Source organism: Prinia subflava, chromosome 1 (assembly GCF_021018805.1).
Source record: "Prinia subflava isolate CZ2003 ecotype Zambia chromosome 1, Cam_Psub_1.2, whole genome shotgun sequence".
Lineage (NCBI taxonomy): Eukaryota > Metazoa > Chordata > Aves > Passeriformes > Cisticolidae > Prinia > Prinia subflava.
In genome coordinates this window covers 139,492,197-139,607,381 of record NC_086247.1, presented here as the reverse complement: position 1 = coordinate 139,607,381, position 115,185 = coordinate 139,492,197, and the positions used below count along the sequence as shown (strand labels likewise).

Here is a 115,185-nt window from a genome sequence, read left to right as displayed (position 1 = left end):
GCCATCTGGGCTTTTGTAGGCTTCTTCTCCTTTCCAGGGACCCATTTTCCTTTACTAGTATCTGTAATAGCTGATTCTACTTTTTCTTAGTGCTATTGAACTGACATTTTTATGGTGCAGTGTAGTTATGTAAGGCTGCAATCAACTTCTGGATAATTTCCACAGAAAAAGATTTAGTTAAATCTATAGAGCTTTGATATATTTATATATACATATATATATCTAAAGCATAATGGAGGTCGTGATTTAAGTCTGCCAGTACAGTTACGTAAAAACAAAGATCTCAGGAGGGTGAAATTGCATCTGTAAAGCTGTTCAGCCGTGAGCTGATCTATACTGTAAGATATTCCGTAGGGTATCCTGTTAACAGAAGATGGTTCAGTCACATGGAGCTCCCTTTTCAATAGATCCCTGTCCGCTAGGGGATGATCAACTCAGACCTCCTTACTTGCAGACAACCACTAAGGAGGGGATGCTCAGAAAGGAAAGGAAATCTTTCACTCTCAAGTTTCTTATGAGCAATGGAATAGTCCAAAATGACTTTTGTAAGTGAGCAAAAAATATTGCTGTATTTCTGCCAGGGAAAAGCTGTGGTTACCTGCACTGTGAAACTGGTAAGGAATTCATTGGCTGTTCTAGGTACCTTCCCCCTTGAATATACCAGGAGTTGTAATACCCATTTAGGAAGTGTCAAAATGAATCACTACTTAACATGTGCTATGTGCAAAACTGCACTTTAGGCATTAGGGGCGTAATAAAACCTCGCTAAATGACAAAGAAAACATCTCTGGAAGATGGTTACTGAGGGTGACGAGTAGTCAGAATTTTTGCCTGGGGAGTTTTGAGCTCATGAGTCTTGCTGGACTCTGCACAGGTCTGTTCATTGTTTTACCTTTAACCGGCCCTTGCTGGGGGCAATGCAGGCAGAGCCATTTGAGCCGCTGGCTGCCTTCAGTGTTTCACTGCAAAGCTGAAGGGGCAGAGGGTATCAGCCAGCCGGCTGCGCTGTCCAGTGAGGTGGGCAGAAGAGTTAACGTGAAGAACGAAAATGCAGTACAAAAGAAAAGAGCCTACTTAACCTATTTGCACTTGGAAAGGAAAGTAAGAGGCTAATGATTGTAAAGGGAAAAGTGAGGCGTTGCAATCATGGTGTGGCATATCTGCACCCTGGGATGTCTTGCAGGCTGGGCTCTGCACGGTGTGGGCACAGCGGTGTTGTGGAACGGAGCTAAATCCATCAGCTCCACCTCCAGCACCGAGGGAAGTGTTGGTATGTACCTGCAGCAGGGAGAGCGGCGGAACCCACATTCCACGCGTTCCTGAATCCGCAAAACTGGGCGTGGAGATGACTCGGAGGAGCCCCCGGGTGTGTGTCAAAGAGCTGTTTCTGCAGCTCGTGTTGTGAGGAGCAAATGCTTGGAAACCCCGGTCCTGTAAGTCAGCTAGGTTGTCTCCTGCAGTTCGAGACAAATACATTTCACAGCTTATAACAGCGTACTGAAGATACCTGTGAAGCCACTTGCTGTTTCAGTGGATTGTTCATTTTGCTTTTGTATAGAGCAGCATTAAAAAGTAAAGGTAAATTCTCTCAGCAAAGTGTAAATGTCAGCGTTATCCTGCCTGCTTATCGCCTTCATCAACAGGCCCGGTTCCGATCAGCCAAGAAGGGTGTGTTGTGCTGCTGGCACAGATGTTTTAAGTGATCACTCATCATCCTATAAACAAGCGGGTATTTGGATGGTATTTTGTGATGATCTTCCCTGAGAGGGTGTAAATGATTCTTTAAATGCTTTTACTGCAGGAAAATACCCTTCAGCAGAAAGCAGGGCAGAGCTCAGTCTGCTGCCCAGGAAGTCTCTCGCTTCAGCCACAGCTCACTGCGGGCCCTGTCTGTGCCTGCAGCAGCCTGCGGCCGTGGTGCCCGGGGCTGGTTTGCAGGGGCCGGCAGCGGCATGTCCCTGTTTCCTGCTGCTGAGGAAGAGGGAAGCTCCCGCAGCACGGGGTATCCTCCTCGCACGGTGGTTGTCTCGCAGAGGCAGCGCACTCCTGCCGCTCACACGCGGAGTCCTGGTCCTGTCAGCACCAGGCTCAGCCCCTGCCGCCCTTCCCCTCCAGGCTGCAGAGCTCCCCTTTGCCCGCCTCGGGTGTGAGGGGCTTGTCCCTGTGCGGGGGGAAGGGACGAGCTGCCCGCTGATCCTGAAAGATGCTGCTATTGCTGCTCCTGCGGGTCTGCTTTCCTCTCGAACACCAGGCCGTGTGCTCAGGGTTACACAACAGGAGAGGAGCTGAGCCACACGTCATGGAGAGGAAGGAATGCAGGCCAGGCTGTGGTGGAATAATAAAGGTTTTGAGTTTGGTTTGTGGCGCTTTCTAGGTCTGAGGTTCAGCTTGACTTCAGGCCGAATGATGAGATCCTCCACTGAGGTCATCCTCCCTGCCCGGCAAGGGACTGTTTACTTGATGAGCCTGCGAGGTCGTGATGAAGTGTAAGCCACTCTCGTTATCTCACTGCTCGGCACTAAAACCAGAATTGTCCACCCAGGGCTGAACTTCCAGCAGTGCTGAGCTAGTGAGGGACAGCCAGCCCTGACCCGGCCCCTGCAGGAATCTGCCCGAGCCCTCCCGGCCATGAGAGAGCACGGCGGCACTGGGGCCTCATGTGCCGGGCACCCCGGGTCGGTGATCCAAGGATCCCTCCCTCGGCCCGGGCCTCTGTTCTGCCTCCGGCCCGGAACCGCGGCTGCCGGCCGGGCCCGGCTCCCTCGGGACGTGACCCCGCGGCGCCCGCCCGGCGCCAGGGGGCGCCCGGGGCTGCCCCGAACCTTCCTGGGGATCGCCGGCGCTTCCCGGCCTTGGGCACCGCTCGGCCCGGCCCCGCTCCGGGCCCGGGGCTCCCCCGAGCCTTCCCGGGGATCGCCGGCTCTTCCCGGCTCCCGGCACCGCTCGGACCCGCCGGTGCTGCCGGGTCCCTCCTGTCCTGCTGGCAGCCGCGGCCATGCTGCTCCTTCCCCCTGAGCTGCACAGGATTGAGTCCTGGCGGTAAAACACTGAGAAAAGACACACGTTAGGTTTCTGAATAAGTACCAGAATATTCCGCTGGGCATTTCCCACTCTTTGTTTAAATCACTTTTTTTTTTTTTTTTCCCCCCAGGAAGATACTTGGAAATGTCGCAAAATTCGGTTTTTATTTGAACTGCAAAATTAATGGTATGAATTAATGGCAGAAAGTCAGACCTGTGCAGTGCGTGAATCATTATCAAATCCACTCATAGGTGAAGCTTGAGACATTTTTGTATTTTTCTCTCATTTCCAGCTGACTTGTCTCCATTGATCTACAGACACTTGAGCAGCACGAGAGAGGCGGGAAGAGTCACTCCTGATGTGGAATGGATTTCTTTATCCCCCATGCTCATTATTGTAGAGGACTCTCAGTTTCCCTTGTCAGCCTGTACAATGGGCTTGCTCTCTAATAAATGCAGATAGCATTAAATTAATATTTCATTCCCACAGTGACAAACAGTGGCATCCAGTTCCAGCACAGGATAATTTAATGACAGTATGGCAGCAGACATGTACCTCGCCTGTTATGGACTAATCAGAGATGCAGTGTTCAAACTGGACTCAAATTACCCTCATAACTTGGAGTGAGTTTATTAACCTTTATTAGCTGCTGAAAATGGGTTGGGAACTGGGAAATGAGAGAATATGAATATTAATTTTAAAAAGAGAGCCAAAATGCATAAAAATAAGCATAAAAGCATGAGTCAAATCTACTAAAAATTTCTTTCTACTGTTCATCTAACTAACTGGAACCTGTGCAGGAGCTGTCAGGGGAGAACTGTATCCACAACTGACTGCAGGAGTGTAAGCACATGTGGACAAGAAAAGGATCCTTGGTTCATATGCTTGGCTGATAAAGCTGGTAGCAATTGTGCTGCCAGCCTGGGAAGGGATGGAGTTTGACTTTGTTGTGTTCTTGGTCAGAGTTTGGAAACCTAGGACAAAGCAAGACTGTGGAGAAGGAGACCCAGAGGTATCTGGAAACTGTTGCACCAAAGAGCTCCAGAAGAGAAGAGCTCCCACTGCAGGGAGACTCCAAGGGCCAGTGAAGGGCGAGCAGAGCCCCCAGCACCCTGCCGTGGTGCTGGAAGGGAGGAGCTGCTGGCCCTGGGCAAGACCTGGCTCTGAGGCTCCTCTCTGCGCCTCCTCTGCTGCCTTTGTTCCTTCCTGCTGATGCTTTGCCGGTGGCCCTTCGTGGTCTTTGTTGGCATCCTTCTTTTGTCTTACAGCACATGTGGGAAAACACTCCAGAGGGAAGCAGATACTGAGCTTTTTGAGACAACTTGCAAAGAAGAAGAGATGTTGCAAGGACAGGAAATTCAGCCTTCACTTTTACAATATGCCCCGGGGTTTTGTTCTGCACATCAGCAGTTCTGCAGGAGCGAAAGGACCAGTGGCAGCCTCGGAAAACACAGGGTTCCCCTTTCACTTGTGCTCAGCTTTCTGGGCTGTGTGTTTCTGAAAGGGTATTTTGGTGCACGTGTTCTCAGTGAGAGCAATGCTTCAGTCAGTGCTTGGCATAAAATCTTATGGGTGCTAGTAGCTTTTTATTTTTCATCAGATGAGATATTTAAAAGCATCTCATTTGTGTCCCCTAGAATTAGTCTGAAGGTTCTCATCACACTTGGTTTTTATTAATGAAAGCTCTTGGAGACACATCTGGTATATTTTATTGATCATAATCTCATGGCTGGAAGCTCATCTTGGTAGCTATAGCAACAGAACTTTTTTTTCCCATATGTCAACATAGCTCCACAAAAACTGGAGTAAGGGGGAGCAGATAATTTAAATTACTAGACAGCTAATAACTCCTTCTTCTGTAATAACTCCTTCTTCTGTAACCAGTTCTGAGATTTTTGATTTGATACAGTAAATAATAGATAGGAACTAAATCTTTCAATGACTACCTCTGCTGTGGGAGCTTCTGAAAGTGGAATAACATGAACGGATGTGGTGTCTCGAGTCTTTTTTTGCTGGTTGTCCACTGTTCCCATCCTCTCCTGGGGTTCAGGGATCATAAGCAGGCTGTGGGCACAGACCAAGGAGGAGCAACAGTACAGAGCATGTATTGGCAGCCCTCCCTCCCAAACACTGCCCACAGCAGCAGGGCTTGCTCTTGGGGGCAAGAGACACTCCAAAAATGTGCCTGGGATTTAAGATGAAACGATGCAGACTGAAATGATAACCTTCTGTAAGTGTGCTCTGATACCTAAAGACCCCTGTGAGGTTGGCACCTCCAAGTTTTTCCTTATCAGAGATTTTCTCAGGTGTGTCTACTCAGGCACAAGTGGGACCTGCAGGTATCCTGGCCTGCACTGTGGGATGGCTCTTTCCTCTGCTTCCAGCTCCAGTGTTTGGCTCTGAGAGCATTCCTAGCAGTGTTTCTTCATCCTGCCTTACAGCAGCATCCTGCTAGCACTTGAAAATGGTGATGCTGGGACAGCCAAATAAAGCAGAGGGTGGATGCTGTTGCCTCCCTTGCTCTCCCTTAGGGCTTTCCAGCAAGACAAGTGGAGAATCACCCTCTGCCTCCAGCCAGAGCAAAAGTCAGATCCAGCTGTGGCTGCCTGACTTCTTCAAGTCTGCAAGAAGCTGCATATGGATATAACCAGTATTTCCAAAAGATTTCTGGGCATTCAAACCTTCACATCATCTTCTCAGCAAGTGAAAAAAAATACGCCTTTGGAAGTGCTGGAGAGCACAGCCCTGAGAAAATGGCAGAGGGCGAAGGGCAGACTCCAGGTAGGGGCTGGAAAATGTTCCCTCCAGCTCCATGGCTGGGGAGCAGGGCAAAACACTTTGGTGTCCTTAACTTGTTCCCCCAATGGGCGATTGCATTACCCAAGTCCCGCTCGGTGGGGGAAATTTCCCTGGGCCACACAGCCTCAGGCAGGGCTGAGGTTCTTGGCAGCTTCCTACAAAGGGCCTAGATGATGATGATGGTGATGATGGTGGTGGTGGTGGTGAGGGAAGCCAAACTCACATCTGGCAGCAAGTCATTCAGGGACTCTGCTGCTCTAAATGTCACCTATTTGACCCTCTCCTCCGTGCAGTCCTGTCCTCACCAGCAGGGCAGCCTGAGGCTGTCCCTGCAGCAGGTGTCCTTTGCACCCAAGGCACGGCACAGATCTCCCTCTGAAGAGCCCGGCGGGCCGAGCCCGGGTTTTGCCAATCCCCCTGCAGCCCGAGCTGTGGCCGGTGCCGGTGGCGGGTGAGGCGGTGCCAGGGCAGCCCCGCATTCCCGTGCAGGCCATGCAGCCGCTCATGCGAGCTAATCCCGGCCCAGGTCACTGAGCGGGAACAAGGCGAGGATTGTTCCCGGAGCCGGGCAGCAGCAGGAACGCCAGGCACCGGGAGCGCAGGGAAAGCCACGGGCACGGCAGAGGCTGAACTGCCTTTCCGTCTGCCAGGGGAATGCCGGGGGCTGGCGGCTGCAGGGGATGCTGGAATCGATGCTGGGACCTCGCTGCTGCTGAATAAAAGGGTGACTTAGTGCAGGCTGGTGCTGACTCGGTGAAACGCGTTTCCCCTGAGCTGCACCCATGGAGCAGCCTGGGAGAGGAGATAACCATCAGGAAAGTATGCAGCAGTGCTGCCAGGGGTTTGACACAGCAAAACACCCGTGCTGTTATGGGCTTGTGCTGGTTGGAGTGCACCTCCCTGCCGGGACAGGTCCCTCACTGCTTTAACACTTAGAAATTCAGAGAGGTGAGCCAGGGGGAAGCACCAAGCTGCCGCATGGTTTAGGGTGGGCCCGGTGTGGCTTTGCTTCCTGTTCAGTCAGTCAAGTGTATCACTGTGGAGAGCCTGTGCTTTTATAGGGTAAGAGCACACATGGAAGAATAAGGGAGGTCCAAAAGAGCAGACAAAATCAGTGTACCTGAAGAGAATTTCAAAGACAAAATAGCTCATGTGGTTGGGGAAAGTCGAGGGGACTTCTTCAGAAAATGAGTGTGATGTACTTGAAATGAATAAAGGTGTACAGAGTATTCTTTGCTCAATTTAATTTCTTCTCCTGCCTTTATGTTTCCTGAATGCTATCCTAGGAAAAGTCACCTTAAGCAAAGGTTTTCCTGCATTAGTATAGCTGAGGGCCTTTCATAGATCAGTGCTGGAAGAGTTAGGCTGGTGCTGCTACAAGCAGTGGGCAGCATCACTGACAGGATCATCAACAGAGAATTGAGCCCCCACTGGGAAGTTCTGAACTCATACAGACCTCAGATATTTTGAAAAAGGTTAATGAGACCACCTTTTGTTTTAATTCCTGTTGTGTGTTTATAGTGTGCAGATTGCATACTACCCACATCTCAGAGGAGCCTCAGACAAAATCATAACCCAAGATTTAGGTGCATCACAGCAACCTACCCTGACCCAGTAAGGATCTAATTCTATTATCTCCTCCTTTTCCACACTTGCAGACATCAAAGTCCTATATGTCTGTCACCTCCCAGGACACCAGAGCTGGGGAGAGGGGAGGTGCTGGCCCCTCGAACCAGATTAGGGCTCCGGTCTGGGAATGTGCTGCAGGTGACATTACAGGTTACTTTATTTGGTACTCAGCATCGTCAGGAGTGAGGATGGGAAAGGGCTTTTCAACACCTGCTGATGAGTGGTGGCCTCTAGGCCAGAGACTCACACTGACTTACCCAAGAAATATTTGTGGACTCCATGCAAAAGTGGAGAACTTCCACCAGTGGAGGTGAGAAGTCAACAAGAGCTCTGCTCTTGGGCAGAGGAAGGGTCAGACCAGGAGTTCCCATGTCTTGGCTGTTTTAACCACAAAAAACTCCTAAACCAGAGGGTGAGTGTAGCAGCAATGAAAACCAAACCCAGAAGCTAAGTGAACTGAAACAGAAAGTCATGACTCATCTACAGTGTATGGGTCTGCACAGAATTTCCTACTCGCACTTCCCATATACCTTCAAAGAGCTGCAAAAACCCTCCCACCCCTTTTTTCTTAAGCTGTTTAGAAAGAATATTTGCAAAAAACCTATTGTTGAAGGTCTCATGAAGAGCAGGGCTGGGTTCTACCCTCCTCAGAGCTATTTCAGCTCCTGCCAGAGGCATACTGCACTCCCTGCGCTGGCTTTTCATCTTGTGGGTATGTACCTATGTCTCTGCATCCCTATGTAGTTGTGATATTATGAATGCTAGTCAAAAATTAAATATCACAGGGTGCTATTGCAGTCTAAATCATCCCTGTGACTCTGGTCTGTGCTCGTAGCTAGTTGTGTGTGATTATTGTAGCAGGATAGTTTTCTAGGCTTGGAGCTTGTAAACACCAGCTAGAGAAGGAGAGCAGGGAAATGAATTTAGCTGAGGAGGTTTATCTTCTGTACATGTTACTGATATGATCATTTGTATTTGACTCAGTCAGCAGTCATTTAGTACACAGACATTAACAAACACTCATTAAAGTCAGCTAGAAGCTGACTGCTGCTTAATACACCAAATACCTCAAGCTTCTCATAGCACTACAAAATGATTTATACACATATATATCACATATATGTATATATATATATATATAAGACTTGTACATACACAAAGATGTGTGTAGATGCATGATGTACATGTATGTTTGGAGACTGTTATGTTCTGCTGTTCCTCCAATACAGAGTCATCCCTGTGGATGCTCTCCAGTTGAAATGACCTCACTCAGTTTACACCACGAGTGTGGAGTGAGGCAGGGCTGTTCTCACTGCTGGTGCAGCCCCAGCCCACGCAGCCTGAGATCAGCAGCAGCCCCACCAGTGCCCGGGTGACCACGGCTGCAGCTCCAACCACTCCAGGGAGCAGAGCAGCTGTGGATGAACATCCCTCTGGAAGGTGGGAAAGGAGCAGCTACCCTGCCCCAGCAGGGCATTAACTGCATAAACCAACTTGGTGCAGACTGGGCCCAGTACCAAGTGTCAGAAAAGCTCACATTTTATTTGGTGTGTCTGTTTCCAAGGCAGAGCCTGAGCTGGCTGCAGTCCTGCATTGAGAGCTCTTTGCTGCCCGCTCCATGAAGCACAGGGAGTGTTCACCAGGGAGCAAAACCACCCTGAAAATGCAGCGTGTCTCCTAAAACTGTGGTCACACCGCCAGAGCTGGCAGCAGCAACCCACCAGCTGCCAGGGCAGACCAAGGGAGCACCTCGTTGTCAGGGATCAGCGGTGGCTGCTGCACTTCTGCACCAGGGCATGGGGGTGGGCAGCTGCTCTGTGCACCTCTCCTCTGCACAAGCACCCCCAGAGCATCAGTAAAGTGGAAGATCTTGTCCTGCACTCTGATTTACTTGGAAAAAGATATGTCACTAAATATTGACTCATTCTGCAATGAGACTAATACTTTCCAAACAGCTGCAGGTCTCTCCTACCCTCTGAAATATTCTTGTGGGGGAGTGACGTGGAACATGTTCCCCTCTGAAATATTATTTTCATTTGATGTGTGTTCTAATGGGTGTGCAATATTGTCAGTGAGATTACCCCAAACTGTCACGTGTTGAGGACTCTGCACAATTTGTTTCTATAATGGCACTTCTTACTGCTGAATACTTAAAACATTTTTTTTATAAGCAGACAAATAAGAATTGGGAAAGTCTTGCTTGAAATAGGGAAAACAGCTCCCAGGGGAAAACATGTTTTTTGTTCTTGGTTTATGAAACACTTCACAGAGGTCAGACTTCTTTTCTGTGTAAAGGTTGCACATGGGGGTTCAGAATGATTTTTTGAGTCTCACAGTATGTCAGTAGCAGAGGTATAATGTCATTATTGAACATTAAATAATTAATGTTAATAAGTAAGATGCTAAAGGAAGAGATGAGGTAGAAGGGCTGTGTTCAGACTGAAGCTCTTTGCTCCTGCTCTGCCTCTCAAACTGCTCCAAAGCAGGTGCACACATCTTGCCTCTGCCTGTGCACTTCAGCTGCCCCGAGTGAGCTCTGCCCTGACCTTCCCTTGCAAAGAAGAGCAGGCTTTTGCTCATAGGGAAAGGCATATGAAATGAAAACAAAACAAAACCAAAACAAAACCAACCCCCGAACCCGAGGACAGGGCGTTGTGCTCTGAGGGGAAGCAGCCTGCTCACCCCTGCCCGGTGACTCACATCCTCGGGGCTGTGGGCAGCAGCCAGGGCACGGCCCGGAGCCGGGATGCTGAACCTGCCACGGGCAGCTGCGACACGGGAGGCGGGGACACACATGGCCCTTCCTGTCACACACAGGCACAGCCCGGCTCAGCACGGGCACTGTCACACACAGACACAGCTCAGCACGGGCACAGTGTCACACACAGGCACAGCCCAGCTCAGCACGGGCACAGTGTCACACACAGGCACAGCCCAGCTCAGCACGGGCAGTGTCACACACAGGCACAGCCCAGCCCAGCACGGGCAGTGTCACACACAGACACAGCCCAGCACGGGCAGTGTCACACACAGGCACAGCCCAGCTCAGCACGGGCACAGTGTCACACACAGGCACAGCCCAGCTCAGCACAGTGTCACACACAGGCACAGCCCAGCTCAGCACGGGCAGTGTCACACACAGGCACAGCCCAGCTCAGCACGGGCACAGTGTCACACACAGGCACAGCCCAGCCCAGCACAGGCAGTGTCACACACAGGCACAGCCCAGCCCAGCACGGGCACAGTGTCACACACAGGCACAGCTCAGCACGGGCAGTGTCACACACAGGCACAGCCCGGCTCAGCACGGGCAGTGTCACACACAGGCACAGCTCAGCACGGGCAGTGTCACACACAGGCACAGCCCGGCTCAGCACGGGCAGTGTCACACACAGACATGGCCCAGCTCAGCACAGGCAGTGTCACACACAGGCACAGCCCAGTTCAGCACGGGCAGTGTCACACACAGGCACAGCCCAGCACGGGCACAGTGTCACACACAGGCACAGCCCGGCTCAGCACGGGCAGTGTCACACACAGGCACAGCCCAGCTCAGCACGGGCAGTGTCACACACAGACATGGCCCAGCTCAGCACAGGCAGTGTCACACACAGGCACAGCCCAGTTCAGCACGGGCAGTGTCACACACAGGCACAGCCCAGCACAGGCACAGTGTCACACACAGGCACAGCCCGGCTCAGCACGGGCACAGTGTCACACACAGGCACAGCCCAGCTCAGCACGGGCACAGTGTCACACACAGACACAGCTCAGCACGGGCAGTGTCACACACAGACACAGCCCAGCACGGGCAGTGTCACACACAGACACAGCCCAGCACGGGCAGTGTCACACACAGACATGGCCCGGCTCAGCACGGGCACTGTCACACACAGACACAGCTCAGCACGGGCAGTGTCACACACAGACACAGCTCAGCACGGGCAGTGTCACACACAGGCACAGCCCAGCCCAGCCCAGGCACAGTGTCACACACAGGCACAGCCCAGCTCAGCACAGTGTCACACACAGGCACAGCCCAGCACAGGCAGTGTCACACACAGACACAGCCCAGCTCAGCACGGGCAGTGTCACACACAGACACAGCCCAGCTCAGCACGGGCACTGTCACACACAGACACAGCCCAGCTCAGCACAGCCCTTCCTGTCACACACAGGCACAGCCCAGCACAGGCAGTGTCACACACAGACACAGCCCAGCCCAGCACGGGCAGTGTCACACACAGGCACAGCCCAGCTCAGCACAGTGTCACACACAGGCACAGCCCGGCTCAGCACGGGCAGTGTCACACACAGGCACAGCCCGGCCCAGCACGGGCACTGTCACACACAGACACAGCCCAGCTCAGCACGGGCACAGTGTCACACACAGACACAGCCCAGCCCAGCACAGGCAGTGTCACACACAGGCACAGCCCAGCCCAGCACAGTGTCACACACAGGCACAGCCCGGCTCAGCACAGCCCTTCGTGCCACACACAGGCACAGCCCAGCTCATTCTGCTTTGCAGGCATGTTTTGAGTGCCTCTGTTTGTCTGCAGCAGTGTCCAGAGTGTCCCCTGTGCTCAGTGGCCGGATGCTCGGAGGTCCGGAGGTGCAGGAGGGGCTTGGCAGGCAGGTCTGGGTGTCCCAAGGCACAGTGACCCAGTGGTGGGTCCGGCTGCTGCCCCCTGCCCTGGAGCTGTCCCGGTCCTTCCTGGAAGGAGCCTCTGCTGCTGCTGCTCCTTAAAAATTAGGAAATTAGCTTGTGTGAAGAGGTATTATTTATACTCATATGTCACTAGATACACCTCCAAGCTGGCTGTGATCCCAGGAGAGATGTGAGGTTAACAAAGCAGGGAGTCCAAATCTGCTTTTCCCACTTGATGAAGGAGTATATGATTTTCACCCTCACACTGTGACTCGGGGATGTACCTCCAGCTGGCCCTCAGCCTTTTGCTGCCACTACTTGCCTAAGATTCACTGCAATTTTATACTTCTTGAATGACTGCCTTGGGTAGAGCAAATCTCCCATGTATTCCTACCAACCCTGTGTATGTGAACAAGATGAAGTATAGACTCTCTCACCAGGACAACGGTAATTAGTTGCAATTTGTGATTCAGTATGCTTAATTAATGCTATGTCACATACTGAGTATCAGTCATGCAATGAGAGGGTTGTGATGGCAATTAGAAATTCCTGAGTTTTAAGGCCATTGCTGTGTCAAAAATCCTGCTTCACTTGTACAAATCATCCGAGCAGTATCAAGCCTTTGTGCAGCATCAGGCTGAGGGGCTGCTTGCACCTCACAGGAGCCCAGTTGCTGCTCCATCTCTAAAGAGATGGCAATTTCTCTGTCCTGGAGCTCCTCTCTGGGTGTCAGAGTAATCCTGAGCCAGGCGAGAGCCAGCTCTCCCCCTGCAAAAGGCGAATATTGAAGTCCTCCTACTCACTTTTCTTTCCTTGAAGTCACCTCCTACACAAACACCAAGGGCTCCCTCGCTCTCACATGAGCTTCTCCATTCCATGGAGCGTGGGGAATGGTCATGCCACAGCCCCTGCTTCAATCTGATGTGTGAACAAAACTGATCTGTGCCTGCCTCAGTGCCCGTGGACTGCAGTGCCAGGCTCTGAAACCAGTGGGTGAGGCAGCTTGTCCATGAGTGTCCTACTTCCAGTGTTACACATCCAAAATTCCTGTCCAAGAGCTGAGACACCTTTGCAATGACTCAGCTCACGTGCTGCCTGTCAGTAACATTTGCTGTTTCAAAAGACATCCTGGGCTGATGCCACCCTGTTTGTCCTCTGCTCCTGTCAAATGCTTCCAGCATCACAGAGGCACATGTCAGACGTGTTTGGTTTGGGAACCCAGCCTAGTATTTCCCAGTCTCTGAGTTTTCTCAGTCAGATGAATGTTGGGGCATTTTCATGGTCACATCTGAGTACAGGGCAAGGAAGGACTACCCGCCAGCAGAGGGGACAAAGGAGTGGTGTCCCCACTGAGGCTGAAATTTAAAATCAGGCTGTGTGTAACCTGCTAAGGCTCTCATTGAAAGAGGGAGGTGGGTGCTGGTGCAGGCAGTGCAGTGTCCAGTGCCTGCCAGAGGGAGGAGTGGAGTGGTGATCTCCCCAGCCATCACTCCCACTTCTGAGGATTTTTAGGAAGCAAACTTGGTTTTGCATCAAACACCTCCTGCCTCTGTACCCCACACTCTTCATGGCCTGTTACTGTATTTCCTAAAGCATTTTGAACTAAATGCTGCTTTCAAACCTCTACCCAAGCCTTCCTGGTACTGCTGGATCATCTTTTTTAGCCTTCCACGCCTTAATTGCCTTCTTACAATATTAATGGGTCACGCTTCTAGTAATATGAGATTAATCTAACTCTGCATTTTTTTTTACACAGTAGTTGTTATTAAATCTCTGAATCCTGATGAAATATTGTCAAGTGGCTTCTACCAGCTGCTACAGTAGTAAGGCTGGATGCACAGACCACTGATTTCTTTCTTCTGTGGAAGCTGTACAGGACTGAAGAAGAGCCACGTATTATTTTTACTGCAGACTTTCCACAGGTCACTAAACTGACACTTACAGTAAGCAGACCACCATTATTATTCTGAACAGGGAGCCAGCCCCATCTCAGCATTATGAACAGGTTTGAGAAAATTACTGATTTTTTTCAGTTCAGCTGCTGACCCAAAATGTTAATAAAAGAAACAAAGAAGCAATTACCAGAGTGAGCAGTATGTAAAATTTGCAGGTGTTTCTTTTAGCTAAAAAAAGCCTTGTCCACAAAAATCGTTCCATCTGACCCACATTAAAACATTTTATTTCCTTGCATTTATTAAAAAAAAAAAAAAAAAGAGAGAGAGAAAGAGAGAGAGAGAAGAAATAATAATAATAATAAAAAAGGAGAGGCTCCATACACAGATTTGTTCCTACACATTCAAGATGCCAGATGCCAGCCAGCATCACGCTGAGAAATCCTCCCTCAGAAGGCAGCTGTGCCCCCACTGCACTGGGTGAGTGACAGGGATCCTACACTGACCCAAAATGCTGCTGCTGTGTCCAATTGACCAATAAATAATGTCTTGTTCGGGGATGATCTCCTGAATATCCAGGCAATTGCTGTTCCTTGGCTAAATGCTCCCTGATGGGTGGGGATTCATTTGGAGCAGATGTGTCTCTGGTGCTTTATGGTGAGAGTTTTTCAGTGCAAACTGAGAGTCTCCAAGGGTGTGGGGCCAGGAGCATCCTGCAGTATCCTCTCTCTGTAGCAGGGAGAATTGTCATCAACAATTAATCCCGTTTTTGTTTGCTTGTTTGTTATTTTTCCTCACCAACTTGGGTCAAATTGATGAACAGTTTGGGGATAACTGAATTACTTTTTAGGGAGAAGTTGTAGTTTCCTTCTAAGAAACTGCTGAGATTATAATAATCAGCAGATTATTACTATTAGCAGCTCTGAGGATCCTTTGGGTAGCTGGAGACCATGTAGAAGAGACAGAAGTGAGACTAAACATTTTCCAAGCAAAGATATAATTAGGGATTAGAGAGACTGATCCTACTGCATAGTGTAATTAGGAGATTATGGCATTGGCTGGGATTAGATTTGACAGAAAAATCTGTGCCCTGCTATATAAAACCTTCCAGGTTTTGAAATGGAAACCTATTAACAAAAAAAAAAAAAAAATCTTCACTGTCTTAAACCCGTGTTCTTCAGCAGCCTGGCTGCACGTTGAGGAGTGAATGGAAACTTGTGTGGTCTCCTGGCCAGAAGTAAAGAAAGCCCTGACAGGAGGTGACCACAGCTCTGCCTGCTGCTTCCCCTTCCCTGCACAGAAGCTGGTCCCAGCTGAGCCTCCTGTGGTGTCCCCAGCACCCCCTCAGCCCTTCTCTGAGCACCTCCTGGGTGGCAGCACCCCGGGGCAGTGACTTGAGGAGCCCCTGCTTCTCCCCTGGGCCCTGGCAGGTTCCTGCTGGGATCTCCCCAGGTTTGGGGCTTGCAGTGCACCTGCCACCCCCCCAGTCCTGGGCATGGCGTGGGAGAACAGAACCACTCTTTGCTCAGTAAGTGAGGCCAGTGAAGGCACCCTGTGGGCTGGTGGGGAGGGAGAGAGGGAGAAACTCACCTGAGCACAGCCCTGGTGTCACTGCATCACCCAAGCCAGCCCCTAAATCCAGTGAGTACAAGGAAAATATGAGAACCAGCTACATTGATCACATTCCTTTATCTCCCACCCTAAAGCAGTTCTAAAATCGATAACTCAAAAAAATCCCTAAATTATACCTCTAAATGAACCACCACCAGGACAGGCTTGATGTGCTCTCAGTAAATTAATTCTTGTTAAAGTCAATAAAACACTCCAGTGAAGCATGCCCCAAAACAAGCAGTAAGACTAATTCTCCCATTCTCCTGCAGTATATTTTGTGTTGCCAGAGATGGAGATTCCCTAGGGAGAAGAGGGAAATTTGGAACTGTAGTGCTCCCCTTCAACTCCAAGAACTTTGCCATGGGTTTCTTTGTCACACACTACAGTTGTAGCACCAAGGCTGTCCAGTTCCCACAGCATTTTCTTCTCTCTTTTATGCAGTATTAATTCTTCAGCACAGGGGCCATCTTTTTGTGGTGTTATGTCTAATACAAGCTATTCCTGGCAGAATAGATTGTAAATGTGAACAACTATGAATACTCCACTTTCCTCATTATACTCCTCAGCACAGAAGTTGGATAATAAATTAACAACTTCATCATATGATCAATTAAGAGGAATAAATCTGGGAATGAAATGCATGTGACAAACCCCCTGTGTGAGAAGGCACAGCAGCCTCTGCAGATCCATTAGTTTATCAAAAATCAATGTATTGTAAAGTTTCAACAGCCTTCACAAGATCTTGATGAAATCAAAGGCTTCTTTTACTCTGGGGAGCATTGATTTTAGCAAGGTCAGTTGCCTTTCTCTTGCTGTGCAATCACAGAATGAAAAATAGCAGAATTTACAGAAAATGGAGAGTCATCAGCACATCATCTTGTCAGAGTATGATTTGTCTGGAGACAAGTGACTGTCAGATTTCCTCAGTCTATGAAGTTAATCTGAACACTATCTGTCATCTAGTAATTGTGCTAAACTTCCCAGCACTCACATCAAACCAAATATTCAGGATACCAAAATGAATATTAAACTTGTGATTTTAAGTAAAAATTATTCCAGAGCAAGTGCTTGGATTTTCAAATATTTTAAATTACTGTTTTGAATTGTTTTGCAATTTTATCTCTCATATGAACTAAATCTTTCAATACACTGTAGGCTTGTCCAGTAAATGTAGTTTTTTCTCCTCTACATTGTATTTTGCTTGGTCAGGATTATTACCCCCTGGAGTACCTTACTTAGCCTTTTTACTATCTGACAAGCTAATTAAAAAGTTACTTGAAGTTGCAAATAAAGAAAGGAAAGATTTAGAACTATAAAAAGTAATCTGTGTGCTTCTATAAAGGCATCTCTCTGAGGGATATAAAATGACTGCAATGTACAGTCAGGAATAAATGGTAACACAGCAAATCAGAGCTGCAATTTCATCTCCCATTAAGAGATTAAATAATTTTCTTTTGACAGTGATTGCAGTTGAGCTTCCACATAGCTGAAATTGAGCTTCACACCTGAAGGAAGGGATGTTATCCAGAGGGACCTGGACAGGCTCAAGAAGTGGGGCCATGGGAACATTGTGAGGTTTAGTAAGACCAAGGTCCAGGTGCTGCCCTGGGTTGGGGCAGCCCCAGGTATCAGCACGGGCTGGGGGCTGGAGAGATGGAGGGCAGCCCTGCTGAGGAGAGCTTGGGGTGAATGAGGGGCTGGACATGCCCCAGCCGTGTGAACTCACAGCCCAGAGAGCCAAAGGTGTCCTGGGCTGCATCCAAAGCAGGGTGGACAGCAGGGGAGGGGTTCTGCCCCTCTGCTCTGCTCTGGTGACACCCACCTGGAGCACTGCACCAGCTCTGGGTTTCCAGTACAGGAAGGACATTCTTGGAGCAAGTCCAGAGGAGGCCACCAAGATGAGTAGAGGGATGGAGCACCTCTCCTGTGAGGAAAGGCTGGGAGAAGTTGATTTGTTCAGTCTGGAAAAGTGAAGGCTTCGGAGTGATCTAATTTCAGCTTTTCAGTATCTGAAGGGAACCCACAAGAAATGTGGAGAGGGACTTTTTACAGGAGCATGTAGTGACAGAACAAGGGAGAATTGATTCAAACTGGAAGAGAGTAGGTTTAGATTATATATTAGGAAGAAATCCTTTACTGTGAGAGTGGCCAGGCACTGGCACATGTTGCCCACAGAAGCTGTGGATGCCCCATCCCTGGAAGTGTTCCAGGCAAGGCTGGAGGGAGCTCTGAGCAACCTGGTTTAGTAGAAAGTATCTCTGCCCATTGCAGGGGGTTGGAACTGGATAATCTTTAAGGTCCCTCATGAGGACATATAATATGAAAGCATGAGAACGTGTTTTAAAAGCGTGTGTTGACAGTCATTTGTACAAACTACGGTAGATTTTTTGCTCCCACATTTGGCCCAGCAGGACCATTAGGTCATCTGTCAGAAGGTGCAGAAATGGTCAGGAGCTCCTGAAATGGGAATTTTTTTTCCTTTTTTCCAGAGTAGGCTTGTCTTTTGTAAGATCTTGAGGATCTAACTGTTCCTAAAATACCTGCTTGCTTAGGGGAATTTTAAATGTGAGTCTTCTCACTTGTGTTTATTTATTGAACCCTTGGGAGAAAGAAGTCTTCTTGTATATCTAACAAAGTGCCCTGAAAAGATCTATATTTAAAGCAAGCCTACTCACCTGCCTGACAGCCCAGTTCTGTGGAATTCAGTGGATTATTCAGTGGAATAATCTTGCTGCTTGGGGTTCATCCAGAGCCCTGGGGGCAACTTGTTCCCTCAACACCCCCAGAGATGTCCCTGTTACTGCAGTGAGCCCCAGGTGATCCAGCCTGAGTGCCTGGAGCCGGGATGGGTTTCCCTGGCAGTGGCCGCTGCTTTTCCAGCAGATGGCAATAACCCATCCTGGGTGAGCAGCAGGAGCAGGCTCTGCAGAGCTGGGGCAGGAGCCCCCAGCAGCCCTGCAAATCCCTGCGCTGTGGAGAGGGGGAAAGGCAGGGAAGAGAGAGCAAGGCAATGAATAATAGATCACTAAAATCTAGCCAGCGAGAAACTGCACACAGGAGAGGAATAGAGTGCATAATTCATCTATAATTGCTTGGAGGGGATTTTAAAAAAAGAAGAGAGCTGGGTTTTGTTTCCCTTTGTTTCCCTTTTGAGTTTTCCAGCAGTGTAAATGTGTTTTTATTCACCTGTCTTGGCCTTAGGGCTCAAAGGTGACCCAGCTACCATCCTGCCATCTGTCAGGATGTCATACATGAGATGCCAAGGCATGACTGAAGCATGACCTAAAAATGACTGTAGCCTGTAATACTGGAGGCTCAAAGTGGTGAGCGTTGAGGATACACCTTTCAAAAGACTGGGACAAAATGCTGATACCATCTTGTCAATGGCTATTTCACAGTTCCTGAAAACACCCTGAAGGAATTTCTATCTTGTGATTCACGGTTAATCATCCTGCTCACTTTGCAAACCATAAAATTTAGTGAGGTTGACTTTTGTCACAGCAAATGAAAACCTGTTTCACTTTCTCGTGTTTCTGCAGAAAGAACAAGGGAGCACAGGTTGGCTAGCTTGGAGTCTGTAAAGGATTCCTTGGGAATTGAGTATGTTGGTGTCTGAAAGTGATGATTCTATGTGATAACTTACACCCTGCATTTGTCAAGATTAAACATCACAAAATTCTTATTTGCATTACATAAAGTCACATAAATATAGGCCCATGGTCTCAACTCAGAGTTCTGTTTGTGCCAATATCCTGTCTCTGAAAGTCAAAAAAATTAAGCTCTTCTGAGGAACAGCAACTGAGACAACATGCCCTGGTTTCCTAATCACCGGGGGGAAGGCATAAAAGGCTGGTCCCTGCTGTAAAACCTGAGCATTTGTGACTGCCACTGTTCCAGGGCTACCTGCGTAAAGTGCCTTTTGTTTTCTCATCTTGCTACACTCTTGGCCTCGGTGAAAGACTTTGGCAGTGTGTTCCATGTTCTAGTTTGTGTGAAAAGCCTTCTCAGTTTCTGCTTTGTAGCATTTCAGTATCACTGGATGTTCCCTTCTTTTTTCTTTTCTTTTTATGAAAAAATGCACTTAGAAACTTTTGATCTGAGTTGTCCTTACCATGATGATATATTTTATTTCAGAGTTTCCTGGTACTTTTCCAAAGATGAATGTTTTCAATGTCCTAAAAAAACAAAGACACAGTAAAGTGGGAAGAATGGGTAATGCTCACTCAGAAAACACATAAAACTACATAGCTCTGTATAAAACTAGAGAGCTACTCACAGAAGAGAAGGCAACACTTCAGTTTTATGTCTCCCCTGTCCTCTTTCGAGAAGCAAATGCAAAGGGCTGGGGAAGGTTATTGTTTTGGGTGGGTACCTGATTGCAAGAGCAATAGCTGAAGACCTATAACTGTTAGAAATTAGTAATGTTTATTATTACTCCATTGCAGTACCAGCAGACGTGTTTTAACTTCTGCTGTCACGGCAGCTTCTCAGCCTCCACAACAATAACCTGTCCCGTGTTTATTGCTGAGTTATGGTGTGCCCAGCACCTAACAAAACACTCAATTTGTGGCATGTTCAGGGTACCTGGCCCAGACTATCAGCTCTGTGTTTCTGTTGCTGTCCTGTTAAGATGGAGCTGATGCAGTGAATGCCAGAGATCATTTGGTGCCAGATGGACGGGCACAGAAAGCTGCACTTCGAGAGACTTGCTCAGAACTGTCCTGCCCTTTATTTTCTGACCAAGAGAAAAGATGACTGTAGATACTGTGGTTCTTTTGAGGATAAATTGTGGTTATTAATGCACAAAACAATTTCCATTAAAAAGGAGTGGAAATGGGTGATATATTTCCCAGTGAATAGTAAATTAACAACTCATTTGGCTTCAGTCATTCAAAAAATTCCGATTTGATCTGAATTCATTTGAATGATGCTGCCTAGGGAGAGCAAAGGAAAAGCAATGTCATTGTATTCCTCTCACAGAGCTGGGGGAGGGGCACGCCTCTTTTGAACATTCACACTTGGCATGAAAAATGCAGGTTCAGTATCTGCTTGAGGGGATTTCAGCCCGCTCTACCACGTCTTTCTCGGTCCATCACTAACAGGCACACCATTTAGTATTCTGGGGTGCCTGCAATCCTGTTGCTGCTGTTCCACTTATCATTAATAATTAAATCTTCCCTGCAGAGGGACTGAGCTTCAGATATCTCCCATCCTCGAGGAGTGCTGCAGGCTGAGAAGCATTCACACCCTTTGTTTAAATGACTGCTCGTCCATTTTCCATACACCAAAACTGTGGCAGAGGAACCAAACGTGGCTTTAGAGTGACTCTTGTGGTTAGGAGGCTAATCTAGAAGAGATTACAAACATTATTTTAAACCAAATTTCTGCTTCATTTAAACTAAACTACAAGGTCTTTGTTTTGCTATAAAAATCTCTCACATTTAAATTTGTTGTGACCCTGGTCAGGACCTGATTTTAATTTTGTTAATTTAGTTCCCGTCCCCCCACCCTCCTTTTTTTTTTTTTTTTTTTTTTTTTTTTTTTTTTTTTTTTTGTTTTTTTTTGGTTTTTTGGTTTTTTGTTTTTTTGTTTTTTTTTCCTGTCTCTGCAGGAAGCCTGAGAACTCTCCCTCCCTTTTCATTAATTGTAAACATAACGCTAACAAAACTCTGAGCCGGTGAACACCTCTCACTTGGCTTTGGAGTTTATTCATCCCTAAGGTAGAGCTATTATTTCATAATTGGAAGCACCTTCCAGGGACTCTTTTATCAGTGTAATAGATACTTACAGCTCTGCCACTGCTTCCTTGTGAATCTGCCTGGTGTTAAGAGCTTTTCCCTGGCTCAGCTGTTTGCCACTGCTCGGGGCTCCTCCCTCGCAGGACATAGTTTCATCCTGACAGAAACCAGCATCCTACACGGCGTCACTCTGGGGCTGACAGGTGCTCACCATGTTCCTGCCCACGCTGCAGGAAGAGATCAGGACCTCAGTTATGTAAAACAGAGGATGGAGAGAACATATAATGTACTGGTAAAGTCATGGTCTAATATGCACAAGGCCTCTAGACTTTCTAATTAGGAACTGAGCTAATTAGAACTGGCTAAAATGGCCATGTAGTGCACATGTTTTTATTTCATGGGCTTCAAAAGAGATATAAGCCTTTAAAAGGTTTAGCATTTATTAAATTGAAACCTGACTTTTCAAATGAAGTCTGTGATTCCATGAATCAACATTTTTTATGAGAGTTTGGGGCTTGCTTTAATGACTTTGATAAGGGTAAGACTTTTTGCCTAACATTTTAGGGAGTGCCAGCTCAGTGAAGGCTGAGGTTGGGGAAAAAAGGCATTAGACCACAGCTGTGGTAAAGAGGTGCAATGCAGTGTCACAGCCAGCACAGCCTTTTTATTTCTCTCTTTCTTTATTGCAGAGCAATTGTAATGATCAAACCATGATCTACATGAAACATTCCAGGAGATCATTTGCATCAGCTTGGGATGTAAAACTACTCTGGCTGAGCCAAAACACAAAAAATTTCCATTCTTTCTAATGAAACTTCTACTTTACTATTTAAAAACCACATGAAAATACCAAAGACCCACCCAATCCTCTTTTATCACTTTCTCCTGTGGTTTCCTCTCTAGTGAAAAGCTGGAATGACTCATTTCTGGCTAGAAGCAGGTGAGACAGCAGAACCAACAGCAGCATTGACTGTGTCACCTATGGTGTTGTTGCTAGGCCAGCCTTCCAGCAGTGAAATTCTTTATAAGGGTTTCTCTTCACTTTTTGATGGAAAGAGGAAGGAAAACCAGCAGAGACACTTGCAAGAAAGCAAACAGAAGACAAAATGTGGACTTGGATTCCTTAAGATATCTCTGCTTGAAGGAGTGATGGGACTGGAAATGGTTTGGGCCCTGAACTCCAGTGATTCCTTGGGAATGACTACAATACACCGAAATTACTAAGAACTCTGAGCCAGCACATAGTTTCCTTCATACCAGCCCACTCAGGGACTTGAAATAACTTTTTTTTTTTTTTTGTCAGAAGCAAAACACAGAAATGAAAGATAAAAACACAGCTTGTCATGGAAATGTCATGACCTTTTACCTGACTCTTCCTGCATGGAGCACAGGAGGATTGTTTTTTTTCTTTTATGAAGCAGAATGAAATTCAGAAGAGTTGGTGCAGAGGCTATGATGGAACAGAAGAACTGGAGAAGGAAGAATAAAAGGTAGCATCTGTACTAGTCAATTAAACACAGTCACAGGTGCTGGAACCTGATCATCCATACTGTGAAATTGTGAAAGCAGTCCTCCCCATGGCTTTGGTGAGAGGCTAGCTTGCCATCTCCCACACATGTTCTGCAATGGGACCATTCCCAGCCAAGCTTTAGACTGTGATTTGCAAGAAAGTTTGTATATCACTGTTAAATATCACAGTTACCAGATTAAGTATTTTCCTGAGTCACTAGGGTTCATAGAGTGAAACCTCTTCCACCAGGACTGCTCTCTGGTTCAGTTTTCTTCAAGAATAACCCCATGGTGACCAGGCAATACCTTTAAGAAAAAAATATCATGCTTACATAACAAAAGAATTCGGAGAGCATCTGAAATAAAACATGTGTGTCTACTTTTCATATGACTGATTTCAGGCAGCTGAAAATTAAAATCTAAGTCACTCATTTTTTTCATGAATTTGTCTAATTCTTTATAAACATGAGAACTTTTGTCGTTCACCATTTCCATTGGCAGTGATTTCCACTAAGTACATGACTAGACTCTAGAGTGCAACAGATCTGAGCACATATGGGTGCCTACTTTGAGATGCATCACTCCTTTGATTGCAATAAACAGAACTCCACTGAGCCTGAAGGGAGCTTTGTCATTCTTCTTTGATGTAGATATACACTAATAGATACCCCAAAAATCTTGGGCAGGATAAGCCTCTCCCCTGACTTCTAGTTATGCTTGTTAAGCTGAGGGGAAACCTATCCAGGCTATCAGTTTCTGCTGTTCCTCAGAAAAAAACACCCAGTATTAATCAGACAACCTCACTTCTCTTTGAGCATCCACTGGGAGCTTTGCTGGACCTTGAGGAGCCTCTGTGGTTGCAGGGGACTGGCAATGTGCAGTATGAGCTCGAGCTTCCAGTTTCAGAGCACCCACCAGTGACTGGGTTGTTTACATCACACCAGACCCTTGCACTGAAGTAAATTCTGAACTTCTGTGATTTGAGGAACCAGAAACTCCCCTGTGAATCTTCTCTAAGCCTGAATTTGGTGCAGTATAATAAAATTTACTTCAACATGAGTAAAACATGTAACACACTAGATTTTATTTCTTTTTGCAAAGCTATGTATTATTTTGATTCTGCTTATCAGTGGTTGATAAACAACCCTTCCCTTTCATTAGAAAACATACAAAGTACTTAGAAATTAAAGACAGTTACGAGGGGCTATCCTTAATTCTCCATGGTATAAATGGACATTTACACTGTGCCTTTGAATATGAGCATTTTTCATTATAGGTTTATAAAAATAGATACTGCTATTTAAAGGATTAATTGCCTGTTAGCTCAAACCATGGTGAGATCAAGACACAACTATCTGTGCCGAGATGACTAAGATTTAGCTTAGGCAAAGGTCTTAGGTCAAAGTAGCACAAAGAAGTGTCCGCCTTCATCTACTGTAGGCTTTATCTATTCAGTCAAAAAATTATGCATTACTTTTCTCCACTTTTAATTCTGTACTGTGACTCAGAGGTATATTTTAGTGCTCCAAACAGAAGTGATACAGTTTGGAATACTGTGCTGGAGAAGAGAAAAGCAATAAACAGTTTAACTACACAGGTAAGTAAGGGAGCCAGGTCTTGGCAAGAGCAGAATCAAAAGATCATTTTGACCAAAACAATTCTCACTTTGTTCTTTAGTAAGGCTGACAATCAGATAGTTGCAAAAAAATGTCCTTCACTTGCAAATTGAGACTGCAAATACAAACAATAAGTATGTTTGAATTTTTGTTACAGCTTCCACTGGATGGTCTGAGAGAGATGTGAATACTGAAGATCACAATGGTGATGTGGCTAACAAACAGAACAGAGTAAAAAATCGTGTGTTGGCCACTGTCCACTCTGCCTAAGATGATTTGCAAAAATAATCTGCTGGCAAAATGGAAAAATTTTACAAATTTCTTGCTGATTTTACACAGTAAAACAAATAATCTTCTCTGAACTCTGGATAAAAGTTCCTCCTTAAGGCAGATATTCCTTTGTAGTGTCATAGTGAAAGAAGTTCTTTACTGAACTCGTGAGAAATCTGGGTTCCTTTTTCTATATTCTTTACTTTACTTTTTCCCTCGTCAATTGATTTTCCTCATAATGCACAGTTATATAAATAAAAATGGCTAATCTATTAGTTGAGTCAGGAGATGGGGAGTAAATTGACAAGTTCATGCAAAAAGCCCACAGCACCTGCACTTTGTGAAAAAGTGTTTTTGTAGTACAGAGAAAGAACAGAGAGAAGGAATTGATTGTATGTCTATGAGTAGGTGGTAAGAATATTTTTAGATAGAGGTGAGAGGCTGGAAGCTGTCAAAAAACTGAGAGTAGGAGCAGAGTACACAGGAGATGCCCCAGGTAATGTGTTTTATATCAGGCAAGTTGAACCATTTTATAAAATACATTTGTAAGTAGTATTGAAAGTAAAATAAAAATAGATTCTATTTATAAAAAAAAATGTTGAAATGAGCACATTTGTCTAAATTCAGAATGGTTTCTCTAGAGCACATCACTGTTGAGGCTATAAGACCAAAAAGAGAAAAGGTCTCTAAAAAAGAGTGAAAATTTGAAGAAACAGCAAAATGAGCAAGGCAGATATTTGCAGTATTTGCCTGTTAGATGTGACAAAGCTTTTTGTGTTTGCCTTCTTGGTCATTTCCGAAAGAAAGAATCAACACTGTTCATAATGAGATTATGTTTGGTAAGGAGGGGTGGCAAACAATGAATAAACAACCCAGATTTAATACCAATCACGTTTTCAGCAGCACATTTCTGCTGGTTACCTAACACCAGTTCTGGCACTATGAGTAACAGGATGGCAGCAGCCACTCTCGGATACGCATTTCTAATTAATTAAAACATGACACACATCTAGAATTACTGTGACTAAGGCATAAAATAATGGACAGCTGAACTTGCAGAGATTTGATATAGACTCAGAAGAAAAAAATAGAAAAGAAATAAAATGGCAATTTGCCCTTCAAAACTAATAAGCTCAGCTTTTTATACATATAACGCTAGTACTTGAGAACTTTGAATCTGAGGAGCAAAAGCAACATTTCTGTGTCTAATCCAAACACCAGTAATGGATTTTTGCAAGACTAGATTTTTAGAAGTGTGAAGTTTGTTTTCTATGGCTTTATGTTTTATCATAAGTAAAACTATCATCCTTTTCTTCACAACTGCAGCATTTATAATGCCACTTTCTTATGTGGATTCTTCTCCACCTCTGCATGGCTGACTGCTTCCACAGACCTTGTGGGAGGTTAACTACCTTTAAGGGAACTCCCTTTTGGCAAACACAGGTAAATTTGGACAAAGGTTTTGAAGGCTTGGTGTAATAGAACAGACACTTCAAACACTGACGTTTCATAAAGAATCAGTTTACAAAGAGAGAGATTGATGTTGTTGTGTGCAGGGTATGATACAGAACAGTCAGAACACAATAGATACATGAATTGAGTCCTGTATTCTCTGTCATAGCTCTCATGTACTACATAAAGCAATTATTGTTGGCAGTTCTTTCAATTGGGGATTCCTGAGGTCAATACATGTACTGGATGTTTGCAACTAATATATACACATGTAGTCCCAAGTGAGGTATGACTGTGGCAGCATTCCTCCACCTCCAGGAAAAACAAGTCACAGTGAATAAAGGTTGTGAACTTTAGCTCTTTCTACTCCAGTGAAATGGCAGAGAAATCCTTCACAGGCAGAATACGCAACAGATACTAAAATTGGAACTTGGGCTGGACAGTTTATTTGTAATGTGGAATCTTTCATGACTGCACTTGGGCAGGGACTCAAAATTACATATCTTCTGGCACCTTCAGCTCTATTATGCCTGTTGATCTTATGTGGGACCATTGGTTCAACCCTGACTCAGAGGGAAGAGTGCCTCAGACTGAATCACTAATGCCATATCCTGCAGCACTCCAGTGAAGCCTTGGCAGTAAGGAAGGATAATTACAATGTGGTTACTATGACTGATTTTTGAGATGCTTTTATATACACCTCAGGCATGTCAGCAGGTAAAAGGCAGTCAGCTTGTTCAGAAGTACCCAAATGTCCCAAGCATATTATTTTTACCACAAAACTGACCATAGATAGAATCTTACTAGACAGAAACATCCAAGAATTGCTCTATATCTTTTTCATGTATGTGTAATTTACAAAAGAGTGAGTATGAATAAAAGATTTCTTTGCTTTTACACATTTCTTTTGACTTTTAATGATAAATAATGGACATCTAAATACAAGATATTTCTCTTAGAGAGTCTGGTGTCTGTTTTTTTCCAGACTCTGTGAATAACTGCTGAACAGGTGGGTGTGACAGTGTTATCAACCTTACAACACCAACAAAATTTTAATAATTATGTTTTGTGAACAGACAGCCCAACGTCAAATGATCCTTGGTGTCAAGGGGACATTCTCACAAGTATTCAGGATGGAGAAGAAAAAGCTTTAAGGTATATGCAGTGTTTTCTACTTGTCTTGCATGTTTGTTGGATAACACATATGAGAATTCAGGGAAATATCAATCCTGGAAGTTCAAGATGGATTGCAATTCCAAATGAAAATATGTCCACATGTTCAGTTAAACCTACTGATGCTGCTTTCATCTTTTCCTCAATTAAAGTCTGTTTCTCTCGCTGCCACTTCTCAGGTCTTTTCCATTGCTTGCCCTTCCCTCAGCAAACCTGTTCTTTCCACCGTTTGATGGTTTTACTGTCTCCTTCCTCCTTCCGTGTGTTAAAATAAAGAAGTTAGACCAGTATTCCCCTTCATTAGCTGAATAGAGCGCAGACAGTTCACACATCTCCGTGCCATTGTTTCAGGCTGTTTGCAGATTCATTCCGATACCGCTGTATCAGTTACAGTCAGTTCATGCTTTCAAGGTTATCTTTGCAACCAAGAGAAATAGATACTGCTTTTTCAAAGAGAAAGATAAGATTACTTACAATTTGAAAATGCTATGAAGGCCAACTAAATATTTTCAAACAATGCTTGAAGACTTTTTTTGGTATAGTAACAGATACCAAGCAAGTTAACTCGAAATAAATGTCAAGGACTATTTCTTTTTATTTCTCTTTGGGCAACTATTTAAAAAATGTGGTTTCTACGGGTATCGTCTATGAAACAGTCAGACCGAGCCCTCTTTGCAGTGAGGAAGGCGCGTGGTTTTTGTTTTCCCCGTGTTCGTTTCACCAGGACAGAAGGGCCGGGGTATTTCTCACGGCCGGGTCAGTCAGGAGCTGCTGGCATCGCCCCAGCAGCCGCACGGGAGCACTGCAGCGGCCGCGGCGGGGCTGGCGGCGGGACACGGGGCCGGGCCGGTGCGATCACCGATCCCTCACCGGGGGCCGGGCGGGCCCGGGCGCCGCCCCCGCCCCACCCCCGCCGGGCCCGCCCCGCCACGTGACCCGGGTGACGCCGCCGTGCCCCGGAGCCGACACTCGCCGGGGCCGCGGCGGGAGCGTCCAGCCGGAGCGGGGCCCGGGCGGCAGGTGGGTGGCTGCGCCGCGCCCCTCGGCCCGCCGGGCAGGGGAGGACGGGCAGGGGGGCGACCGCGGCGCTGCCGCCGCCGGGACGGTCGGGCAGGGCTGGGCGGCCCCCGGGGGCGCGTCCGCGCCCGGCCGGCTCACGGGGCCGCAGCCCCCCGGCGCCGCCCGCCCTCCCTGCCTCCCGCTCCCGAGCGCTTCGCGGAGCGCCCCCCGCGCCCGCCGGGGCTCCGGGCGGTGCCGCCCCGCGCTGCCCCCGGCGGCGGCGGCCGCTCCGTTCCGCGGGCGGCGCCGGGAGCGCCGAGCTGGCGGCGCCGGGAGGCAGCTCCGCACCTGGGCGCCGCCGCGGGCCGCGCTGCCGGGGCGGCGGGGCCGGGCCGCCCGCGCTGCCGTGTGCGAGCGGCGCCCGCTCACCTGCGGGAGACAAAGGAGGCAGCGCCGGCCCCGCCGCCCTTCCCGGGCGCCCCCGCCGGGCCGGGGGGATCTGCCGCCCTTGCGTGAACTTGAGCGCGGCAACTCGGGGTGGCTGGGCCGGGGCGGCTCTGCCGCGCTATTTATAGCCGGTCCTCGCAGACAACAACTTAACAAAAGCCCGCACCGAGGAGCGAGCGGGGCTGGGAGCGAGCGAGCGGGGATGCGGGGGGGAGGGGGCTGCAGCGGCGCTGAAAAGTTGTCCTGACACTTGTTTAAAATGCATCGCTTATTCAGTGCTCTGAGTCACGGGCAATTATTAAATGGTTGCTTATTATGCCTCTAGCGTTTAAAGACGTGTGAGCTCCGGGTAGGTAGTTTACTCGCAAGTAGTTCTCGATTTCTAACTGTGTTTGAGGAAAGAGCGAAGGGCTAAGCTTGTTTTCATACAGCTTGTAAGTTGCCCGTGTTTTGGTTATGTATGTTGTTTCCATTTGCCTCTGTTTGTGTGCAACTTCTGCATGCTCTGCAGAGGGTGGCTCTGGCAGGCCCTGGTGAGGACTGGTGTGCACGAACACAGTGCTGAGGAGTCAGGTGTGCCGGACAAGCAGTGGCAAGAGAGGTACGAACAGGGGTGAAGTCTGACTGGGGACCAGTCCCAGGCAGTGGCCATGTGGCTGTAAACTGAACCCCTAAGAGAACTGCCCAGGGAGAAGCAGAATCATGGAATCTATTGAGGTGTAGCCAGGTTATCTCATCTGGCCTGAACTGTTAAGAATTTATCTTAATTTAGCCTTCATAATTGAGTTTATTTCTGTATCAGCACTGCGGGAGGGTTCATTTCAGTAGCGGGTGAAGTTTGATGCTGAAAATGGAAAAAGATTACACAAGTCAACTGCTGCTGCTTTGTAGGACACTGCGAACAAGGTCACACAAAGAAATTTAAGGCAATCTGTTAATACTCAGTGGCATTTTTAACGACTTATCATCTGCTTGTATGAGAAAGTAAGTAACAATTCCCTGTCCCCAGTAAGGGTTTTTTTTTCCCCTAGAGGAAAATAAAAGAAATAGCAAAAAGTATTTTAGGTCATTTCCCAAGACTCAGTTACCTGGTTCTGGAAGATAAGAAGTAAATGGTCTGTGCTTGATAATTTCAAAAGAGGGGGTGTGGGGGAGTCTTGAATTCTAGGATAATGCTGAAGGTAGGGGTGATCATATCTCATACGATACATGAGCATATGTGTCTCATATATGATCATATTTATGATTCTGTGTCTTAGGACCGTGCCTCTTTCAAGCGTTTGCACGGACTTCAGGATCAATCGAGAGAGCATCATTCTGTGTTTGAGTCTGGATGCTGTGAGGAGTTTAGGTTGCAGGGTTTAGGTTGCTCCAGGAAAGGCTCAGCTCCGAGCGGACCTACAGCTCTCCAAACCCTGCTGTGTGAGGGTGATTGGAGCTGTCACATTGGCTCTAGATAAAAACGGTCTCGTTTTGTAGGGACACACATAAAAATCTAGCTAGAGGCAAGTGTCGGCATGCTGGACTCCTGGTGCAGCGTCTGCACCTGCTTGTGGGGACAGCTCCTGAGTCGGAGCTGGGGCAGGGCCGGCCCGGTGCCGGGAGGTTCTGCTGGGGCAGGGGCGGCCCGGTGCCGGGAGGTTCTGCTGGGGCAGGGGCGGCCCGGTGCCGGGAGGTTCTGCTGGGGCAGGGGCGGCCCGGTGCCGGGAGGTTCTGCTGGGGCAGGGCCGGCCCGGTGCCGGGAGCGGCGGTGCCGATGGGGCAGGGCCGGCCCGGTGCCGGGAGCGGCGGTGCCGATGGGGCAGGGCCGGCCCGGTGCCGGGAGCGGCGGTGCCGCTGGGGCAGGGGCGCGCCCGCGGGCGGAGGGTGGGGAAGGGAGGAGCTGACCTCTGCGAACACCCGGGGTTGCCAGCCTTACTCAGCCTTAGCTGAGTAAGAGATGGGAACGGTTCCACGGGCAGCCGGAGTCCGAAGGGATCTCTCTGCCCCGGTGTCGAGGGGAAGCCCTGCTCGCCCCACTCGCACCGGCTGCCGCAGCCGGGGCCGTGCCCGTCCTCGCCAGGCTCCGCTCCCGTGGGACAGCGGGAATGCTCCGTGGGATGGTGGCTTGTTTCCACGTGGGGGTGTGACCCACCGCAGAGCACTTGCCACTGGCGATTGGGGTTTTCTTCACCAGGAGAAAAGCGAGGTCTGAGTCTGTGTTTTGGTGTTCATGAATAGATTTTCTTAGCGAGGCCATTTGTTATTAATTTCTCAATCAGATATTGAGACGTTATTTAAGGTAATATTTATTCAAGGTGAAAGCTTACAGATTTCTCTGTGGAAGCAAATGATTTTTCACACTTATCATCCTCGAATTAGAGTAATTCAACCTCCTTTACCAACGTGGGTGCCATCCAGCATGAGCGGTCAATGGTAAGGAATGAACAATATTGAGGTTACAAGGACTCAAGGCTGTCCCTTCAGTTCTTGGCTAGCAGCACAATGAAGCCAGTAGTCCAAGTGTCAACGTTGTGCATTCACACCTGCGTTGTTGTGAACCCCTTACTGCACAGCTTTGACCAAGGCTCCCATGGCTCTTTAAACTGTGTTCTAAGAGACAGCTTCATGAAATGGCATTACACTTAGCAGTCCCCTGGGCTCCACAAAAGTCTGCCTTTTGTCATACAAGAGCTGCATTAAAAAAATAAAAGCAAAACAAAAATTAATGCATTTGAATCTGTGAAATTAAGGCTGTGGTAGTTGTTTACTGATCTACAGGGTTCATTTCCCACCTATACCATACATAATTCTTGCTTTTTTGGGTTGAGGAGGAGAATTAGAGCCTTGCTCGATCCTGATGATGTGATTTGTTTGTAAAACTGTTTTAGTGTTCTGGCTGAACACAGCCTGTCTCTCTTTAATCGTATGTTCAACATTACCAAATGTTTGCTATTGACTTGATAATTTTGCAGCTTGGATGAAAGACCAAAAATTGTGCTGCTTATTTTTGTTGTTTCTTTTTTGTTGTTATTTTTTGGAAAGGGATTAGGCTGCTAAATGGCTTCAAAAGTGGGTAGAGCTGTTTTTGTAGCAGTTCTGTTTTATTTAACTTGTATTATTCAAAATTCTGGGTTTTTTTTAAAACATACAACCCGTTGAACCTTTCTGTGTTGAAAATAGTCATATGGAACCTGCAAAAGAGGAATGAAAAATCCAAGCTTTTAAACACTTGTTAGCCCTGTAGGAAACCAGAGGCTTATGTTCTCTCTTTGGTTTCTGTGTGGGAGAAAGAGCCTCTGAATGGATCCTTGTCCTGTGGTTCAGCTTTTTGAGGTAACAGAGCTTTGAGGTAGACTGCAGCTTGGTAAGACTTGCATTTTTCTGGTGTCTGACCTGGAAGCCATGAAAGGAGTTGGTAGCAGCTTTGAAGAAGTGTTGGAAGGAGTCAGGTTTGCTAAGAAAAAAATAGCATTTGCATGGCAGAGCTTCCAAAACTAGGAAGAGAGTGGGAATGGCTGCAATTTGTTCATGTTTATCTTCTGCTGCTGTTGCTAAACAACTGCAGAGGTGCACTTAAAAGCACCTGTTTATGTAGAATAGCAGGTAAGCAAGTTGTTTTGTACCGAGGCTGTAAATAGACTTTGAATGTCAAGGTACCATTTCATGGCAGACAGTAAACACCAGAATCCTGGCATTCTTTTCTACTGCTTTGTGTTCCTGTTGTCAGCTTTGTTGAATGCAGTACCATCATTCCTTCTGTCAAGCCTTTGATAAAATTGTAAATCTGACTTTGTGATTCTATTTGGAGCCTTGAAAACGGTGGTGGCTTCCTAGTTACCTGTAGGAAATGCTTCTTGGAAGTAAAATAAGATGGGCTGTGGGAGAAAGACACAGATTAAGGATGGGCACTTCTGTCTTGATGTAATACTTTAGCTTTTTACTTTCTACTTTGTCTCTGAGTTATGTGGCAAATGTATTTTTTTCAAGGCTCAGATCAAATAGCAGAAATGGCAAAAGAAAACTGAACAATCCTTAGTGGTTTCTGTTTTAGATCTCCCCAGAAGTTATTTTCTGTTGTTATTTCTGTCCTTAGTCCCATTTAGCAGCTGAGTTCACTCTGCGTGTGTGTGCCTGCATGGAATTGCATTAGTTCCACTCTGTGGCAGGGTAAAGGCTACAAATCTCATCACAAAGTCTTAACTTGCAGAGCTGCAAGTTTCTACATAACTTTTCTCATTCATGAAACATGCACTTAAAAATAAAAAGCTATGTTTGTTAATCTTTATAAGATTTAATATGGCAGCATTTTACTTGACTTCTCCTACATTCTGTGTGAATGATGGAGATCTTACATGCTTTGATTTTCAAGATTAAAAATCCTACCTTTTGTGTTAATTTACTATATTGTGTTCAGTGCAAGTTTGCAAGACTAATGCTTACCCACCCATGAATTTGGGCATTGATGCTACATGATTAAATACAGAGAATTTGTTTGTGGGTGTGGATGAAGTGGCAGTTGTCTGGATTATAAAGATGCTGAAAAATACTTTTCAAAATTTTCAGTATTATTATTTCATTACCCATTTTGGTTCATTGTCCTGTTTTGTTCGTACTGTTGAGGTATTTGTTTGCCTTTTAAGATCTAGCCCTTAAACATTTGGTTAGGCCAGGTTTTCTGTGAGGTAAATAAGTCTTCTTTGGAATATTTTGATTAAAACTAGTGTAGTAACAGAGTTTCACAAAGAAATAAAGCCTATATGTAAGCAAGACACAGACTCAGATCAGCCACTCCACCAAATCCCCAATGATCAATCAGTGTTATTCAGTAATAGAAACAATAATTAATTAATGAAGCTAATGAGCCACTTGATAGCAGGAGGCTTGTGTGAATAGGACAGTTAAATTGGTGACCGAAATTGTTCTACTGATTTTCTATTTGAACACTGAGAAAGATATCTGAAAATACTGCATTTTCCCATCAGTTAGTCTAAGGTTGACATGAATTGAATAGGCAAGAATTTTAAAAATTATTTTTCTCCAAAGTGCTCCTAAACAGCCACTTGATTACATATACCTTTTTTTTTTTCTTACAGCTCTGAACATCAACAGGAAAATAACACTGAAACAGAATGTTGCTTACCTTTTGTCTGAAAAGGTGAAATCTTTTCAGATAGAAATGGCTGATAAGGGTGGGAAGATGCTTCCAGGACAATTTTACATTGAAGTGGAGTATGACTATGAGTATGAGGCCAAGGATAAGAAAATTGTAATCAAGCACGGGGAGAAATACATCTTAGTGAAAAAGACTAATGATGATTGGTGGCAAGTCAAAAGAGACGAAAATTCCAAACCCTTTTATGTGCCAGCACAATATGTGAAGGAAATCCCACGGAAAGCACTGATGCCACCTGTGAAGCAGGCAAGCATGCTGCCAAATAACACCTTGAAGCTGACCCATGGATTACAGAGATCAACAGAAAATGTGAATAAGTCACCAGAGCTTTCTAGTTTTGGAAAATCTTCTCCAGTTCAAGTGTCTTGCTTAGTTCGAGATGCCAATCAAAATCTGGGACCCAACAATAGCCCCTGTCAAACTTTTGGTTTGAGTCTGGACCTTACCCAGAACAATGGAAAACTTAACAATGAGTTGCAGTCTCCCAAGGTTTCCAATCAGTTTAGAACCATTTCCATGGGTCATTTCCCATGCCCGGAGTTCTTGGAAATAGAGAAGACCAGCTTTTTGCATGAACAATCTTGTGATTCAGCAGGAGAAGGCTCAGAAAAAATTCACCAAGATTCAGAGTCCGGAGATGAACTCAGTAGTAGTTCCACAGAACAAGTGCAGGTAGGCTAAAAAATGGCCCTCATGTCTGGTTTGTTTTCTTTTGTTACTGCCGTAATTGTCTGCTGCTGTTTTGAGACTCATTCCCCCCAAATTCCGATTGTTTAAATAGAAATGTCTTCTCTCAGCATGAAGTTGTTACGAAAGTTGAAACAGTTGATGTGTTTAGTCCTTGCAGAATTACTGTGCTATGGGAATTGATTCCATTTACATTATTCTCTGATTTAAAGTTAAAGAAGGAACAATAGTGTTTCCATATTAAGATTGGTTTAATATGACACTGAATAATTTGGGTTGTATTTTCTTCCAGAGGATGGGAGCCTACTGCTGTAACTCTTCACAACTTGACTTGTGTGAAATAATAGTTCTAGTTAGTGTCAGTTTTCTCTATGTGTGTATAGATTATATGAGAACTGTAAATTAATGTCTTAGTGAGTTTAATTACATTTAAGATTTGCGTGGAGTTTATTTTCTGGCTTGATAATTTTATTTGTAGATTGTTTTAATGAGTCAGCCCTGACAATTCTGCTTCTCACAACTTTACTCTGGATTAAAACTCAAAACATGTGAGTTTGTTAATTAGTATGGAAGAATCTCAGGAATGATGTACTCCTACTTCAGGCTAAAACTGAGCATTGATGGCCTTTGTCCTTGGTAAAGCAGTTTTTTTCACTTCTTATTTTTTTAGCGGGCATCCCCCACCCCCATCAAAAGATTAGAACTCTGACTTAATCAGGTCACTTCTGGTACGGGTAACCAAGTTAATTAGTCTATTGTAATCCAGGTTTGCTCTTAAACCAGTGATGTATGTGTGCAGACACATAGTTATATATTTATATATGTGTGTGTATGTAGATAATTCCCCCCTCACACTTGCCTCCCCCATCTTCCTGTAGGGACACGTTAAATTATTTTAAATTCTGTTAGAAGCTCCCTACTCTTGAACTTAATCTGTAGTGTGAAACTGTTTTTGCTTGGATAAAAACTGATTGTTACAGTAAATCCCACTTGCCAGCATGTGTTCAGAGTACCAGAGGATCTCAAATCAAACTTGATGCTAACTTTAGACATGAAAAGTTTTACTATTGAGAGCTGTGAATCAGTACTTTGCTAATAAGAAACAATGAAGACAAAGCTGTCTAGGAAAGAGTCAGTATGGGAAGATCTTAAAGAGACAAGATTTGATTTGGTGAATTACAGTCTTAAACTGTGTGTATATATATTTATTGAAATATTTAGAATTAGTAGCTTTTCAATATCCTACTATAATCTTGGGCTCATTCTTGATATTCAGTTTCTATAGTTATGGGACACCATGTCTCTAATGTTTGTATATTTTATGTTAGTTTTAACTTCATCACCCCTCCCCCAAATAACATGGAATGAATAGGATTACTGAATTTGATTTCTTTCTTCAGTGATGTCTTTTTATGCAGTGAGAATCCGTGAGCTTTCTTGCACTTTCTTTACAGCACAGTCCTAGCTCAGTGTAGTTGGTATTAACCACTTAGAACTTGGCACGATAAAGTGATTAGTAGATATTTATTTTAGAAGTGTGTGTTGGCATGTTACTGCCATATTAATCAATTGCCAAACAAATTATGAAAATACCGAGGAATGTTTAGAAAGTATATCCTGCTTTAAATAGTTTACCACATTAAAATTTATGTTATGTGGTAGGACAGTTCCTTCTTCTGTGCTGACTATAATTTGATGCATTTCCTTCTCTAAAGCAGATGGAATTAATATTACATGGGTGTCTTTTGTCAATAATAAATATATGGCCTGCAGCTCAGTTTCCAGTGGACTTTGTGCCTCTTGATGCAGTGACACTTAATCTTTTCACCATTCTCCCCTCTCCCCCCTCCCCACTGTAGATTTATTCAACACTGCAACAGATTTATATATTTGTATTTGAACGGGGCAGCAATGCATGCATTGTAGACACTGTGTTATGGGAAGTCTGAAGGGGGGCAGTTTTCACAGTGTTTAGTGTTTCACAAATGCTAAAAACGCCACATTTTGGCTATGGAAAAGGCTTGGCAGTTTGATGTTATGAAGAACTTGCCATTATCAGAATCTCGGGCAGCAAGAGTGCGGGTGCTGGCTGTGGCTTGCAGTTTGCCTTATTTTGCAGCTTAATCTCATCGTGTGTAATCACAAGCTCTTTAAATATAATGAAAATGTTTGACATTTAGTAGCCGTGGGGATTAAAGCAGTGGTAGAACTGATGTCACCGTTAGCTCAGTCTAGATGTTCAGAGCGCCAGCCTTCTCACTGGAACAGCTTGGCAGTTTTTTTAGAATTCTTTCAATAATGAGCATTGTTTAGTAGAAATCAGCTGTGCAGAAATTAATGGCTCAGAAAGCTGTTTTTATTGCTCTTAGTCTGTAGTGAGAACATCAAGTTCCTGGCTTTCATGCACAAACAGGATTTCACTTCACAAGACTGACTGCTTCTCCCTCCCCTGCCTACTGTGGAGTTCAGTTTTATGCAGCCTGCATTATAATAAACTCTAAGCTACAGGTGTTTTCTCTTAAATTTGTAAGGTTAGAAGCTAGAACTGCCTTAATACCTTCATGTAAGAAATTTTTTGATGGTGTTGGTGGTAGTATTCAGCTTTAGCCTGACCTTCAGTGTGTTTTCACTGTCCTTGAGTACAAATATATTAGATACAGAGGAATGCTTCTCTTGTGAGGTCTTTCTAAGAAGTGGTTACATTATTCCCTGGAGATGATCCTCCTCCTCCTTTCCAGTAATGAAGTGCAGGTTCTGCAACTGTACAGTATTGAAGTCATAGGCTTGCTGGCTGTGGAAATACTGGAAGATCCAGAGTCTCCAAAGTAGTGCATAAAGAAAGGATTTTTTAGCAGATGAAATATGTGAAGGACAGAGAGGTGGCAGCGTCAGCAGAAGTATTTGTTAATGAAGATGTTTATAAAGGGTCTGGTCAAGACAAACATCAGGACCGGATAATGAACATTCTTGACATTTTATGCAAAGAAATTACAATTGTTGGTTGCCACTCTGGTGGATAAGGCATTTTAAGAACCATATGTTAGTTTATGGACTTGAACTGTAGGAAGGCTGGAGGTAATTAGAGGAAGTAGGGCTTGAGAGGAAACAAGCTTCAATTTAACCAGATTTAAATCTCTCGTCTTGACAGTAACTGCAGGTGGAATTGGAACTGAATGAAATGGTTTGAGTGAATGCACAGCTGGGTGTAAGAATCACTGAGACAATGGTGGCTCTCAAAGCTGTGAGAATCAATGAATTCAATAAAATTTTAGGAAAGTAGTGTCAGGTGTGATGTCCTGATCCCAAGGAGAGGGCAGAAATACTCCTCTGGGAGGCCAAGGATGTAAGGAAGAAGGAAAGTTCTGAAAGAGTGATTCTTTAGCAGATATGGACAGTACCTGAAAGAAGCAGATGGAATGTCTGAGCAATATGCAGTAGAAGCAGAGACCTGAGTAATTGTTCTGAAGTAAAAAAAAAAAAAGAAAAAGGAAAAAAAAAGGACTTACGTGTTCAGGCATGCCTAAACAGGCAGGAAAAGCTGAAGCAAAAGAAGACATTAAAAGTGATCTTTAAAAAGCACCCTGGGCAATGCTTGCTTTCCTAACAAGTTTTGAGAGACAAGGTATGCAGACAGGGAGAGAATTGGGCAAGTTCAGAGATCATGTCAAGAATGTTTAGGTGTTATCTTTGAGGATGATACTGTGGAATAAAGTCATTACAGACAGAAATTAAAACCTGCTTTTGGCAATGCTAATGCATGGCCTATGGGAAGTAACTTTGTTTCTGATGCATGTTACCTCCTCTTTTGTCATAGGAGGCATAGAATGTATGTACATTCTAGAGTAAATACATGGCACAGTCTTAATGTTACTTTTTATGCTTATTAAAAGTTACTTTTAGCAGCAGGTTTGTTTTAATCATTATAAATATAGACAGTGACCTATTTGCAAAGATTGTTCTGTCTTTCATCCTCTTTAGTAATTGACTATTGCATAAACTGTGAAGCACTAAAGGGGATTACCACTAGGATGGCTGTTTTGCTTTGATTAATTCAGAGTAGTAAAGATCTTAAAGAGCTCTTTCTGTCTTGCCTTTGCAATTTCTGTGGGATTTCAGTAACTTTTTAGTCAGGAAAACAAAATATTTTGTGTTTCTGTGGATGTCAGAGCATATCTTCTGGAGATCTTGTCGCTTAGTTGAAAGACTGGTGGCAAATTGTTAGTGTTAGACTTCCTTGCTGGTCAAACATTAAACCTCTGAAATAAATGGCTATCACTGTTTTGTGGGGCACAGAATCAGTTTGCTTCTACAGTAAGAAATTTCATGCTGCCTTTTATTTCATTAATTTGTGCAAGAGATGAGTAATTCAAGAGTGTGAAGGAAGCATGCAAGAATTTTTTTCTTAATAACACTGAACAAGTTTGCAGATTCATGGTGATATGTGTAATGTAATAGTTTGAATTATGCTTTAAGTACCATCTTTTAATCTCTTAACTTCTTAAAAACAGCATTTGTTACTCTAATGATATTAAATGCTGAAATATGCACATTATAATGAGGTGAAGAATAAGTTTCAATGACAAGGAACTAAAAGCTTTATAATTTAAGGACGTTTATAAAACATTACTATTTTTTTCTGTTATTTCAGTAGCTGCTGCTAGAACTTTGTAAACAGCTGGAAATGTTTGCTAAATTACATTAATAACTCAAAGGTTCTGGTCAGATAATATTAGGGAATATTTTTCCTGGCTGGTTTTGTGTATGTGATTTTCTTTTTTCCTGCGCTGTGTCAGCAGGTCTGGGCAGTTTCACTTTACGGTGGTGCTGGTTTTGGATCAGCTCGGTCTCTGCAGTTTTAATGTGTAAGTCAGGCTGCAGATAGTTCTCCCTCTTGGTCCAGGTGAGTAATTCTGGATTTAGGTGCCCTACAATGAGCAGCCCTTGTGTGCCACTAATGCTGCCTACAGCCCATATCCCATATGCTGCTCTGAACATCCCTGCTGCAAATCAGATTGACTTTCCTTGAAAAAATAAACAGCAAGCACAAGCATTATCTGTGTGAGGCACTTGTCAGAAAATCACGACCTGTGAGACAGGTTGGTTTTAGTTGACTGGCTTGTTCTAATGCTGGTATTGGAGTGCTCAGTTGAGTGAGCTGCAGGTCTGCTTGATACATGCAGTTTTGTGTTGTGCTTTCAGAAGTGAAGCAAACATCCAGTGCACTGTTAAAATTCTGCAAGTGCCAACACAGTCTTTTGACTCTTGCACCCCTATTTACCCTAATTTCATGCAGAAAAATGATAAAATGGAACTTAGGAGCCGCTGATTTAGATGAATAAACCGGTACCTTTTATCCTGGTGGAATTGAGCTCAAATGAAACTCAATCTGCACTGCTTAAGGAATAATAATCATAATATGGAATTGATTTTTCTGTTTTTATCTAGAAAACTGTAATTTCCAGTGTGCAGTGTGTGAGTTTTGGTGCATGCTGTCCCACCTGGCTTTTCTTTTGAATTTGTGCCAAGTGCCAGCCTCAGCAGGGTGATGACAGAATCTTTAGGGATGGTGGAGTCAATGCTTAAACAGGAAAGCAGCCCTAGGAGAAGGAATAGGTGTTTTGTCTCACTGCTGCCTAACTTGAAAGCAGCTGGAGATACTGGGGACTTGCTTTTTCTCATTGACAGTGCTTCTGTCATTTGAAATAGGGAACCACCAGACACAGAAAAGACTGTAATAGGTAAAACTCTGCTTGAGCCTGTTTTGAGAATATTTGATCTTATCTTGTTGTCTCCTATAACTCTGGGTACAGACATTGCTTTTGCTATGTCTTTACCTGGTTATGATCTAGGCAGTGGTTTAGTATTGCAGTGCTTGCCTATAGAACAAAGGTTGCTGTTATTCTGTAGAATCCTAAAGAAAGTATCATTTGTTTCACAGCACTGTGACAAAACATCAGGGAACGTATGACTCTGTAGAATAAAACGCAAAACCCTTTTTTCCTTTTTTTAAGGCAGCTTTCTGGAATAGTAGACATTTGTGCTTAAAAAAAAAAGAAAGCAAAATCTGTGCATATCTAGTACCCAAACAGCTGATATGTCTCTGACGTGCCTTGCCAGGTATGTTTGATTTAAAAACGATAGAGGCAAACAGGTTTTGCCTTTATGTGAAGTTTGTTCTAAAACTAAGGACAATACTTTTGGACAGAACAGGCTTCCAGGATAGTAAGAACTGAGGATTTTCAAATGACTTCTGTGATCGTAAGTAACCGGACCAACATACTGTTAGAATACTTGTATCAATTTTGAATTTATCCTATCTTAAAGGACTTCTGACCTAGTTCTTGGGAAAGACAGTAGATTTCTAGTAGATTATAGTTCTCTTCTGGTAGATATGGAAGTTCTAGGTGAACGCAGTGAGGCATTCAAACAAGCATAGACAATGTCAGTAGCAGGAAGTGGTGCAAAACAAAAAATGCAGAATGCAGATTTCATGGTGTTTCTGTATTCTAAATAACATGCAGTTGCCAGGCTCTCTCATCTTAAAAAGGAGGTAGTAGTGCTGAAAACAGTGTAGAAGACGTGAAAAACACAAGCAGAAACATAGAACAGTTCCGTGAAGGCTTTGCAAAAATCTTATATGAGAGCGGGTGCACATTTAGTGTTGCATGCAAAGGACTCCTGACTTCTAGGCTGTTTGTTGCTGAAATGTCTGAGGGATTGTAGAGAAGTAAAAAGAAACCTTAATTTTGGTATATTTCCCCCCCAACTTTTGATAGATTGTCCTGTCTTTGTAAACTCTTTTGACAGAGATTTGGAGCTTGTGTATAATGATGCTGTGAAGACTGGTATAGGTGTTTGGAGTCTGTATTTTAATTCATTCTAATTTTCCCTCTGATAAGTTTTGTAAATGAAAGCTAGAAGTTGAGTAGCTGTCTGAATGAATTTAGGTTATTGCTTATGTTGAGTTTTGATGCTAAATTATCTGGCTTCACCTTCTGCTTATAATCAAAATCATGATTAGAAACTGGGACTCCCATTTTAAATCTGAAATTATATATTACATTTTGAATTTAAATAACATCATTTTAATTATTCCCTTTTAAAATGGTTTACCTAAGGCTTCTGGATGATCTTCAGATCGTCTAGTTAAATTAAGTTACTTCCCTGTATTTTGTTTAAATGCAGTGCTGAAGAGCAGAGTTTTATGTCTGCTTTCTTCTGGTGTGTAGTGTACACAGTTGCCATTTTTGCTTTTGTGGATTGTTGTTCAGCTGAATCACTTTGCTGCTCTATCACTGCCTGGCTCTACAAATATTTATTTCCAGTGGTGCAGGGAGGTGGTGGTGCTGGCCCAGGCAGTGTTGTGATGAGTGTGTCAATAGCCTGTAAGTAACTCCTTTATGGCAGCCTGGATAGTCACAGTCTAGTGCAAAGTCAGCAGATCTGAAGGGCTGAGGACACACTTGCCTTTTTACTGTCACTGATGTGATGGGACTCAGGCAGCAAGTGTGCTTATGCAATATTGTAATAAAATGTCTGATAAAAACAAAAATAGTCAACAAACTTTCTGGACTCTCAACTGGTTGTTCAACATGTTGAACATTGCATGTGCATTTATTTTCTAGAGAGCGTGAAAGATCACCAGGATATTGTTTGGAAATGATTCATGGTACAACCAAAGCATTAGTGTTGCACATAACTATTGTTTGACTTTTAAGTATTTAGAAGAAGCTTTATCCTGCAGTAAAGTGTTGTAACAGTAAATGAGGTTCTCGATTACTTTGATTTGACTGCTTTTCCTCTTGAAATTGAGTAAAAGGTGCTTCCCTCCTCCCCCCAGCCCCACCACTGAAGATTTATCAACATGCTTGGCATTATCCATATCAATTCTTGGTTATCTGCATCCAACTGGAAAAGCTAATAGATGTCTGCCATGCATAACTGCACTGTGCTTTAGGCACACTATGTATGTGTGTGGGTATATATGCATATCTATGTTTATGTATATATGAGGTATAAAATAACAGGGCCTGCTGTTCTGTTTCTTGACAGCACTTTTATCTTGATTTGCACCTTATATAGTGGGATCAACAACTTTAAGCTTCCTCTCAACTTCATGAGATGTACTCATCAGTACTGTCTTTTTTCTGTCATCCAGATAAGTCCATTTGTCCTGGCTGTGACTTTGTTGTGTTCCTCCCTCCCAGGTGCTGCACTAACTTGTAAATGGCATTTTCATGCTTCCCTGAGGCTCTGTGCTTTTCCTGCTGTAGTATGTGTTACCCCATGGTGCTGGTGCCCACGAGCTATGCCAGAGGACTGCAATGCTTCCCCCAGGAGAGCTTCTCACAGCCAGGCTCCGTGGCTGCCCTGCCTTAGAGCTTGAGAAGGGGCAGTGTGACCCTGCCAGGGGCTGGGTGGTCACACAGCGCTGTCCCTCTGCCCCCTGCTCACCTCTCTGCACTCACTGAGCTCATCTGCTCGCCTGTGCCCTGGCAGCTCCTCATCACCCACTGCAGCCTCCTCAGGAAAAGCTGCAGCCTTCACTTCACTGGCTCTCATTCCTCTTGCCTTTGCCAGCCTCAAGGGTCATGCGTATGTGACTGCCTGAGGAGACACACAGGGTGAGGGAAGTTAAACTTGAGATAGCTTTTCTTGTTTTTCTTCCATGCTTCAGTCTCAAGGAGAGACCTGTCTTGTGTTTCACAAGGTTGTGGGTTGTGATCCACCAAGGTATAAATTTTACTTATAAGTTTTGTTTACTTTTCAGTTAAATATATATGTAAAAACTCTATTGCATCCATTTTGCTTTTTGTTAGTTCATAAATTTCTACTGTAACTATCAGTTGAGCAAAACGTAGATATGTACTTGGGCTTGTGGTTTGTTTATTTCTTTTATGGAAAAACAGAAAAATCCAAATCCCAAGTGCTGAGCTCTAAACTCCCTTATTCTTCTTTTCTGGTTTTGTAAATCTTTAAAGCCTCAGCAGATTGTGTCCAGACTTAAGGTGCGACGATTCCCTGTACAGCATTTGTGAGGGCTGTAAAACAACTCTTTCCAGCTGCTGCAGGTCTTTGATGTGCTGTTTATTAAAACAATTGAAATGAGCATTGTGCTGAGATGCTACTACACTGACAAATTATTTCTTTGCAAACAATTTTCTGAGGGAAGTAGCTTGAAGGGCTGTATTTAAATTCTATGCCCATAGATAGTCTCAGGAATTCTGTGTGCTTATCCTGCTCTCTCATCGTTACTGTCTGTCCATAAACTGCTGCTTTGCTTCTCAAAGTATTATGTAAAATGGTGATTTGAGCCCTGAGCCAGCCTTCTTTGTTGTCCTTGGTAAGGTTTGAGTGCAGCCTCAGAATTATAAAGTAAATAAAATTCCACAAACACTGAGTCTTTTTATGTCTTCTTAACTGCCATCCGAAACAAAAATTGCTGATTTAATATTCATTGAAGTAAAGTGGTGGTTGCAGATTTACTTTAACATTTTCATGTTGAAACACAAATTTCAGTGACAAAGGTACACTTCTTTTTCTAGATACTGATTTGCAGAAATAGCTGTTATTGACAATGAAAGATTCTTGCTAGTGTAAGGAAAATAAAGGGGAAGAAAAACTGCAGAAATGCATGGCTGAGTGTTTCATGCTTTTTGTCCTTACACTGGGTGCCAACAAACTGTCTGCAAACAGAGAGACTAAGAAATACCACCAAAGAACAAATACTTCTATTTTTAGTAGTTGTAGAGAGGAAAAAAAAGATGCAACCTGGTTGAGATTCCCATGAGAATTTTATTGCTTTGCTTAATTCTGCTGTAAGCAGTACATATAGTCCATTGCTGAGTATTTCTGGGATCTTGAGAGAAGTGTACAATTGTGTACTTGGCTTTAGCATTTTAAAAAGCCCTCAGAAGTGATCTTAAAAAAATCTCTAACTTCAAGTTAGGCACAGTAGATTGGATATATTTCTAAAAATGTTCCTCCTGCTATTCAGTATACTTTTGCAAAACAGAATCCCAGTGTTAAAACTGAAGTGACCATAGCCTGTTCTAGCTCAGTTAAAAGTTGAAAATTTAAGATATCTTAGCAGCACCATGGCATAATTATGTACAGGCTTCTTTTTGTGTGATCTTAAAGAGATGCTGAGGGAAATATTCCTGCTCTGCTCAAAATTTGAAACACCTCATATAAATATATAAATATGCTAGCTGATAACACTTACTTTGTTCATCCTATTATGTCTTTTAAGGAAAAAATTTAAACTGAAGTCTTGACCTAATGTTCTCTGTATGTCTTCTCTGGCATGAGACTTGGCTTTCTACTTTATCCTTCATTACCAGAAAGAAATGTTATACATGATGTAATAGGAGGTGTTCTTTGTCCTGAGTCATTAAAATACATGAGATTGAGGGGGGTTCAAGCAGCCCTAATAAAACTTGAGAGTTTTGCTTGTGTGCTGTAGCACATACATTGTCTTGAGAATAGAGGCAGTGTCTTGGGAATTTAGAAGGCCTTATGACATTTTTCTTAATTCTTTATAACTCTTTCCCCTCCAGTAGAAGTGGCAGATGCCAGTACATGTGGGATTTTTATGGTTTATTTAGAAACTTCAACATGCAAACTAAACAGCTGAGTACTTACGTATACTGGAGGTGACAGTATATAAAGAGCCTGTTAAGAGCCCAATGTATAATGAGAATTTAATTTTAAAATACTTCTCTAGTGAACTGTAAACTTCATTTCCATAAGTGCCAAAATCAGAGATATTTCTCCTTGTCAGAGAAGTTTTAAACACAAAACACATGCAAAGTATTGGAAAAACCAGAAGTACATTCATTTTAATGGTTTTTTCCCATCTATAGCTTTTTGCCTTAAGGTTTGTTTGCTTTGGGCAGGCTGGTGAATGTCCCATTTCCAATATACTGGGAGACAGGGAGGATTCCAAAGAAATTCAGTGTCCTAAAATATCAGACTCCTTTGAAAATGGAATTGTAATCTCTTCTCTAAGTCCTTATACAGTGACTTTGTCTTGCACCTTGTAAAAAAAGTCTTGCTGTCTGTCATAGAAACCACTAATTATATTCAGTGTTACACAGTAAACATGTGAGAGGGTACTGGATCTGAATACAGATTTACTAAAGGACAATCTAACACAGGGACTAGTGGGTTTTAAAGACAGGAAAATCTAATGTGTTGACCATTGTTTGAAATCTGCCAAGAGAAAATGAATTTTGATTTTTAAAATAATGAAATTTTAGATTGTGTATTTTAATAATAAATGAGTAAGTGGGGGCATGATGTCTTAATCTTTTAAATGGTTAAATTAAAATTACTTGTTAGCTGAAATTGTTTAAATATCTTAAAAATCTGAATAGTGTGGGGAAGTTGCTTTTGTATAATCTCTAAGCTTCAGTCTTTATTGAGGGAAGGTTTACATGGAGAAAGAAGCCTATGAAAAGCCATCAAAACCATATCAAGGAGCTTCTTGGTCTGAATCTTCTTCAAGTTGAAGGATCTTCTCATATTTTATATGCATTGTGCTAAGGTTATCAATAAAGGCATGATTTACGCCAAGTGACTTCTAAAAAACTTCCTACTTTTAACTTCTTGCAGCTACTAGATGCATTTTGTCACGGTATGCCAGCCAGTATGGCCCAAAGCTCTGTACTGCCATGGCAAAAGGGGCATAAAACTTCAGTTTCTAATCCAAATAGATGAATCTGTATGCTAAAATGCAAACTACGTGTTCTTAGCAGAGTTTAGCAGTTTAACATCTCCTTGCATTCCTCTGAGGGGATTTGTGGCTGCAAGGCTCATCTTCAAGCTTGAGGCTCCACTGGAGGCTTTGTTATGATTGCTGTACTGCTGCTGTGCCAGATTGCTGGCCTGGCCTCTAATCCCCCATTTCGGTGGCAATCTAAAATGCACAGCTCTGACGCTTCCACTAAGTGTTATTTAGGAGATACAGCTAATCACCCTCCCTACTCAATTACTGCTCTTGTGAAGACAAAAGCATTTGGAGTAATGTTAGCCTAAAGCCCATTCAGGCACTTAGATTTTCCCAATAAGCTTTATATCATTTCTATAGCTGTTGTACTAGATGTGGCTGAACAGCAGAATCTTGACAGTCGTCAAGCAGGATAAGCTGTGGCACTGCCAGCAGCGTTGCAGAAGGCTCTCTGGGTAGTGATCAGCTTTCAGCACTGTTACTGTGCAGACCCTCATGGGGCCTGGAACCCAGAGCTCCTACAGTTGCATAATTCACTTTTAATATGAGTTCAATGGAAATCTCGCTGGAAAACAACATAGAAATCAATGGGAAAGTATTAGTGTATCCAGTAATTCTAAATACATTAATTATTAATTAATTTTTCTCTTGGAGACTCCCTGGAAGTTCAGCTTCCATTCCATCTGTGGTTTCTGGAGATAAACACTGGCTTTCTGTCAGCTTGCAAGAACAGCTTCGTGTGCTGAGCATTACTATATACTCAACCATACATACATGTCCTTTAAAGCATTTTTTTCTCTGACAGCTTGGCAGATAGTGCTGCCATACTTTATTATACTTGTAGTTTCAAAGAGAATGTTCTCTAAAGGCTGGTGGCTCCAGCTGATCCGCTGAGTGCTGAGCATGGAATTCTAATTCAGCAGCACGGGGGAGGGCTGTGCTCGCCGTGGCGGGCACAGGGCACCGCTCACTGCCTGTTGCTTAATCAGCATGAAACTATTAGCAAATTCTTGCCATCTCAGCTATAATGGACTGCTAATAGGTTTGCTTTATTGCACAGGACAGTCAAAAAAGCCTGGAATGTTTTAGTAATTTTGAGTAGGCATAACGTTCCTCTTAATGAAGTTTGACAGCGTTTTCAGAACTCCCTCACACTGTATAACAAGAGTACCATTACATATTCCTGTGTACTACATGCTGGTAATTTATTTGTGTCTTTTCTAATGCAGCTCTTCTTACATGAAAGCTTTTACATTAGAATTTAAAATTATGTTACTTTACAAAATAGATTCCTGGCAACAAAAGCATCTGTATATTATTAGTCCATTTAAACATACTCTCTAAATTTAGTCACGGTTTTGTAGTTGTCAGAAGACTTTGTAAATCCTACTTCAGTGAAAAAAAAATCACAGAAATTATTTGGGGTTTTTAAAATTAATTTAGATTATGTCTCACCCCCCTCAGTATTTTGGAACATGCTTTGCAATCTGGAGCACACAGTGCGTGGAGGAATGTGTGTGCTAGTGTAGCCGCTTTCCCTTGGATCCTCAGGAGGAAGTTTCAGAGAGGGTTAGTGCCAGATATCTGAATCTGTTTCTTTTTTCCTCCCCGTCTTTTGTTTAGGGGCAGGTGTGGTGTTTCTTTGGTTTTTTTTTTTTGTTTTTTTTTTTTTTTTTTTTTTTTTTTGTTTTTTTTTTTTTTTTTTTTTTTTTTTTTTTAGGTTTAATAAATTCTTCATTTTATTGATAAATTGGAATGAATCTCTGATACCTAGGACATGGGATGATTTTCAGTTTTTCTTGTCAGCCATGAAAAATGGTGTTGCACAGCAGAAGGAATTCAGTTATGTCAGTTTATTTTATTTTAGTAAGTTATGAATTTGTCTTACAATCATGGGAGAAGTGAGATGGGTCACTGTGTTTTCCCACTCCCCAGTGTAGTCCCAGGCAGTCTGTGTGATGGGCAGAGATGTGACAAAGAGCTCTGCTTCCTAGTTTTATTGCAGGGTCTGGTTCACTTACAGCTGCTCTCAGTCATTTCTCTTACTTCTGAGAGTTTTATCTCATTCCTGGAGCCCAGAATTCAAAAAGGGTTTTTATGGTCTTAATCCAGCAGTGCTGCTCGTGGTCAGAATGGCTCTACTTTGAATGCAGTGCCATCCCTGGGTTGAGCAGATGCAATCTTTGTGATCAGTGCATCTTTAGCAGACCCTCTCTGGATTGGTATAACTGTGACAGCAGGCTTTGGGAGATGGAGTCTACTTCAAATATCAAAATAGTTGACCCCCTTTCCATACACAGCTCCTCCTCCTTTCTGGCAGGCTGTACCTCTTTGTTTCAGCTCTTCATAAGAGGTCTTTCATCCTCAAACTTTGTTTGAGAAGGACCTGCAAACAAACAGGGGGATTAAACATTTAATTGCAGTAGATGTTCATACTTGTCTGAGTGAATGGAGTCCACACAGAAAACTAGAGTAAGACTTTTGTGTGTGTGTCCTGTTATTTACACAGTTGGCATCTACAGCAAACACAGCATTTTATGTTGAATAGATAGTACCAAGCCTTTTAATTGCTCAGCAGTCCCTGTAGAACATAAGGGACCATTGGAACAAGTTCTGACACCTGTTTTGCAACACATACCAATGGATATCATGCAATAATTTTTTGTGTGAAATGTGTAACTAGGTTATGTTTAAGGACTATTGTTGGAAGAGGAGAGATACTCAGATTTAGTTTTGGCATTGGAGGGTGGATAGCTGTGCTGAGCTTACGGGGAAATTGTTGATGTGCCCATTCATTATTATTCTTTGAATATTGTGGCATACACTCTTTCCCGCCCCTTCTTTAAAGTAAGTTTCTAGACCATGTGACATACTGCCTTAGTCCCTTCACCAATTGTTCTATGTAAGATAAAATAGACATGCTGTAGGCACTATGCATTGATGCTATTTTGTGGTTCTTTCTTGGTTTCTGTAGCATACAATCAACTGATTTTTTTTTTATCCTCATGGCCTTGTAGAAATTATATTTGCACTGTGAGAATTGCAATTAACTGCTTCTGAATAGATGAGTACTGGATTTTAGATTGCAATGCATTTACTCAGAAGCATAAAGAAGTTAAGCAAAAGCCCCAGTGAATTTAGTTTGCAGGACCTTTGTTTTGTATTACAAAATGCAGCTTGTTTCATCATTTACTTATTTGCAACTTCACAGGGAAGAAAAGTGGCTTTAGGTTTCCTGTCCATGCTGCAGCTGTCAAAGCGGACCAGAGGGAAAAGGCCACAGCTCCCAGTGAAACTACTCTTAATTAAACATGAGTGGTTTGCCAGCTCAGAACATTTTGGGGTTATTTCTGCAAATTGTACCCAGGAATTGACTTCATGGCTGCAGTTCTGAGGATGGTGAAGTTGATAATTCAGTCAGAGGAGAAGTACAGTTGAAGCACTAGTATTCCCACTTTTTGGCACATTCCAGGATATTGCCTTGGGTGACTTAAATTCTGTGCTGGAAGCTTTTTAGTGTAGAGATGATTTTACTGCCTTTTTGATCATCTCTGGACAGAGAAGTAGGTTTGTCCATTGTTGAACTTGCTTGTTCTGAAAAAAAATGTATTAATCCCACAAAGTACAGTACTGTGTATATTTTGTTTGTCTGGTTTGTTTTGCATTTTATTAATTTTTGGGGGTTAACCACCTCAGTGAACTGAAAAGGGAGATATGTCCCTATGTTTTTTCTGAAGTCTGAAAAGCTTGATTGTCCATAACTCATCCCTCAGATTTGTGGGTATGTCTGAAATTGAAAGGATTAGTAGACCCAGTGGCAGCCTCTTGTTTTATCCCTGCCAGTTTTGCTACAGGTTGAAGACAATTGTCCTTAAATTTTTCTTTTTGGGGAAGTTGTGCAGGATAAGGGGAGAGAAAAATTGCTTTTTCTTTACTGGTAGGATTTTATAACACTTCTGGGTTTTAGCTTGAGTATTGAGTTACCCTGGTGGTTTGCAGAGGAGAGGAGAATATAGCATCTTTCCTTGGTTAAATTGATTTAAGATATTCCCAACATTCCTGACCTAGGTTTTTCTAAAAATTAATATTAGTAAAATTTTTTAATTTTTCAAGATGTTGTGAGAAAAATGTTTTATTTTATACTCCATATGTAATGTATTACATGTGCTAGATTTAATATAAAACAGTTTTTCTCAAAATGCTGACAAAAAACATGTTCTTCAGAATTCATTTTTTTCATTCCAAGTGCAGGACTTAAGCTAGGAAACAAAATATCTTTCTCATTTCACTTCTGTCTTTCATCCTACTGCTGTGTTCTCTACTCTGAGGTGAGAGGAAGAGCTGTCCTTAGTCATCGTAAAAATATTTGTTATTCTTTGCCTGAGGTACTTGGGGTACTTATTTCCATCTTTGATGGCAAGAGGTCTCTTCTGCTTCAGTTTTTTTATGCTGTGATCACCGTGGGTACTTTATTGCTCTTTCTTATAGGCTGCTGTTTTTTCTTAAGAAAAAATAAGGATTTAAACCCAACATTTCGGTTGCACATACTTGTACAATAAATCAGCTTCTTACTATATACTTTTAATGGCTTCTTCATTTGTTTCAAACTTCAGATGTGAATGTGCTGCTTTTCAGTATGAGTGTTGCAGATTTGTAATGCAGCCTTGTTTACAAAGCCTCGTGAGAGGAAGGAAAATAGAGAACAATCCCATCACGGTTCTTTCGCACTGCATAGGGACAAAAGCAAGAATACCAGAAGTGCTATTGAAGGTTGTGGACTAAACTGCACTTAAGCTTTCACATAAAGTTCCCTATTTTCCTGATCAGGCTGTTACAAAATTTAATTCTTTGTTTGCTCCATACGTAAGTAACTATTTTCTCCCCTTCTATCTAGCCATTTTTTTAACGTGTCCCTGTGAGAAATAGACAGTTCTTTACTTAATGTTGTTTCTATACCTGATTCTGTTTTAGATACTTGAAGATAATTCCTTCTCTCGACCACTTTTGGAATTTAATTAGGTGACTAAACCACCTTAAGAACTAACAGAGAGGTTCTGAAAGAGAAGGTGCTGCTCTCCTGTCACCTTAGTTGGATACTTCAGATGTGTCTCTGGCTGACCTTGCAGTGATCTGCAAACACCTAAGCAGTCTAAATATAGGAGGGCTTTTTGTTTGTTTGTGGGGCTTTTCTTTGTTTATGTTCTGGAAGTCTCAACGTGGTTAATTTATTGCCATTCTGGTTTTTTTCCATCCCTTTGCTGCAGGGTCACATCAGCATCAGGGGTGCACATGGCAAGGGAGATGGGGTTGCTCCTTTTGGTAGCTGGTGGCCAGTAAAACCAGCATAGCTAGGTCTTAAAAATGTACCATTAATCTTTGATTTTCTGAAACAAATAAATTCGTGTTTTTTCTTGTTTTCTAAACTTCGAGTTGTTGCCTGAGTCCACTGAACTATGTGCTTTATTGATTTGGTCACATAAACTGAATCAGTAAAAGCATTTGCTGAATTTCTGTATAAAGTGACACTTCATAGAAGTGTCAGCGTGGCTTCTGCCTTTCTGCACGAAGGAAATTCTTTTCTTGTGTGCATGGGTAGTTAGGATAACTAACTCATTTAAAGTTACTTTGTCAGATTACTTTTTCTCTTGGCTTCCCTTTCACCTAAGATTAGCAAAGCAGTTTTTTCAAAAGGAAAAAGTGCAAAAAAGTTGTTTTGGTTTCTTCTTGTAGTAGACATTCTGATTTGTTAGAAAGGATAGCTCTTAAAAGTTTGCCTGAAGGTAGAAACATGGACTTTGTGTGTACAGATTTAAGAACATTCTGCAATTTTTTCCCTAGTCCAAGTTTGCTTTATATTAGAATATGAATACATTACTTACTTGATGAACAGATTTTATCATAATTTTTCTAGACTTTGAGTGTAAAATTTGGTTTGTAAAGGTATATAGTTAGCATGAAAGTATCTAAAATGTGGTTCTTCAAATCATATACTTTGAAATTATTTAGCCAGTCATGATCTTTAGAACATGCTTTTTCAGGTGTTCCAGTTTATACATTGAGCACTTTTGAAATTTGCTTCTGAAGGTTTTAATACACTGTTTATGGAACTCCATGTGAATACCTACAGCTACATTGGGCAAGTGGGCAGTTTAATCAAGGAAATTGCCCTCTGGAGTTTTGGAGCACATGAGAGGTGTAGTAGCTTGTGAATGGTAATTGCTGGTAATAAACTCAGGGAATTCTTGGAGAGGCAGATGTGGAGGGTAACAGGGCTGACAGTGACTGGATCCCACCAGTTACACAACAGAAGGTACTACTGATTAATTAATGTATTACTGTTAATATATTAGTAAGGCAAACCAACAGATGCCATTCTAATATCTGATTTGATACTTTGCTTCCTATGCCAGTTAACTCTGTTCTTCACTGGGGTTTGCCACCTTAATTAATCCCATAAGATATTTCCAGTAAGTGTGCTCAGAGATCAGCTTTGCTTGTACTGTTTGAATACTGGTGATGTTCTGCAGCTGCACATGTTATTAAAAACTTCTGAGTGTTGTAGTTCGTAAGATCAAGAAGATATTTGGAAATTATTCTAACACCTAACAAAGAAATACTGCCATAACAAAGGCTTGCTGGATTTGCTGCCACGAGCAACATTTGGTGAAGCAGAGTTTCACACAAGTGAAATCTGCTTTTGCAGCAGAGTAAAAGGACAGCAGCTGTAAACTGAGTGGGAGTTCCGCATTTTCTTGTCAAGTGTTTGGAATGAAATACCCTTTCTAACAGAACACATATTTGATGACTGAACTGTTTTAGAACTATCTCTTGCAATTTTTTTCCTCTATTTCTTTTAAGAATCCCCAAGTTCACTTGTGAAAGTGAACCATTATAATACACATATAGAGTTTAAAAATTCTTAATTGTTCTGGGTTTTTCCTTGCCTTTCTTATAGGAGAATATTAGAGTTTTTGCTCTACTGAATGATAGGGTTTTGGTGACTTGTATGGTAGTCTTTAGACTTCATTCTGTTTATTCAAGTGGTTCTCAAGCTCTCTTTAGGTTTTTGAGCTTGCTCAGTACTACAACTTCAGTAACTTGGGAATTTTATCAGAGGTGGTGTTTACTTTCCCATCTGCACTTTTCATGGGTTCCTGGCTTTACACTGCTTTGTGTAAGCACTGGACCCTCAAAAGTACTCTTGAAGGCTATGGGATCTGTACTTTTGAAAATGTAAAGTGTAGAAAAAGTTGATATTCAGTTTGAAGTGACTGGAAACCTTTCTGTGACCTTTAGGCCATTATGAGTTCAAATAATGCCATTCTACACTATTCCCACAATAGTGTTTCATAGGAGCTAACTTCTTAGACCTGCTGTGTTTCTGTAATGGACACAGCATAGAAGTTCCACGAAGATCATACTAATCTGCCTTTAAGAATACTTACACCTCTCTGAGGTAAATGAGATGTACAGCTATACATTAAACCAGTTAAAACAGTAAATACTTTGATAAGTGAGGAGTCTCCACTACTTCTGAAACTTCAAGAGATAATTGTGCTGTAACAGTTCTAAAACAACTGAACGGCTTGCTGTGCTCTTGTGATACTTGCCATCTGAAAAGCAGTACCTGTTGGCCTATTACAGAATAGTTTTCCACTGGAGAAAGCAAGCTAGGCTTTTCTTGTGTTTTCTTAGTGTACTGTTCTAGTTTTTGTAGAATACGTCCTTGAGAGACATCACAAATTATTCCCAACAGCTTTATTATTCACAAAACTGCATTCAGACATGTACTGGGGGCTTCACAGAGCTCAAGAATTGACACAATTGAGCTAAAATGCAGAAATAACTTGAAATTAGCTTCCCTAGAAGTGGAGGGAAAATAGTGTAAATTTCCTTCTGTATGGCATATCGAGGTTGTTCAAGATGTGGACTAAATTTCTGAATCAGGTTACACATAACTTTATTATGTGTGTTGAAAGTATCAGCATTTGATCTGGTGAAAAAGGGGAAAAAGGAGTGAAAGAAATTTAGTGTCTGACTTTTGAACATTGTCAAATTTGGCCCCTCGTTCCTAACTGGGGTAAGCTTGCTGTGTAAGCATGTATGATGTAAAGTGTTTCATATGGTGTTGAAATTTTCTGCTATAGGAAAAGCAGCTTTGTCTATATCCTTGGACAAAAGCTTTTTTATGGAAGGGAGAAGCTAGATTGTGCAAGTGGCAAAGTACAAGTGTGGTAAACACTGTCATCTTTGTGCATATTTGACAAAGGATCCCATTGTAAGATCTTATTTCCGTTTTTTAAAATATTTGACATCACTGCTGCAGTCCTTCAGTATACTTTCTTTTATTGCTATAAACTTCCTACGATCATATGTAATAGTTTGCTCATGCAGTGAGTAACTGCAGGAATGTGAATGGGAAATTTGCAGAGTATAAAGGAGAAGGAATGGTTTTCCATCTATTTTCTTTAATCAGTCACTTATGATGGATGATCTGGGAGTGGTCTCTGGCACGCCAAGACCCAGCCAAGTGCTCCCTCCTGTCCCAGGCTGTCCTGCTGCTGCAGCCAGTTTCCATTCCTGTTCCTGAGTGCTTCTGAATGTGGCAGAAGCAGCCACCTTCAGCTTTCTGTGCTGCAGGATTTTGCAATACAATTAAATAAATCATTATCTTGATGAGTATGAAAAGAATTTAAGTCATTTTTTTGGGCTACAAAGGGAAGGGAATTTAGAGGGACTTTTTGCTATGCACCTAGATATTGGTAGAGTACAGTAGCACTAGATGAAGATTTATATTTTCATCAACCGTAGGAATTTTTTTTTTTTTTTTGTATTATGAGAGAGCTAAAACAGAAGGGAACTTACATGACCCAAATAACACAAGCACATCCTGACAGCCCTGATGTCCTATGCACTAAGACTCTGTCTCATTAAACAAAGTAGAAGTATATATAATAAAATTAATTGTATTCAACTATCTCCAGTAATAGAAAGAAGTAATATCTCAGTCTGTAGTTCAGTGTAGGTAAAATACAACATTTCCTGAAAGATAAAGTTAGCAAAGGTAAATCATGCTTAATTTAACTGTTTCCAGTCTAATTGAAAGTTACTGACTAGCCATTAAAAATTTACTTTGAATCTCTCTGCTTAATTTTTAAATGGGACCCTTTTAACTGTTGAATGGCCTTTATTAGGCAGATATATTTCAATGATTTGTGTGGGATGATTATCTTTCTGTATTGCTTTGCAATGTCATTTTTTTTCTTACCACTTTATAATGAAAGATCAACTGAACACAAGAACTTCAGCACACTTAAATATTTGCATTACAATAGCTTGTCTGAAATTTATAATCAGCTGTTAACAGGCTTATAATATCTACTCTTGTTGTTTTATATGTTCCTTAGACTTACAGTATGAATTATTTAGCCTATGTTGGAGAAGGTTAGAGCACAAAAAATTATTTCAGTTCCCATTTAAATTTGACTTGTTAATTTAGCTTGTTCTATTCACCTCTGAGGTAGTGGAGGACTCACTAAAAAATCTCCTCTGTTACAATTTTTGGGTATAAATTGTAAATATGCCTGTATCTGTTAGAAAGAAAACAGAGTCCAGAATGTGTCTCTAAAAATATAAACCAAAAGCAGAAAGAGGAAGGAAAAGATGAGCTAATTATTCCAGTTGAAGCTGTCACTTTATGAAAATGAAACTGTAGAGTTTTTGAGATTTCTTTTGTATTATTCCTGTTGAATAAAGCTGGTATTGAAGTCCCAGGCCTTCCTAAAAGGACAGTGGGAATTCCTTGGCAAGGAGCTCAGTTGTTGAGGGAACTGGGATGCTTCATTCCCATCTCAGGATGCTGTGGGATTTGCCTGTTCTCCTTTCTTCAGCTTGCTGCTGCAGAGACAGTATTCCCTTGCTTTCCTTCAATATAATGCTCTTCTCTTTTGCATGAGTATGGACAATCTGTTGTTTGTAACTTCATAAGGAGTATTGAGATTTGCCTTTCTTTTTTTTTTTTTAAGGTTTTTCATTTTTAGCAGCTGCTTACAGTAATATGAATGCTGCTACTGAAATGAAAGCTTTTACATTCAGGTTCATAACATTAATAGAAGCTGCAGAGGCACCACAGTGAAAGCAATTTGATATGTGGTAGGTCATGTTTTGCACGCTAGCATTGCAGTCATTATTTAAGCAGTTATGTTCTAGAAGTTTTTGTCTTGAATTTAAGTTCTGTAAGAGAAAAAAGGTAATTACCAGTTGCAAGCAAACTTTGTTTTCTGGCTTTTTGTTGCTGGCATTCTATGCTACTTCACAAGGCACTTTTTGTTACCAAAATGTGTAAGTTTGCTTTCCATTGCGCTGAGTTCAGGTTTCCAGAGGCCTGATAGCATATCTGTGGCCTTTGTTAAAAATGTTGACTGTTCATTCATGAATGATTAACAGGTTGTTTTTTTAAAAGGCCCGTATCTGCTTCCTACTGTGCCAGTATAAAAGCTGTGTTCTGAAAGTGCTGTGTGTGCAGTCTGTGTTTGAAGAATGTTATGTGTTGATCCTGGAAGCTTGGTCCAGCCTGCATGAAACTCTCTTCCTTATCAATTAGCAAGGATCTGGTGCAAGCAGACTTTCCTGAGAGACCGAGGTTAAATGTGGCAGATTTCTACAGTATTAGAGCATTAGTGAGCTTTGGGAGAGGTCCTTTTGTTTTTCAAGTTGCCAGAGTGCCTAATGGGCTGTACAATTTTCATTCATGTTGTCATGTCATAGAAGTATTTCTGCTTTCTAATTTTTCTACATCACTTTTCCGACAAGAGTCCTTCACTCTTAACAGGAGAGTTCCTAGCCAGGAGAAAGCAACATGAAAAAGTCTGAAATCCATATCAAATAGCAAATGAATGTTGAAATGTTTGGAGTATAAGGCGTTTAGTGTGTGCATGCATGGGCATGTTGAAGGATGTGTTCTTGCAACTCTGATAGTGAGAAGGCAGGGAGACTCTTTGGGAAGGTTTTATTCCATGTTTATGAGCATTCAGAGTTTGATAGTGCAAAAAAAAAAGGCCTCAGGGAGGGAAATTCTCTCTGGAAGTCCTGTGTAGTGTTAAGCATATATTTAAATCTCCCTTAACTGTGTATGTCTGGTTTTGGGCATACACCCATGGAAGTGATCAGAATCTGTTTTGGTCTAGGTAATGCTTTGTCTATTCGTATTAATGTATTATCAGTGAGTAATGATTTTGATAAATGAAAGTTAAATTAATCTGCTTTTTGGCTTGAAATGATTCAAGTTTTTTGCAGAACTCAGTTGTGAACTCACAAAATGGTCATCTGAAAGGAGAGGGGGAGGTGATGCAGTGCCCGGGAGCTTTACAGGGACATCCACTGTGACCTGCCTGTGTGGGACTCCCCAGCCTGAGGGGTGGGGGCGAGGGGGGATTGACCTTCCTGCCAGCACTGGCATAGAACATACACTAATGTTAATTTCAGGAAACTTGGAACTTTGTAAAAGCTGGGGGATTTGATCAATAAATAAGATATTCTTGACAAAATTAGCCTTGGTAAGGTTGAGTGCTGTTGGACTGAGCGAAATCCTAGACACAACAACATACCTCATTGCATGGCACGGGATGTGAGGAAGTTTCCTTGTGTGCTACAAGGTTATTAAAAATAGTTCCTGATAACGAAGTCATATCCCTCAAAGACCTACTTATGAGCTAAGCTGTGTGTTGTAGTCAGATTGGTGGCTTTGCATTTTCTTAATGCTTCATTGAAAGCAGTAATTTCTGGACGTCTTTCAAAAATCTTGCGGTTCTCCCTGAAAAATCTGTCCGAAGAGACAACAGCAGGGAATGAAAGTAGCTGGAGGGCTGGCTTGGCAGGACAGCTAGTTGTCTTGTTTGTTGCTCAGGAGAAAAGTTCTGTCTTCTTGAAAACCAGAAGTTGGTATATTGAGTTTGGAAGCACTAAGCATTTGGAAGAAAATCCCTCATTTACACTTTCACATCATGTTACTGTTTTAAACATTACTTGTATGCTGCCTGAGTTACTTTGGCTGTGAGCTCCCAGTACTGGCTGAGCACATCCATGCCCTGCAGCTTCATCTGGAGTTGTGCTGGCTATAATGCTGAAATGGTTGAAAACCTCAGTGTGAAGTCTCTGAGGCATATTCCTCTGTGTTACTTGAGAAAATATTCCAAAGCAAAAAATACACCAAGCATTCTGTGTTGCAGGCTATTTGGAAAACACTTCTATTAATACAGAGTATTGTTCTTTTAATGATGACACGTAACTATCTTAATTAAAACAAAAAAATAGCTGTTAAATGCGGGCCAGACAGCAAAGCTGCCTTACTGCTTTGTGTAGAAGAGGAGTTTCAGGAGGAGGTGAGGGTTGTGCAAGCCACCAGGCCCCCGTGGCAGCAGCCAGGGCAATTGGTGTTGCCACTTGTGCCACTTCCTCAAAAGAGAGGAGGAAACTGGATGTTTGTGCATTCTATGGTGTCATTTCAGTGACAAACCTCGTGTTTAATGGCAGGGTGGTTTATGTGGGAGGTGCAGCTCTGCAGGCTCTTAGGACACCGCACAAACTGTGCTATTGAAAGAAGAGGAATCAAGATTACTGCCCCAACATCCCAGGGAATTGGTTCATCCCTGAAGACAGCAGGGTGGTCTTCATTCACAGTAGCGTTGCTTATGCTCTTAGGGCTCTCAAGATCAACTCTACCAAAGGCAGCTGTTCTACCCTCCTCACAAAAAAAACCCAAAACAAACAAACAAGGCAACATGTGTGACTTGGATAGTAGGAAAATATCTTTTTATTGTTCATCAAGTTTTGTAACAGATTTTTCCTTTGAATCAGGAAGATACCGATTGGTTTTGGCTTTTAGATGTTGCCAGTGCTGCATTTTTTGTTGTTGTTTTCAGCACTTGGGGTTTGCCTGAGATGTACTGTACTTGCTGTATCTGGTAAGCTATGTTGTCTCTTTTAAAGGCACGCAAAACAAGTCCGTGCCCGTTATAATCTCATTAAGTTCCTCTCTAGCTGTTCCCCCTTTGGTTGTGGATATTGCCCATATTTGGTTCTACCTATGGTGCAATCAGTTTATGTCTGATTGTGTGGTATGATATGCTGTCTTGCCTGAGCAAACCCTGATAATTTATGATTAGATGTGGCCTAGATTAGCATCTTACAATTTTAATGTTTAAAAGTGCATTATAAAAGATCTTTTATGCAATGCAGTAGCAACAGGAGGCACAAGGACTTGCCTACAGCAAAGCTGCTCAGTGAAAACCAAGAGGATGTATAAGTTGTATAGTTTTTCCTTTAGAGAACCTAAATATTATTCCCCAAAATACAGAAATGGCAGTGCAGTACCTGGAAACTCTTTAATTTGGTTTAGTAACTAGCTGCTTTCACAGTCTCATAATCACAGCTCTTACACTCTGCATGGCATGTTTGTATTAGACTTTAATAATTGAACATCTGAAGTTGTATTTCTCTTCAAAACACTGTAGGGGCTCATTTGGAAGTACTTGTGGTTTCAGTAAGTTCTGTGGTCTTCTAACCATAATTTCTACTGTCATGGTAGCAGACTATTAATAAGCAATTGTCATTAGTGTTTTGTTTTCTTGTAGGTATTTGTTGTTCTACTTTTGTGCATCTATGTGAACAAAATCAGGTGGATAAGAATATCCACCTTATTTCTACAAGGGAGGGGTAATTGAAACATTTGGTGATGTCGCCTAAAACATTTTCAGTTAAGAATGTTTGAAAAGGTATAGAGGTGAACTGTCCAGGTGTTTTTCAGAATTTCTTAGTCACAACATTTTGCTTATCTTTCCAGCTGAGCTGCCTGTTCAGACCTTGCTGAGAATGCAAAAGTGCTGCTTTACATTCACTACCACTGTATCAACAGTGAGGTGGAAAGGTTGGGGAACAGTCTTTGCCTAACAAGTGGCATCTCAGAAAGGCTCCGTATTGTCTTGATCAAGATCACATTACTTACAGTTTCTGAGCAATACTTGAACTGTAAAGCTGAAGTTTTTCAGCAAGGCATGACAAACATATAATTTTTTGATGACGATTCCAGTATATTTCAAATCCACTGTAAGACATAATTATCAGCTGTCATCTGGAGAAATGCTAAAAAATTGGTTCAGTATTAAATAAATATAGCTTGTGATATCTGCCTTAGAATTAAGAATCTAATGTTCTTACACCCCAGCATTTTGTGGCTGTCCTTTGTGCTTTTGTACTTAACAAAAAAAAAAAAAGGAGTTTGTTGGTTTATTTTACTACTGTGTTCTGACTTGTAAGGGAGCATCAGAAAATTCATTTACTCGTTAACAGTGCATTTCTTCTCTCAATAGCCAACTACTCCACCAAGCCAAGGGAGGCCTGATTCACCAGTTTATGCTAATTTACAAGAACTGAAAATATCTCAGTCTGCACTTCCACCACTACCTACAAGTGCTCCAGTCCAAATAAATGGGGAATGGGAAACCCATAAAGATACGACAGGACGCTGTTATTACTACAACAGAGGATCACAGGAACGAACCTGGAAACCTCCGCGGTGGGCCCGAGATGCAAGCATTAATAAAGGGGATTCCCAGAGCCATGCAGATCATGAGGTAGTTCCTTCTGAGATCAAAAGCATTGAGATTGTAATGCATATGAATGGTCTTTTGCTGTTTAATTTTCTATCTCTTAGTTTCAAGGTGTCTTTTTGGTTGTGTGACTTGGTATGAAGTAGTCAACAGTTTCATTCTTGAGTTGCTTCTGTGTGCAGGAAGTGTGCATGAACTGTGTGGAGTAGTAGCAACTTGTGGAAATGCCTGTAAAAACCTCCCCATAGCAGATATTGCTGCTTTTGACTAGATTACATTCAGGCCATAAACATATTCTTTAGGTATATCAATGGATTTTTTCATTATGTAAAAGTTTTGCTTTTGCAAAGGCTTTTGGTGAAGCTTTGCTGCAGACCTTGCTTGAGACAGTTAAAACTTAATGTGAAGTTGTTTATGTTAAAAGATGATTTGGACTAGTATTTGAGGTGCCAATTTATTCTGTGCGGCCAGTTGCTAGGGAAAGTCTGATCATGGGTTGTGTTTATCTGAACTTCAGTGGTTCAGATAAAGTAAAGGAATAGTTGGGAGATGGATATTACTGTTTAGATATGCTTAAAATAGTGTTCTTGTGTCCAAACAGTACTGAGGTTAATCAGTTTCCTGATGGAAAGAAAAAGCAAATATTTGTCAAGAAATCTTCTACATATTTCACTTTTATATACCCTTTTCAAATATATCTATGTTTTTATATATATATATATATATAATTTTGGTGGATTTTCTCCTGTGCCAACTATATATAGTGTCTCTACATATCCTGTATATATATCTAAGCTATAAAACCAGAGTTTAGTTTTAAAACTGAATTGTGGACTGCTCAAAAATTTTTGATAGCTGGAAGCCTGTCACAGAAATCTGCCTCTGGAAGGAAGGTAGTAACAGGAACAGGAGAGAAAGGGAAATGGAAACCTTTCATTTCCTATGGCACTGGCCTTCACAGCAACCATGACATCCACAAGCATTTAAATAGCCAGATTTTCTTGCCTCGGACGAATGGCAGCAACAGGCAAACAGATGGAATGTTTATGCCTGTCCCTTTGGTATCTCTGGTGATGGTCTCTTATTTTATCACTGACTGTTCTTTTGCTGGATAAGACTGGTTTCAGTCTGGATAAGCTGATTACTTTTTTGAGTAGTGTTTCTCCTTGTCGTAGTAATCGTTTTCTCATTGTTGTAGTTCTTCCTTCTTTCCATGGAAGGACTTACAAGAATTCTTTCTCCCTCCACATCTGCAAGCAGTCCCTCTGACTCTTACTCATACATCTGTGCCATCACTTCACCACATGGTTTCATCTTTGGAATGCTTGATTTTTTTATTTTTATTTTTTTAATTGCCCATAACTTCCTTCATCTTGATTCTTCTGTTTATTTGTGATGCTTCAGGTATCACAAGTTGGCCATCAGACAGTTATGTCTATCAAGTTTTCAGTCTTTGTGAATGATACATGATACCAGTGGATGGTATGTTTTGATTTTTAACTGGGCACTAAGTCTGTATTTCCAGTAGCATAAGCTCCTTAGCTAATTTGTGTCTTGACTGGATTATCAAAATATGAGTCTAGAGAGAGATACACATTGCATGGTCATGTCAGTCCAGTCACCAGCAGTCATGTGTTGATTTTGAAGCTGCCTTTCCCCCCATCCCTCTTTTCTTTCTTTCTTTTTCTGTTCTGCATTTGAGAACATGCTTCACACTTCACTGTTCATGTTCCTTTTTTGGGACCTCTGGGTACTTAATCCAACATAAAGTAAAGATTGAGATCCAAGCCTAAGCTACAGTAAAATGTAGAGCATCTCAAATTTTGTCTGATTAGGAAAAGTTAGAGCTAACATATCTTGATAATTATCAGCTGGCATTTATGCTAGTCTGAGTTATGCTATTTGAATAATAAAAGAGTACATGCAGAGGGATTAAATGCTAGTTTCTGCTGATTTGTTCTCAGAGGAGCTGGTGTTGTAATAAGTAGCAAAATGGAAGGAGATGTAAAAATGAGAACTGAGACATCACATATTCTAATATATGAGTAATATATGAAACATGACATAGGTTGGTCTTTGACCTTTGTGATTAGGAAATCAAATTTTATTGGATAATAAAAAGGGGCAGAATTGTACCTCATTTGCCAAAGTAGCTGGTCACAGACATGGCACAAAGAGAACAGTTGTAGGTCAAGACAGTTAAATGGATATTACATATTACATGGATGGGATGAGGGAAGCAGGAAAGTCCCATGGACAGGGCCTTTAAGAAAGTGCATTAGATTTTGGGATTACAGATAAAATGTATTAGAGGCAGTAACTTAGTAATATATCTGAGGAAGGGCTGCTTAACAGTAACTAGGAGAAATGCTTCAAGTGAAGTGATTTAATTAAGTTGAACTGTAAAAGGAATGAGATGTCACAATATCAGAGAAGACAAACCCCTAATACCTAGGTAGGAGGTCATAATGTGAAGTAGACATTCACAAATTACCCAACAGCTGTAAAAAAGCAATGGGTTAAAATTGAATTTCAGAACTAGATTTAAATCCTGCATGGAATGCGATTTCATTCCATTTTTTTTTTGTTTCAATGTAAACAATATAAATATAAATAGTATTTATAAATACAATGTAAATGGTAATAAAAGGATGGTAACTTCCTTGATTAGCATTCTTCCTGATTATTTTCACTTTCACAAGTCGTAGTAATGTTAAAAGCTAGTTAAAAACCAGGTTAAGTGCTAGTAGGGAGAGAGCTGTTCCAGTTAAATGCATGGTGATGAACTGGTCTCTCTCCCCAGGAACTTTCTATGTAAATAGAAGAAAGCCAAGAATTACAATAGAAGCAATGATGTGGGGGACTTTTTCTGTAATTCTCTGTAATGTCACAGCAAAGTTCTTATAAAAGTGTAAGGTTGGGCAGCTGTCTGCTTAAGATGGCTTTATTTAAGTGTGAGATAGTGTAACTGGGGATGACACTTGAGATAAAGCATGGACAATATGAAAAAAACATATAGGCAGTTAATGCTGAAAAAGTGTTGAAAGTGAAATTGAAAGCTGTGGAATGTGGTTTGGCCAGCGTTCTCTAAACTCTGTTGATGCAGCTTCAGCAGCTGTTCTTGACAGCTGAGGGACAAGGAATGCCTTGGCTTGGTAAAATTTGTAACAACTCAGGAATTTTGTTGAAGTTTAGGTCTGCAAATGTACAGGATATGAGTTAAGCCTTGCAGCATCTAAACTATTATTATATGGATGCCATGCAGGTAGACACATTAACAGCCATTCCTACTATACAACAGTGGTTTTTCTAGGGGAATTTTCATTTTTAGATCCTCTGTTTAGTTTTACATATATAGGGTGTTTCTTCAGTATCAGGAGCTGCTTGGAAGAGGCAAATACCAATGTATTATATTATTTAGGTCATAATCTCTGTAGATAGTAATAATAAAAATGTTCAAAGTCTTCTACATTGATTTGCCATATGTCAATGCAATTAATATTTAACTATTAAAGCCATGTAAACTTAAGTACGTGTATACAATATAGTTGTCCTATGAAACAGTAGTTCAAATGGGGCCAATAGCACCTTTGGCAGCTCTTCAGTCTTAATTCTACAAGTGTAAACATGGGACTGAAGACTCGCCCCACCCTGCTCCCTCTGCTCTCCTTCCCTCCCTACAGTGGTTGGGAATTGGCACATGAGAATTTCACATTGCCCCATGTGCAAAAGAGGTAACATTGGTTAATCCATAGTTTACATGCTCACATTCTGTAAGCTGTAGAGGACATTTGCATTTTTTCCATGTTCCTTAATTAATATCATAAAAATTTCCTGTGGGTTTTCCTGTGCTTGGTAAAGTGGGTCATGTCAGTTGGGGGAGTTCATGTCACACAAGTAGTAAGGTACTCAGAAAAGTAATACCAAAAACCTATATAGAAACCACGTGGATATGTCGCTAAACATATTGTCTTTAAACCCACTGACTTTTGAAAACTGGATAGTTTCTGATAATCAAATATTTCTTAAAAGAATTAATATTTTGGGGAGAGGTTTTTTCCTATTTAAAATTGAAATGTTGTCTCTCTCCTGCCTTACAGTTTTTCTCAAAACCCTTATGCCAGTGTTCTTGAACCATAGTAGTTTCTGAGTAGCAGGGTGTTTTAAATGTTATGCCTCCTGCTAGCTGAGGATCCAAGACACTGTGAAAGGAAATCTGCATAGAGTTCCTCAGGAGGCCATAGCATAGAGGTGTTGTGGGAGATGAAAGAAGGGAGGGGTTTTTTGATGCTTGCAGTGGATGCTTAGAGAAAAACTACAGTGTGTTAGCAAGGGGATGAACAAGGTTTATGAGGGAACAGAAATTGTTTGATGTGTGTGTAAAATCTTTTCTGCGTTACACATCAAACTTGTTCCTAGCATAATAATTTACTTCTGCCTTCAGGAGACAATTTTTCACCTCAGCTAGCTGTGCCTGGTGGAAAGCCTTGCTTTTGCAATGCTCTTTGTCATGTACATCAGAGTTGGAAGGAGGAGAGTGGAAATTCATAATAGTTTAAGATGCATTGGACGAATACTGTAAAATGCTGGAGTCTAAGAAGGTAGAACTGGAGTTTCAAGTTGTCCTTAATCACTCCTGTGTTTCCAGATGTGTTTGAGAAAAGGAGAAGGTTTTAGGTATGAAATTTTGGATGGTGGTAGAAAACCAAAGTAGCAGGTCTCCCAGGTTTTTTAATGGCAATGCAGATTACTAAAGCTAACTCTATTCACCAGTAATGTAAATTTGTAGGAATAAAATTTGGATAGGCAAAACCCCCAGAGTTTAAATTTGAGTAGTGAAATCTGGTATAGTGGAAATAAAAAAAAAATGTATCAGTGAAAGCTAGTTATTCTGAATATACTTTGAATTGTCTGCACTGTAAAAATGCATCTCATTCTCTCATATAAGATAAAAATGTGAACTCCCTGATTTCATTACTATTCTCTTTCTAGTCAAATAATCTTTGATCTTTCAGATTTTAAAGTGCTTTCATTCTCAAAACCGCCTTATATGTTTCTGACTACTTGTAGCATCTTTCATCAGAAGAAAACGACCACAGTTCTTGTTACAGCCAGTCAGATAGTCAGTATGGTTCTCCTCCAAAGGGTTGGTCAGAAGAGTTGGATGAACATGGTCAAACCTTATATACCAATGACTATACTAATGAAAAGGTACTTTTTCCTTCTTCTCATCATGTATTCTAAATCTTTTCTACTAATTCAGTTATAGAAATGAAATCTGCATTTCCAAAAGTGAAGAGTGTACCTCAGCAATATCTCCTTTTGCTTTTTTTTAAATTATGCATGAAACTTCAGCAAGTGAGCTGACTTTTTTCTTGTGTTTTTGTTATTTAGAAGAAGTTTTATTTCCAGTTGCGTATCAGATTATATTAAATGAACATACCATGTATAATCTTTTTAGTTCCTGCCCTCCCCCTTCCTCTTTGTTATACTTTAGGAATAAGCATCATACAAATAAGTTTTTCTGAGTGTCTTTTAAGGACTGTTCTTGTCTACATTGACCTTCTAGTTTAGATGTTTTTAAACTGAATGTAATGCTGCTTTATCACTCTCATCATTTCCTTTATTAGAGATTTTTCACTACTGCTTTCAGACGTAGACAAACTTCTTAATTAAACTACAGCAGATTTATATTATGCTGACAAATATCAGCAGATTTATGCCCTATTCTTACCATCTAATTGCTACTGACTACTTACTGTGATTCTGGGCATGCCATAAAAAATTCTCCCAGTTAGGATAAGTTACAGTATTTGTTTGTATTTGTAAAGCAGTCCATTTTTCTAGTTGTTCACTAAAGCTGCATTTTGAGGTTTTTTTTAACTTCTAAATTGTTCACTGAAAAAGTACTTTGTTTATCATATTACAGCACCACCTGTTCTTGAGTTGAATTAGGCAAGTTTTATTTGCAAGAATTTTCTAAATAGTTGGATTTTTTGTCAGTTTTGGAGTTTTCCCCTCTTTAATCTGTTTGTGACAAACATCTGTAAAGCACATTCCTATGTTTTAGCAAATATTCAGTCTTCTTTTTTAATTGCACTGGGATTGATAAAAACCAGCCTTTCCTACCACAAACAGTTATAGAAAGGCAATCTTGTGAAACCTGCTTGAGCCAAGAGCCTTGCTGTGAGTGTTTCTGTATTTTTCTGCAGTCATCTTGTTGATTTTTGTTCATTACAATTCTTTTGTTTCTGCATGACCAGTCCCAGTTGTCATGGGTTTACTTTTTTGATTGTGTGAATTGCTTGTACAGGTTACAGAAATTTTATTGTCTTCATGAATTCTGTAGGGAATGCATCTTAAGTTTCCATTGATATTTTAAAAAAGTTGTTCAACAAGTGCATATATCTCTCGAATTATCAGCAATTGCTGGTTGAGCTGTTTTTCATAATTTTATGTATAAGATCCTAATGCAGATCTGATGGAAAAACTGTGCCTCCCTAAACTGACAACATAATGTTGGTAAGAATGAGATATGACATCTTAAAAAAAAATCTGTTTATCACAGTCTCTTGTGTGATATTGCAGGACTGTTTATCTGAGGAATTGCAGAAAAAAAATCAGGATGCTGAAAACTGTTGCTCTCATTGCAATCTAACCTTGGTTAGTTAATGGAGGTTGTGCATTAGACACAGCTGAAGTGGATGGCACTTAATTAAAAATTAACTTTAAATCTCAGGTCTCAGAGAATTACTGTTGTGACTGTCACTCTGATTATGTTTTCTATCATCACATTTCTTTCTGCAGTGGATAAAACACGCAGATGAACAAGGTAGACCATACTACTACAGTGCTGATGGTTCCAGATCAGAGTGGGAGTTACCTAAGGTGAGTGACCTAAAAAAGAAACTTCAACAACTTGGGGCTTTCCCCTCTTCCTGAATATAAGTTCTGTCAGGTCTTTAATGTGAGGCATTAACCACCAGAGGACCCTGATATTGCTCTTTGTTATTGATTGCATTTTTGTGGAATTTCTGATTATGAAGAGGAAAAAAAATACTCAAGGACATGAAAAATGGGTGTATGTAGCTATTCAGATGTCAGAGGAGATCTGATTACTTTGCTGAACTGAGCAAAGGTTTTATGCAGGGCTGTAGAATAGTATCTGTGATTTTGCTGTGATAAAGAAAATCTGTATGGGAAGAAGAGAAATCTTCACTGAGGAGCTGTAGTCTATTTTTAGTACCCTCCAAAGTGCTTATACAAACAAGTGTTGAAAAACAAAAATTTCAGCAGAGTTTTGTGTATCTTTGAGGATGACACAGTTTCAGCAGAAGTGTGTTCTGGTATTTATTAATTTCGTGGTGAAAATAGAAATTTGTAGGGAAGTGACAGATCTAGGGACACTTGATAGTCTGAAGATGTATCTAATACTATTTAATTCCCATATTCACTTCAAAAAACTAGGGCATTTGTCATATGGATGTTGTTATGTATGTCTTCCCTGCTATTTGTTCAATACTACATTATAAAGTGTGACCATTAAAAAGATTGTTTCACACAGAAGTGTGTGCATAAATATATGAAAACGCATGTTTCTCCATTAGTGTTTTATCAGTACAAAAATCAGTGTCTTGAGTCACTTCCACTTAGAAAGGAGCAACCTTCATAGGCAGTGCTTTCATAATAGTTGTGAGAAAACATTTACACTGAAAATTATGAATGAAATTATATACTGTTTTGTTATGTCAGTATATAAGCTGTTTTGTTATGTCAGTAGAAGAAGGTGCATCTGAATCACTGAAGAGTTGAGGTAGTTTTGAGAATTCTCCTATGGTAGTCTGATGTGTTAGATAACTTAAATTTTGTAACATGCCTCAATGTAACAATATAATCTGTACCTATTGGTCTTAAAAGCTGTTTAGCTTTAGATAAGTTATTGGATTTATTAGAAGTCTGAAAATCTGATAGACAGGATTTTACCAGAAGCAATTATGAGTATGTATGATTGAAATAATTTGGAGGAATAATATCATAAGTACTTGATTTTATGACTTCTGCTGTGCAGAAAGTTTTGACTTGGAAGAAATTGTGTTTCACAAAAATAGATTGAGTTTGGATTTGAATTAAATAGCAAATTGCCTTTAATCCAATTAGAATAAGTCACAAAGGTAATCCAGAACCATTACCTGAGGTACATGAGGAGGCATGGAGGATTGGATTCTAGTATTTCTTAAATAACACATGTTATTCTAGTGATTCTAAACAAAGTCTGAGTTCCATTGTATTAGTAGCCACTTCCAAAATGAAACATAGCCTTTAGTTTGTAATTTGTGATGTAAAAGTGATCACATATTGCTGTTAAAATTTTTCCTTGAGAATTATTTCTCATGATCCATTTGGGCAGAATGTACTTTTTAATTCCTTCTTGAAACTAGTAAATCTTGACTGGCAGCAAATACAAGGTTAACAGAAGAAAATGAGCAATTGACTCTTAGATTCATGATCCAAGAGTCCCTGTATTTCCAGAAATCCTCGGCTTTTAACTTTAAGTTCTGTGGAATAGATTAAATATTTTAACAAAAGATTTAGCTAGTTTATGTAACTGTATATTTGAACATCTTATGTTTGTGAGTAATTAAGCATGACTGAAGATTAGTCTCTCAAAGATCTTGCTGAAGCTGAACCTAAAGTACTTAAAAATTAATTAGAAAGACCACTCAGACTACAAAACTGCTTTAAAGAAAAATAATATATGTTGAAAATTCTCTTTTCAGAGAGAGTAGTGAGAGAAACCATAGAAAGATCTCAGCATTGTAACACTTGCTTAAGTGTTACAATGAAGAAGTCAGTTATTAGGAAAAATCCTACTCTTGCTCAGTTTGGGGTTTTTTTTCCAGTGTATTTAGCTCAAACATTGCCTTCCAAATCTTGTTAAATTAAGTAATGTAATAGCATGGTCATGTAATGCTATTAAACCAGAAAAAGAATAGAATCTTTTTGTTAGATGGTTCTTAATAATTTGGGTATCATTAGAACTAAAAATGGTACAGAGATTTCTGGAAATAGCACACGAGCTGAGCTAATACTGTGACATTAAAAATCTTCAGAGTAATAGAATTAACTATAAATGTGCACATGCTTGGGAATAACACACTGTTCTTGTACATGTGTTAAAACTGTGAGGGTATGTTGGGAAGGGAGGACAGTTACAAAACAAATTACTTTAGACAGTTTCACAGAAAGCCCTCCAGTCATGTGAATTTAAATAACATCTAGGAATAGCTGGATGCCTCTGGCTAAAAATGATGTTTCAGATGGAGTAGCTTTGACAACTGCTGAAAAGTCTATTAAGGCTCATGATGAGCGTGACCCAGCTTTCTGCAGTGGAAGAGAAGAACATACTGAATTAATCTTTAAAATGGATAATAATATTTTAATCATAGTTTCTACTAGATCTTGCAGAAGACTTGAGATTTCCGATCTGCAGCATTCTGCTGTATTAAATTTTTGGTTCTTGCCAATTATTAAAAAAAAAAACAAAACAAAAACAACCAAAACAACCAAGCAACAAAAAACCCTAACAAACAACCAATTAAAAGTTGGATCACTATAATAAAATATGTTTAGTGATAGAAAAATATGTTTAGTGATAAAATATGTGTAGTAAAAGAATACTGTCTGAATTCAGGTTAAGAAGGGCTACCACCCTGTTCCAGAAAAGTTGTTTTCTCATAGGAGTTTTATGACTTAAGCAGATGAGAAATCTCTAGTAGGGGTGAGGGGAATTAAACTCATCTCAGGAATAAGAACTCCCTAATTTCTGAAGTTTCAAAAAAAGTTAATCTAACAAAATGACCAAAAACCAAAAAGAAGGGTGGGAAATCTATCTAATAAATATTGAAATAAATTGTTCAAATGAGAGAGAGGACAACCTAAAAAAAAGTAGAGATTAAAAATCTCTCAGCTTTTCAAAATGCATTCCTAAGCCAACACCTGACTTGAAAGCATGATCTTGGCTTTCCTCTGAGCGAGCTCACTGATCCAAGGGTAGCCTTTGGAAGAAAATGTGTGTACTATAAGGAATGAGCTCAGTTTTAGTGCTAATATTTACAGACTGTGATATTGCAATTGCATGGGTTCTTCTCACAAGTTCCTGCAGCATAAGCTCTCCTTGCTGTATCCACAGAGGAAGCAGTAGCTGGAGGATCTTCATTTTTGGCAGTGTTAATGGACCAGCAGTCTGTGATTTTGCTCTGTGCACAGCCAGTGTGGGGGGTGAATGGTTTTTCTGATGGAGACCTGAAAACTGTCAGAGCATGACAGCTGAAAAAATTACAGTAAAACAGGGTGCAGTTAATGTCGGGAACATAACATGCAATTGAATGGTGAAAGAAAATAAATATGAGAACATGTAAATAAAGCTTGGTTGTCTTATGGTAGATTTGTCTTGTTCGGAGCTGTGCTGCTGGATTTGAGGTTACCCTGTGTGCTGGCAAGTCAATGCACTGGGCAGTTTTATTAGCAGTAGTGACATTCTTGTCCTAAAATTTGGGATTGGCTGGTGAAAGTTGAGGCAGCCTCAGTTGATGTGAGGATCCAGTTGTTAAAAAACCAAACCTGAGTTAAGTATGAGAAGGCAGTTTGGTTTTTTTTTTTTTTCCTTTCTCTTTAATATATGTATTTCTACTCACAAAACCTGGTCTGATCTTCCTCATTTGTCCTGGGGTTTAGTGGCTCCTACTTCCCCCCAGCTTTTGCTTGGGCACACAGCGGGACCTTGGGCAAATCAGCAAGGACTTGGGGCTGCTCATCAAAGATGAGCAGTCTTGGTGACCCTGAGGATTAAAAGGGGAAGCAATGGATGTCCAAGACAGCAGAGGGAACAAAGTTGGTTATCCAGAGGTGTCTTTCAGTCACTGGTACATTTGAGCTGCAGCTGCTTGTCCCAGTGTCTCATTGTGCCTGTGTCCCTCTGTGTGGCTGAGGCCTCCAGCTGCTGCCACCCTGACATTCTGTGGCAGGGAATGAGGAATCTTCATTCCCTAGAGAAAGGAAGGGAATGAAATCCCTTAAAAGGACAAAAACAATCCTTATTTATTTATTTATGGAGGTTTAAGAAAAATGTTACTGATACAGTTGATAAGAAAAGCAAAAGCTTGTAACATAGGTGTTACATCTGTCACAATAACAACAAAGTTTATTCAAAGCCAAGGACAGTAGGAAAGTCATTTTGTACTGAGACAGCTTTAATTTTTTTAAAGAAGGTTCTTCTATTTCAGACAGTCTATTGGGACAACTGCAAATAACATATATGAGGTGCTAAAGGGTACTAGGGTAGCACAATGTTTTTAAAGCTGCTGTTTTGATCTTTGACTGCAGTAAGGTAGGGTAAAATGCTTCATTTCAGGTCTTTATCAACTTTCAGAATTGGTTGCTTCCCAGTCTTTTCTCCCTTAGCCCACCCAGCTCCTTCTTCTGGCTGAAGATGTTGCTAACACAAACCAAAAAGAATCTTTTTTCTGTTTCTTAAAGCTGGCAGATCTGTGCCATCTCTGTAGAATGGGGACAACTGCTACAAATAACTTGGAGGTGTTACATTTGTTTCAGCCACAATTAGGCTAGGACAGAGCCCTGAGCCATGCCATGTATCAGCTTAAAGTTAAATAGAAATCACTCATCCAGTTGAGAAGGTTAGAAAATTTTATACTGAGGGAAAAAAAAAAAAAAAATAATCCTTTAAGTAGCTGGAGAAGGTATTGAACAAATTCAGCAATGAAAAGAATACTGTGTGACCTAAATTTGTACCACTGGTGTCCTTGAACTACAGCAAGAACTGTTACAAAAAAAATCCGTTTTGCTTGGTGTGTGCAGTCAGAGAATGAACAATTTGCTCGTGTGCCCCCTGTGTGATAGGAGATGCTCCCCATGAAATGGGGAACAAGTGGGATGATGTGCCAGAGGGGTGGGTGTAATGGGAAAAATTTGACTTTTTTGAAGATTTCCAAGGAGCAGTAGGTGTAAATTTGGAGTTGTGTTCTATGTTTTGAAAAGCTTTAGAGTTAGGAAAATAACATTTTACACTAAGAAGATGCTGTTAAGGCACGTGGTGTAGCAGGGGCTGTCCCACCAGGCCATGTGTAGTCTTGAATGGGTCAATTTTATTGCAGAGGACAACCCTTGCCTGATTTCTGTCTTCAAGATCATACCAAGTCTTTGGCATAGAAAGCCTGCTTATGGTTATGTAAAAACAAGATTCTGTTTGAGGGAAGGCAAGCCCATTGCTTACCTTGTTTCTGGTAAATAATGGTAAATACTGCAAATGCAGGAGGAGAGAGAGCAGCTCCTCTGCAAGTAGGAGTCCTGTAGAGCATCAGACAGGGAACCAGACCTGAAGCTGTTCTGCAGGGCTTTTTGAGCTGAGGTTGGATGAGGGCAGAGCTAAGAGTAGCAGGGTGGTCTCATCCAACCAGGCAAGCCTTCCAGCTCTGCCACCTCTCCCTGGCCAGTGGACTCTGCCTAGTCTAGAGGATGGTGAGTTCTGCTGGACAATACAGAGTAGGAAGTGATGTCTCTGTCTCCCTCTGTTTCTCTTTGGAGATCACAGACCAGTTCATGTATTTTAAAAGTGGAGACTTGTCTTGAGCCCAGAAACACGAAACTTTTTATTTCCACATCAGCCTTCCCCCTCAGTGTGTTTTACTATTTATAATGAATAAAACAAACAAAAAGCCTCATAGACATCCAAGAAAAAAAGATTTAGTTGAAGTTTCTATTGTGAGAAAATGGGGCAGAAATGTCAAATGTTCCCTTTAAAGACTTGTCAGTTTACTAGCACTGTTTATATCACCAATGCAAATTATTTAAGCTACTAAGATGCATAGACCTCAGTGTTCCTGATTTATCAGTGCTTTGTTAATGAGCTCTATATACTGTTACTTTGCTTTCTTATTAAATATGTTTAATAAAACTTGAATTTCATGTTACAGTTCTTTTCTCCTTCAAGGTGGGGTTGTCTGTTAGAGAAGTTAACTCCCGATGGCTTGTGATAGTATCAAGGGCACCATTTGAGTATAGATCACCTACGTCCATATCCTAACTTTTAAAAATCTACTTAAATTCAAGATAAATTACTTCAAAATACATGTTTTTTATTCAGTTCCTTGAGTTACTTAAAGGGAAAGTGCATTGAAGACTTCCATAAATAACGTATACCAGTGTCAGTAATGTGTAAATCTATTTCTAGTTCTGTTTTGTAGCGAGAAATGTGTTGGAATTGCCCACCTAAATGGAGCTGCTGCAAGGAATGCTGTTTGTTGCAGCCTTTGTGATTTAGGCCCAGTTCCACTGGAAGTTGTTTGGATTGTGGTGTTAGTGCTGGCAGGGGTTTTGCTGTGTGCTGCTCAGCGTGCTGCCGCCGTTTGGGCTGCAGGAGCGCCGGCAGAGCAGGCATTCCCTTAACAAGAAAGCAAGGCAGTACTAGGGTCCCTTCAGCATGTATCACAGCTCAGCTTTTGATTTAACAAGGAGACAAACTGAGAGCTGCTTCAGCCTCTCCACTGTAGGGGAGCAGTTCTCATGTACTGGAAATGTGCTGAAGCCAGTACAAAGGCAGGCTCACAAGTGACTTTCTGCAGTGACAGCTGATACGTTTCTGTCTGTACACGAGCTACCGAATTTTATTCTCAGTACTGCAACATCCATTCACTTGGGAGTGTTTTACTAGTCTTATGCATATTAAAATAATGTAACAAAATGCTAAAGTTATTTAGCTTTTAAGCATCTGTTGGCTTATTGGAGCATTAACTCTGTTCATTGTAAAATACAAAGCTAACTCAAGCATCATGAGTGCTATAGCAGTAGCAATGCTGATTCTTTATTTGGGCAACAAATATAACTGTATTCTGCAATTTTGGTTAGATTTAGTGTTCATGGTGTCCTTGGTGTCCTTGCAAAGATTATTGCTTTAACCTTCTCAGGTGAAAGGGGCACTTCAGTTTTCTTTGTTATTTCCTACCTAGTGGATTCTGGTGCTTTACGTGACTCCACAAATGCTGCCTTAAGTTTCTTTCTATGTGCAGATTTTAGTCTTTTGTTACTGAATAAAAAGAATGAGATTTTAATAAATTACTTGAACCCCGCATACATTGATGTTGTATTTTCCTTTTTGTGTTTTCAGTATAACACTTTGTCTGAAATATTTTTGGAATTTTTTATAATGTATTGATTGTGATGATGTAAAATGGCAACACTGTTAATGAAAAATATGCTTCAATTGTGAGATCTAGTTAAATACTGTGTCCTTCTCATGACCCTCTCATTTTTTCAGTGAGTTTCCATGCTCTTGAGTTACTAGAAAACCTATGTTATGATAAATGTCATCTCTCCTTGGTTGTTACAGCTCTGCTAAGTCTTAAAATTATTTCCTGCTGAATATTTTTCTTCTATGCTTATGGAATGTGTACATTTGTATGTCGTATGGACAGTCCACACCAGGAAATTATTTTATAAGCAATTTGATGCGTTTATTCCGAAAAAGCAAGTCCTCACCCTCGTGTCTCCTCTCCTAGGCATCCCAAATCTTTAGGTCAAAGATACCAGGCAGTCATAACAATCTAAGTATCTTACTGCAAGATAATAGGTTTTCTTTTTCTTACACAAGAGCTAGTCAGGTGCTGTAGTACTGTCAGTGCAATATGAAGAGTGAATGTTCAAATTTCCTGTAATTCCTTGGTGGTTCTCAATACCCTGTTGGGTTGCAAAATCAGCAGCCTCTCCTGCAGAAGAAATCAAACGTTGAGACACCAGTCTTAGTTACTTCTTCAGAAAGGACTACAGGAGGAAGGACAATTCTGAACACTAAATGCAAAATAAAACCAAGGCTATTTTAACACCCTTGGGTGGTGGCATCAGGAGTCTGAAAGTTGGCACTGTTTAGGCATAGGAGTGGTATGTCCAGGTCTTGTTTGAATGAATTAGATTCTACTTACAATTTTATTTTTCTTTTCTTTAGTATAATGCTTCACCACAGCAGCAGAGAGATATAATAAAGAGTAGGAGTCTGGACAGGAGGCTACAGGAACCAATAGTTTTAACAAAATGGAGGCACAGCACAATTGTGCTGGACACCAACGACAAGGTAGGAGCAAGTTATCAGTGTGCTAATTCCACTTGTTTCTGATGTGTGACATACTGAATGTACCAGAAATGACTATGCCTGAATTTCTGAAATTTCATTTTTCTTTTGGTCTCTTGTATCGTTGTGTGTAACATGCAGCAAAACCAAGGGCTGTTCAGTAACTTCACTACTGTTACTTTGTGAATAGTAGCTCTTTTCTTGTCCTTGAAGTATTTTAACTACTGTTAGTTCAGGGGAAAAGCTGTGCATGGTTACAACAGGGTTGTAATATTGTTATTGAAGGGCAGAGAACAGTACTGAAAATGCTGAAACACTTGGCTTTGATCCTCTCCAGAGCTGAGCTGGTGTTTAGTCTGAAAAATGCTGAGTCAGTAACAACAAAAGCTGTTTTCTGCCCGTTCTTAGGGCATGTTCTTGATGGTCTTTTTGGGCTGTACAGTAACAGATGCTGTTTAGGCCAGCAAGGAGAGACAGGGCCTCTCCCTTGCTCTCCCTCAGCTTTGACCTTTTTCCTAGCCATTTCTGCTTGTGCTGGGCCATTCTGCCTGTGGGTGAGGGGAGCTGATGTGAGCTGAGCAGGGAGGAACTGAAACGGGTGCTGTGTGGTGGTGACATGCTGGTTTCTGTAACTTTGCTGTAGTCCATCCCAAGATTCCTGGAAAATTAAATACTGTGGTAGTGCTGAAATCTTAGCACAAACTTCTCAGACTGAAATACCAAGAAATGGCATTGTAAGTTCCCTTTTCCTAAAATTCCGAGAAAAAAAATTAAATTAATGCAGATTTGAAAATTTAAGGAAAAGCCTATGAGTGGCCTTGTGTAATCACAGATGTCAAAACCAAACTTGAATGGACAAAACACAGTAGCTGTAATGACAGTGGATCTGCTGCCCAGAACGCTACTTGCTTGACCTGTTGTTTCCATTTTAATGGACTTGTTTTCCATGAGTTGCCTTAGCTCTTCAGAGCAGCATGTATTGGATTTGATCTTGAGCTTTTGAGTTGTCAGTTTGGGGTATGTCATGTGTGGTGTTGAGGAGGCAGTGGGCTGTGCTGGGCTGGAGACTTTGCACCCCTGGGCATTAATTCAGCTCGAGCAATTCTGAGATCCCTCCGCTGCTGCTCTCCCCTCCCTCCTCCTCCTCCTCTGCCTCATGCATCCTTCTGTACTCAGTGTGTTGTGGCACTCCATGAGACACAGCCTAGATGGAGCCCTGATAAATCAAAGCTGAGTGGACACTTCTAGCCTCATGTGCAGCTTATGCTTCACAGGTATGAACAGTTTTGTTGGAGATAGCTTGAAGTCGTGGCTTCGCTTTTAAAGAAAGACTTAACTTTTTCTTTTTTGGCGTAAGATGTGCTGCTCTTTTGGAAAGAACTTTATATGGTGTTGTACTGAATGAAGAAGTTTTTGTAAAACATTGAATAAGTGAAGCTGTTTACATTTCTTCAAGGCTCAGTGTTCATGTATCGAGAGCTTAAACCTAGTGAAGCAAACATGAAAATACACAAATGTTATGGGTAATAACCAACAGAAACTCTATTTGAGCTGCATTTGTGAAGTCGTAAGCCAGCAGCCTAAAGTTCCTTTAACAGCTTCCAAACATGTAGGCAGCATGTGCTCTTTACTGGTAAGGAGAAAATAGTTTATATGAAGCACAAGATTAATGCTTTGAGAATATTTAAAATGTGTAGGGGAGCAATAAACTAATGTTTTATGGAAAGACAGATAATTTTTAGTGCATTAATGCAGCTGTTTTATTACCACTAGCAGGCACTCTGTTAATATATTCTGCTTTAAATTAATATGTGGAAGGGGAATATTTCATTACCATAAATACTGGCTTTCTTGTTCCAGAGTTGGTTTCCAGTATGAAAGCTATCTCAAATTCAGAAAGAAATAGAAAGGAAAGCAACTGATATTTGTCTGGATGGGCATATGAACTCCAAGCTTTCTTTTTAGCTGTCTCCTAGGGAAGCTGTTTTCTGCTTATTCTCCTTATTTGTTTTTTTTTTTTTCCTGGAAAAACAACGGAACTTAATTGTATGAAAATAGGGCAGAAAAGAGTACTTGAAATGTGTCAGAGTGAAAGTATGGGTTGCCATGGCTCATGAGAATTTGATGATACCAAACATACTGGTTAACAGTTTATTGGCCATGGCACATATCCACATATAACCATCAGCTAAAAATTTTGATAAGCATAGGAAAAAATACCTTCCTAGGAGGGACAGTTGATTTTCTTAATTTGAACAATTGTTTTTTCTTTGCAGATATCTGAAAATATTGAACATTTAGGCTGTTCTACTTAGGAGCTCTAAAGTTCTCTCTTACTATGCTACTAAAAGAACTAGTGGGCCACTTCTCTAGGTGGATTTGCAAGTGAATTTTAAAGCACAAGTCTGCAGAGTGCTATGTAATGCTGCAAAAGCAAACTGGATTTAGGAAAGCTATCAAGGGATTTAAAAAGAGAGAGGGGGAGAAATGTGTTAACAGTAACAGAGAACAAGTGATGTTTTTCTTCCATTTGAAATTCTTTACCAGATTTTCAAGCAGTGTGTTTGTGCAAGGCAATCATTACTTCAGAGGCAACGCACATGCCTTTTTATTTTCCCCTCCAGATGGGCAAATTTTCTAGTTTTCAGAGATTTAGTATTTTTTTTTTGGTCTGTAGTTAACAGTTCAAAACAAAACCCCAAATCTCTAGAGATTTCCAGTGTTTGATTATAAGAAGATTAATGATTATGACTCACAAAAATTAATAAAGTTGGTATGTGTTTTTCTACATATGTAATTTTTAATGCTAATCTTGTATTGACTAACCACACAGAAACCTGTTGTATTTTTTTAAAATCTTAGTATTTGTATATGGTATCTTGTAATAAACCATTGTTTAAATATACGTCAAAATTTGATAGCAATGTCATGCAAAAAATCTGCCCCTTTATAAGGATGAAGGCTTTGCTTGAAGCTGATGCAGCATGTATTAACATCTTTTTTTCAAATGTTTACTTCCTAATTAACCCAGTCTGAGTGTTGTCTGTAAGAATACTGTTTAGTAAGCAAGTTTAGAATGTAACTGTCTGAGAATATTATGAATGCTTAAAAGAAGTACTTTTCTAATCTATGTGTAAAAAGAGAGACAGAAAGCATCTTGAGATTAAAAAAATAATTGTATGAAATAACAGCATCTGTTGACATTGACATTGACTATTTGAATTTTATAGGAATCATCAGCTGCTTCCAAGGCCAGTTTTCCTGAAAACGAGTCATCTCCTTCTTCACCAAAGCATCAAGCCACAGTCAGTATGCAAAGTGTTTAAATAGATAAGTAGATGTTGTAGAAACTGAATTTTCATGATTAGGGAAATGAGGGTAAGCCTTCTTGTTCTTGGGAAAAATAATGGGATAAAACTGTTTGAAGGCTTTGCATTTTAAAAGGAATGCATTACATCCAACTGCTTTCAGGAAAAAAGAGTGAATGTCTTTGGTTTAAATGCAGCTTAATGATAGTAGATTAAGTTAAAAATTCACTGTGGCCAAATTGTGCCAAATTGTGTAGAGCTCAATTTGTTTCTTCCAACAGTCACATCCTCTTATGTAGTAGCATCTTGAAAGGTATAAAGAGAAACAAATTTCCTCCTATTCACAGAATCCCTCACTGTTAGTAGACAGTAATAGTTTGTAGCATTTGATATCTCAAATTTTGGTTTAAAAAATTTTGTTTCAGTCTTCCTTGAGAGACATAGGGGACTTGGCTTAAATAAATGATGTCATTTTGATTTAGTAGAATAACTTCTGGAAGAAAAACCTAAGCCTGCTGAATAACTTTTTTATTTCAGTTTATATTTGAAATGTGATAATTCCTTTTTAAACAGTGAGAAATGTATAAAACCCCTTTTTCTCCCTTAATTTATTTTGGGACTGTACTACAGTAGCATTGAAATAAGTAACTTGGTCAGTTTTACCAGCCCCTTGGTAGTACCTCAGGGCATTAAAGGCACAACTTCTGTTTCTTTCTTACTCTGCATGCAGGGGAATAGTTCTTTGGCTTAGTTGTGATAATCCATTCTTACAATACTTCAAGCAGTTTTTCACGATAAAATAAACATTGTTGATTATGCAAGCATAGCTGATAGCCTTACACAAAAGTAATTATTGCTGCATGTGATGTAATTTCTTTAAATATGGCTCAGATCTTGAATTTTTGAAACTGTGTTTTGTGGAAGATCTCACTCCTGATTCAAATAATAGAAAAAACATCTATTTTTTCTTCAGCTGTTCCCTGGGATTTAAATATTCCAAAGAAAGCTGATAAAGTTTTGAGAATTTTGATCTGTAACCCGCTTTCCTGTTCTTTTTCCTGATTCCATTAATTTTCCTATTAGTACCCCCTAGTGTTGCTGCTAAGTAGAGCAGTGTGATACTTTCTCTGAATAATTCTCTGGAACGTCCCCACTGGTTCCACCGTGAGTGATTGATTGAAAACCTGATTTATTTTGGGAAGTGAGCACAGGTTTCTCAGTCACTGTAAAAGCTGGTGACAGGCTGTTCTGCTTGTTAAAAGCCAGAGGTTGATTAAAAGGGTGCAATGCATGGGACTTTTGGTCCATGGTCCACATGGATCACAAAGAGAGTACTCTAAAGAATGGGGTAATTCATTTGTTTGGCCATTTGGACAGTGGATGAGGGCAGGGACTCACTTCTTCTGCTGAAAATACAAGTTTTGGAAAATAACGCATCTGTCACTGGCTTGGAAAAGCATTTCAGCCCAGTGAAGATATTAAACTGAGTAAAAGCAGCAGTTATTATTGGACTGAAGTAACATCTGATCCACCAGCTAAAAACCTCTGTCCTTGATAATGTGTCTTTTCTGTATTTTATATGCTGGGCTTGAAACATGTAAGTAGAATTTTTAAGGTCTGTGAAAAGCAGGTCTGTGCCTCTGACAAGAGTGTTGTCCATAGCATCCCAGCAAAAAATATTTTCTTCAAAATTGTATTGTCAGTTATGGTCCATTTAAATTTGAGATTTAGAGGAAAATTCTGAAGAGGATTTATCTTCTATTTTCATTTGATCTAGAATTGAGGTCATTTTTTTAATGATAAGACTAATTTGGATCCATTCCCTAGCTGATTGTTTCAACTAATAGCTATTTCATACATTAGGAACTGGTAGAAGCTGTTACTGAAAAGGAATTGATAAAAAAATAATTTAGCGTTCTTTTAGCACCACTGGCTGGTAGGACAAGGCTGAGGTGTCAGAAAGAAGTAGATTTTGATACCTCATCTTAAGATGATGGTTTTAAGTGAATCCTTTTATCCTAAAATGCTTTTTTGAACATTCCTTCATTTTATTATTTTTACACAGAAAGTACAAATATTCACTCCAAATATTTGAAACTTGCAAATGGCCTTCTTGTTCAGCAGTGCTCTTTTCCCACCAATCACTGACTGGTCTTCAAATTCTTTTGTAGGCATACTAATATAGATAATTTTCATCAACAAGACGTAACTGGCTAAGTAGTTTAAAATTCTACTATTTCCCATGGGGATGGGGAAAAAAAAGAGGACATCAAAGAAATGCCCCACTCTTCTGTTTTCAACAAGAATATGTTAATTTTTTATGCATTTAAACCATGTTTTATTTAAAATATGAAATTATATTAAAATTAATAGGAGTAATTTGTATGGGAATTTTGGTTATTTTTTTGTCACCCACCTCCTTTGTTAGTAAAGGACTACTGTGCTATTATACAAATCATTATAAATTTACATTCATAATTTTCACTGTCTACTATCACAAATTATTTAATTTGGCTTGTCCAAAGAACCTTGATCTTGATGAAGGAAAGCTTTTTACCCTCTGAATGGTATTAAGTACTTTCCCAGAGGAATTTTGATTTTGCTGATCTCTGAATATTTAAATATGCTTAAAGATAGTTTCTTGAAGTTATAACATGAGCAAAGATGGCTCATTGCCAGAAATGGATTGAATTCTGTGATATGATGTTAATAGAAGCAGATTTTCTTTTATATTTCTTATGTCTTACTCTTATCTTACAGGGTCAAGAAAAGTATGGGTTATTAAACGTGACAAAAATTACAGAAAATGGGAAGAAAGTTCGGTAAGTCTTGGACTTGAAAAGTGCTTGGGCTTAGGGTTTATGAAAGGTCTTTTGTATTACGACAGCCTGCTGGGGTTTGCAAATTCTTACTTTTTGTCTGAATTTGCCTTAGAGGTTTTCCTGTATGACACAGCTTAACCTTACCCCATGTGTTTGTCACAGTGAGCTAAAGATAATGGACTGCAGAGAGCCAGAGCTTATGCATGAGGGCTTCACACAGGCCAGCAGTTTCATGAAGGTGTATTGATGACAGCTTTTTAAAATGGGATGGATTGATTGATTTACTTAAGAGGAAATCTATATAAGTTACAGTGTGTCTTGCTCCTTGGATAAAATCGATGTAAGAGGAGCTTTCAGACTTTCACTTGCTGTCCTTTAACTTCCAAGGAGTGTACATCCATGTGCTCTGTAATATTTCCTTCTCTGTGCTTCTGAAGGGTTTGGAGCAGTGTATTGCCCAACATCAGTCTCCTGTGGGTGATGAGTGACCTCATTTCTATCTTTTCTCTGCGTCCCAGGCAGCAATTTGCACTATAAATCATAATGTGTAATGAGGTGATGCTCTCTAACTATATTTCTGGTGTTTTGCAGAGAATCAATGGCAAATACTACAGAAGTGTGGCACATCCTCAGAGTTAATTTAGATTTGCTTCTTGCCTTTTTCCCCAGCTTTTTTTTTTTGTTGTTTTTGGTTAATATAATCTTTTAGATCTAATAGTGTATTATATCTAGTTCAGTGTTTCCCAGACCTTGTGATACATGAAGCATGCTTGTCCTGAGGATTAAATAGCCAACACCCAGCTGTTATTGTAGACCCACCCTGATGTAGTCCAGTGCAGCTGGGCAGCACATCTGACCTCCAGTTTGGTTCCTCAGAGCTGCTTCTGAGAGTTTGGTAGGGCTGGGTAGGCAGGAGCTTGTGTGAGCTGCTGCTGATGCAACGTCCTGTCATCATTTACATTGCATCTGCTGGAATCATTGATCTGGATTGTTGCACTGCTGAGCAGAAAGATGCAACATGGCCATCCTGTCACTTTGAAAGCTGTTTAGTAATAATTCATGTTGGGCAATAGGAATAGATATTCAGGGCTTGTCAAGATTTTTTTTTTTAATAACCTCAGGAGGACGGATCTGCTGGCGTAAAATCAAATAGACAACTGAAACAACTCGTTCTTTCTCTTAATTTTTAAATGTGTACGAAATACTTTATTGCCAGTATAAAGGAGCTTATTATATAAACATGGGACAGTTGTTTCTCAGATCAATGAATTCCAGAATTATGCAGTAGTTTGGCATGATCTGTTAAGTACACAGTGAGCTGAGCATTCCAGATTAGCCCCTTTGAAATTATAATTGCATGGTGTTTCTCTTGGTGAACTGCTTCTACTACTAATTAGCTTTGTTTGATTTAGACTTTGATGGTCAGGCTGGGATTGTTAACATATGTTCCCTTCTACAAATATGATAGCAATTAAGACTTACTGATGCCACTAATGACTATATATGTGCTTAGCTATATTAACATACAGGTCAGCTGAGTAACAATGATGGACGGTTTAAATATCTGCGTTCAGAGTCAATTTATTTTATGTTTGTTTACAATTATTTACAGAAAGAACTGGACGTCATCATGGGCAGTGTTACAGGGGTCATCACTGCTGTTCACTAAAACCCAAGGAAGTGGAACTGGCTGGGTAAGCCCAGGAACAATCCTCAGGCTCATTGAAGTGTTAGTCATGTAAAGCACAATAAACTAAAGCCCTCTCATTTGCAGGGCCTAAATACCTGTATATATACCTAATACAGAAAAAAATACCTGTGTATAAGTTGGCAAGAAAATAGTTTAATGTAACAATTATGATGTAGCATAAGAAGAAAACCAGTTGTACGTATGTATGTTTGACAAGCAAGAAGCTGATAACATTCAGGTCCTCCTTAGGCTTGAAGTTATTTTTCCAGGCCAAATACTTTTGTGTTCTTTATGGATGTGTTTGTCTAAAAAGTTTTTGTGTTTTACCATTCTTGGATATTTTTCATAAACTTCAGGTAATTTTGAATGTGATACATGTAATTAAGAAAATAGTCTGACACATGGCTTCTTGCATTGGCCTATTTGAGCAGTGCAGTGTTGTTGTCTTATGATTTAGTCTTTGTCTTGCTGGATTCCATATTTTGTTTTATATCTTCATAGTGCATGACAAGTACTTATTTTTTTGTCTGATGAAGACCAAAAGAGAAACATCACACTGAAGATGATCATTATTCAATTTTTTGTCACCTCTAATGTAATAGCACTATCATTAAATTTGCTGTATTTATCCAGCTGCATTCCTGCACTAATAGGTACAGAAATGGCTCTTTATCTGTGGCTTACATAGCCTCTTTTGGAGGTCTGACATTAAACTGTGTGGATCTCCTGGAATAACCAAAGACAGGCTAGAGCCAATGCATTATTTCCATTATTGTCATGTGAATTCCAGCAAAATTGCCTCTTACAGATCTGTGCTATCTTGCTGTGCTTTACTGATCTTTCTACTTGGCTCGCTTTCTCCTGCTGGGCTTCATTGTGGAAAGTGAATTGAAATTGACAATTCCTTTCTATAGTATTGAGGTTTTTTCAGACCTGTAAATATGTTTTTCCCTCCTTCTGTAGAAGGGGTGGTTGGAAAAAAATAGATGAGGATGGATAAATAGTTTGGAGTAGAAGAGAATGAAAAAGGTAAAGTTGGGCAAGAGGTCAAGCAGAGGGAAAAGAAAGGAAGGAAAAACAAGATGAAAGGTGTGAGAGAAAGTAAATTCCACTGTGTGGCAGGAAGTGGATTTTGGTGACTTCTGTGGTTGACTTTTGCGGCCAAGGATCCAAAAAGTATTTTAGTTTTACAGATATTAATATGCATGTTGCAAAGTAAAAGTTTTGCCTAGGTAACAAGTCAAGTTCCAAAATCTCAATTACAGCTACTAATACTCTTAATTCAGATGTAGCTGTGAATCAAAAGAACTGTCTTTTTCAGCTGTATGTTGATATCATTAAAACACACAATGCTAAACAGTTCATGAATGTTATAATAATGTTATAAATGATGTATGCCCAAATTAATTATCCATAAGAAGAGTTGCATGATTTATGGGCACTAGTGTAAGTCATGTTATGCCAGGTGGAATAATCTAAAAATGAATTAAAATCTTAGCAAATAAATTTAAAAATAAAAATGTGTAAATTTTTTTGATAATTTAAGTGGAGCAGAAGTCCCATAGTCAGAATATTTCTGTGAGACAATATCAGTTGTTTTGTACTGTCAAAACACTAGAGTAGGGTCAGCAAAATAAATATCAAGAGTACAAACAGAATAAAATGAAGCTGGAAATATTAAGCGAGAATCTCTTACAAGGACTTAATGTTTTTTACACCTGCATAATCATAGCTGACTTTGTAGATATATAATTGAGTGTTCAGGACACACTCTTCTTGGTCTCTGTAGGATTTTTTTTTTTAGGTATTCAAAACTCCACCTCACCTCTCAAACTTTGTTCTGTATCCACATTTTGATAAGGTGAAGTCAAGTCTAGCAGTTTGACCTACGATAAGAATTGCATTTCCTCTACGTCTTACAAGAAGGATATTTAGCATTTGTCCAGTGATTGATATAACCATATCTTCTTTTTTTGTGCATTGTTTTTTGACTTCATCACTTTTCTTCCTTTTTCTCATCAAGTCATTTTGCCAAGGGGTCTCAATTCCTGAGCTCTTGCTCTCGCTGCTTTCTACTTGGAAAAATGCTCTCAGTCATCGACCTGCTGTCACCTATGTAAACTCTGCCCAAGTTTCAGCTGTCACTGTATGTTTTCTTGTTGCATGCCTCTTGTCACTGTAAGGCTATTTGCCACTAATCCTGAAAGTAAACTTGGCTTTTTCCAAGATTTAATTTTGACACTTCATATAACAGCTCATGTATCTCGTTTGCTGTTTTTGAAAGTCATCCAAGGTGCAAATTAACACAACCTTATTGCAATAATTTGTAATTGTTCCACTGGAACAAAGTAGAAAGCGTATCTGGTTCATCGGTGCTGGAATCACAATCCCAAATTTGCCTACTATTTGAACCACTAGTGCCTTAACTAATAAGCAGCATGATATACTGAGTTTTTTAACAGATATTTTGTCTAACACAACTAATTTAGAATCTTTGTATGGTGCCTATGATACCTTTGATACAATGGTGTACACGTTGTTTGATAATTCTAGCTGTAATTGAAATATCCAAAAATGTAAATGTTGTGCGTGAAGAGGTGAAAGGAGAAGAGCACAGGGTTATTCTGGCTATATTCCACATACAGAAAGGTGATGTAAATTTGTAGAATTTTTATATGTAATTTAAGCATCTATAGTTATGTTTTGAAAATGCCAAGCATAGAAGAGCTGGCTATCAAAAATCCATAAATTACCCTTGTTTTAAAAATGATGCAACTGTCTTTTTCTTGTTTGTGAAATTAATTGCTCTGTATGTGGAAGCTTGGAACAGATAATTTGTGAGCAGTTTGGTAACTCTGTAAAAGGCTAGTTTTTATAAGGCAATCTTCATTTTTTTAATGATTTTTTTTCACTCAGTTTTTGGTGTGAATGAGATGTATTAGCTATTGGCAAAGTGACAGGGCTTCACAAAGCAAAGAAAATGGTAACTGCCTAGAAGGATTCATCTGTCAGCTTTCTGTAACAGGCACATGTCCTCAGTGACAAGTACAGTAGTGGCAAACCAAGCCTGTAAACTTCCCAAACATCAAGGAAATAGATGCTCTTCAGGACTCATCTGAGCAAACTCTTGTTTATGTTACACAACTGTGATTTTAGCCAAGAATGTTATGTGTGCATTACTACAGTTCATCAGTATTGCACTGCTGATTATACAGGAGCTCAGATGCACTTGTGAAAGCTTTTTGGAATGCAAATCCAAATCCAATCCTCCTATCAGTCTGATTTAAAAACAATCCATCATTTTGCTGTGATGATAAAGATTTTTTTTTCTTCTTTCTTTTCTTTCTTTGTGCTTAAGCTCTAGTTTTGAAGCTCCCCTGCAGGCCAAAAAGGTGCATCTCCCTCCACAGTTTTCTTTGCACAGTCCATCCATGGATGAGGAGAGCTTAAAACATTCTACCCAACTCTAATTAGAAACAGAATTCCAAGAATGCCAGGTGTCATTTGTATATCCAAAGTCATCCCATAATAAATTCCAGTTCTGTTTCCAAAGAATGCTAGAATATGTCACGGTACAGACTGTGTGGTTTGTCCCTATGAAGGCTTCCAGGACTTGGAGAAAAGCCTGAAAAGATTGAAAAAGCCTTCTATTTCTTGACAGTCAGATCAGTACACGTTATTAAGGATGTCCTTAAGCTGCACAGCATCTATCTAAAGCAAAGAAAACACTCTGTTCTTTCCAGAAAGTTACCTCTCCCATACAAGCAGCATAAGTACACCCCATTACTTTGTTTTGTGTCTAAAAAAAGCTGTCAGAAGTGACTGTAGGACAGCTTCAGATTTAGGACAGCTGGCAGCACCACGTATAGACCTTTCCTGCTTTCTGTCTTACACTGGGTGCCCTTTCCAAAATTCCCAGATGGCTCAAAAGAGATCTGTAAGAGTGAGGTGTCTGCTCAGTAAGAGCTGGGTTTCTCCTGACTGGTGCTGACTAGGTAGCACTCTGTTTTGAGAAAGCAGACTTAATGTCTGTGTGGCAGCAGATGCAAAAGGAAAGGCTTTTTTTTGCCCTCTGTCAGCAGAACCTGCTGGCTTCAGGAGGGTCTGGTTGCCTTCAGCAACCTTTGTGTGCAGGTTGTGTGAGCAGCCCTGTGCAGCACTTGCTCCTGAAAGCTTTGAGGAGGGAAATGACTGCTGAAATCTCATTTTCATAGACCCAGGAGCAGAAAAGAACCTTGGCAGGAAAGCTCAAAGGAGAGCCTGCATGGTAAACTTAAAAAGTCCTTGAATAAAAGGTTGTGGCAAGTATGTAATGTGTTGGTATTTAGGAAGAGCTTTGCAGGGTAGGTGGATTATTTGCCTGGGATTCCCCATTCTTGGATCTCACACAGCAGTTTGGCCATCATTTGAGTGAAGGAGTGGTAAAAGACTTTTTTTTTTTTTTTTTTTTTTTTTTCACTTTTGGCTTCAGCTTTTGCTTTCTTTGCTTCTCTGAGGTGCTGAGGGGAGTCAGGCCAAAAAGATGGGTAGAGTGTAAAGCTGTAGGAGGTAGTGCTGTAATCTGTTAGGTGTGACTTCAGCAAGCTAATGTAGTGGAGGGCTTTTTCTTTTGATCAGAACAGCACTGACAGGTAACAGTTTTTTCTGTTGTGTGTTGATGTCACCTGTAGCAAGTCCTGTCCTGTGGTTCTCAGCATCATGTGGGCCATGGTTTTAACTAATCATTCCCCTGCCCTAAATCCTGTAGAGGACTTCAGCACTGGTTTCTGTTCTCTCCAGTGCCAAACTCTATAAATTGATTTAATTTTTTTTCCAACACGCAACAAGATTGATCTAGACTGCCAGGAAGTGCGTGTCTGGGACACTTTGGATGTGTGTGCAGCAGTTCTGTGACTTTCTCTTGAATGGACAGCTGCTCCAAGAGCCAAAATAGCCCAGAGACTCTTCCTGTGGACTCTGCTGCTGCGCTGGGCTTCTCTCAAAAGCTCTACTATTATTAATAAGAAATATTTGTGGATGAGATACCTAAGAATTAAGTTAGAAAGTGGAAGGTGGTGTGGATTTCTTCCCCAAGTGCTAATTGGCATAGGGTAAATTAGAAGTATGGCCCTATTCTGATATTTCACGGGTAAAATAAAGAAGTTAAGATGCTGCTTTCCATTCAACACTTCATTGCCCTTAGGGCTCTAGGCGTGGAGATCTTCCAGTGGTAAACCGCCTTTCTGAAACACAATTAGCATTAATTAACATCCATGCTGGGAGTTTAATCAGAAGCAGCAGATTGGTCCTGTTTTCTGAACCATCTTTTCTCCCCTTGGATATGGCTGTGCTTGTACAGGCTGGAAACTTGTCTTTGCAGCAAGGAGCTTGTCCTGGGGCTTAGGTCCCCCAGAGCTGTCACAGGAACAGCCTTCACACATCAAAGTCTTCGTGAAGAAATAAGAAAAGAGGAGGGGGGCAGATGTTACAAGCTTTCCCTGGAACTACAGCATGAAATTTCTGATATAACTGGGTGACTTCCAGCTTTCCCTGTTCCATATTTTACTCATGTTACTTGCCATTAGAGCTTTTTGTTTGTGTGGGCCACTGAATTGCTTTCCTTGAGGAATTACATTTCAAAGCTATGTGGTGTATATTGAAATCATAGTAAAAGTACTTCATTAAAAAAAATTCTGATACCTAGTATGAATGTGAAAGTAGGAGGTAAAAATAGCTCCCTTATGTTTTTCTCTGAATTGTTTGAAGGATTAATTCTGGGTTAAATGTTTAGGGTTTTTTTTTTTCTCATAGTTTTGTTTATTTGCTGTTTGTTTAGTAGACAGACAGTGAGTTCTGTTTACTTGGTAGGACATGCTCCAGTATTGCAAAAGAAACACTACAGGAAAGATAAAAGCGTTGGGGAGGTGGGTAAATGTTTTTAAAAAATTACAAATAGATGAATGAGAGTGCTCTTTCAGCATGGAGGGATGTGATTCCTGTCCAGCAAACCTACTGTTTCTGGTTTGATTTTTGGTTTTATATACAACCACTGATTAAGTGGCAGAATGTTTGCGGATTTTTTTTTGTTCAGTTACTTATTAGCTTATTAGCTTGGGACTACCTTGACTAAAATCAAGCTACAGTCAAATGTTGTATGGATTTCTACTAATTGTGATAGGAAAAAAGGTCTGCTGGAATCTGACTGACATTTAAATTTACAAAATTTTGAGGGCTTTAAGCTGAGCAGCTTGTAATAGACATGCTGAAAGGTTGTTCTGTGGAAGGTTTTTTGTTTTCCTGATGTCACGCCTGTTGATTGGTGGCAAGGTATCTGGTTTAAGTTGTATAGACTGTAAATAATACATGTTATATTTAAAAGACTGCAAGACTGTAAAGGATTTCTTCAGGTTTAATTTTATCATCATTGTTCCTATTTTTTTCTAGAAGTTTGGTGTCAATCAGTCTAAGCCAGAATTTACAGTGGATCTCAAAGGGGCATTGATTGACTGGGCCTCGAAGGACAAATCCAGCAAAAAGAATGTTATTGAGGTAGATTTTTTTTATTTAAATGCAGAATTATATGTACTTCAATTACTAATATAAGACATTTTCTTTAAACTTAGAATCAAAAATTCATAAAACTGAGTTTTATCAAATTCTACCTGCTTAATGTAGCTGTTATCTTAGTACCTGCAAGAAATGTCCATTTTTAATATGTCTGTGTGGGATAGGCTTTTCAATTTTAAGCAGACTATTAATGGCTGTTCTCATTGGTGAATGTTCTTGAGTAGCTGTTTATTAGCTAACAATTTTGCCAGCAAGAAGTTAATTTTGATTTAAGTAATTTTACTTTTGAAGTGTAGTGTGCTTATCAATTCTGATGATACCTGTGTTTTTTTCTTTAAAGCTAAAAACTCGCCAAGGTACTGAGCTCTTAATTCAATCAGATAATGACAGCTTTATTAATGAATGGTATAAAGTTCTTAACTACACCATCAATAATCAGGTATGTATTTAAATCTTGAAGGTTCTATTTTCACAGTAATATTATTTAGTAAACTAGTTGATAAAAGAACTTCTGATGCTTCATGTGCATCTTCATTTACTGATTTTCTTGAGAGCAGGCAGGAGTTTGAGGATATGGCAGTTCCAGGTTGTGGGGAGTGAAATATAATTAATACTGGCAAAGGGAGGAAGATGGTCCACTGGCTTAAGATCCAGGAGGTGTGGGCTGGCGTCCATCCCAGAAATGAACTTACTTCTGTGCCCAAATACTTGTTCTGCCTTAGTGACCTGAAAGGTTCTGATAGAGAGGGAATGAAAGGGGGAGGATGGCCAAGGGACAACTTCATGACATACATTTGTTAGCATTTGATACTGCTCTACACTTCCTGTGGCTGCACTGAAGTGCAAATTAAAAGTCCTGGCAAAACACTGTATTATCTCTTCTTATCTGACAGCATAATGCCAAGTATTTAATTATTAGAAAAGTGCTCAAGCATTTGCTCTTGATATTGCCAAACAAGATTAACCATTTTTAAATTCAGAAGTTGGAGGAGATCTTGGAATAAAATATTGCTCTCACATCAAGCTTACTTCATGTGTATTCTTACTTTTTAATAGTTCCAGGCTTGGCTGCTGTCCGTAAGCTCCAGTTTTGTTGCTTTCAGTGCCAGTCAGTGGCTTTCATTTCTCTTCGCTCTGATAGTGCTTTTCACATGTGGGTTCCTTCTCACCAAAACACAGCAGGCGTATATGAATGATTCAGTTTCTTTCTGAGTGCTCGTGGTTTAAGTTCCTAATCTTCTGCTCTCTCTCGGAATGGAAATGTCATGGCCCTTAATAACCAGGCAAGGCAGTGTCACCCAGTCCCTCAGTGACACCCTTCTCCTGTCTGCCCTGTGTAACACAACTCAGGCCACTTCTTCCCTGCTTAAAAATGAGTGAAGGTGGAAAGGCTGAGATGTGAGTGAGGTATTTCGGGTTAGTTGAGGAAGTGAATGGTGGAATAAGGAGGGTTTATCAGCACTCTGGAGGAAATGGTGATGTGTACTGCTGGGAGCTGGTAGCCAAGAGACCCAAGACTACAAGGCAAGAAAATGCATTAGACTACCTGATAATTTGAAGCACTGAAGCTTTGGGTACAAAACTCCATCAGATCTAAAGCCAACTTGTAATTTTGGAAAGTTTATGGTAATAGTAGCTGTTTCCCTTGGCCAAGGCACTTTTGCTAGCATGACAAGATCTTCCTCAAAAGAAAGGACAGATCAGATTCTGTTCTCTTTGCTCCCTCAGGCTGCTGTTGTGGCATTATGCTGTACAAGATGAACAGCTACCTGCAGAGGATGTGGCTGCGCTTTTTTAAATACAGAAATTTCCAAGTTATTACTTTAGTCTTGTTGCATTGTACAAACTAGATCCCAGGTGATGTTTTTCCAAAGCATTTAATAGTTTTAAAATATGCCAATCCTAAAAAGCTTTGAGGCCTCTTGAAGAGTGACAGAGGATCCTTAATGGGGTCATTATTTGGGTAGTTGAATATACTGATCTTTGATGTGTAGGAATGCTATCCAAAGCTTTTGAAATGGAACAGGAAGGAAGGAGTTTAAAGGTACCACTGCCATACAGGTTAAAGTGCAGCTTAGTCCATGAAGTCATGCTGCTGCTCACTCTGCTCTGGAGTGCACAACCATGCCTCATTTTTAGTTTCCTTCCTTGTAAAAGAAGGCTCTCTGCAGTCAGATTTTGGCAGTCCAATTCACTTTAGCTGAAGTGAAGTAAGACACAGTTTGGGAAGGGAATATGTTGTACTGAAACTGAGGAAGTTTCTTTCCCCATTTCCTGGTATGTCTGCAGTCACACACGCAGCATGGGCTGCAGGTAAGATCAGCAGAGCCTGGTATCTGCCTCCACACTTCAACATGATCTCTATTTCCACTTGACAGTGTTTAATGAGAGTATGCTGAGATAGCAGGAGCACAGGGCAAGAATTTTAGGCACTGGTACAGTTCATTTTCAGAGTGAATTCAGTGTATCTTTTGACAGTAGTGAGATTTTCCAACTGATAATTCTATTTTCTATTAAGAAAATTTTACTTACAGAGAAAACAAATTGGATAAATGCTCTAGAAATTTTCTTTTACTCTTCTCAGTCAGGTATTTCTGTAGCAGACCATTAAATAGCTGATGTTTGTCTATTGGATTTGGAAAATAAGTCCAACCAAAAATCACTCCTGTTGTTTATTGGTTGATGTAATGAAGTATTATCAAGAAAGACTGGCTGTACTTTGTTCAGTGTCCAGCAACATTTTCTTTATTGATGGTGATGTAATTTCTTTATTTATGGTGATGTAATGTCTCTCAAAGTAGCTCACTCTGCCAATGAGAGTGGTGTTGTCTCTGAAGATGTTTAACATCTAGAGTTCAGGAAAGAACAAACTGAATAACATTATAGGGGGAAAATTGTGTATTTTAGAACTCTCTGCAGGAAATGTGTGTATTAATGCTGTATTTTGTGAACTGGCAAACTGAGCACTGCATATCTTCTTAAATCCAATAGGTAATAGAATCTGATGAAGCATTAGATGATGAGGTACCAGATTCCCCTGGAGTGGAAAAACAAGACAAAGAGAAGGAAAATAAAGACTCTAAGAAACTTCGTTGTGAGTTGAAAATTTTCCATTTATTGATTCTAGCAGTGCCAGTTTTCATTTTCTGTATCTTCAGTATTATGTGTAAATAGGGAAGAATTCAAAAGGAGAGCTAAAAATGAAACTACTGAAGTTTGGAAACAATCTTAATATAGTTCATTCTACATCTTGATGCCACTTGGTAAATTTTTCTCCATGTTTTATTAATCATACTTTGAAAAAGGAAGAAGAAGAAAAAATGTGTGAGATGTCTTTAGCTCCTGTTGTATGACACATTTAAAACGGGGGAAATAAGCAGTGGTAAAATGAATTATTTTCAAGGTGTTGTCAAATGCACAGAAATAGCATCTGACTTTCTATAAATAGTTTTGAATAAGAATTCTTTTATCATTTTACTGATTGGAATTGTGTTTTATCTGTGCACAGCATCTGTAAATATTTGCATTATTAACTTGGGCTGCAGTTTTGCTAAGTTGCTGCTGATGTATTGGCTGTGTAGAGAAACAAAACATTTTTAATAACACCTTCAGAATTTTGGAGCTAAATTTCTTTTAGATGCATGAATTAACTTCCTGTGCATATAAATACATTAATCAGGTAGACTGTTTTTTGTCTTTTCCTTCTAGGCCCTGTATATAATTTTCAAAAAAGTATTTATTTCTTTCAAAGTAGTTAACCTAATGAAAGGCAGGACTGGTTTTGAAACATAGCTGCATTTTTGAATTTCCACATCAATTCCATACATAAGCTACCATCTAGTTGGTTTTGTAAGTTTTTAGTGACAGGGTTGTCTCTTGGTGGTTTGAAAAATGGATGCTATTTACAAGGAGTTCCAGAAAAGGATGTGCTGCACATTTGAATAGGGTTTTTGTGTGTTTGGGAGCGTAATTGTTTTTCTTCTTTTACAGTTGGTTCCTTGGCTGAGAAATGCAGTTTTGGTTCTGTAGGTAGTAATGCTAAATGTGTTTCTCTTTTTAGCAGTGAAAGCACCCAGCAATATAGACTCCACAGATCAGAAAAAGACCAAAACGAAGCTCAAGAAGTTTCTTACACGGCGCCCTACATTACAAGCTGTCCGTGAAAAAGGCTACATTAAGGGTAAATGAACCTTTTTAACGAAGGACGTAATTTGAAAAGCTGAATTTAGTAGTTCATGTGTAAAATGGGGTTAAAATGGTCTAGTTTCAGAGTAAAATACATACATGTGTATAGTTGGTTTAACAAAAGTCTTGGATGTATAGTGGAACTGGTGATTGCTGTACTTCTGAGTGCTGTTACTAGCCATTAAACTGCTCGGGGGATGCCCTCTCCTTCGGCTCGTTGCTGGCCAAACTGCAGTGAAAACTGGGGGCCCAGGAGCCCGTTTGGACTTGGACTCTCTAGCTAAGAAGCACTGCATTCCACCCTTCTGAGCTGGAAATCCAGATATCTGACCTCATTTGTGCAAACAGGGGAAAACCAGCCCTTTGGGTACAAAGCTGAGTGTGTGCGCTCACCCGTTACACAAGGGTGTTCTAGTCGGTGTGGAACCAGACAATCATGTGCCATATCATGAGAAATGAAATATTTAGGAAAACCAGGATGAGGTTAAAGGAGTCTTAACTTAAGCATCTTTTTCCCATAACCTTTTTTGAATGTATACATTGTTTTGTTTTACGAAGAGTGTTACAGATACTCTTGAATCAAAGTTACGAAAGATTTCTTTTTGTCACACTTGTAGAAATTTGAAGAACAGTATTTGCACAGGTTTCAGTTAATGTATTTGTGTAAATTATTGACTTGGTACTCATTGTAAAACTTCATTCATTAATTTATTTGTATACTTTAGCAGGACTTGTAGGTGGTGCTCTACTAGGGTCAAAATAGCATATGGGTAGGCAAATACCAGACCAAATCCTACTGTGATTTGCCTCACCGCATACTTTAACAGGTGTGCTTCTGTTGCATGTGGCGTTTGATATATTTGTGTATCTGCAAATATAATTCACTTGTAAATGATGGAAATTTTGTTTGGAATAAGGAAGCATTATTCCGAGACTTGGACGTTTTGCTCTGCTTCACAACTTAGTATTCATGTCATGGCTCGGTGACGTAACTTCTGACATTGGCAACAGTGAACACTAAGCCAAGTTTAATTTGTACATGTGCGTGCTATTGATTGGATTTTTAATAAAGGCGTTAAGGAATGAAGAGTTTGGTTTTTATTTAAAAGCATGATGTAAGTTTTAAAAGTTGGATGTGCACTGTACAGCTTTACATTTATTGTACGAATGAAGAATAAGGAAGTCTTCATTTAAAAGCCCAGTGTATTTTTGTGGCTGCTGCAGAACAAGCTTAGTAAATGGAAAGCTTGGCAAATCAAGTATGAGCAGAAAAACTAGTGAAAAGTTTTGGAAGAAAAAATCCACTTGAAACAGCATGCACTAAGTGGAGAAGGAACTATGTTCAAGTTTTGTTACATGGGAAATCAAAAGTACAGAAGTTACTTTTAAGATGTGAAGAAAAAATACTTCTCGTGTACATGTTGAAATCATTAAAGTTGAAGGCAATTGTAGCAAATTATTTTGTTACATGCTACTATTTTCTTCTGCTACCTAATCTGCATTGCTTTACCTGCCACAGCTGCATGCTAGCCTGGCTTTCTGCTGCGTGGGCTTTTTCAATCCTTTGCTACTGATTCTGCTTATAAAGCTCGCTGCGTGAGTAGCTGCCACTGCACTGAGGTGGTGTGGACCACTGGCCTTATCATATCCAGCTAATAATGCCATGAAATGCCCATTTTCATACTGTAAAATTGGTTTGCTGTGCTGTTTGGGTTTCCCAAAGCACTAGTCAAGATTCAAGAGTTGTTAATCTACTGAAATTATTGAACATGAAAAATGGGCTAGAGGCTGTGCATGATGCAAATGCAAGAGCAGCCTCTCTTTTGCAGAAGCTCTGAAGTAAGATACACCAGATTCTGGGAAGATGGCCACTTATGTACCTAATTTAACAGAGTAAACAAGCCAACACCCTTTCCCTTTAAGAGTGGGATCTTTGCTTCTCTGTCTCAAGACCCCATGTCACCCTCATGCATCTGAACAGAAGAGGCCATCTATTATTTAGGCATCTTTGGTGAAAGCCCGAGAAATGGATCTATCAAAGATTTTGGTGATAACAATCTGAGCAAGAGGAATTAACACGTTGCTAAAATTCACTGAGACATTGCAAGATTCTGCTCTCTGTCCAAGCTGATTTTCATTTTTGCTCCATGTTATGATGGAAAATACTCCCCCTGTATTGTGTAGTTTTGAAAATAAGACTCAGATTTACCATTGCCCTTAAATATCTGTATTTAGATTCTGACCTTGCAGCCAGGTTGCCTATGCATGGTCAAACTTACATCCATTCAGAGCTCTGAGGTAAAAGTCTGTCATGTACAAATTTGTGTCAGAACTTAAAAATGTCAGAAGACTCTGACATTTTTAAACATTGAAAGTAAATTAATTTATAATGCTGTGTTAAACAGTGGGTTCAGTGAAAGATGACATTTTGCAGGGTTTTCTCCCAAGCAATGCCAAAAGCTTTCACTCCAGTTAAAGTTCATTATCTCTTCGAATTTTTAACAAAGGTTGCAATAAATGCTTGTTGAAACTTGGGACAGAAATGGAGTGTAACAGGACACATTTAAATACATTAAATTTCTGTAACATTACTGACAAAATGACTCTTAAAAGTATCACCTGATGGATTAAAACTATTTCAGTAGCAAAACTTCCTTTCTTGGAGGCTCACCTTTGTGTAGCTGCTGACACTCTTCCTGCTGGGAGCTTTTTCTCGCTGGGAGCTGCTGAGAACTCTTTTCAAAACCTTCCTATTTCCTCTCCAATACTGCGACAATTGTATCCAGTAGACTTTGCCCTTTGTAGAGGTTTGTTTTAACCTGAACTAGTTCTGTCACTCGAGTCCTGTTCCACTGTAAATCAGTCTCTTTACTTGGTTCCAGATCAAGTTTTTGGTTCAAATCTCACCAGCTTGTGTCAAAGAGAAAACAGCACGGTGCCAAAGTTCGTGAAGCTGTGCATTGAGCATGTTGAGGAACATGGTATGGTTGAATTTTTTTGTTTACAAATCTCTCTAGCTCACCAGTCTTACTGTTGAACATTTTAATCCTAAACTGCTTTTGGTTTATTTGGGGAAAATAATCTGAAGCTTGTATCTGGAGCTGGTGTTGGGTTTTCAAGACTGAGGACATAGGTGGGATCCAAAGTGGGGAGAGGGGAGGAAATCTTATATCTGAGAAGCTGATCTGCTTCAGTATATTTCAAGCTGAGGAGAAGGCAGGACAGTCTCCTGGCAGCAAGGCTCCAAGGGAAGAGGGATTGCAAGAAGTAGTAGAAGAACTCAGCTCATCAAGTTCTTTTTTTTTCAGATTAGAAGTGAAACTATTGAAATACAACTATTCATTTTTGGAAGGTTTAAGCATGCTAACAATTACTTCTATTAAAACTTCTTTGACATGAACTTTTAGGAAAAAGTTGAATTCCTGCTCTGTGTATGCACTGACTGCCAGAAGACCAGTCTGTTGGTTTGATGCCCTTCAGCCAGTTACACGAATTGCTAAATTTTATGCAATTCTGGAGATGATCAGTGTCCACATATTGTCTCAGTTATTGTTTGTTTGCATTGAAAATATGTGTTTCCTACCTAATAACTGAGAACACTTTGTGTGAAAGCTACGTGTGACATTCCGGGTTATCTACTGTAAAACACACCTTCACATTTTTGTTGAAAATTTGTCAGTTGGGACTCCTGACTTGGCTGTAGTCTCTGTGGGTTTTCTTGCCTGTTTCTTGCTGTTGTCTTTGCCTTATCTCTTGGAAAAGATGACTGAGAGAGGATTATGGCATCTCCATAATCATCATTCAGATATTTACCAGTCCCTTAATCTGAGAACACTCTCTTGAGTATCAGGGTAAGTGTTACAGGAGGACTACATGTGAATTCTAAGGCATCTTCCATGGGAACTTCATTTAGCCTGTAGTCCTCTTTGTCAATGCTTCTCTCTTATGGCCTGGGAGGGGAGAAAAACTGCTTCCATTGCATTACTCCAGTTTGACAAACTGCCACCCTGCCTGTGGCAGCAGGCTTTATTCCATTTGTGATCTGAAGATTGTGAGAAAGGGGTTATTTTGCTTTGTTCCTTTTTTTTCCTTTTAATTTCCTTTTTTATTTTAAAGGCAGGACTGCAGTGAAGATAGTGAAGTTTTCCTTTTTTAAATACCTGAGGGGAAGCTGACAGAAATGAACAGCTTTTTTTTCCTACCTCTCCAACTCTTCTTCCTTCTACCAATACACCTCAAATCAGTTCTTTCTGTAAAGGATTTACTAGTGGATTATGGGGAAAAGGGATATGTCACATGTGCTGGTAACTGAGCTGTGTTGCATCAGACAACTCCTTGAGGAGCTCCAGGGACTTGCAGGTATTCTGGCAACACGCTCTCTCAGAGGCACTGACTCACCTGCTGCATCCAAGTGGTTTTTCAGATGAATTCTTTGCCTCCTAATCACTGCTGAGTAACTGCAGTAGCAACCACAGAGACACAGTTTTCTTCTTTTCTGGTGGAGTGTGCAGTCCTGTAAGGCAAGGGCTGCCCCTTGTAGTTCTGTAGGCTCTTGGGTACCTCTGAGTGTGCATGCACATAATTTCTTCTCCGTGTAAACCTGGACACGTGACAGTTTTGAGATGCTCTCTATGCATGACTTGATTGGGTTTTTTCTTAACCATACATTAAAAATTGAACATTATATCCACAAAATACCTGGTTATTGCATGTTGGACTCCCATGTATTCCCTGCCCACCCACCAAGAACATCTTAACCAAGACATCTGATCTCATTGGGGAAACTTGGAGCTGTTGCCTCATTACTACTTGAATAAGAAGTTTTAGAGATTACTTTGGGCTCTGTGCTGCCAAACTTCTGTCAGCAAATTAAACCTCCTCTGTCTTATATGCCCTGCCTATCGAAACAAGCTAGTTTTAACTTCTTATTTCTTTATTACAAGGTGGGTTTCCTTTGCTTTTAATTTTGTTGAGTAGACATATACATATATAAGGTATTAAAATGGATTTATCCCTTTGTTTCAGGATTAGATATTGATGGCTTATACAGAGTTAGTGGCAATCTTGCAGTGATACAGAAGCTGAGATTTGCAGTCAATCATGGTAAGCTCCCTCCAATTATATTACAGTGGCACATATTTTCAGGTTGTTGAAGTTCATAGAAAGCTAAGGAAAAAGATTTCTCTGTAACTGTAGTATATAATGAGAAATGACTGTCATCTTCAAAGTAAAGTTACTTCAGAGTTACAGAAATGACTGTGTACCATACATCACTTGAAAAACCTGATATTCTGGAGGTTTAGTCTCGTGTGGACCACAGAGGCATTGCTAGAACAGAATTCTGAAAAAAGATGGGAACAGAATTTGAGGAAGGGGGATTATTTCAAACAAAGTAACTCACTACCTTATGGAAAACCAGCAAGCATATTAAGCTTTCACTAGCATTAAAATTGTAAGCTAATGGGTTTTCTAGTGAGATTTGATACTGTCTTTCAGTGGGGGAGGGCTTAGCTACTCTTCACTGTACTGTGTGTACAAAACACTTTCTTCTGGCAGTATCTTAGTGCAGCCCATCCACAATCTGACCTCTTGTTTCCTGACTGACAGGATCTAACAGTAAATTCTGTGTTGTGTCAGCAGCTCCTGTTCCCTTCTGGAGAATGCCCTAGGAGTAGGGGAACTGTATGTAGTGCAGTAGGCAGAGTTTATCCATCTCCATCTGCTCTACACCTGTGTATCCCAGAGTGGGGTATGGAATGTGCTGGAATGGAGCAAATCCTCACTGCTTTGAAAGAAATAAGTACAGAAGAATAGTTGAGTTAATTAAAAAAAAAAAAAAAAGAGTCTTTATAGTTGAAGTATTAACATTATTTATTTATTTTTCTTTCTCAGATGAGAAGCTGGACTTGAATGACAGTAAATGGGAAGACATACATGTCATTACAGGAGCTCTAAAAATGTTCTTCAGAGAATTGCCAGAGCCACTGTTCACTTACAACCACTTCAATGACTTTGTCAATGCAATTAGTAAGTCTGGAGAACTCGAATATGGTGTTTAAATAAGTGCTGCACAGTTTTAAAAATTATTTTGGGCATAAGAGGAATGTTTTGGTTGTGAACAGGGTGACCTGGCCGGAATTGCCTGTCCGTGATGCCAGGGCCGGCCGGGAGGTGGCAGTGTCCTATTTCAGATTAGCACTGCAAACCGTGGCTTTCATTCCCAGCCTCTTGAATTTTATGCTAAAGTTTTAAACAAAAATACTGAACTTTTGTTTCTCAACCTCACCCTTTTGCAGAGCAAGAACCAAGGCAGCGTGTCCCTGCTGTTAAAGATTTAATCAAACAATTGCCAAAACCAAATCAGGACACGATGCAGGTACTCTTTAGACACCTGAAAAGGTAAGTAACAGATAGAGGGAAAGGCTTTGTGTTGCTGATCCTCCCGTAAAGAAAAAGAATCCAATTGAAAGTACTAAGTGACTGTTCTTAACTGCATTTTTGTTTTATTTTGGACTTGATAAAAGCAGTATATCAGTCTACTTGGAGCTTGCAGAGCTCCAGACTTGAGACAGACAGTTTTGTTTCATAGTTGTGATGTTTGCTGCCAAGTCCTTTAGAGGGACTGTGAGAGGACCAAGAATGACATTTCAAAACAAAACTTTTTTTCATAGAGAGGGGAATTACAGCAGCTCTATGTCCTAATAGCAAGACTACTCATTAAATAAATACTCTGAATAGCCGTTACTTTGGGATGTCTTTTTCTGTCATCCTATTGCCCTAAGACTGATAAATCTCTTTTTGTGTATTTTTTTTCTCTTTCAGAGTTGTAGAAAATGGAGAAAAGAACCGAATGACCTATCAAAGTATAGCAATAGTTTTTGGTCCAACCTTATTAAAACCAGAGAAAGAGACTGGTAACATAGCAGTCCACACAGTATACCAGAATCAGATTGTAGAGTTAATTCTACTGGAATTGAATTCCATCTTTGGACGCTGACATTTTTCTTGGAGAAGAAACTGGAAGTGATGGGTTGGCAGCAGTACTCCATCAGAAGGAAAACCTCTTGCTGTATATGATGTTTTATGTTTGTGGACCAAGCAGCAACTTGTTTTTTGCACTTTTGGGGAGGGGAGAAACAGGAGAAATGTTTGACCACTTTAATTCGAATTAAAGACAACACTTCAGATTTCTTTGAAAAGCTCAGTATAAAAAGTGAATTGAAAAGTTTGTTTGCTTTTTTTAAGTATCATTGGAAAAATTTAATATAGGTTCATACACTGGATTTCTTGGAGAGTAAAACGAATAATCTCAGACTGGATAATCTGGAATTTAATCTCAACATTCTTCCATATGATGGGGAAAAGTCCTACCATTTTTCCTGATATGGAAAAATTCAATGAAGTTAACATCTTAAGCTTGTTTATTACAACCTGCTTAGATCTATATGACACTTTTCCAAGAGGTTTCTGCATGCAGTGACTTGGGCTAATAGTTTGGTTTAGTTACTCAAATCTAATTCTTCACTTGATATCTGCTGCCCTCTTTCCTTCTTTTTCTCCTGTTTTTCTATCGTTATTTTTTTTGCTGTTGTGTTGTTTGTTTTTGTTTTTTTGCTTCTTTCTTTGTTTTTTTTCCCCAGCAGCCTCTCTGGAAGTTCTTTGCTGCTTCATAGAGCAGCACACTATTACACTATTTCAAACACTGAACCTGTAAGAATATCCAGCAATGGTTATTTGTCTTGGGGCATAATAGAAGTAATATTTAATAAACATGTCCATTTTTCAGGGTATGTCCTAAGCTAAGTTTTGTGTTATACTGATCTAAAGCTAAAGTCCTAAGTACATACCGACTGTAACACTGTATTGAGTTCTGGTATAATGCTGTGGTAGTGGAAGCTCATTCTTGATGTAAATACAGGCTGTCCTTTTGATTCCTGTATATAATTCAGGTCCTGTATAGTTTAAGAACACTTTAGTCACACATTTCTAATCATGGGTAGGTTAGCTACAGTAGCATAATGTTTCCAGTGGATGTCTGGGTTTCAACAGGGAAACAGGTTATGGGGAGGGAGGGAGATCTAACTGTGTGCACTTTTAGATGTTAATTACATTTGCGGGCAAATAACTGTAATGCAAATGGTACTGGAGAAATACTGAGTGTGCTTGCTAAATTGTTAATGCACTACAAGAAGAGCCTTTTAGGTTATTTAATATGTACAGGATACATTAGAAAAATGTATTATGTATTCTAACATCTGCAGATAGTGAAAGTCATGTTTTGATAGATGTTTGATGGAATCCACGATGCTAAATTTAAGATTTTCTTTTTACATTAATGTAGAATAATTTGTAAAATTGGTTTTGAAAGATTTTGTTACAGGGAGCATGGTCTGCTGAAGATTTTTTTAAATGTATTTTTCTAGACTAACTGCTGTATCTGACATATTTGTTATGTCTAACCTGAATAAAGAAAACCAATAGTTCTTTTAGAGTTTACCATCACCACTTCGGACAACACGAACCCCCTTTAAACAAGACCAATGTATTTTACCCTTAGCATGGATGGATACCACTTGTGACAAGAGCTGTCACACTGGACTGAAATACGAATGCCTGTGTTATAATCTGACAATTTTAGGAATTTCCCAGTCCCCTTCTTTAACAACTTGAATTCTGACGTGAGGTTCAGAGAGGGCAGAAGTAATTTATGGATATGAATTTGCAGTCTTTAAAACACATCCCAGCTGGGAGCCCGCTGTACAGGAAACAGTTATGTTGAGGAAGGGATTGTGTCAGTAGCCTTAGGTCTGCTGTGTCCCCCTCACACAGCCCTGGCTGGCGGCAGAGGGGATGTGTGGTGACACACTGAGCTGTAACCAGACTGATGGTACGAGAATTTCACGAGCTTGCATGAAAAGTTTTTGGAGATGAGCGAGAAGATTAGTAACCTTGTGGCTTTCTCAGTGTCTTCTTGTGGTAATGGTGAAGTCTTGTGGTTTGTTGCAAAGCGACCTGGGTGAGAAGTGTGAAAGCCCCGTCTCAGCGGTGTTGTGAGCCTCCCTCTGGGCTGTCACACCGAGCAGGGCTGAGCCTGTGCCCTAACCTACGAGAAAATATCGACAGAGTTGGAATCTGTGGCTGTGCATAATTCAAACCCTGCCTTTGGCTGTAAAGAAGGAATTCCTGCTGCTACATGAGAGGGCTTGTTCACCGGTCACCTTTTGTTGCGAGTGTTACCTTTTCAAAGGAAGAATGCCTTTTTAAAGCAATTTGATAATGAGGATGTCACACTTTTCCTTGTATTCCCCAAAAATAAAGCATTTTGTTATTACAATATCTAGTATGGTTTTGTGCAGTGAAGTTGTCTTAATAGTCTAATTTTCTGTTAGGGGAGGGGACAGGATTCTTTTTTATTGAAAGAGGTGTAGGCAAGCACTTAAACATTCAGGAAGAGGAGAAAGTCCAAGCTGATGGTACATTTGTTGTGACCAACGTGAAACTATGTCACCACATTGGGTTTCTTCACTGCTTGAAAGATCTTGTTCCTGCAGTTAGCTTTCTTTTAAATAATCAAAATGGGGGGTGTGCACAAACACATCAGGGCAAAGCTATGTTTATCAGATGAAACACAGTTAATTTTATATATTCCTCAGTTCAGGCTCTATGTCAGTTTGGTTCTGGTTTAAAGTCAATTTAAAGCCTGAATGTAATTTTTTTGGGCCTATAACCACTCAAAGGGTACTGGAGGTCCAACATTATCTATTGGCGCCAGATGAAATTTTTGTTCTGTACTGGTTATGGGTTTCTTCACTTCGAAGCTGGAGAGAGAAGTGGACACAAAAAAGACAAGGCAAATATACACAGTCATTTAACATGAACTAATTCTTTAAGTCGGAGTTGCATGCAGGAAGCTTTATTTACTTGCAAGTGGATAGGTCATGCTTACTGTCCAGGCTCAGAAAGGCCTCCCTGTCTTCACAGAAATCCATGATAAATTCCCTTTGTACTCAACTCATTGTATCCTGGCAAGCAAATCCTTGCCCTGCAGCATGAGAAAGTATTTTATAGGTAACGCAGTATCAGTTTATTCCAGGCTGAGCCCTGACTTTTTTCCACTTAAAGGGAACAGCTTTATTTAGCCCTAAAGTAGTGATATTTTCAGAATCAATTGGTTAATTCATAAGCCATAACGTAACCCAGGCACAGTAGGGCATTCTGCTGGGCCCAGGGGGAGGGACAGCATGTCTGATGAGGCTGCCTGCAGCCGCTGGGGAGAGGAGAGCTCCTCTGAAGAATCTTAATTAGCCTCCACAATTGTGAAGTTCTGTGGGCAAGCAGCTGGTAGGACTGGATCAGGCCTTTACAAAAGTAGCCCTATGTGAATGTGGGACTTAAATGAACATTCCCCCCCTCTCCAGCTCCCCCAGCATTCTTGTAAACAGAGCACTTGTAAAACAAGCTCACACTGTGTAACAAACCAACATGAAAGACATTCATAGGCGACTTGGCCTCTCAGCCCTTTTTATTGCCTTGAGAATTAAATAGCAGCTCTAATATTAGTTTTCTACAACTTCCCCAAACAGGTTCTAGTTTCTTAAGGTACTCAGCTTCTACTTTAAAAAAGTAAAAGAAATCTGTGTTGCGTTCAGCTAACTCAGAACCGCAGAGTGGAACAATTAGGTGTAGCATTGGTTTTATTTCTCATAGAATCTCATCTTACAGCTTATTACACTAAAATATGGTGGGCTGGGGAAGGGGAGAGAGATCCTGAGTGTGGGAATAAGTAAATGCAGAACACTGAAGGCAACAGACAAAGCAGGTGTGATGGATAAGCAAGATAGCAAAGAAACATTCACTCGTAACTGCAGGAATCCAGGCCAGAGACCTGGGAGAGAGCCAGGCTGCCAGGAGTGTGGGCTGGAGTTGCTTTTTATTTTCTCTTTTTCTTCCTTTGCACGTCTTACCACACAGATGAAGGCACGGCTATGTTTTTTAAGGGTAATCTGCTCTGCAAACAGGTGGAGTTAAGTAACATTGCAAAGCAGCACTACCTGCCTTTCTCCATCTTTTCTGGAGTGGCTTCTCCTCTGGGAAGCTTGTGTCTAACTTCCCTGGACACAAACACCTGAGTACTAATGGGAGTCAAAACTATGTCCCTTCAGCCAGCATCTGTGTAATACAAAAATAAACTTGTTCTCAGTTGGGCAGTGCTGTTCTGGTGACACTGAGGGCCCCATGCAAGATCCATCCCTTGCAGCACCAGATCCTAAGAAGCACAGGTCGTCCTGTCTGTACAACCTCAGCACAGCAGAAGAAACAAATAAATGAAGCTCAGAAGTGGGAGTATGCCAAAAAAATAAATCTCCAAGCTAACTATCTTCACATCTAGTTTTGATCTGCATGCACAGTGCAAATCTCTTCAGAATAGCTTGTTAATTCATAGTGTGAAAGAAACAACTGTCCTCTAAAGAATTAAATAGTGTAATTAAACCCTGTAATTTTGTATATCAGGCATTGGAAGATACATGTTAAACCTTGGTCAGCCTGTCTAGTTCATCAAGGGCTGCAGCTAAATAACTGGAATCAAGCCACTGGCAGTCCTGGCTGCTGATGTGCCAGTGCTCTCTGCTTTTACAAAGAGGGTGATGCTGAGCTGATGGTGGCTTGGTGGCTTCCTGCAAGTGTCCTAACTAGTTAGTTGTGCCAGTAAAGGAGGTTACTAACCTAGAAACAGAAGTGAAAAATCATCTTTTTACAAGAAAAGCTCTATCAGCCCGGGCTGGGCGGTGCTTGGGCTGCACAGTGCTGTCACCAAGCTCACCTGCCTGCTGCAGGATGTCCTCCCCTGGCACTGAGGGACTGAGTGCACCTTTGTGGGTGCTGGCCTTGCCAAGGCCTCTGCCAACACCCATGTGTGACCTGCTCAACTTCACAGCTTTCTTCTGTGAAGAAAAACTGAGACATGGTTGTGCAAAAGGTAGTGCCTCTGCTGTGGCAGGTTGAAGGATGCCACTGATTTCCCGCTATGAAAAAGCTGTTTTGAGCTGAAGTGCTGTTCTCACAGATAGACTGGTCCTGCTCTAATCCAGCTTGGACCTTTTGCTTCCTTATTTGTACAACAGCCTGGAGCCCAGGGCTGGAATGTGCTGTGCTCTGCCCAGAGCGCTGCTTCCCTGGCAGAGGCTGAGGCACAGGCCACCGAGCCATGGACACTTCATCACAAAGCTGTCATCAGCACAAAAGCATGGGCTAGAAATTAGAAAAATGCTCTTTTCCAGGTAACAGTTAAAGCAGGCTATGTGCTGCTCTGTGTCACAGAGTGCCTGCTCTCCTCCAGTGCTGCAGAAATGTCCGTAAGCTGAGCAATTAGGAATTACATTTGGCACAGGGCTGAAGGACTGCAATGTGTTTCCACACAGCCTTTGAATCCCGGGCTGCATCGCTTGTGTAGGCTGAGTTGTGAGCCAGCTGCCAAGAGGACAGCACAGTCTTCAGGTTTGCATTAGAACACTGCAGCTGTAGGCCAGGATCATGCTTGTTGCTTTCTTTTGCCTGAGCTTTCCAGCCTGTCCCATTCAAATGCATGAAAATTAATAACTTTCTGTCCACCTTTCCTATTTATGGAGTACAGCAGCTCTGTGCACCAAGCCAAGTGCTCAGGGCCCATGGGTACAGCTTCTTACCCTGTATATACACAATTTAGTGAAGAGGGGATGAAGACAGTTTATTATAAACATTGGACAGTGGGCGGCATCATTAGCTTTAAAAAATCATAACTAACTCCCCAGGTGGTTGTCCTAATGTTTTCTGGGCTTTCTTTGCATCCCTGAGATGAAAAGAAAGCCTGAGCACGTGAGGGTAGGATGCAGCACAACGAAATGTTGAGTGCTGCTGGTGGTGGCACAGCAAATTCCACCCTGCCAGCATCAGTCTCAGATGGCACAAGTGCTGCCCATGTTGCACAAGGCAGAGGCTGGGAACTAGAGCCTTTCCTTCCTTCCTGCTGCCTTTCTTATTTGCTAGGTTGTGATCTAAGGCTCAGAGCATGTTGCAGGCCAGACATGATCATTGTAGCAGTCATCCCAGGTTTTAGAGAATCTGTGAATGGAATTGGCAGTAGGCTCCCTTTTAGCCATTGCTTCCTTGTTCCTACTTGGCTGTTCATGGTCTATATCAAATAAAAGCTCTTCTTCTGGCCAAGCACTTCTCTTCCTTCCCATTTTTGTCCTCAAGGAACACTGCTCAGCTGAGCAAACCTGTCTCATCACCCATGGCAGCACTCACGCCCTGCTGGTGTGCAAATCACTCTGCTTGACATCTGTAGGGACATGTCCTTGGGAGGAGCAAAAGCTCACATAAACAGCTGATATATCAAAGTGCTCCAAAATTTACACATCTACTTAGAAGTGTTGGCAAGGACAACTGGCATTAATTATCAGGGAGGAAAGTGAAAATCATCATGGGCAGCTGCACTGAGTCTGGGCAGAGGAGCTGTTTACTCTGACTCCTTTCCAGAACAACAAATTTAGGTGATGTCAACACTCAGGTAGGTTACTGCAACTCTTGTTATCCTTGTGAACAAAAGCTTTTCTGGAGCACCAGGGACCAGAGCACTGGTAGAAAGTGCTGCTCCATGGGCTGGGCCATGTGCAAGGGCGAGGGAGCCTGAAGCAGCACTGGCAAACTGCCTGGCTGTTGCCTGGGCACTACAAATGGACTGCACTGACCCCTAAAAACAGAATTTGGAGAGGGAAGAAGAAGAGGATTGGCTTCCAGGAGCTGTCACCAAAGCAGCAGCCGTAGTACAACATGCTGTTGTCTCCCTAGAATGCCCTAGAACATCCTGGACAGGGCCACAAAATGGGGAAGAGTCTGTGGTTCCCCTTCCCTCCTCTTGCCAGCTGCCACACTGTCCTGTCCATGCATGTCCTGCCCTGCTCTGCAGCTTCCATGGGTCAGGCCCTCTGGGCAGGAGCTGCCCCACCAGCTGTGCACTGGGCAGACAAGGAGAAGTTGGAATTACCTTTCTGCTCATGGCATGAAAGTCAACACTGAAGGACCATGCTGTCAGCTACCTTGTGGCAGCTGGAAGAGGTTTTGGACACAGAAACACCAAACACATCTAGCTTGATTGTTATTTTGAAGACGAATCTTGTTGTGACAATAAATTGTTTAACTTTGTAACCAGTCTCAGCATCTTATAATTATGTACAAAAGATTAAAGCTCTGAATATTCAGAACCAAAATTAAAATAAAAATAAGGTACTAGCACATTTGGCTTAGTCTAGCAGATTTGGCTGACAAATTAAAAGAACAAAGAGAGGTGCTATTTATTACCATTTTATGCAAGCTGGTGATCAGCACTGCACCTGCAACACCAGGAAGAGCATGGCAAAGCTGAACTTCCCATCATTTACAGGAAACCATGAAAAGCCTTTAATTTAAACCCTGTAAAACCATTCAGTGGTAGTTTGGGGTCTAGTAATGATTTCCTCACAGTATATTGCTGTGTGGAAGATATGGCCAATCCCCTTTCTGACAGAAATTCAAGGTCTGCTAAGCAAAGCCTCCATTCCCCTTTTTATTCACACAAAGTGGTCCCCAAACAAGTCACAAACTCCTGGGTGAAGTTGAAAGAGCTGGAAATTATAACTCAGGGCACAGCAGATGGTACAAGGCAAAGTGAGTGAGTTACTGCTCCTTTGATCCCACCATCTGGGCCCCCTCCCACCTGCCCTGCAAACAAACTCTGGGCAAAGTTGTTGCCTCTCCCCAGAGCTCTGCTCCCCACCAGGCTGCCCAGCAGCATCTCACACTCTTGAACAAACACATTTTATAATTAAAAGACTGAAAAAGAGGGAAGACACAATTAGGAGCGCTCCAGTCCTGTTTTTGCAACCTTAACCCTGCTCCTGTTCAATCTGGCAGAACAACACTGTCACCTTTCCCCAGGATAATGAACTTGGCTCTGTCAGACCCTTTCCCAGGGAGGTAAAATATCTAACAAATTCTGGCCCCTGTTACCCATCAAGCACAAATTGCTTCAGAATTGCCTTGACCTGATCTCGTTGGTCATCCTTGGTCCTGGGCATCATCCTCATTACGTCTCCTCTGCAGAGCACATTTACAAATGCTACCAGGCTGCAAAAAATTCCCTCTCCTCATCCTGCTCCTTGAGTTGGACACTGAATTAAGCTCCCCATGGGCAGGGGAGCCTCAGCTCCAGGCACATCAACCAGGGCAAAGTTCTGGGCTGGCCCCAGCCCTGATGGGCAGGAGCAGGAGGCACAGCCCAGGCCAGGGTGGGCTGGGTCCTCTGACTGAAGAGTGCCCTGCAGAGGACAGGCAGTGCTTACAGGCACAGGGGCAAATGGGTATTCCAGGAAAACTTCTGGGCCAAGTTCTCTCCTTGCCTGAGACCTCACACTCCATTTATCTTTGTTTTGTCCAGTGGTTGGCTACCAGCAGAATGAAGGTCAGAGCTCAGTTTCTTAAAATGCCCACCCATCTGTTGGATAGCACTTATTCTTTATTTTTCTGGTTGTAAGTAGTTCTGGAAGGCACAGGACCATTCACCTCAATGAAGGCAGCCAGTCTGGGAATATGATGTTTTTATTATCACCTGCTTTCTCCCAAAAAGTGCCATGTGAGGGCTCTGCTCTCCCTTTTAAAGAGGTCCCACAGTCTTCCCTTTAGGAGTGCTGCAAGGTCTCTGGCACGGAGCAGTGTGTTCACAGCGTAATTATTCTCTGCTGAGGCCTCAGAGACCATGGGGCTCCTGACATTTTTCACTGCCTGGAGAGGGGTAATTTTTCATTGCTTTCCTGAGGACTCTTGTACTCTGTAACAGTAATGGAGCATCCAGCTACACTGAGCTGCAGCCTACAGTTTATTTTTATCTCTTGATGGGTGTAAGCTGAAGGACTTCCAGCTAAGATCAGGAAAATGGGGAGGCATAAGCAAAGCTAGTAAGTTTATAGAAGAAGCCCCTAGCAAACCACAGATTCTATCACAGTGTATGCAACATGTTTTTGAAATTGTATAATAACAAGATACGCTCTACTAAATACTAAGTAAAAAATAACAGAGAGACCGGATCCCGAGTTACATTACAATAAATAAACTCTGAAATACAATCAGCAGGATCACACATGCTTCTAACTTCTGTCTCCAGCTACAGATCTAGAGGCCACATCCTGCTGTAAATGGGACTGTGTCAGCTGAGCTGCTGGTTGGGAGAGACATCATTTTATCTCTGGGATACATGCTAAGGAAAGCAGAGCCCAGAAACTGTACTTTGGCAGGATCTGCACATCTCCAGCTAGTTACTGCATTTTTTCACATAGTTTGTTTAAAAGTAAGTAACTCTAACAGAAACTACTCTTGCAAGTAGCTGGTTTAAAAAAAAAAACAGAGCAGAAAAGTATTGAAATTATAGCTCCTATTTGAAGGGCCATTGCATGAAAGAAGTGTTTTCAAATCCTTCTGCAATCTAACATCTAATTTAACAAAACAGATAAGCAACAATCTGCAAGGCTGAAAAATAAAAAATCTGAGTTTTGCCAAACCTTTCCAGTGAATTGCAAAAGACTAAGTATTTTAATTTCAAGCTCTAAAAAGGGAATTATTCCTGAGAGTGAAAATGTACAACAAAAAACAAACACTCTTTTCATTTATTTTTCTGGTAGCATTCCCAGTGCTGCTGCTGAAGGCAAGGCAGGCTGGGCAGCCTTACAAAGAGTATGGGGAGAGGGGGAGGTACAAGCAGGGCTGAGGACACTGCCCTGGGCAGGGCAAATCCCAGCTCCAGAGACACCTGAAAGCCTTCGTGCCCTGCAATTATTCCTCTCTTCTATTAGACAGTCTGCACTTAGGGGACAGAGTAAAAGTCAGTCAAATTTCTTTGGCACGGTCTAGGGCAAAAATTAGGTTGATGCTCTTGCTCCAGACAGGATGGGTGTGTCTTTTTTTTTTTTCTCTCTTTTCTTTTCTTTTCTTTTCTTTTCTTTTCTTTTCTTTTCTTTTCTTTTCTTTTCTTTTCTTTTCTTTTCTTTTCTTTTCTTTTCTTTTCTTTTCTTTTCTTTTCTTTTCTTTTCTTTTCTTTTCTTTTCTTTTCTTTTCTTTTCTTTTCTTTTCTTTTCTTTTCTCTTTTCTTTTCTTTTCTTTTCTTTTCTTTTCTTTTCTTTTCTTTTCTTTTCTTTTCTTTTCTTTTCTTTTCTTTTCTTTTCTTTTCTTTTCTTTTCTTTTCTTTTCTTTTCTTTTCTTTTCTTTTCTTTTCTTTTCTTTTCTTTTCTCTTTCTTTTTCCTTTTCTTTTCTCTTTCTTTTTCCTTTTCCTTTTCCTTTTTTCTTTTTCTTCTTTTTCTTTTTCTTTTTCTTTTTCTTTTTCTTTTTCTTTTTCTTTTTCTTTTTCTTTTTCTTTTTCTTTTTCTTTTTCTTTTTCTTTTTCTTTTTCTTTTTCTTTTTCTTTTTCTTTTTCTTTTTCTTTTTCTTTTTCTTTTTCTTTTTCTTTTTCTTCTTCTTTTTCTTCTTCTTTTTCTTCTTCTTTTTCTTTTTCTTTTTCTTTTTCTTTTTCTTTTTCTTTTTCTTTTTCTTTTTCTTTTTCTTTTTCTTTTTCTTTTTCTTTTTCTTTTTCTTTTTCTTTTTCTTTTTCTTTTTCTTTTTCTTTTTCTTTTTCTTTTTCTTTTTCTTCTTTTTTCTTATTTCTTTTTTTCTTTTTTTTTTCCTTTTTTCTTTCCCAACCCTAAAATTCAAATTAAGCTCCAGCTCAAAGCCTTTACCACCAGGGCATGAATGCTAAATAGCCTGTTCCCAGTCCAATCTGTTCACTGCTTGGCTAATGATTATTCTCCATAGAAACCTCACCAGAGTCAGTTATTATTCTCTCCTCATGCACTTGTATCTCTCTCGTATTTATATAAGATTAAGTAGCCCTGTTAAGTTTTTACCTCTCTGATTGGAGCTTATTTTAACCTCAATTAAGCCATCAGCCCGGGTTTCTGAAGGCAGAGTAATAGCATAGCCATTATCATTCTCTCCACCTTTTGTATGAAAATGATGTTGAGGATTGGTTGCTTTGGGGATTGCTCTGTGGCAGGTAACCAAGCCGAGAGCCGGGGAGGATAAATGGTGCCAGACTCCCAGAGGTGCCGTGGCACTGTGTAATTATTGTTCCAGACAGCTGAAAGCAGCAGGGTTTCTGGTTCCCCTGCTTAGTTTCAGTCTGCCATGATTGCTGGCACAGAAAGATGCTGATTGTAAGTAAACATCAATTATGCCCTGCTACCCCACTGCTAACATCCCTGGGCTTGCAAGAAACAGAAGCACAGTGCTGTGCTTGGCTCCTACTACCAAAAAAAATCTATATGGATTTCAGCTTCCAGGTTTTTGTCTTGCTCAGTCAAGGGACGTTGCTCCTAAATTCCATCCTCATGAATAATGAGAGTCATGGTGCTCTTTGTACAACTGCTTATGCTTACACTTGTGCTGTACTTGAATGCTGTTGCTAATATAATGACTAAAGTACTTATTCTTTGAAGAAGGCATACTCAGGTGATGCAGCAGGCAATTCTGTTATCTGCTCTAGAGCAGAGGAATCATTTTAGAGTCTTTAAAAGAAAAGAGAAAAAACAAGCCACCAACAAGGCAAATATAACTTATCAATCATCTTATATGTCAAGGTAATTTTTTCAGATGATGTGTTCTTTTAAATGTCAGCCTATTCCTTACCCTTTTTTACGTGGCTTTGGGATTTCTTTTTTTCATTGCTAAAGGAGGCTTAAAATGCAGAGCCCACGCAGTGGCAGAGGACAAGCCCTGCTCCTTGGGCTGTGTGGACAGTTACAAAGTGATTTCCGTGGCACTCCAAGTGCAGCCTCCGACGCTGATGGAATTTCGCTGTGCTGTGATTGCGCCGCACTGCAGTGAAATGGGTTCAATTTGATTATCTGGCTATTCCATTTCGCCTATATTTACAACCTGCCTGACCTCTGGGGGAAGGGGAGGACAGGCAGCCAGTCATGCTGGAGACATTTCAAAAGGTCAGAGCAATACAGCGTTTACCACTATAATTCACAGGCTCTACAATTCGGAGATTGTACTCTCACGACAAAAATTGGCAGAAGAACATAGTTAATGTGAAATATTTATCTATTCCCACAGCAAACACAGAAAGTAGAGAATGTTTTAAAAATTCTCCCCTTTCTTCCTTGTGGAACATGGTGATGGGTAAGTGCATAAAAGCAGCGTGCAGACAATACCTTCTTTTTTAGAAGTCGCCCTTGGCTGGTACCAAAAGGTTTGTGTTCAGCTGGCTACCTTGTGCACAGCCTTGGTGCTAATGTTAACACATTTACAGCCCCACAGGGATGGTTTGGAGTGTGTTGTTGCTGCTAATGCTGGTCCCAGATGGGTGCTACCCTCTGCACCTCCTCCATCTGTGCTCAGCACTGAGGCCTCAACCTCCCTCCAGTGTTGTACCAGCAGCTTGGGGGTGAGTGGGAGCAGAAAGTCCTCTGGAAATCTTAATTAAACTTCACATGCAGTCCTCTTGTTATGAGATACAGATTCATTAAGGTTGTAAACAACCACCACTCACCCCAACTGGTTAGTTAATAAAATGGTGTGTTGACTCCAAAACACTATTTTAAAATTCTTGTATACTTCATAGGCCTCAAAAGTCAAAAAATAAGAAAAGCATCTTCATGCTCATGAAATTTGTGCAGCTGCCCATTTCTGAGTTTTCCATCCCTCCCAAGCCAGGACCCCAGGCCTGGGTAGCTGTGCAGTCTGGATCTACATTTTGCACCTCTAACCTCTTTGTTTTTAAACAGTGTTTGGTCCTAATCTTCCCTAAAGTTAGGCCTTCTGGTACTGGGGACAGAGGTGCTGTGAGTTATAACAGATTTATTTTGAAAACTGGATTGATTTTTGTTTGTTTTGAAATGAACCCTTTGTATGGCATCCCCTGAGAACTGCTGTCTATTTTACATGTTATTGGATTAGTATATTAGAGAGAGTCGAGTCTGAGAGGCAGTTATAGGACCTGCTTCTTAGCATCTTTCATCTTTGCAGGAAAGACATTTGAAATGCAGCCTAAGAGAGCAGAGCAGCTTGAAATAAAGTACAGCCTCAGCTCTGTGAGTCAGCACAGATCAGCACTATGAAGTGGTTCACACAGGGAAGCATCTCAGTTAGATGCTGCATCACATCCCAAAAAGATAACCTGAGGCTCATGCTGCCTCTCCCTGCAGCTGCCATGAGCTCCTGGTCCTCTCAATCCCTAACAGAGTCTGGTGACATCCAGACCCTGCACAGAGCCAAGCAGAGGAGTTTTCTGTGGGACAGGGACAAGCACTGGCTTCACTAGTGTTGGTAAGACTCTTCCAGGCAGAAAATATTTTTTGTGTGTAGCTCCCTCTGCTCCAGTCAGCACTGCATCACTGTCTTCCACCAGTCCTCACACGGGTGTTTGATGACACACCGAAATCACAGCAGCTTGCAGGGAGAGGAAGA

The 115,185-nt window shown here is 40.9% G+C and overlaps 1 protein-coding gene across 5 annotated transcripts; it reads left to right on the top strand.

The window, feature by feature from the left end:
- Positions 1 to 28,274: 28,274 nt before the first annotated feature.
- On the top strand, positions 28,275 to 104,009 carry ARHGAP12 (Rho GTPase activating protein 12). 5 transcript variants are annotated; one of them, XM_063414814.1, is made up of 18 exons: positions 28,275 to 28,381; positions 33,883 to 34,634; positions 60,747 to 61,010; positions 66,057 to 66,197; positions 67,794 to 67,874; positions 76,000 to 76,125; positions 79,353 to 79,427; positions 82,191 to 82,252; positions 83,865 to 83,946; positions 90,369 to 90,470; positions 90,829 to 90,927; positions 93,480 to 93,582; positions 94,549 to 94,668; positions 97,556 to 97,654; positions 99,699 to 99,776; positions 100,566 to 100,700; positions 100,970 to 101,072; positions 101,496 to 104,009. In XM_063414814.1, exons 2-18 carry the CDS (start codon positions 33,966 to 33,968, stop codon positions 101,668 to 101,670), a joined length of 2,514 nt encoding a protein of 837 aa, XP_063270884.1. In that variant the 5' UTR covers positions 28,275 to 28,381; positions 33,883 to 33,965; the 3' UTR covers positions 101,671 to 104,009. The 5 variants fall into 5 exon arrangements, with proteins under 5 accessions (XP_063270884.1, XP_063270891.1, XP_063270876.1 ...); XM_063414821.1 differs by having other exon boundaries at positions 90,366 to 90,470; positions 94,552 to 94,668; XM_063414806.1 differs by having other exon boundaries at positions 90,366 to 90,470.
- Positions 104,010 to 115,185: the final 11,176 nt, after the last annotated feature.

Excerpts from the sequence above, each read along its gene's own strand:
- ARHGAP12 (XM_063414806.1), top strand. The coding sequence starts at position 33,966 with ATGGCTGATAAGGGTGGGAAGATGCTTCCAGGACAATTTTACATTGAA. Across the intron at positions 34,635-60,746 it reads GTTCCACAGAACAAGTGCAG|CCAACTACTCCACCAAGCCA; the intron begins GTAGGCTAAAAA and ends TTCTCTCAATAG. Across the intron at positions 90,471-90,828 it reads GCAAAAAGAATGTTATTGAG|CTAAAAACTCGCCAAGGTAC; the intron begins GTAGATTTTTTT and ends TTTTCTTTAAAG.